This window comes from Coregonus clupeaformis, chromosome 5, assembly GCF_020615455.1.
Source record: "Coregonus clupeaformis isolate EN_2021a chromosome 5, ASM2061545v1, whole genome shotgun sequence".
Lineage (NCBI taxonomy): Eukaryota > Metazoa > Chordata > Actinopteri > Salmoniformes > Salmonidae > Coregonus > Coregonus clupeaformis.
In genome coordinates, this window is record NC_059196.1 from 28,302,536 (window position 1) to 28,436,953 (window position 134,418).

At 45.9% G+C, this 134,418-nt stretch overlaps 3 protein-coding genes across 3 annotated transcripts in view; 2 read left to right on the forward strand and 1 right to left on the reverse strand.

Moving 5' to 3' along the window:
• Window positions 1–2,208: 2,208 nt before the first annotated feature.
• On the forward strand, window positions 2,209–84,168 carry LOC121557653 (caseinolytic peptidase B protein homolog). Its single transcript, XM_041871173.1, is given in 18 exon segments — window positions 2,209–2,353; window positions 2,615–2,687; window positions 12,257–12,343; window positions 20,228–20,331; window positions 25,415–25,559; window positions 27,614–27,750; window positions 29,659–29,756; window positions 32,304–32,418; window positions 43,747–43,824; window positions 45,531–45,589; window positions 45,724–45,766; window positions 46,298–46,461; window positions 66,503–66,661; window positions 66,744–66,776; window positions 66,901–66,959; window positions 66,961–67,012; window positions 75,377–75,481; window positions 84,010–84,168. Coding segments are annotated over 18 exon segments (1,815 nt in total).
• A 10,654-nt stretch (window positions 84,169–94,822) lies between these two features.
• Window positions 94,823–98,588, forward strand: LOC121566799 (paired mesoderm homeobox protein 2A-like). The gene is made up of 3 exons (XM_041876680.2): window positions 94,823–95,769; window positions 97,366–97,553; window positions 97,851–98,588. The coding sequence occupies exons 1-3, from the start codon at window positions 95,547–95,549 to the stop codon at window positions 98,334–98,336; spliced, it is 897 nt and encodes a 298-aa protein (XP_041732614.1). The 5' UTR covers window positions 94,823–95,546; the 3' UTR covers window positions 98,337–98,588.
• A 4,747-nt stretch (window positions 98,589–103,335) lies between these two features.
• inppl1a (inositol polyphosphate phosphatase-like 1a) overlaps window positions 103,336–134,418 on the reverse strand; it is a 58,972-nt gene continuing 27,889 nt past the window's right edge. Inside the window, exons 8-27 of the mRNA XM_041876681.2 lie at window positions 130,611–130,703; window positions 128,797–128,947; window positions 125,780–125,886; window positions 121,617–121,719; window positions 121,132–121,328; window positions 120,595–120,712; window positions 120,399–120,495; window positions 120,039–120,177; window positions 119,713–119,812; window positions 119,456–119,544; window positions 118,007–118,088; window positions 117,775–117,864; window positions 117,561–117,674; window positions 117,129–117,305; window positions 106,415–106,570; window positions 106,229–106,313; window positions 105,967–106,059; window positions 105,156–105,873; window positions 104,768–104,901; window positions 103,336–104,670 (exon numbers count right to left, since the gene is read on the reverse strand). Coding sequence (XP_041732615.1) covers window positions 104,571–104,670; window positions 104,768–104,901; window positions 105,156–105,873; window positions 105,967–106,059; window positions 106,229–106,313; window positions 106,415–106,570; window positions 117,129–117,305; window positions 117,561–117,674; window positions 117,775–117,864; window positions 118,007–118,088; window positions 119,456–119,544; window positions 119,713–119,812; window positions 120,039–120,177; window positions 120,399–120,495; window positions 120,595–120,712; window positions 121,132–121,328; window positions 121,617–121,719; window positions 125,780–125,886; window positions 128,797–128,947; window positions 130,611–130,703 — 2,943 coding nt within the window. The 3' untranslated portion in view covers window positions 103,336–104,570. The remainder of the gene's footprint in view (window positions 104,671–104,767; window positions 104,902–105,155; window positions 105,874–105,966; window positions 106,060–106,228; window positions 106,314–106,414; window positions 106,571–117,128; window positions 117,306–117,560; window positions 117,675–117,774; window positions 117,865–118,006; window positions 118,089–119,455; window positions 119,545–119,712; window positions 119,813–120,038; window positions 120,178–120,398; window positions 120,496–120,594; window positions 120,713–121,131; window positions 121,329–121,616; window positions 121,720–125,779; window positions 125,887–128,796; window positions 128,948–130,610; window positions 130,704–134,418) is intronic.

Below are 134,418 nucleotides of genomic sequence, written 5' to 3' on the forward strand. Positions count from 1 at the left end.
AGAGTGGTAAAGCGGCCTTTACTGGTTCTAACAGCAGACCTATAAGCTTGCTGCCAGCTCTTAACAAACTGTTGGAAAAAATGGTGTTTGAACAAATACAATGCTATTTCTCTGTAAACAAATTAACAAGACAGACTTTCAGTATGTTTATAGAGAAGGGCACTCAACATGTACTGCACTGACACAAATGACTGATGATTGGTTGCAAGGAAGGAGCTAGTTAAGCTGCAGCTGGCCCAGAACAGAGCGGCATTTCTTGCTCTTCATTGTAATCAGAGGGCTGATATAAATACTATGCATGCACTCTTGGCTAAGAGTTTCTTTTTATAAGAAACATGAATGTGTTGAAAATCCAAAATTGTTTGCATAGTCAACTTACACACAGCTTTGACACACACACTTACCCCACCAGATATGCCACCAGGGGTCTTTTCACAGTCCCCAAATCCAGAACAAATTCAAGAAAGCGTACAGTATTATATAGAGCCATTATTGCATGGAACTCCATTCCATCTCATATTGCTCAAGTGAACAGCAAACCTGGTTTAAAGAGTGTAGAAGAAAGGCAGACAATATATGACACGTCTGCATGTAAAAAGCTCATTTAGATTTGCAGGCAAGTGATCATACTCTTTGGGCAACCCAAAAATAGTCCTGACTTGCCGGATGGGCAAGTGCCTTTAAGACTTTAATGTCAATCCCTGACAAGAAAGAAATATAAAATATATTGGGATACCCCACCTGTCTCTGATACTGTATGGCTGAATAAGTCCCTTATTCTGGTGTCTGGTATATCAGGCCACAGTTTTAATGACTGTATATTTATTAGTCTGGGAACAGAACAGAGTTCAATTCAGAAGTGGAGACGCGATAAAGTAATAGTGACACATTTCCTCTTGGCTTTGAGCTATGGTTTGGAGGAATGAGCTGTGTGTGTGTGTGTGTGTGTGTGTGTGTGTGTGTGTGTGTGTGTGTGTGTGTGTGTCTGTGGGGCTCTGGGTTTGGATGAATGCCACGGGCACTTTTTCTCCTCAGGTGGAGAAAATCTCTAAACTTTTTTAACTCTGAAAAGGAAAAGCATTTCCCTCTCTTGGAATTGCCATGTTCTCTCATCCACACCTGGTAGTGACTCTCTCAGGTATTTATCCAGACGCAAGCACACAGAGCAAACTATATATGTTTAAATTATTCCATTATTTTTTTCATATTTCAAACATTGGCCAGAACAGCCCCATAGCCTTTGTCAATACTTTCTCAAGGGACCAGCAAATTAATGTTGCATTCTGCATTTGACTTCTACTTTAAGGATTAGGCTATAGGGCCGCCCCTACATTAAAATGGTTTGGGATTACTACAAACAGCAACTTCTTTTGAATTTAGTTTTTAATCTCAAGTGAGGTCATGTGGTCAAGTAGGTTTATAGAGTAGCTATTCTGCAAAATCCCAAAAGCAAAGAACATATATTTTACAGGGTGATCAACTGTGAAGGGTCTTGTGACATGTAGCCAATATGAAAGGCCGGCCTGTAAAGTTACATTTGAATGTGATATATGATCAAATGTGATCAAAATGTTGACAATAGGTTATAGACGTCTCCACTTTTCCACCTGGCCTACAGTACAGAATAGCAAACATGTTGTTTTCCTATTGAATGTACATGGTACATTTCCTAAGCTTCCACATTGTGTCGAACTGGTGACCAGCACCAGCCTCTGTAGGCTATTGGTGCTTGTATTAGGTCTAGTGAGTGGTGTAGTGACTCTGCTGACTGCTGCGACACAACCCGTGTTTGTTACGTTTTCCAGCCTCAGCAATGCCACAGAATCTGGACGCCATCTGGTGGCGAATCATAGCCAAGGAGAAAGTTGTTATGTTTCTATAGAGGAGAATAAACATATATTTTTTTCATGTGGAGGTTGATTTAGATAAACTTGTGTGTGGAACATTTTAAGACTATGAATAAATCCAGAGTAAACCTTCATACGAGGTGCTGGAGTAGCCTCTGCGATACCAGGAAGTGGAGCCAGTTAGTTTCTGTAGGATGCAGTCCATGTTCCAGTGACATCCATGCTGCTGTTGTTTTTGTCCTGTCGCTGCAGTCAACCATCACAGGGTAAATAACGGTCTGTAGGAGGAATAGCGGCAGTAGACTTCAATTAAAGGACTATTATCAGGCTCAACGTTTCATGGTTTGCGTGTTTTCCCGCTATGTTGTCGTCGGTTCAGCCGCGGATCTTCATGCGAAGGTCACGCAGCCTTTCCCTGTGCCGTGTGCTCCAGACAAGCACCAAGGACAACGTGAGGAAACACACCATTCTCGAGAAAGCGTACGCCAACCGGAACCCCATCGAGTGTGAGCCTGGCTGTGCAGTACTACCATCTGGCCCCTAGGTGGCTCTCTAACCTCCAGGGTCGCAGGAGTTCCTGGGCCTTTCTGGCTTCTAGGGGGTGCAACTACAACCAGTACTGGGAGCAGAGCGGCAGAAGGACTGGGGGAGAGAGCGGGAGCAGCCACCCCTACGGACTGGCCTCTGCTGGGGTGCTGTCCGCTGCAGCCGTGGCCTTCTGCCTCAAGAAAGACTCTGATACTAAATGTGTGTCTGTGTGTGCCCAGCAGAGTGTGTTTTCCCTCCAGGTGATGCATTTCTGGAGGCTGCAAGGACCAACAACTCCCAAGATGTGGCAAGGTACATTTATAAGAAAGCAAACATACACACACACACACACACACTCTCCTGAGTTCCTCAGGAATTCCCCAGGGCAGCTGTCTAGGCCCCTTAATTTGTTCTAACTTTACTAACAACATGCCATTGGCTTTGAGTAAAGCCAGTGTGTCTATGTATGCGGATGACTCTACACTATACACGTCAGCTACTACAGCAACTGAAATGACTGCAACACTTAAGAAAGAGCTGCAGTTAGTTTCAGAATGGGTGGCAAGGAATAAGTTAGTCCTAAATATTTCAAAAACTAAAAGCATTGTATTTGGGACAAATCATTCACTAAACCCTAAACCTCTTGTAATAAATAATGTGGAAATTGAACAAGTTGAGGTGACTAAGCTGCTTGGAGTAACCCTGGATTGTAAACTGTCATGGTCAAAACATATTGATACAACATTAGGTAAGATTGGGAGAAGTCTGTCCATAATAAAGCGCGGCTCTACCTTCTTAACTGCACTATCAACAAGGCAGGTCCTGCAGGCTCTAGTTTGGTCGCACCTGGTGCAACAAAGAGGGACTTGGGAAAATTATAATTGGCTCAGGACAGGGCAGCATGGCTGGCCCTTGGCTGTACACAGAGAGCAAACATTAATAATATGCATGTCAATCTCTCCTGGCTCAAAGTAGAGGAGAGATTGACTTCATCACTACTTGTATTTGTGAGAGGTATTGACATGTTGAAAGCACAGAGCTGTCTGTTTAAACGACTAGCACACAGCTCAGACACCCATGCATACCCCACAGGACATGCCACCAGAGGTCTCTTCACTGTCTCCAAATCCAGAACAGACTATGGGAGGTGCACAGTACTACAAAGAGCTATGACTACATGGAACTCTATTCCACATCAAGTAACTGATGCAAGCAGTACAATCAGATTTAAAAAACAGATAGAAATACACCTCATGGAACAGCGGGAACTGTGAAGCAACACAAACATAGGCACAGACACATGCATACAAACACACGATAACATACGCACTATACACACACGTACACATGGATTTTGTGTTGTAGATACACTACCAGTCAAAAGTTTGGACACACCTACTCATTCAAGGGTTTTTCTTTATTTTTACTATTTTTACTAAACTAATAAATAACAATCAATAACAATGGAATCATGTAGTAACCAAAAAGTGTTAAACAAATCCAAATATATTTTATATGTGAGATTCTTCAAATAGCCACCCTTTGCCTTGATGACAGCTTTGCACACTCTTGGCATTCTCTCAACCAGCTTCATGCGATAGTCACCTGGAATGCATTTCAATTAACAGGTGTGCCTTCTTAAAAGTTAATTTGTGGCATTTCTTTCCTCCTTAATGCGTAAGAGCCAATCAGTTGTGTTGTGACAAGTTAGGGGGGGTATACAGAAGATAGCCCTATTTGGTAAAAGACCAAGTCCATATTATGGCAAGAACAGCTCAAATAAGCAAAGAGAAACGACAGTCCATCATTACTTTAAGACATGAAGGTCAGTCAATACGGAAAATTTCAAGAACTTTGAAAGTTTCTTCAAGTTCAGTCGCAAAAACCATCAAGCACTATGATGAAACTGGCTCTCATGAGGACCGCCACAGGAATGGAAGACCCAGAGATACCTCTGTTGCAGAGGATAAGTTCATTTGAGTTTCCAGCCTCAGAAATTGCAGCCCAAATAAATGCTTCACATAGTTCAAGTAACAGACACATCTCAACATCAACTGTTCAGAGGAGACTATGTCAATCAGGCCTTCATGGTCGAATTTCTGCAAAGAAACCACTACTAAACAACACCAATAAGAAGAAAAGACTTGCTTGGGCCAAGAAACACGAGCAATGGTCATTAGACCGGTGGAAATTTGTCCTTTGGTCTGGGGTCCAAATTTGAGATTTTTGGTTCCAATCGCCGTGACTTTGTGAGACGCGGTGTGGGTGAACGGATGATCCCCGTACGTGTATTTCCCTCCATAAAGCATGGAGGAGGAGGTGTTATGGTGAGGGGCTGCTTTGCTGGTGACACTGTCTGTGATTTATTTAGAATTCAAGGCACACTTAACCAGCATGGCTACCACAGCATTCTGCAGTGACAAACCATCCCATCTGGTTTGGTCTTAGTGGGACTATAATTTGGTTTTCAACAGGACAATGGCCCAACACACCTCCAGTCCGGGCGGCAGGTAGCTTAGTGGTTAAGAGCGTTGTGCCAGTAACCGAAAGGTTGCTGGTTCTAATCCCTGAGCCGACTAGGTGAAAAATCTGTCGATGTGCCCTTGAGTAAGGCACTTAACCCTAATTGTTCATGTAAGTCGCTCTGGATAAGAGCATCTGCTAAAAATGTAAAATGTAAGGGCTATTTTACCAAGAAGGAGAGTGATGGAGTGCTGCATCAGATGACCTGGCCTCCACAATCCCCCGACCTCAACCCAAGTGAGATGGTTTGGGATGAGTCGGACCGCAGAGTGAAGGAAAAGCAGCCAACAAGTGCTCAGCATATGTGGTAACTCCTTCAAGACTGTTGGAAAAGCTGTCTTCAAGGCAAAGGGTGGCTATTTTGAAGAATCTAATGTGTAACATATATTTTTATTTGTTTAACACTTTTTTGGTTACTACTTCATTCCATATGTATTATTTCATCGTTTTGATGTCTTCACTATTATTCTACAATGTAGAAAATAAAGAAAAACCCTTGAATGAGTAGGTGTGTCCAAACTTTTGACTGGTACTTTATGTGGTAGTTGAGTATGGGCCTGAGGGCACACACTTAGTGTGTTGTGAGTTCTGTGAGGAATGTATTGTAATGTTTTTGTTGTTGTATAACTGCCTTAATTTTGCCGGACCCCAGGGAGATGGGGATCCATAATAATTACAAATACAATACACATACTGACTGTCTGTACACACACACAGGGGAAATATGTTTACATTTAGACAAAAGGCTTCTATGTGACAGAGAAGTCCAGAGCCCCTGATTGTCTTGCTGTTGTGTTCTCTCTGAAAGGCTACAGTATGTACCCAGTAGAAATACAGGCACAAAACATTACATCAAGTTATGATCTGTCTCTGAAGTTCTCAAAATGATGATGATTTATGATTAGTGTAATTACTGCTAGTCTCCTGGCATAGATTCAATCACATATTTTAATTGTTTAATTGCTCTACGCTACTATACTGCTGTAGGAAATGAAAATGGGAATTAGTCTGTGAGGTCCAAATCATTATATGGAGTCTCATAATTTACAGTAGTTGTGGAAGGGTCTAGTTATACCACAGCGCATCATTATTCCCAGTTCTCTCCACTAGAGGGAGATAGAGGTCCATGTCTGTTTAGTTTATTTGGTTCCCCATTAGCTACTGCACATGCAGCAGCTACTCTTTCTGGGCTCCACATTACATTTTAGTCATTTAGCAGACGCTCTTATCCAGAGCGACTTACAGTTAGTGAGTGCATACAGTTTCATACTGGCCCCCCGTGGGAAACGAACCCACAACCCTGGCGTTGCAAGCGCCATGCTCTACCAACTGAGCTACAGGGGACTACATAAACTTACAAATACATGACAAAGTACAAAACAGTTATAGACAAGGACATTCAATTAAATACAAAAATAAATAAATATATGGATATTATACTGAATAAAAATATAAACGCAACATGCAACAATTTCAAAGATTTTACTGAGTTACAGTTCATATAAGGAATCAGTCAATTTAAATAAATTAATTAGGCCCTAATCTATGGATTTCACATGACTGGGCAGGGCCGCTGCCATGGGTGGGCCTGGGAGGCCATAGGAATGCCAATCAGAATGAGTTTTTCCCCACAAAGGGGCTTTATGACAGACAGAAATACTCCTCAGTTTCATCAGCTGTCCGGGTGGCTGGTCTCAGACGATCCTGTAGGTGAAGAAGCCGGATGTGGAGGTCCTGGGCTGGCGTGGTTACACGTGGTCTGCAGATGTGAGGCCGGTTGGGCGTACTGCCAAATTCTCTAAAACGACGTTGGAGACGGCTTAGGGTAGAGAAATGAACATTACATTCTCTGACAACAGCTCTGGTGGACATTCCTGCAGTCAGCATGCCGATTGCATGTTCTCTCAAAACTTGAGACATCTGTGGCATTGTGTTGTGTGACAAAACTGTACATTTTATAGTGGCCTTTTATTGTCCCAAGCACAAGGCTTCCGTCTGGCCACTCTACCATAAAGGCCTGATTGGTGGAGTGCTGCAGAGATGGTTGTCTTTCTGGAAGGTTCTCCCATCTCCACAGAGGAACTCTGGAGCTCTGTCAGAGTGACCATCGGGTTCTTGGTCACCTCCCTGACCAAGCTCCTTCTTCCCTGATTGCTCAGTTTGGCCGGGCGGCCAGCTCCAGGAAGAGTCTTGGTGGTTCCAAACCTCTTCCATTTAAGAATGATGGAGGCCACTGTGTTCTTGGGGACCTTCAATGCTGCAGATATTTTTTTCTATCCTTCCCCAGATCTGTGCCTCGACACAATCCTGTCTCAGAGCTCTATGGACAATTCCTTCGACCACATGGCTTGGTTTTTGCTCTAAAATGCACCTGAGCTCAATTTCGAGTCTCATAGCAAAGGGTCTTAATACTTATGTAAATAAGCTATTTCTGTTTTTTATTTTTAATAACTATGCAAAATAATCTAAAAAACAGTTTTCACTATCATTATGGGGTATTGTGTGTAGATTGATGAGGAAAAAATGTAATTTAATCCATTTTAGAATAAGGCTGTAACGTAACAAAATGTGGAAAAAAGTAAAGGGTCTGAATACTTTCCGAATGCACTGTATATATATACACTATATATACAAAGTATGTGGATACCCCTTCGAATGAGTGGATTCGGCTATTTCAGCCACAGCCATGCAATCTCCATAGACAAACATTGGCAGTAGAATGGCCTTACTGAAGAGCTCAGTGACTTTCAACGTGAGCCACTCAAGCTCACAGAATGGGACCGCGGAGTGCTGAAGCACGTAGCGCGTAAAAATGATCTGTCCTCTGTTGTAACACTCACTGAATAAGCTATTTCTGTTTTTAATTGTAATACACTTTCAAACATTTCTAAAAACCTGTTTTTGCTTTGTCATTATGGGGTATTGTGTGTCGATTGATGAGGGATTTTTTTTTATTTAATCTGTTTTAGAATCAGGCTGTAACAAAACAAAATGTGGAAAAAGGTAAGGGGTCTGAATACTTTCCAAAGGCACTGTGTGTGTGTGTGTGTATATATATATATATATATATATATATATATATATATATATATATATATAACAGTGGGAAGAGCAAGTATTTGATCAGCTGCCAATTTTGAAGTTTCTCCCACTTACAAAGATGAAGAGGCCTGTAATTTTTCATCATAGGTACACTTCAACTGTGACAGACGAAAAAGAAAAAAAATCCAGAAAATCACATTGTAGGATTTTGTAATGTAATATATTTGCATTTTATTGCTGAAAATAAGTATTTGATCAATAACAAAAAGTTTCTCAATACTTTGTTATATACCCTTTGTTGGCAATGACACGGTCAAACGTTTTCTGTAAGTCTTCACAAGGTTTTCACACACTGTTGCTGGTATTTTGGCCCATTCCTCCATGCAGATCTCCTCTAGAGCAGTGATGTTTTGGGGCTGTCGCTGGGCAACACGGACTTTCAACTCCCTCCAAAGATTTTCTATGGGGTTGAGATCTGGAGACTTGCTAGGCCACTCCAGGACCTTGAAATGCTTCTTCACGAAGCCACTCCTTCGTTCCGGCGGTGTGTTTGGGATCATTGTCATGCTGAAAGACCCAGCCACGTTTCACCTTCAATGCCCTTGCTGATGGATGGAGGTTTTCACTCAAAATCTCACGATACATGGCCCCATTCATTCTTTCCTTTACACGGATCAGTCGTCCTGGTCCCTTTGCAGAAAAACAGCCCCAAAGCATGATGTTTCCACCCCCATGCTTCACAGTAGGTATGGTGATCTTTGGATGCAACTCAGCATTCTTTGTCCTCCAAACACGACGAGTTGAGTTTTTACCAAAAAGTTCTATTTTGGTTTCATCTGACCATATGACATTCTACCAATCCTCTTCTGGATCATCCAAATGCACTCTAGCAAACTTCAGACGGGCCTGGACATGTACTGGCTTAAGCAGGGGACACGTCTCGCACTGCAGGATTTGAGTCCCTGGCGGCGTAGTGTGTTACTGATGGTAGGCTTTGTTACTTTGGTCCCAGCTCTCTGCAGGTCATTCACTAGGTCCCCCTGTGTGGTTCTGGGATTTTTGCTCACCGTTCTTGTGATCATTTTGACCCCACAGGGTGAGATCTTGCGTGAGCCCCAGATCGAGGGAGATTATCAGTGGTCTTGTATGTCTTCCATTTCTAATAATTGCTCCCACAGTTGATTTATTCAAACCAAGCTGCTTACCTATTGCAGATTCAGTCTTCCCAGCCTGGTGCAGGTCTACAAATGTTTTTTCTGGTGTCCTTTGACAGCTCTTTGGTCTTGGCCATAGTGGAATTTGGAGTGTGACTGTTTGAGGTTGTGGACAGGTGTCTTTTATACTGATAACAAGTTCAAACAGGTGCCATTAATACAGGTAACGAGTGGAGGACAGAGGAGCCTCTTAAAGAAGAAGTTACAGGTCTGTGAGAGCCAGAAATCTTGCTTGTTTGTAGGTGACCAAATACTTATTTTCCACCATAATTTGCAAATAAATTCATTAAAAATCCTACAATGTGATTTTCTGGATTTTTTTCTTCTCAATTTGTCTGTCATAGTTGACGTGTACCTATGATGAAAATTACAGGCCTCTCTCATCTTTTAAGTGGGAGAACTTGCACAATTGGTGGCTGACTAAATACTTGTTTTCCCCACTGTATATATATATACAGTGGGAAGAGCAAGTATTTGATACACTGTCGATTTTGAAGGTTTTCCTACTTACAAAGCATGTAGAGGTCTGTAATTTTTATCATAGGTACACTTCAACTGTGAGAGACGGAATCTAAAACAAAAATCCAGAAAATCACATTGTATGATTTTTAAGTAATTAATTTGCATTTTATTGCATGACATAAGTATTTGATCACCTACCAACCAGTAAGAATTCCGGCTCTCACAGACCTGTTAGTTTTTCTTTAAGAAGCCCTCCTGTTCTCCACTCATTACCTGTATTAACTGCACCTGTTTGAACTCGTTACCTGTATAAAAGACACTGTCCACACACTCAATCAAACAGACTCCAACCTCTCCACAATGGCCAAGACCAGAGAGCTGTGTAAGGACATCAGGGATAAAATTGTAGACTGCACAAGGCTGGGATGGGCTACAGGACAACAGGCAAGCAGCTTGGTGAGAAGGCAACAACTGTTGGCGCAATTATTAGAAAATGGAAGAAGTTCAAGATGACAGTCAATCACCATCGGTCTGGGGCTCCATGCAAGATCTCACCTCGTGGGGCATCAATGATCATGAGGAAGGTGAGGGATCAGCCCAGAACTACACGACAGGACCTGGTCAATGACCTGAAGAGAGCTGGGACCACAGTCTCAAAGAAAACCATTAGTAACACACTACGCCGTCATGGATTAAAATCCTGCAGCGCACGCAAGGTCCCCTTGCTCAAGCCAGCGCATGTCCAGGCCCGTCTGAAGTTTGCCAATGACCATCTGGATGATCCAGAGGAGGAATGGGAGAAGGTCATGTGGTCTGATGAGACAAAAATAGAGCTTTTTGGTCTAAACTCCACTTGCCGTGTTTGGAGGAAGAAGAAGGATGAGTACAACCCCAAGAACACCATCCCAACCGTGAAGCATGGAGGTGTAAACATCATTCTTTGAGGATGCTTTTCTGCAAAGGAGACAGGACGACTGCACCGTATTGATGGGAGGATGGATGGGGCCATGTATCGCGAGATCTTGGCCAACAACCATCTTCCCTCAGTAAGAGCATTGAAGATGGGTCGTGGCTGGGTCTTCCAGCATGACAACGACCCAAAACACACAGCCAGGGCAACTAAGGAGTGGCTCCGTAAGAAGCATCTCAAGGTCCTGGAGTGGCCTAGCCAGTCTCCAGAACTGAACCCAATAGAAAATCTTTGGAGGGAGCTGAAAGTCCGTATTGCCCAGCGACAGCCCCGAAACCTGAAGGATCTGGAGAAGGTCTGTATGTAGGAGTGGGCCAAAATCCCTGCTGCAGTGTGTGAAAACCTGGTCAAGACCTACAGGAAACGTATGATCTCTGTAATTGCAAACAAAGGTTTCTGTACCAAATATTAAGTTCTGCTTTTCTGATGTATCAAATACTTATGTCATGCAATAAAATGCTAATTAATTACTTAAAAATCATACAATGTGATTTTCTGGATTTTTGTTTTAGATTCCGTCTCTCACAGTTGAAGTGTACCTATGATAAAAATTACAGACCTCTACATGCTTTGTAAGTAGGAAAAATTGCAAAATCGGCAGTGTATCAAATACTTGTTCTCCCCACTGTATATATATATATCTTTAAAGTTTAGTCACAAAATTGTTGAATGTGGCAGGCAGCAGACGAGTGGAGGGCAGTCAGACTGCATCACAGAGATCTAGGCCTACTCACAGACACAACCCTCTTTCGTGCACACACGCTTTCAATCTTTCTCTCTGTCCATTTCATTCATTCTATCTCTTTTTTTCTCTATCTCTACAATTTATGTTTCGTCTACACTGGCTCAGCATAAGCTGAAACAAAAAACACACCCACCTCTGGTTTCCCAGCGCCCCCAAACCCAGTCACCCAGAACCATGTGCAGCAGGGCCAAGGGGTGTAGAGGGGAAGGGGGGGGGGGGGCACAGTATAGGAGCAGAACACAGAAGGAGGGGAATCTCCATCTGTCCTAGTAATGAAGTATGTGAAACGTCCATGAAATGATGGTGTAAATATCATTTTTTGGGTAGAAATGTGAAAAGGGCACCTGCCATGTTATTGTAACAGCAGTAGGTCGTCTGGACCCTTATCTCACATTACGCACGGAAGTGTGTGAAGGTTTAATTGTGTGTGCGTGCGTGCGTGCGCGCGGATACGTGCGTCTATATGTGCATAGGTTTTGATTACCTGACACTGTGCTACAGGGGTGTGGCAGATGGTGTAGGCTAGGTGACACTGCACAGATGTGTTAAGTGTTTTAGTTAGAGAGCAGGGCTATAGGGGGTTGTGTATGTGGGGTGGCAGGTTAGAGTGAGGCACAGTGTGTTTATAGTCAACACAGACACCGTCTCCCAGCGGAACACAGACGGGTTACCCCACCCCACCCCAACACACACTAACACCTCCCTCCCTCTCAGATAACACAGCCCGATGTCGTCCCCGCAGGCACAGAACTCAACCTGCACACACACACACACACACACACACACACACACACACACACACACATCTTACATTGGTCGTGTCGGAGTCTGTTGGTAGCACCAGTGAGGGCTGAAGTTAAAGGCCATATTAACCCTAGCAACAGGGCAGCTGTCTTAACCTCCTGTTGTTCTTATTTCCTGTCAGGTTGCTGGGCGAGAGGGTGGAGCCTAACCACCGGCACCATCTGGGCTGGACCTCTCTCATGGTGGCAGCTATGAACCGCCAGCACAGGTCAGAGAGACAGCAGTGTGTGTGTGTCCCCCTGTCCCTGTCATGCTCTTCCTGTGTTAACCCATACCGACATATTGCCACGGTAGAAGTGCAGAATGCTCCTGTCACACCAGACGGCCACTAATGCCCCCTCAACCCTCCTTCCTCCTGGCCTCCACCCCTGGCCTGCACCCCGTAAATTCAATTAGCCCCTCTGTATCCCTGTATACACAGAGAGGGGTAGAGGCTCAGGGGGTGGAGGGTTAAGGCGGGGTGAATCTAATTTGGGCATGGTTGGCCAATGGGCCATGTCCCTGTGAGACGAAGGGTCCTCCTCAACAGTTACAGACACCAGTTCACTGACCCCCCCCGCCGGTCTCTGAATACACACACACACCAGAAACACACTCACGCACACACACACACGCCAGAAAGAGGCCTATACACACACAGCTAACACATGGGTAACCCACTCTGCATCAAAGGTAGTACCCCTTCGCCCCTACACCCTTTTCTCCATGCCGTTTATATCACACTTTCAACCTCCCTTCCCCTCCATGCTTTCTGTCCCACCCCAACTCACTGTCTGCTTTTATTGCCTCTGTTAAATGCCAGAGTTATGTAGCCTAGTGTGTTTACTTATAAAGTGTGGATGTTTGTGTTGATGAATGCATTGTGTTCCATGTTTATGTGTGTGTTCCTGTCTTGTGCACACTAGCACTGTGATACGCTGTGTGTGTGTGTGTGTTGCACGGCATGAGTGTGTGTTATGAGTGTGGTGGTGACACTCGTCTGTTTCATTCTGTCCTCTAAACCAGTGAGCTCTCATTGCTACGGGGAAGACAGAGAACAAACACACAACATCACTTTTCTGCCTTTTTCAGAACTTTAAAATGGAGACAACTGCCTCTCACAGACAGTCTCTATACACAGAACTATAGATGTAGAACTCACACAGTAGTTCTTCTACTTGCACGCACACAGAAATCAGAACCATGGACAGCCACAGAGGTGATTTGATGATGTTGAAGTTGAAATGGTGCTGGAATAGTGGAGAAAATTGCTGTAGGTCAAGTAACTCTGTTGCTGTACATGCAATATGCTTTGCGGACTTCACTGGACAGAGGTTGCTCTCTGGTTTTGTGTTAAAACAAAGGTGTGGTTGAATTGATTCTGTCACTGTGTCTTCTTAATGTCACTGCCTATATATCACTGTCTTAAGGCATATGAATTAACAGGTTATAGAGCAAACAACGCAAATATTCTTTTTTTTGGGGGGGCTTGGCTTCCACAGTGATTTTTACCCACTCACCACTACTGCATACTATAGGAGTTAGGAGCAACTTCTACCTCTGGGTTTGGGTTGTGGCCTGCTATTAGTTAGACACAACCTCTGGGATGCAGGGGTCCCTCTAATCCTAATAGGTACAGCGCTCTACAGTGCGACCATTTTACTCGCATATGCGCTTAAATATTTTTCACATATGCGCCTATAAAAATGTAGGATTCTAGCTTTAAAGATGCACTATGTAGAAATCGCTCCGCCATTTCCTGGTTGCTAAAATTCTAATAGCTCGCCTAATTTCAGCTCATGTGACAAAACAACCAAGTATAGTGTAGAGAATCATTGTTCCATCTAAACCGCTGTGAAATGTATTTTCCATAACCAAAAATATTGTATTTTCAGCTGTTTGAAACTGGTGTACGAAACCGAAAGTAAAAGACGCAAAAATGAAACTTAAAAAAGGGAAGCTTAGAAATAGCGCACATAGAACATATCTACCACCACTTAGACTTGCTTTCAATGACAATGACAGATCTATAACTCACATTTCTATATACATTTTGTCAAGTCGCCCAAAGACTTACTTATTGCAGCTTTAATACTTCAAATAGTTTTAATTGTGCTCCTAAATTTCTTTGTGTGCTAAAAACAATTCTACTTAGGCGCACACGTGCTCCTAAAAAAGGTCAGCGTAGAGCTCTGTTGTAGAGGTGTGTGTGTGTGAGGGGTTGAGGTGTGTGTGTGTGTGTGTGTGTGTGTTTGTGTGTGTGTGTGTGTGTGTGTGTGAGGGGGTGGGTTTAAGGGTGTGTGTGTTTGAGTAGCTTTGATGTGGCTGAAAGCAGGGATGGGCAGGGTACCCCCCCTGTTTGCACTCTTAGTACACAATCCACCTCTCCATCTCTCTTTCTCTCCATCCCCCTATCCTTCCCTCTCCTCCCTTCATTCACGTGCACAATGAGCGCTCGCCCGAGTGGAACGCCTGTTGACCGTTCCGACCGAGCGACTCGTTGGGAAAAATGTGAATACACGTTTTTCTCTCCTCCTCAAGAGGATGTGGGATGGAGAGAGGGAGAGGCCTGGAGAGGGATGGAGAGGCCTGGAGAGGGATGGAGAGAGGGAGAGGCCTGGAGAGCGATGGAGAAAGGGAGAGGCCTGGAGAGGGATGCAGAGAGGGAGAGGCCTGGAGAGGGATGGAGAGGCCTGGAGAGGGATGGAGAGAGGGAGAGGCCTGGAGAGCGATGGAGAGAGGGAGAAGCCTGGAGAGGGATGCAGAGAGGGAGAGGCCTGGAGAGGGATGGAGAGAGGGAGAGGCCTGGAGTGGGATGATCGGCTTTAGGGGGTGTTTGGGGTGGAAATGGGACAGGATTATGGGGCGGTGACACTTAAATCACACTGCCGGACAGACAGACCTGGGAATATAGTGGCTCATTCATAGGAGAAGCACAGTGTGAATGGGCCTGCCCACTAATTCTGACCCAAGATATTGCCCACCCCTGGATCTAGGCTAAAACCCACTGACCTAATGGAGTATGGAACAGAGACCCGACACTTAGGACCCTGACCCCACTCCTCCACCCCACGGCCCTGAGGCCTTTAGAGAGAGACCGTGTGAGACAAGAGGACAGCTGGGCTGACCACTGACCCAATCAGCCCCTCCTGTCCAGCCAGGTGACCACAGGTGTGGGTATGGGTGTGTAGAGGGGTGACTGTCTGGCCAGGTGGGCACACTCTCACTAGGGCTAACACACTCTCACTAGGGCTGATACACTCTCACTAGGGCTGATACACTCTCACTAGGGCTGATACACTCTCACTAGGGCTGATACACTCTCACTAGGGCTGATACACTCTCACTAGGGCTGATACACTCTCACTAGGGCTAACACACTCTCACTAGGGCTAACACACTCTCACTAGGGCTAACACACTCTCACTAGGGCTAATACACTCTCACTAGGGCTAACACACTCTCACTAGGGCTAACACACTCTCACTAGGGCTGATACACTCTCACTAGGGCTGATACACTCTCACTAGGGATAACACACTCTCACTAGGGCTAACACACTCTCACTAGGGCTAACACACCACTCTCACTAGGGCTAATACACTCTCACTAGGGCTAATACACTCTCACTAGGGCTAACACACTCTCACTAGGGCTAACACACTCTCACTAGGGCTAACACACTCTCACTAGGGCTAACACACTCTCACTAGGGCTAATACACTCTCACTAGGGCTAACACACTCTCACTAGGGCTAACACACTCTCACTAGGGCTAACACACTCTCACTAGGGCTGATACACTCTCACTAGGGATAACACACTCTCACTAGGGCTAACACACTCTCACTAGGGCTAATACACTCTCACTAGGGCTAATACACTCTCACTAGGGCTAACACACTCTCACTAGGGCTAACACACTCTCACTAGGGCTAATACACTCTCACTAGGGCTAATACACTCTCACTAGGGCTAACACACTCTCACTAGGGCTAACACACTCTCACTAGGGCTAACAGACTCTCACTAGGGCTAACACACTCTCACTAGGGCTAACACACTCTCACTAGGGCTGATACACTCTCACTAGGGCTGATACACTCTCACTAGGGCTAATACACTCTCACTAGGGCTAACACACTCTCACTAGGGCTAACACACTCTCACTAGGGCTAACACACTCTCACTAGGGCTAACACACTCTCACTAGGGCTAACACACTCTCACTAGGGCTGATACACTCTCACTAGGGCTGATACACTCTCACTAGGGCTAATACACTCTCACTAGGGCTAATACACTCTCACTAGGGCTAACACACTCTCACTAGGGCTAACACACTCTCACTAGGGCTAACACACTCTCACTAGGGCTAAGACTCTCTCACACACTCTCTAAACCTTACACATTCACACACAGTCTGTGCAGTCATAGGTTGGCCATGATTTAGTGTTGCATCTCTGTCACACACAGCCCAAATAAAGTTAGTCTGTTTATCAGCACTTTATTACTCAAAACCATTAACTGGTTACAAGACCTGATGAGTGTCACAACTTCCTGTATAATCAAATCCTCTGTCTTTCTTCTGTCTTCCCTCTTTCATCCTCTCCTCTTCCTCTCCTCCTCCGTCTACTGTTCCTTTCTCTCTGTCCATGTTTAAATTTTCGATACCATTAACCCTTTTCAGCCGAACCCTCTTCTCCACATACGCCTGCCCACCCTCATGTGATTGTGTGTTTGTGTCTGAAGGGAAGTGCTTGCAGGAGCGAGAGAGAGCTCTCTTTTGGTCACTGCCCCACCCCTCCCCCAGCTGAACTGATACAGTAACAAAAGAAGGTAACCCCTCCTAACCAGCAGTGCTGTCCTGTCACACGGTCTGGCTCAAATCAGAAGCCTCCACCTCTCCCACAGGTCTAGTAGTGGATAGGGATCTCATAGGTTCTGAGTATCATCACCACACACCAAACTTCTGCCTCCCTGTCCCACAAGACACACAGCACAAGACACCATTTCTTCCTAGACACTCATTGAAAGTCCTTGGTGCTGACAGACAAAACAAACACAACCAGATCGTCATCCATTTTTCAACTCTTTAATGATCGGCTGAAAGCCAACGAGGACCTGAGCCCTAGGACCATGACTACCGGCCGTGGTGACTCCGCTGCCCAGTCCGCCTGGCCTTGCTGCTATTCCAGTTTCAACTGTTCTGCCTGCTTCTATGTCCCAGACCTTTTCAACTCTTAATGATCGGCTATGAAAAGCCAATAGTTTATTCCTGATTATTATTTGACCATGCTTGTCACTTATGAATTGAACATCTTGGCATGTTCTGTTATAATCTCCACCCTGCGGAAGGACTGGCCACCCTCATAGCCTGGTTCCTCTCTAGGTTTCTTCCTAGGCTTTCTTTCTAGGAGTTTTCCTAGCCACCGTGCTTCTACACCTGCATTACTAGCTGTTTGGGGTTTTAGGCTGGGTTTCTGTACAGCACTTCGAGATATTAGCTGATGTAAGAAGGGCTATATAAAATAAAATTGATTGATTGATCCTCTGAAGAAGCTACCAGGTTAGCCTGGTCCCAGATCTATATGTGAAGACACTATCAGGTTAGCCTGGTCCCAGATCTCTATGTGAAGATGCTACCAGGTTAGCCTGGTCCCAGATCTCTATGTGAAGAAGCTACCAGGTTAGCCTGGTCCAAAATCTCTATGTGAAGAAGCTACCAGGTTAGCCTGGTCCAAAATTTCTATGTGAAGACGCTACCAGGTTAGCCTGGTCCAAAATCTCTATGTGAAGACGCTATCAGGTTAGCCTGGTCCCAGATCTCTATGTGAAGACGCTATCAGATTTGCCTGGTCCAAAATCTCTATGTGAAGACGCTATCAGATTAGCCTGGTCCCAGATCTGTATCTGCAGTAGCTAACTCCTCTGATTACTATTGTCATGCTGTAAAGCACAAACTGATCTGGGACCAGGCTAGCTGTGAGGAAAGCTCACTACGCAGTACACCACAACACAACATGGGCCAGATGTCTCAATGTCACAGCCACTGTTCATGGTGGTGTGTGTGGTGGCGGCAGGATGAGGGGTCTGGTGCGCCAAAGGGGAGGTCTGGGTCCCGGGCCTCCGGAGTGGCGGAGGGTGTAGATGGAAGGTGTAGACTGAGAGACGGTACCTGGAATGTTGCTGGGGTCACGGTGAACGCTGTTGCCATGGGAGAAGTGTATATTTTGATGCGTTGGTGACTCCACCGGATCGGTCCGCTCCATTGAAGGAGTTCACACACACAGCGCCGAGAAATGTCCCCCTAGCACCCCTAACACTGGGGTTACCCTGCCCATTTCCCATGGTTCCCATGGGTACCTGTGGCCTGGAGGATTGTGGGGTGTTGGAGATGGGTACTATGGCAACTAAAAGCTGAATTGCAGGAACATATACAAGCAACAAATGTCAATAAGATGAGATATAACAAAATCCAAACGTTAAGATGAGGCAAGACTGGAGGTAGATCAGTCTGAGCAGTGGAGGGAGGAGGGAGCACCTTGGTCGCAGTCACAGCCAGGGAGGTCGCTGGTCACATCACAATTATCTGATATGGCTGTAGTCCGGCCAGGGAGGTCGCTGGTCACATCACAATTATCTGATATGGCTGTAGTCCAGCCAGGGAGGTCGCTGGTCACATCACAATTATCTGATATGGCTGTAGTCCAGCCAGGGAGGTCGCTGGTCACATCACAATTATCTGATATGGCTGTAGTCCAGCCAGGGAGGTCGCTGGTCACATCACAATTATCTGATATGGCTGTAGTCCAGCCAGGGGTGGGTCGCTGGTCACATCACAATTATCTGATATGGCTGTAGTCCAGCCAGGGGTGGGTCGCTGGTCATATCACAATTATCTGATATGGCTGTAGTCCAGCCAGGGAGGTCGCTGGTCACATCACAATTATCTGATATGGCTGTAGTCCAGCCAGGGGTGGGTCGCTGGTCATTATCACAATTATCTGATATGGCTGTAGTCCGGCCAGGGGGGATTCGCTGGTCACATCACAATTATCTGATATGGCTGTAGTCCAGCCAGGAGGTCGCTGGTCACATCACAATTATCTGATATGGCTGTAGTCCAGCCAGGGAGGTCGCTGGTCAACATCACAATTATCTGATATGGCTGTAGTCCAGCCAGGGGGTGGGTCGCTGGTCATATCACAATTATCTGATATGGCTGTAGTCCAGCCAGGGAGGTCGCTGGTCACATCACAATTATCTGATATGGCTGTAGTCCAGCCAGGGGTGGGTCGCTGGTCATATCACAATTATCTGATATGGCTGTAGTCCAGCCAGGGAGGTCGCTGGTCACATCACAATTATCTGATATGGCTGTAGTCCAGCCAGGGGTGGGTCGCTGGTCATATCACAATTATCTGATATGGCTGTAGTCCAGCCAGGGAGGTCGCTGGTCACATCACAATTATATGATATGGCTGTAGTCCAGCCAGGGGTGGGTCGCTGGTCATATCACAATTAGCTGATATGGCTGTAGTCCAGCCAGGGGGGGTCGCTGGTCATATTACAATTATCTGATATGGCTGTAGTCCGGCCAGGGGGTCGCTGGTCACATCACAATTATCTGATATGGCTGTAGTCCAGCCAGGGGAGGTCGCTGGTCACATCACAATTATCTGATATGGCTGTAGTCCAGCCAGGGGTGGGTCGCTGGTCACATCACAATTAGCTGATATGGCTGTAGTCCAGCCAGGGGGGTCGCTGGTCATATCACAATTATCTGATATGGCTGTAGTCCAGCCAGGGAGGTCGCTGGTCACATCACAATTATCTGATATGGCTGTAGTCCAGCCAGGGAGGTCGCTGGTCACATCACAATTATCTGATATGGCTGTAGTCCAGCCAGGGAGGTCGCTGGTCACATCACAATTATCTGATATGGCTGTAGTCCAGCCAGGGAGGTCGCTGGTCCACAGCCAGGGAGGTCGCTGGTCCACAGCCAGGGAGGTTGCTGGTCCACAGCCAGGGAGGTCGCTGGTCCATTGTCAGATGTCACACTCTCATGTTGTTTTACTAAATGTGTGTTTGTGGTGTTTGTGTTTTGCAGTGTGGTGAAGGTTCTGCTGGAGTCTGGTGCTGACCCTAAAGCAGGAGACGACTTCAACAACGTCTATGACACGTCCAGAGAGAAGGGCATCCACTCACTGGAAGGTAACTATGACATCATCCATCCATCCTCCTAACCCCCCAACTCAGAGACAAGCTGGAGCATCCTCCTAACCCCCCAACTAATTTTACATTTTAGTCATTTAGCAGACGCTCTTATCCAGAGCGACTTACAGGAGCAATTAGGGTTAAGTGCCTTGCTTAAGGGCACATCGACAGATTTTTCACCTAGTCGGCTCGGGGATTAGAACCTTTCGGTTACTGGCACAACACTCTTACCCACTAAGCTACCTGCCGCCCTCAGAGACAGTATCTTACACATGTGATGATGATGCAGATAGATAGATAGAAATACATACACAAACATACAAGGCCCTGGTCGTTAGTTTGTTATAACATAGATTAATTCTAACTGTAGACACAGACATTATGAGCCCTCCCAACCCGCCCACCCATATTTGCATATATGTAAGCATTTCATTTGTTCCCCGTTATTTTATATATTTATTTTCTGGTGGTGGCGTTGTGTTTTATTTGTTTTCTGTGGAAGCACACCCACCCACAGACTCTCATCCTCTGCTGGCTCTGCAGATATATTTATATGTGATATGTATATTGCACACATTTATATAGCTGTCAGGTTTGGGTCCAAGCGGGGCTGCGTTGCACGGGGAAGCATTTCCCTGACGCGCGCTGATAGATGGGCTAGGCGGGCCTGCGCGACGCTTTATTGAGTTTGCTGTGATTATCCCTCTCAGACATCCATACACACACCAGCCAGCCTGTCAGAGAGAGGGAGAGAGGGAGGGGGGTTAGAAGATGGTAGTGAAGAAACAAAGTTCCAGGGAAAAAGATGGAGGGAGGGAGGGATGGAAGGAGGGTCGGAGGGAGGGAGCGAGGGAGGGAGGGAGGTAGAAAAGAGAGGGAGGGAGGGAGGGAAGGAGGGAGGGAGGGAGGGAGGTAGAAAGAGAGGGAGGGAGGGAGGGAGGGAGGGAGGGAGGGAGGGAGGGAGGGAGGGAGGGAGGGAGGGAGGGAGACGAGTGGTGGTTGGAAGGAGAAAACAAAGTGATGGGTAGAAAGAGGGAGCGAGCGAGAGAAAGAAGGGCTGTGTGTGTCTAATAAAGAAGACTAGAAGACTGTGTATCATTACTAAACATGATCTAGTGTTGTTGAACACACTGTCAGTATTGATGGTTTTGATCTAGTGTTGTTGAACACACTCAGGGTTGATGCTTTTGATCTAGTGTTGTTGAACACACTCAGGGTTGATGGTTTTGATCTAGTGTTGTTGAACAAACTGTCAGTATTGATGGTTTTGATCTAGTGTTGTTGAACACACGCAGGGTTGATGCTTTTGATCTAGTGTTGTTGAACACACTCAGGGTTGATGCTTTTGATCTAGTGTTGTTGAACACACTCAGGCTTGATGCTTTTGATCTAGTGTTGTTGAACACACTGTCAGTATTGATGGTTTTGATCTAGTGTTGTTGAACGCACTGTCAGTATTGATGGTTTTGATCTAGTGTTGTTGAACACACTGTCAGTATTGATTGTTTTGATCTAGTGTTGTTGAACACACTGTCAGTATTGATGGTTTTGATCTAGTGTTGTTGAACGCACTGTCAGTATTGATGGTTTTGATCTAGTGTTGTTGAACACACTGTCAGTATTGATGGTTTTGATCTAGTGTTGTTGAACACACTGTCAGTATTGATGGTTTTGATCTAGTGTTGTTGAACACACTGTCAGTATTGATGGTTTTGATCTAGTGTTGTTGAATACACTGTCAGTATTGATGGTTTTGATCTAGTGTTGTTGAACACACTCAGGGTTGATGGTTTTGATCTAGTGTTGTTGAACACACTGCAGGGTTGATGGTTTTGATCTAGTGTTGTTGAACACACTGTCAGTATTGATGCTTTTGATCTAGTGTTGTTGAACACACGCAGGGTTGATGCTTTTGATCTAGTGTTGTTGAACACACTCAGGGTTGATGCTTTTGATCTAGTGTTGTTGAACACACTCAGGCTTGATGCTTTTGATCTAGTGTTGTTGAACGCACTGTCAGTATTGATGGTTTTGATCTAGTGTTGTTGAACGCACTGTCAGTATTGATTGTTTTGATCTAGTGTTGTTGAACACACTGTCAGTATTGATGGTTCTGATCTAGTGTTGTTGAACGCACTGTCAGTATTGATGGTTTTGATCTAGTGTTGTTGAACACACTGTCAGTATTGATGGTTTTGATCTAGTGTTGTTGAACACACTGTCAGTATTGATGGTTTTGATCTAGTGTTGTTGAACACACTGTCAGTATTGATGGTTTTGATCTAGTGTTGTTGAACGCACTGTCAGTATTGATGGTTTTGATCTAGTGTTGTTGAATACACTGTCAGTATTGATGGTTTTGATCTAGTATTGTTGAACGCACTGTCAGTATTGATGGTTTTGATCTAGTGTTGTTGAATACACTTTCAGTATTGATGGTTTTGATCTAGTGTTGTTGAACGCACTGTCAGTATTGATGGTTTTGATCTAGTGTTGTTGAACACACTCAGGGTTGATGCTTTTGATCTAGTGTTGTTGAACACATGCAGGGTTGATGCTTTTGATAGAGTGTTGTTGAACACACTCAGGATTGATGGTTTTGATCTAGTGTTGTTGAACACATGCAGGGTTGATGCTTTTGATCTAGTGTTGTTGAACACATGCAGGGTTGATGCTTTTGATAGAGTGTTGTTGAACACACTCAGGGTTGATGCTTTTGATCTAGTGTTGTTGAACACATGCAGGGTTGATGCTTTTGATCTAGTGTTGTTGAACACACTCAGGGTTGATGCTTTTGATAGAGTGTTGTTGAACACACTGTCAGTATTGATGGTTTTGATCTAGTGTTGTTGAACGCACTGTCAGTATTGATGGTTTTGATCTAGTGTTGTTGAACACACTGTCAGTATTGATGGTTTTGATCTAGTGTTGTTGAACGCACTGTCAGTATTGATGGTTTTGATCTAGTGTTGTTGAACACACTGTCAGTATTGATGGTTTTGATCTAGTGTTGTTGAACACACTGTCAGTATTGATGGTTTTGATCTAGTGTTGTTGAACACACGCAGGGTTGATGCTTTTGATCTAGTGTTGTTGAACACACTCAGGGTTGATGCTTTTGATCTAGTGTTGTTGAACACACTCAGGCTTGATGCTTTTGATCTAGTGTTGTTGAACACACTGTCAGTATTGATGGTTTTGATCTAGTGTTGTTGAACGCACTGTCAGTATTGATGGTTTTGATCTAGTGTTGTTGAACACACTGTCAGTATTGATGGTTTTGATCTAGTGTTGTTGAACACACTGTCAGTATTGATGGTTTTGATCTAGTGTTGTTGAACGCACTGTCAGTATTGATGGTTTTGATCTAGTGTTGTTGAACACACTGTCAGTATTGATGGTTTTGATCTAGTGTTGTTGAACACACTGTCAGTATTGATGGTTTTGATCTAGTGTTGTTGAACACACGCAGGGTTGATGCTTTTGATCTAGTGTTGTTGAACACACTCAGGGTTGATGCTTTTGATCTAGTGTTGTTGAACACACTCAGGCTTGATGCTTTTGATCTAGTGTTGTTGAACACACTGTCAGTATTGATGGTTTTGATCTAGTGTTGTTGAACGCACTGTCAGTATTGATGGTTTTGATCTAGTGTTGTTGAACACACTGTCAGTATTGATGGTTTTGATCTAGTGTTGTTGAACACACTGTCAGTATTGATGGTTTTGATCTAGTGTTGTTGAACGCACTGTCAGTATTGATGGTTTTGATCTAGTGTTGTTGAACACACTGTCAGTATTGATGGTTTTGATCTAGTGTTGTTGAACACACTGTCAGTATTGATGGTTTTGATCTAGTGTTGTTGAACACACTGTCAGTATTGATGGTTTTGATCTAGTGTTGTTGAACGCACTGTCAGTATTGATGGTTTTGATCTAGTGTTGTTGAATACACTGTCAGTATTGATGGTTTTGATCTAGTGTTGTTGAATACACTGTCAGTATTGATGGTTTTGATCTAGTGTTGTTGAACACACTCAGGGTTGATGCTTTTGATCTAGTGTTGTTGAACACATGCAGGGTTGATGCTTTTGATAGAGTGTTGTTGAATACACTCAGGATTGATGGTTTTGATCTAGTGTTGTTGAACACATGCAGGGTTGATGCTTTTGATCTAGTGTTGTTGAACACATGCAGGATTGATGCTTTTGATAGAGTGTTGTTGAACACACTCAGGGTTGATGCTTTTGATCTAGTGTTGTTGAACACACTCAGGTTTGATGCTTTTATTTTTAAAGTAGAAACGTCATGGATTCTCTCTAATGTAGTTTGATTCTCATAATTCTAAATGAACGGAGGAATATAACAATACAGTTGACTTATTCATCTCTCTTCTTTCATTACTTTTCTTTCTCTCTCTCTCCCTCTCTCCTTCCCCCCTCTCTCTCTCCTCCTCTCTTTCTCTCTCTCTCTCTCTCCTTCCCCCCTCTCTCTCTCCTCCTCTCTTTCTCTCTCTCTCTCTCCTTCTCTCCTTCCCCCTTTCTCTCTCTCCCCTCTCTCTCCCCTCTATTTCTCTCTCTCTTCCCCCATTTATCTCTCTCTCTCTCCCTCTCTCCTCCCCCCCTCTCTTTCTCTCCTCTCGCTTTCTCTCTCTCACCCCCCTCTATCTCACTCTCTCTCTCTCTCCCTCTCTCCTTCCTCCCCTCTCTCTTTCCCCGCTCGCTTTCTCTCTCTCTCCCCCCTCTCTCTCTCTCTCTCTCTCTCTCCTCTCTCCTTCCTCTCTCTCTCTCCCCCTCCCTTTCTCTCTCTTTCCCCCTCTCTTTCTCTCTCTCTCCCCCCTCTCTTTCTCTCTCTCTCCCTCTCTCCTTCCCCCCTCTCTCTCCCCCTCGCTTTCTCTCTCTCCCCCCCTCTTTCTCTCTCTCCCTCTCTCCTTCCCCCCTCTCTCTCCCTCTCTTTCTCTCTCTCTCCCCCTCTCTCCCCCCTCTCTTCCCTCTCTCTCTCTCTCTCTCTCTCTCTCTCTCTCTCTCTCTCTCTCTCTCTCTCTCTCTCTCTCTCTCTCTCTCTCTCTCTCTCTCTCTCAGTGTTGGTATCGAGGGAGGATGAATTTAGTAGCAGGCTAAGTAGCAGAGTTGGTTTCCGGGGTTGCACAGCCCTGCACTACACAACGCTCGCCGACGACCCACTCGCTGTACGCATGCTGCTGGAGTCACGCACATACACACACACGTACACACACACTGACACTCGCGCGCGCGCACACACACATCCACACACATACACAGTGTGCATCATGTCCTTGATGTGGACTTGAAGTGACTAATTGTGTTTCTGTGCTCGCACCTGTCGTTGACTCAGCTCCTCTACCAAACACACACCCCCCCAGGGCAGAACATCCCTCCCCTCCTACTCTCCCTCTACACACCAGTGGGTCTTAAACAAGTAAGCCCTTCCAGCCCTCCCTCCCTCCAGCCCTAATTGAACTCTGACCCTCTCACAGAGCCTGCCCTGGGGCAACACCACAGGAAAATAGAGAGACTGTGTGTGTGATGTGATTTATATGAGTATTTTGTTAGTGTTGGGGGAGGGGTTAAGTATATATATTGAATGTGAAGTCTGGATTAAGATTATGACTAATTTAAAAGGAGATTGAACTGAAGAACAATTGTTAATAAAAAATATTGTTGCCGTTTGGTATGAGGAAGTCTCAAAACTGCACTTAATTAATGGATCAAAAATAATAACTGCTAAGTGTAAAGTTGTTGCAAATAATATGCATCCCAAGAATGTCCCCCCTAAAAAGAATGTCCAAATAAACCCCAAAATCATAGACCACTGTCTTAAATACTAGGTAAGACACACACACACACACACACACACACACACAACCACTGTCATGATTGAGTTACAGGAATAATGTTATGTTTATGATGGATTACACATCTCTCTTCATACATCTTTCTCGCTCTTCCTCTAACTGAGCAAAAAACTTGACACAGCAAAGGGGGGAGAGAGGGAGGAGGGTGAGAGAATCAGTAATCTAAGTGCTTAAACAAATTCTACTCACCTAATGGAATAGCATCTCCCCCCCTCTCTTTCCTGATTCTGATACATTTTTAAATGTTAAAAAAAAACTGGATACATTTTTCAAAACAAAAACATTTATTCTAATGTAATCACATTAAATATTGTTACCCAGACGACCTTACCACGCCTGACCGGCACCGCTATCGCAGGCAATCAGAATCCATCTGTGACCTCCCTCTCTTTTGCTCACACACACACACACACACACTCACACACACACTCACTCACACACACACACTCACACACTCACTCACTGTGACAGGATAGGTTATTTCTTGTCTCTTTTCTTCCCTAAGCTCAGTTTCACAATTCCATTCCTATTGGGCCCTCCTCTCCTCTGCTCTCCTCCACCTTTCTCCTTTCTTCCTCTCCTTTGCTCTCCTCCTTCTCTCCTCTGCTCTCCTCCTCTCCTCTGCTCTCCTCCATCTTTCCTCCTCTCCTCTGCTCTCCTCCATCTTCCCTCCTCTCTTCTGCTCTCCTCCATCTTTCTTCCTCTCCTCTGCTCTCCTCCATCTTTCCTCCTCTCCTCTACTCTCCTCCATCTTTCTTCCTCTCCTCTGCTCTCCTCCATCTTTCCTCCTCTCTTCTGCTCTCCTCCATCTTTCCTCCTCTCCTCTGCTCTCCTCCATCTTTCCTCCTCTCCTCCTCCTCTCCTCCATCTTTCCTCCTCTCCTCTGCTCTCCTCCATCTTTCCTCCTCTCCTCCTCCTCTCCTCCATCTTTCCTCCTCTCCTCTGCTCTCCTCCTTCTTTCCTCCTCTCTTCTGCTCTCCTCCATCTTTCTCTTTTCCTCCTCCTCTCCTCCATCTTTCCTCCTCTCCTCTGCACTCCTCTATCTTTCCTCCTCTCCTCCTCTCCTCCATCTTTCCTCCTCTCCTCCTCCTCTCCTCCATCTTTCCTCCTCTCTTCTGCTCTCCTCCTTCTTTCCTCCTCTCTTCTGCTCTCCTCCATCTTTCTCTTTTCCTCCTCATCTCCTCCCATCCTCCCCCTCTTATAGGAGAGCTGTAATAAAACATACATGATGAATAACAGCTGTCAGTGAGGACAACTTGAATGTGTGTGTATGTGTGTATGTGCCTGCGTATTTGTAGATGTGTGTGTGTTTATTTCCCCTGTGTGTGTGATCATTGTGCGTTGGCTTGCTATCTTAGCATCAGTTGGCCCTTAGTCTCAGGCCTCCATCCATCACCGTCTGTAGGCCCACCTCAAGCAGGCCCCTGACCCAGCAGCCTTCAACCTGCCTGGGGAAGCTCTCTACCCAGCCCCCAGGCTCCACACAGGGCCCCACAGGCCTGGCAGAGAGTAATGGAGCGGAGCAAGGCCCTGACCAGGGGGGTTAGCCACTCAGGCACACACACACACATACACACACACATACATACACACACACACACATACACATACACACACATACACACACACACACACACACACACACACACACACACACACACACACACACACACACACAAAGACCAGCAGGGCCTCTGTCCCACCAGCTGCACTGAAAATAGAGAGGGAGAGGAACGGAAGAACAGAGGGAAGGGGGAGGGGGGTAGAGAACACTCCTAATAGCCATTACTAACGAAGCAGTACTTAATAAAGGGTTTTTTGAAAGTGAATTTACTGCTTTAGTTGTATTGCATCTGTTTCAATATAGTTATTGTTTGTTTGTGTGTGTGAGTCTGTGCGTGTATGTAACTCTCCCCCCCCTCTCTCTCTCTCCCCTCTTTCTCGCTCTCTTGCTCTTTACCCCTTCTCTCTATCTATCTCTATCGCTCTCTCTTTTTCTCTCTGAGGGTTATTGGTCGTTAGGGTTGATCCTTGGCCCAGAGGGTTGGGCTGATATTAAAGGCCTAAATGATGCTATTTATTATGTTGGAAACAGAGGGGGGGCTGTGAGGGTGTATGTGTGTGTGTGTGTGAGGCAGGTGAGGGGAGCTGTGAGGGTGTGTGTGTGTGTGAGGCAGGTAAGGGGAGCTGTGAGGGTGTGTGTGTGTGTCAACTGTTATATTGCTTTTCTCCTTTATGTTTTCTATCATTGCGATCAATTGGTCTGAGAGCAGGGCGGGCGCTTAGGTTTTTATCTATAATCACCGTGGCGATTCATCTCGCTGGTCTTCGCTCACACCGACTCTACGACCATGTACGGCATCGATTATACACACACACACAGACACACACACACACACACACAACAGGTAAACATACACACACACAAACACCATCGCAACACACCATGCGCCATCGCTACGGAGGTGTGTATGTGTGTCTGTGTTACACTGGGTTAGAGTGCAGGTCAGGGCATAAGGCACAGATAACCACCCTTACTGTCAACACAACCAGCATCCCTAAATGCCACACACACTCACACACACACACACTCTCAATCACTGACACACACACACACACACACTCACACTCTCAGTCACTGACACACTCACACACACACACTCTCAATCACTGACACACACACAAACTCACACTCTCAATCACTGACACACTCACACACACACACACACACACACACTCTCACACACACACACACACACTCTCAATCACTGACACACACACACTCACACTCTCAATCACTGACACACACACACACACACACACTCTCTCTCACACACACACACACACACACACACTCTCACACACACACACTCACACACACACTCACACACACTCTCAATCACCGACACACACACACACCCACACATACACATACACTCACACACACACACACACACACACACACACACACACACACACACACACACACACTCACACACACTCTCAATCACCGACACACACACACACCCACACATACACATACACTCTCACACACACACACACACACACACACACACACACACACACACACACACTCACACACTCACACACTCACACACACTCACACACTCACACACTCACACACACTCTCAATCACTGACACACACACACATACTGTAACACGTGCCATCTCTCCTGAGGTTAGCTCAGCCCTTCAGTGTGTGTAATAACGTCCTGCTGTGTGTTCCGGCATGTGTCTCTTTCTCCTTGAAGGGCCAGTTGAACTGTGTGTTGAACTGTGTGTTGAACTGTGTGTTGAACTGTGAGTGATATACCCTCCTGCTGCTGTGGCATAAGACCCCTCTTTCTCCCCTGTGGGGCGGTCCAAATGCTGCAGTCTGACCCCTAACCTTTGACCCCTAACCCTAACCTCTCTCTCTCTCTGTGCAGGTGCCAACCCCCTGCAGACCAATGCCTTAGGACACACAGCCAGCACCTACGCCAAGGAGGGAGAGATACAGACACTACTGCTGGAGTGGGGGGGCAAGGTAACACACACACACACACACACTACACTGCAGGAGTGGGACGCTACAACCAGCCTCCTCGGCACGAGTCAGCACTTCCACCCAGGAAACATCTGCACCCCCCCACTGGGAGACACACACTCACACTCACACATACACACCCCACCACACACCACACACACTCACACATACACATACACACCCCACTGGGGAAAAACACAAGCACACACACACACACACATAGACACCCCAGTGGGAAGTGAGCGGTGCTATTGTCTCTGAGGGGTGTAAAGGCTGTTTCAGGCTAGTGGAGGTTAAAAGGGGTTCAGCAGAACTAGAGTTGGTGTGTTTAAGGACGAGGCAGTGGTATGCACAACCCCAAATCAAACCCCTTAGCCCCCAGGCACTTTCCCTAGCCCCTACGCCCCAGGCACTTTCCCTAGCCCCTACGCCCCAGGCACTTCCCCTAGCCCCTACGCCCTAGGCACTTCCCCTAGCCCCTACGCCCTAGGCACTTCCCCTAGCCCCTACGCCCTAGGCACTTCCCCTAGCTACTACACCCTAGGCACTTCCCCTAGCCCCTACGCCCTAGGCACTTCCCCTAGCCCCTACGCCCTAGGCACTTCCCCTAGCTACTACACCCTAGGCACTTCCCCTAGCTACTACACCCTAGGCACTTCCCCTAGCTACTACACCCTAGGCACTTCCCCTAGCTACTACACCCTAGGCACTTCCCCTAGCCCCTACGCCCTAGGCACTTCCCCTAGCCCCTACGCCCTAGGCACTTCCCCTAGCTACTACACCCTAGGCACTTCTTATCAATCTCAATGTTTTTGAGAGATTTATCGCAACATTGGAGAACTTCCACCTAGCCAACAAAAGGGCTAGGATAGCTATCACTATATTCAATACTTAAGTTATTACTCTACATCAAGTGCTTAGGGGAGGGGGCTATGGCTCTGTTTCACACTGAGCCGTGGTGGTATTGTCTTAAAGGGATGAGGTAGTGTCAATATGTTAAAGGGATTGTCTTTAGTGGTTAAACTGATATCTGGCTCTTCAGAGAGGGCTGAAAGGTTAACCCTTTACACTCGGGGGAATTGGCCTATATGGAAACAGCTAAATTGAAATGTTTCTTACAGAAGAAATATAAAAAGCATATGCGTAACCATGGTAGCAATAGAAAGGGAACAGTTTGGAGATAATGGGGAAATGATTAGACCAAAGTTGAGGACACAACAGTTCACCTGACACAAAACTGAATCCAAACATTACACTGTTGATTTTATGTGCATTTTACATTTACTGTACTTTTCGCCACATTTGTTGATAACAAAATCTGAAAATACTCTGCATACATTCAGTAACATGATAAGATTATTCCTGGAAAATGTGGGGTAGGTGCAACATCAGACAATGGCAATGACAAGGGTTTGAGTGAGAGAACTAACTGGTGTCTCCAAGTGGCCATGCACCTCTCCAAAGTGTGCACAGTTCCTAAGTAATTTCAATGCACTTTTATGACTCAAAGAAGAGTCTTCAACTATAAGGTAATATTTTTTAGCTCTCCTGGCTGTGCCGTTGAGGGACTAGAGCAAGCACAGGCCTGCATCCCCACCATCACACAATTACTGTTATTGTTTATGCAACCCCAAAACGGTCCATTATAAATCACAATCTGGGTCAGGTGGGCATGATTTGAAAGCTTGTTCTATTGCCAACATGACTAGCTAAGTTATAGAATACGATCTTACAGAGTTAGGCAAAATGGATTGTAATTTTGGTTCACATAGAAAGGAGTCATGAGTGCATTCAGGTGCGTTTGCCCTGGTGAATTTTCTTCATAATAAACAAACAGGCTGATTCTGTTCAGAACAACCCAGGGGATGACACCATGTCATCTTGTAGGCTAACTGTACATCAAACATAGTCATCATAAACGTTGACACTGTACATGACATCCGTTTTATGATATGGAAATGTGAAGTGCACATTTGGACTCACGGATGTTTGGCTTGCTTGCATGACATCAAAGGGGTATTTATTATAATCCTCAACGTCTCATCTTTCAAAATACATAGAGTCATCTTAATTTACAGCATTTCCCTCACTCAGACAACAAAACATTTGCAGAAGTTGCCCAATTAGCGGGAGGGATGGGGGAAACTTCTTGTCGAGCTAGTCAGGTAGCCACACAGACCCACACAGACACACACAGACCCACACAGACCCACACAGACACACACACACGGCTGCTAATGGTGACTTGAGGGGAACCAGAGAGATGATTTGAGTTTATTTCATCAATTTCTCTACATTTCCTTTCTTCTTCTCTCGCTCTTTCCTCACTCTCTCTTTCTCCCTCCTGTTCTCTCCTCTCTTTAACCCTGTCACAGGGGATGGAGGGGAACAGAGGTGACCGCTTCTATCTCTCTCGCTCTCTCTGTCGGGGGCTGTTCTGATGATTCACAACATCGAATCCATCCACTGACCTTTCCCTCTTTTCCTCCTTCCCCCCATCTTCTCCTCTCCCCCTGCCTCCCTGTGTGGGTGGGTGGGTGCGTGCAGTTCCAGGAAACTCAAGCGAAGAGAGAGGCAGAGGAGAGGAGACGTTTCCCTCTGGAGAAACGACTGATGGAGCACATCATCAGCCAGGAGGGGGCCATCAACACTGTGGCTTCAGGTACACACACACACACTCTCACTCTCTCTCACACACACACACACAAGGTATACACACACCCCAATCCTTTCTCCTTTAAAGAACATTTGCTTCCCCTACAGGCCACCTCTATTTCTAATCCTCTCTCTCTTTCTCTCTCCCCCTCTCTCTCTTTCTCTCTCCCCCTCTCTCTCTTTCTCTCGCTGGTGGGGGGCGGGCTCAGTCAGGCAGGCAGAGGCTGTAATTGGTTAATTGTGATGAATGAGCTGTCCATCAGGCAGACACAGGTGGTGTGTGCGTGAGCATGTGTGTGTGCATGCGTGCATGCGTGTGTGTTGAACAGCTGGAGAGGCCAGGCCTCGAGCTGCCAGCTAACACGATTACAGAGAGACATACTCCAGACCTCTCTCAATCTCTCCCTCCCCGCTTCCGTCTCTCCATCTTTCTCTCCATCTCCAATTCCCGCCCTCCTCCTCTCTCCGCCTTTCTGTTCATTTTCTCTTTCCCTCCATCCTTCAATGACTCCTTCCCTCCCTTCATCTCTACCTCTCCTCCTCTCCTCCTCCTGTTCTTTCCTGTGTCAATGCCCTCCTGGAGGAAATGAACTAGGAAGTGATGCTATCTGGGAAGGTGTCTTTATTCTGTCTGAGAGAGAGATGGAGGAGAAATTAAGATGGAGGCGAAATTAAGATGGAGGGAAGTGAGTAAGAGATGGAGAGATTAGAGGACAGTTGGTAAGAGAGATGGAGAGAGAGAGGAGGAGGAGAGATGGAGAGAGAAGAGGAGGAGAGATGGAGAGAGAGGAGGAGGAGAGATGGAGAGAGAGGAGGAGGAGAGATGGAGAGAGAGAGGAGGAGGAGAGATGGAGAGAGAGGAGGAGGAGAGATGGAGAGAGAGAGGAGGAGGAGACATGGAGGAGAGATGGAGAGAGAGGAGGAGGAGAGATGGAGAGAGAGGAGGGAGAGATGGAGAGAGAGAGAGGAGGAGAGATGAGAGAGAGGAGGAGGAGGAGAGATGGAGAGAGAGGAGGAGGAGAGATGGAGAGAGAGAGGAGGAGGAGAGATGGAGAGAGAGGAGGAGGAGGAGAGATGGAGAGAGAGGAGGAGGAGAGATGGAGAGAGAGAGGAGGAGGAGAGATGGAGAGAGAGAGAGGAGGAGATGGAGAGAGAGAGGAGGAGGAGAGATGGAGAGAGAAGAGGAGGAGAGATGGAGAGAGAGAGGAGGAGGAGAGATGGAGAGAGAGGAGGAGGGAGAGATGGAGAGAGAGAGGAGGAGGAGAGATGGAGAGAGAGAGGAGAGATGGAGAGAGAGAGGAGGAGGAGAGATGGAGAGAGAGGAGGAGGAGGAGAGATGGAGAGAGAGGAGGAGGAGAGATGGAGAGAGAGAGGAGGAGGAGAGATGGAGAGAGAGGAAGAGGAGAGATGGAGAGAGAGAGGAGGAGGAGAGATGGAGAGAGAGGAGGAGGAGAGATGGAGAGAGAGAGGAGGAGGACACATGGAGTAGAGATGGAGAGAGAAGAGGAGGAGAGATGACTTAGATTACAACAAGGTAGAGGCCAGTAAATAGCTGATATTAAATTGTGGCTCCATGGAGGCTGTGTATCGATCGCTGGGCCACAGAGAGAGATTGTGTTTAGTGAGGCTTCTGTGTCTGCGGTTGCCAGGTACCGTGCACCACTAGTAGTTGTCTAATGGCAATAACAACCCTACTGTAACACAACAGTGGAAAGACATATACATGTAGCACTATGTGAATGTGGACTGTTTAGAGTGTTTGGTGATGTGGTGTTCCACTATGTGAATGTGGACTGTTTAGAGTGTTTGGTGATGTGGTGTTCCACTATGTGAATGTGGACTGTTTAGAATGTTTGGTGATGTGGTGTTCCACTATGTGAATGTGGAATGTTTAGAATGTTTGGTGATGTGGTGTTCCACTATGTGAATGTGTACTGTTTAGAATGCTTGGTGATGTGGTGTTCCACTATGTGAATGTGGACTGTTTAGAATGTTTGGTGATGTGGTGTTCCACTATGTGAATGTGTACTGTTTAGAATGTTTGGTGATGTGGTGTTCCACTATGTGAATGTGTACTGTTTAGAATGTTTGGTGATGTGGTGTTCCACTATGTGAATGTGGACTGTTTAGAATGTTTGGTGATGTGGTGTTCCACTATGTGAATGTGGACTGTTTAGAATGTTTGGTGATGTGGTGTTCCACTATGTGGCTGTGTACTGTTTAGAATGTTTGGTGATGTGGTGTTCCACTATGTGGCTGTGTTTGCCTTGTCATGCCATGTCACTAGCAGCAGCAGCAGTGTGCACTGGCTGTGTGACTGCAAGTACAACAACCTAGAACACTACCATTATCAGTGGGAATGCTGGGATGTGTAGTCAGTGGCAGAAAGCAGAGCAGATTGCATGCTGGGAGCTGTAGTCCAGGCAGGGCAGTAGCCGAGGTCTCTCTGTGGCTGATGTGATGAATGGTGGTTGTTGCCATGGCAAATTGTCCTGAAAGCAATCTGAGACACATCACCACGGCGATAAAGGAAGAGCTTATTGATCCCTGTGAAGTAATACAGTGAATATATCACACACACGATCACACACACGCGATTGCACACACACGCACAACACACACAAACACAGATGATCACACAGACGATCCACATAGGGAAAATATCAGCTAGCAGACTGAGGGATGATGGTGATGATCAGCAACAACACAAAGGGCACACACACACACATACACACACACACACACACACATACACACAAACAAATACACACACATACACAATGACAACTCAAGCTAATGCTTTTTACAAGCACCCAATGGCCTGGAGGGATATGAGAGAGTGACAGAAAGGAAGAGAGAGAAATATATGAGAGGGAGGAGATAAAGAGAGAGGAGATGAGGCACACACAGAGAGAGAAGGATGAGAGACACAGAGACAGAGAAGAAGATGAGTGACAAAGAGAGAGAGAGAAGGAGATGAGAGACAGAGAGACAGAAGTAGATGAGACAGACAGAGACAGGAGGGACAGAAGGAGATGAGAGACACAGAAGGAGATGACTGATACAGAGAGTGAGAGAAGGAGATGAGAGACAGAGAGAGAGAGAGAATGAGATGAGAGACACAGAGAGACAGAAGGAGATGAGAGACAGAGAGAGAGAGAAGGAGATGAGAGACAGAGAGAGAGAGAAGGAGATGAGAGACAGAGAGAGACAGAAGGAGATGAGACACACAGCGAGACAGAAGGAGATGAGAGACACAGAGAGACACAAGGAGATGAGAGACAGAGAGACAGAAGGAGATGAGAGACAGACAGAGACAGGAGGGACAGAAGGAGATGAGAAACAGAGAGAGAGAGAGAGAGAGAGAGAGAGAAGGAGATGGGAGACAGAGAGAGAGACAGAAGGAGATGAGAGATACAGAGAGAGATAGGAGATGAGACACAGAGAGAGAGAGAAGGAGAGAAGGAGATGAGAGACACGGAGAGAGAGAGAAGGAGATGAGAGACACAGAGAGACAGAAGGAGGTGAGAGACAGACAGAGACAGGAGGGACAGAAGGAGAGGAGAGAGAGAGAGAGAGAAGGAGATGAGAGACACAGAGAGAGAGACAGAAGCAGATGAGAGACACTGAGAGACAGGAGGAGATGAGAGACACAGAGAGACAGAAGGAGATGAGAGACAGAGAGAGATAGAAGGAGATGAGAGACACAGAGAGACAGAAGGCAATGAGAGAGAGAAGGAGATGAGAGACAGAAAGACAGAAGGAGATGAGAGACAGACAGAGACAGGAGGGACAGAAGGAGATGAGAGAGAGACAGAAGGAGATGAGAGAGAGAGACAGAAGGAGATGAGAGAGAGAAGGAGATGAGAGACAGAGAGAGAGAGAAGCAGATGAGAAATATAGAGAGAGAGAATGAGTTGAGAAACACAGAGAGAAAGAAGGAGATGAGAGACACAGAGAGACAGGAGATGAGAGACACAGAGAGACAGAAGGAGATGAGAGATACAGAGAGACAGAAGGAGATGAGAGAGAGAGAAGGAGGTGAGAGACAGACAGAGACAGGAGGGACAGAAGGAGAGGAGAGAGAGAGAGAGAAGGAGATGAGAGACAGAGAGAGAGAGACAGAAGGAGATGAGAGACACTGAGAGACAGAAGGAGTTGAGAGACACAGAGAGACAGAAGGAGATGAGAGAGCGAATGAGATGAGAGAGAGAGAGAAGGAGATGAGAGACAGAGAGAGACAGAAGGAGATGAGAGAGACAGAGAGACAGGAGGCAATGAGAGAGAGAAGGAGATGAGAGACAGAGAGACAGAAGGAGATGAGAGAGAGAGAGGATGAGATGAGAGACAGAGAAAGAGAGAAGGAGATGAGAGAGACAGAGAGACAGGAGGAGATGAGAGACAGAGAGAGACAGAAGGAGATGAGAGAGAGAGAAGGAGATGAGAGAGACAGAGAGACAGGAGGAGATGAGAGACAGAGAGAGAGAGAAGGAGATGAGAGACAGAAAGACAGAAGGAGATGAGAAGGAGATGAGAGACAGAGAGAGACAGAAGGAGATGAGAGACAGACAGAGACAGGAGGGACAGAAGGAGGAGAGAGAGAGAGAAGGAGATGAGAGACAGACAGAGACAGGAGGGACAGAAGGAGATGAGAGAGAGAGAGAGACAGAATGAGATGAGAGAGAGAAGCAGATGAGAAACATAGAGAGAGAATGAGTTGAGAGACAGAGAGAGTTAGAAGGAGATGAGAGACACAGAGAGACAGAAGGAGATGAGAGAGAGAGAAGGAGATGAGAGACAGAGAGAGAAGCAGATGAGAGACATAGAGAGAGAGAAGGAGATGAGAGACACTGAGAGACAGAAGGAGATGAGAGACACAGAGAGACAGAAGGATATGAGAGACACAGAGAGACAGAAGGTGATGAGAGACAGAGAAAGACAGAAGGAGATGAGAGAGACAGAGAGACAGAAGGCAATGCGAGAGAGAAGGAGATGAGAGACAGAAAGACAGAAGGAGATGAGAGAGAGAGAAGGAGATGAGAGACAGAGAGAGAGAGAAGCAGATGAGAGACAGACAGAGACAGAAGTAGATGAGAGAAACAGAGAGACAGGAGATGAGAGAGAGAGAAGGAGATGAGAGACAGAGAGAGAAGCAGATGAGAGACATAGAGAGAGAGAAGGAAATGAGAGACAGACAGAGAGAAGGAGATGAGAGACACTGAGAGACAGAAGGAGATGAGAGACACAGTGAGACAGAAGGAGATGAGAGACACAGAGAGACAGGTGATGAGAGACAGAGAGAGACAGAAGGAGATGAGAGACACAGAGAGACAGGAGGAGATGAGAGACAGAGAGAGACAGAAGGAGATGAGAGACACAGAGAGACAGAAGGATATGAGAGACACAGAGAGACAGAAGGATATGAGAGACAGACAGAGACAGGAGGGATAGAAGGAGATGAGAGAGAGAGAGAGACAGAATGAGATGAGAGAGAGAAGGAGATGAGAGACACAGAGAGACAGAAGGAGATGAGAGACAGAGAGATATAGAAGGAGATGAGAGACAGACAGAGACAGGAGGGACAGAAGGAGATGAGAGAGAGACAGAAGGAGATGAGAGAGAGAGACAGAAGGAGATGAGAGAGAGAAGGAGATGAGAGACAGAGAGAGAGAGAAGCAGATGAGAAATATAGAGAGAGAGAATGAGTTGAGAAACACAGAGAGAAAGAATGAGATGAGAGACACAGAGAGACAGGAGATGAGAGACACAGAGAGACAGAAGGAGATGAGAGATACAGAGAGACAGAAGGAGATGAGAGAGAGAGAAGGAGATGAGAGACAGAAAGACAGAAGGAGATGAGAGACAGACAGAGACAGGAGGGACAGAAGGAGATGAGAGAGAGACAGAAGGAGATGAGAGAGAGAGACAGAAGGAGATGAGAGAGAGAAGGAGATGAGAGACAGAGAGAGAGAGAAGCAGATGAGAAATATAGAGAGAGAGAATGAGTTGAGAAACACAGAGAGAAAGAAGGAGATGAGAGACACAGAGAGACAGAAGGAGATGAGAGATACAGAGAGACAGAAGGAGATGAGAGAGAGAGAAGGAGGTGAGAGACAGACAGAGACAGGAGGGACAGAAGGAGAGGAGAGAGAGAGAGAGAAGGAGATGAGAGACAGAGCATTTATGAACATTTTTGAACATCTTGGCATGGTTCTGTTATAATCTTCACCCGGCACAGCCAGAAGAGGACTGACCACCCCTCATAGCCTGGTTCCTCTCTAGGTTTCTTCCTAGGTTTTCGCCTTTCTAGGGAGTTTTTCCTAGCCACCGTGCTTCTACACCTGCATTACTAGCTGTTTGGGGTTTTAGGCTGGGTTTCTGTACAGCACTTCGAGATATTAGCTGATGTAAGAAGGGCTATATAAAATAAAAATTGATTGACAGAGAGAGAGAGACAGAAGGAGATGAGAGACACTGAGAGACAGAAGGAGTTGAGAGACACAGAGAGACAGAAGGAGATGAGAGAGAGAAGGAGATGAGAGACAGAATGAGATGAGAGAGAGAGAAGGAGATGAGAGACAGAGAGAGACAGAAGGAGATGAGAGAGACAGAGAGACAGGAGGCAATGAGAGAGAGAAGGAGATGAGAGACAGAGAGACAGAAGGAGATGAGAGAGAGAGAGAATGAGATGAGAGACAGAGAAAGAGAGAAGGAGATGAGAGAGACAGAGAGACAGGAGGAGATGAGAGACAGAGAGAGACAGAAGGAGATGAGAGAGAGAGAAGGAGATGAGAGAGACAGAGAGACAGGAGGAGATGAGAGACAGAGAGAGAGAGAAGGAGATGAGAGACAGAAAGACAGAAGGAGATGAGAAGGAGATGAGAGACAGAGAGAGACAGAAGGAGATGAGAGACAGACAGAGACAGGAGGGACAGAAGGAGATGAGAGAGAGAGAAGGAGATGAGAGACAGACAGAGACAGGAGGGACAGAAGGAGATAAGAGAGAGAGAGAGACAGAATGAGATGAGAGAGAGAAGCAGATGAGAAACATAGAGAGAGAATGAGTTGAGAGACAGAGAGAGTTAGAAGGAGATGAGAGACACAGAGAGACAGAAGGAGATGAGAGAGAGAGAAGGAGATGAGAGACAGAGAGAGAAGCAGATGAGAGACATAGAGAGAGAGAAGGAGATGAGAGACACTGAGAGACAGAAGGAGATGAGAGACACAGAGAGACAGAAGGATATGAGAGACACAGAGAGACAGAAGGTGATGAGAGACAGAGAGAGACAGAAGGAGATGAGAGAGACAGAGAGACAGAAGGCAATGCGAGAGAGAAGGAGATGAGAGAGAGAGAAGGAGATGAGAGACAGAGAGAGACAGGAAGGACAGAAGGAGATGAGAGACAGACAGAGACAGAATGAGATGAGAGATACAGAGAGACAGAAGGAGATGAGAGCGAGAGAAGGAGATGAGAGACAGAGAGAGAGAGAAGCAGATGAGAGACAGACAGAGACAGAAGTAGATGAGAGATACAGAGAGACAGAAGGAGATGAGAGAGAGAGAAGGAGATGAGAGACAGAGAGAGAAGCAGATGAGAGACATAGAGAGAGAGAAGGAGATGAGAGACAGACAGAGAGAAGGAGATGAGAGACACTGAGAGACAGAAGGAGATGAGAGACACAGAGAGACATAAGGAGATGAGAGACACAGAGAGACAGAAGGTGATGAGAGACAGAGAGAGACAGAAGGAGATGAGAGACACAGAGAGACAGAAGGATATGAGAGACACAGAGAGACAGACGGATATGAGAGACAGACAGAGACAGGAGGGACAGAAGGAGATGAGAGAGAGAGAGAGACAGAATGAGATGAGAGAGAGAAGGAGATGAGAGACAGAGAGACAGAAGGAGATGAGAGAGAGAGAGAATGAGATGAGAGACAGAGAGAGACAGAGAGAGACAGAAGGTGATGAGAGACAGACAGAGACAGGAGGGACAGAAGGAGATGAGAGAGAGAGAGAGACAGAATGAGATGAGAGAGAGAAGGAGATGAGAGACAGAGAGAGAGAGAAGCAGATGAGAAACATAGAGAGAGAAGGAGTTGAGAGACAGACAGAGACAGAAGGAGATGAGAAATACAGAGAGACAGAAGGAGATGAGAGAGAGAGAAGGAGATGAGAGACATAGAGACAGAGAAGGAGATGAGAGACAGACAGAGAGAAGGAGATGAGAGAGACAGAAGGAGATGAGAGACAGACAGAGACAGGAGGGACAGAAGGAGATGAGAGAGAGAGAGAGAGAGAGAGAGAGAGAGAGAGAGACAGAAGGAGATGAGAGATACAGAGAGATAGAAGGAGATGAGAGAGAGAGAAGGAGATGAGAGACAGAGAGAGAGAAGCACATGAGAAACATAGAGATAGAAGGAGTTGAGAAACACAGAGAGACAGAAGGAGATGAGAGACACAGAGACAGAAGGAGATGAGAGACACAGAGAGACAGAAGGAGATGAGACAGAGAGAGAGAGAAGCAGATGAGACAGAGAGAGAGAGAAGCAGATGAGAGACATAGATAGAGAAGGAGTTGAGAGACAGAGAGAGAGAGAGAAGGAGATGAGAAACACAGAGAGACAGAAGGAGTTGAGAGACAGAGAGAGAGAAGAAGTTGAGAGACACTGAGAGACAGAAGGAGATGAGAGACAGAGAGAGAGAAGCAGATGTGAAATATATAGAGAGAGAAGGAGATGAGAGACAGACAGACAGAAGGAGATGAGAGAGAGAGAAGGAAATGAGAGACAGAGAGATAGAGAAGCAGATGAGAGACATAGATAGAGAAGGAGTTGAGAGAGAGAGAGAAGGAGATGAGAGACAGACACAGACAGGAGGGACAGAGGTTTTAGACCTAGTTCCCTGTTGTTTCCAGGCAGGTTCCTCCTGGATGACTCATGACTGGCCTCTGCCTACAAACACTGTCTCTGTTTGGAGAGGGGCAAGAAACTATTGGGCTTTACTCTGTCTCTCTCTCACACTCACACAAGACACACACACACATATCTCTCTCTCTCACACACACACAACACACACACACACGTATCTCTCTCTCTCACATACACACACAACACACACACATATCTCTCTCTCACACACACACACAACACACACACGTATCTCTCTCTCTCACGTACACACACAACACACACACTTATCTCTCTCTCTCACACACACACACAACACACACATGCACATGTATCTCTCTCTCACATACACACACAACACACACACATATCTCTCTCTCACACACACACACAACACACACACACATATCTCTCTCTCACGTACACACACAACACACACACACATGTATCTCTCTCTCTCATACACACACAACACACACACATATCTCTCTCTCTCACATACACACACAACACACACACGTATCTCTCTCTCTCTCACATACACACACAACACACACATTTATCTCCCTCTCACACATACACACACAACATACACACACAAACAGGAAGGAGTAGATTGATCCTTGTTCAGCTCTCAGGCTAAAAGTTATTGTTGAGGATGATCCTCTTCTAATCACATTACAGATTACAGTCCTCTATCCTACCAGACCTAGTCAATACCTCAGGCCTGTGTGTGTGTCTTTGTGTGTGTGTCTTTGTCTTCGTGTGTGTGTGTGTGTGTGTGTGTGTGAGTGTGTGTGTGTGTGTGTGTGTGTGTGTGTGTCCTTCTGCCAAAGTCAGTCTCAATCATCTAACACGGACGCTCTCTCCTGGAGGTTACACTGTCATTTATTCTGTTTAACACACACAAGGTAGTGAGTCAGACTGGCTCTCAGAAGTACAGCCTGTGGGCGTCAGTATTCATCTTCATGACAATCAACTCTCTCCTTCTCTTAATATATCTCTCTACCAACTCCTCCATCTCCCATTCTCTCAGTCCTTCTCTCCATCTCTCCACCAACTCCATCTCTCATTCTCTCAATCCATCTCTCCACCAAATCCTCCATCTCTCATTCTCTCAATCCATCTCTCCACCAACTCCTCCATCTCTCATTCTCTCAATCCATCTCTCCATCTCTCTACCGACTCTCATATCTCTCCTTCTGTCTCTTATTTTCCTCAACCCCATCTCCCCTTTTAACTCCACCTCCATGATCGCTAACTCAACCTCCATTCATCTCTCCGTCTCTTCCTCTCTTTCCATCTCTTCATCTATCGTTCAGTCCCTCTATCTCTGTGCTAGTGAGAATCATGTGATGTCATGTTGCTGTTACGACAGGGAGAGGTGGATCAGTGGGTTCTCTCTCACAGAGTGGAGACACAGCTCATTTGGTGGTTGTATAGAAACTGCAGCTTCCTCTGAGATATGAAGACATGTATTGTAATGTCTCTGTGTGTTTCTGGCAGCTGGTACCAGACCCAAGTTCCCTGTCTGTTATTTCTCTTCTCCTCCCTCCCTCACTCCTGCCCCCTCCCTCCCTCACCTCCCTCCTCCCTTCCGACCCGGGGGGTGAGTCGGTGTGTGTGTGAGTGTGTGTTTGTTTGCTGGGGTAATGGTGGGGTAAGGTAGGCAAGGCTCTCCTCTATGTGTGTTAGAGAGAGAGAGGCTCAGATCCATGCTAACCTGATTTAGCTTTGGCCGCGCCGGGGAGGCTAACACGATTACCTCTGGCTAATGGCCCTACTGACTGAGAGAGGGGAAGGAGAGGGAGGAGAGGAAAAGAGAGGGGGAGGAGAGGAGAAGGGGATGAGGGAGGGAGAGGGAGTGGGGAGGCCTGTGATAATTATCCCCCTCCCTCCCCAGGCAATGATGGATACAACTTTAGAGGTCTCTGCTCTCTCTCTCTCCTCTCTCTCTCTCTCTCTCTCTCTCTCTCTCTCTCTCTCTCTGTCTCTGTCTCTGTCTCTGTCTCTCTCTCTCTCTCTCTCTCTCTCTCTCTCTCTCTGTCTCTCTCTCTGTCTCTCTCTCTCTCTCTCTCTCTCTCTCTCTCTCTCTCTCTCTCTCTCTCTCTCTCTCTCTCTCTCTCTCTCTCTCTCTCTCTCCACCAAGTGCTCCTCCTTATCCTGCTCTTATCCCTCCCACTACCTCCTTTATCATACTTCCTCTGCAACCCCTCCCTTTGTCCCTCTAATTCCCTCTCTCTAACCATCTATATCTCTCTCTTCTCTTTTCTTCTCTTCTCTTCTCTTCTCTTCTCTTCTCTTCTCTTCTCTTCTCTTCTCTTCTATTCTCTTCTCTTCTCTTCTCTTCTCTTCTCTTCTCTTCTCTTCTCTTCTCTTCTCTCTCTCTATATCTCTCGCTCTCTCTCTCTCGCTCTGTCTACAGCGATCAGGAGGAAGGAGAATGGCTGGTATGATGAAGAACATCCCCTCGTCCTCCTCTTCCTCGGCTCCTCTGAAATCGGTAACTCCTCTTTTCATCCCTCTCTCTACATCCCTCGTTCCCCTCGTTTGTACCACTCAGCTGTGATGTCATGGAGCCTCTCTATGGCAGACTGCAGTAGCCTGGTTATAAGACGAGGAAAAGACACTAGTAGCTTCGATGCAATCATTTATTCACCAACGTTTCGACAGCAAGCTGTCTTCATCAGGATTTCATGTCAAACACTGCAGGTCACCAGTATATATATATATATAGGTTTCCATTGGACACACACAGGTGATTGTAATCATGGCCGGCTGTGGCATGATGTCTTTGGTCAATTTATAAATATCAACAGTATATGCAAAAGCATGAATGGATATCAAAGGATCATAAGTAGCCTACAATTACATCATAAGTAGACTACAAAATGTTATTTACAATAGCCTTGTTGCCAGATCTGTTTGTGTTTTAACCTATACCTCTGACGTTGGTTGTCATGCCATGTACAAACCGATCTGGCAACTACGCTATGACTGCACAGCTGACCTCTACTGACCCCTCAACCACAGCCCTACAGAACTACACTCTCACACACACACACACACACACACACACACACACACACACACACACACACACACACACACACACACACACACACACACACACACACACACACACACACACACACACACACACACACACAGAGAGAGAGAGAGAGAGTCAGCAGCAGTTGTTCTGGGTAAGATATGACTTTGAGGGGTAGGTGTTTGTGTGTGTGTGTATGTGTGTGTTTGTGTTTGTGTGTGTGTGTGTGTGTGTGTGTGTGTGTGTGTGTGTGTGTGTGTGTGTGTGTGTGTGTGTGTGTGTGTGTGTGTGTGTGTGTGTGTGTGTGTGTGTGTGTGTGTGTGTGTGTGTGTGTGTGTGTGTGTGTGTGTGTGTGAGAGAGACATATGACAGGGCTGGGAGATAGATGGAGGGGAGGCAGTGTTCATATTCTCTCTGCCTCCAGCGACAGTGGCCAGGAGACATGAATATTTAACACACAGCAAGTCCCCCATCTCTCTGTCTGGAGATATTACATACACAGAATCCATATGAATATAATGCACACACCATCCATATGGAGATGAACATTTATAAGAGGAATATTTTACTGCCAAACATTATCCCTGACAGACAGAGAAATACAGAGAGAAATGATGACAGAGAGAGAGAGAGAGAGAGAGAGAGAGAGAGAGAGAGAGAGAGAGAGAGAGAGAGAGAGAGAGAGAGAGAGAGAGAGAGAGAGAGAGAGAGAGAGAGAGAGAGAGAGAGAGAGAGAGAGAGAGAGAGAGAGAGAGAGCAGAGAGAGAGGGAGACAGAGAGAGAGAGAGAGAGAGAGAGAGAGAGAGAGAGAGAGAGAGAGAGAGAGAGAGAGAGAGAGAGAGAAAGAGATGATTGAAGGTTCTGCCAAAACTATAATCAACCAACCCTCCTGTGACTCATCTGTGCCTTCTGATAGAGGAAAAATGGTTATTGATCCACCAATCAGATAGCAGGGACAACCCCTCATAGCCTATCAGCAGCTCAGAGATCTACCTGAGATTCCACCCAGATCATCTTTACAATGTTCAGAGGTTCATGTGGAATCATCTTTAGCATGTTCAGAGGCTTGGTTGAAAGTGGATTTCCGTCAAATCATTGATGTTCAACGCTCTGTCCATACTGCACTCTGATTAGTTAATGCTCTCCTCTTCCCATAGGTAAGACTGACCTGGCCAAACAGGTGGCTCGCTACATGCACAAGGACCTCAAAAGGTCTGTGTTACAGTCACACAAGTTCACACATCAGCACAGCTAAAATCAGATTGTATCAGGAATACTGATCATATTATGTGCAGTCCTATGTGCGTGTGTGTTATTACTGCTCAGTAACCACAAGCCTTCTGTTCTCAGGGATTCATCCGCATGGACATGTCCGAATTCCAGGAGAAGCACAAGTTATGACATCATCAAAACCAGGAAGATACTTCATATTCCCAAAACTAGGAAGATACTTCATATTCCCAAAACCAGGAAGAGACTTAATGTTCCCACAACCAGGAATGTCCTTGGGCTGGGATACACTATCTACTGTGGCTGAGGGCTTCCCAGTCGCTGTCATAAACCGTTTAACCCTGTGTTGACTGAGCGACCTTGGGCTCTGTCTAACTTCTCATCTCCCACAATTCAATTCAAAGAGATATGTCCAGGTTCTCACAGAAACACAGACGCATGCAGCATCTGAAGGAAGAAACCGGACCTCTCACTGTTCCCAAAAGGCCCCAAAACATTATTTTTGTATCAGAGGAAGTAGTAATCTGACATCATCTTCAGTTCGATAGGCTCATCTACCTCAGGCGTTTTACCTGTTATCATAATTATTTCTCAATTTCCCTTTTCATCTCTCTCTCACTTTCTCTCTCTTTCCATCTCTCTCTACTCTCTCTCCATCTCTCACTCCACCCTCTCTCCATCTCTGTCTCTCTCTAGGTGGCTAAGTTCATAGGTTCTCCTCCAGGTTATGTTGGTCATGAGGAGGGAGGTCAGCTGACTAAACAGTTGAAGGTGAATCCCAATGATGTGGTTCTGTTTGACGAGGTGGACAAGGCCCACCCAGACGTACTGACCATCATGCTACAACTGTTCGATGAGGTACACACACACAACGTATGTATTAATTTTTTTACTTTATTTATAGATTTTCAGATATGAGAACAGAAAAACAGTACAACCCCAACCCCTCATTCCCTCATTCCCCCATCCACCCACCCATCCCTCCCATCCATCCCTCCCTCCCTCCAATCCACCCACCCACCCACCAAGGCATCATACAAGGAAATCATAGAAAAGTAAATTAAATAGGACAGAAACATAAACAGTAATATAAACAAAAACAATGGAAAAAGTTCACAAAAAATTTAATCGGTATCATAATTATAGTTGAATCTTATCAGCACAATATAATGGCCACTAGAACAGACATGACTGCTTACCAAAATATACAAGTTACACTAAGTAAAAGACAGGCTCTCCACGTATTGTATGAATGGGGACCAGGTTAAGTCAAACTTTTGTCAGGACCCATGCACAGTGTACCTAACCTTCTCCAGGGGCAGAGATGACATCACCTCCTTAACCCACTGCATAAAGGAAGGCGGTTTTGCAGACTTCAAGTGAAAGAGGACAAGGCGGCGAGCTAGCAGCGAGGCAAATGCTATCGCATAAGTCCCGTGTAGCTCAGTTGGTAGAGCATGGCGCTTGCAACGCCAGGGTTATGGGTTCGATTCCCACGGGGGGGCCAGTATGAAAATGTATGTACTCACTAACTGTAAGTCGCTCTGGATAAGAGCGTCTGCTAAATGACTAAAAAAAAATTCGCCTAATGCGTGGTAGAGTTCTGGTCTAGGGGAAATTCCCCCAAAAATGGCAGTGAACGGGTTGGGGCTAACTGTTGTATTACACATATGTGAGAATGCCTCAAAAATGGGTCCCAGAAGCCACTGAAAGATTGGCATGACCAGAACATGTGTCCCACAGTCGCTGGACTCTGGTGCCATCTCAAACACTTGGGATCAACATTTGGATATCTTTTTTGCCAATCTGTCATTTGAGCAATGGAGACGGTGCAAAACTTTGAACTGCATGAGCCCATGCCTTACGCAACATGATGAGGTGTGGATACGCCCAATACTGTGTTGCCATATGTCATCAGGTAGCTCGCCACCCATGTCTTGCTCTCATGCAGATTTACTATTTGCCAAGGAAGGCGGATTAATGTTCTGTATTATGTCGTATAATCTGGAGATTGTGCCCTTCAGATACGGGTTAAGATCTAAGCACCTCTCGACTGGACGCTTAGTGGGCTCGAGTGGAAATGAAGGGAAATGTTTTTTGGCAAAGCTGCGAGTTTGCAGGTATCTAAAAAAGTGGGTATTGGGAATATTATGGTCAACCCTCAGAGTATCGAATGAGACGAATGTGTTATCAACAAATAGGTCATAAAATAACACCAGACCATTCCTATGCCAGAACTGGAATGCTTTGTCAATCTGCGACGCTGGGAAGAGATGACTAGATGTTAATGGAGAGAAGCAGCTTGCTTGTTTAAGGCTATTTCAGAATTGGGACCAGATTTTAAGGGAGTTCTTGACAATGGGATTCAAAACATGGGTGCCAAGGTTCATGGGCAGTGGGGAGCACAGGAGCAAGACAAGTTGGAAGGCTTGACTGTAATTCCATGACGGCCCTGTCACAAGCCGGGCTAGAACTCCGGTCTCAAATGTGTAGAGCTGGGGGTACTACCCCTTGCCACAGAGGAGATGTTGTAGGACCCAAATGAAACACCCCAGGCAATACTCCAGGTAAGTAGATTTAATGTTCAAAACAGGAGGCAAAACAAAACAACTCCCCGAGGGGAGAAAAACAAACTAAAGATAACTTCGAATAACTTACTAGGACTGATACGGTGGGACAAAGCAGGAGACACATAGACAGGACGCAATAACCAAGTGAGAAACAAGGGGAAAACACACAGCTAAAATACTCAAGGGGGAAACAAGGCACAGGTGACATAGATAAGCTAATTAGGACACATGAGGAAAAACTAAGGCAAAGGGGGAACACAGCTGACCTCTAGAGGCCAGGAGACAAACAGGGGAAGCAGGAAGCTGACAGGACCCCCTCCTCTAGGAACGACTCCTGACGTTCCTTCCAGAACACCCTGGCCCCAGGGTGCGAAAATCTCGGATCAACCCTGGGTCCAGGATGTCCCTGGCCGGAACCCAGGAGCGCTCCTCTGGCCCGTAGCCCTCCCAGTCCACCAGATACTGCAGAGAGTTCTGGACCCTCCGGGGAGTCCAGTATCCGGCGGACTGTGTAGGCTGGCTGGCCGTCTATGATCCTGGGAGGTGGCGGGGGTCTGTGTGGGGGGCAAAAGGAGAAGACAAGACAGGTTTAAGGAGTGAAACATGGAAAGTGGGGTTAACTCTAAGGGAGCGAGGCAGAACTAAACGATACGACACAGGGTTAACCTTTCTAGAAATGCGGAAAGGGCCGATGTATCTCTGGGAAAGCTTCTTGGATTCGACCCGGAGGGGCAAGTTCTTAGTGGCCAACCAAACTCTCTGACCAGCTCGGAAACTAGGGGCCGTCCGGCGGTGGCGATTAGCCTGACTTTGGTATCTCTGGAAGGTCCGAAGGAGGGTACACCTGGCCTTCTTCCAGGTCCGCCACAGCGTTGGACAAAGCGCTGGGCCGAGGGAACACCAACTTGCGCCTCCTCCTCTGGAAACAAAGGAGGGTTGTAACCGAACTGGCATTCGAAGGGGGACAATCCGGTGGCTGAGGACTGGAGGGTGTTGTGGGCATATTCAGCCCAAATGATATAGGTGGCCCAAGACGTGGGATTACTGGCCGCCATACACCGCAGGGTGGTCTCCAGATCCTGATTAATCCGTTCCGTTTGGCCATTAGACTCTGGATGGAATCCTGACGATAGGCTGGCTGTGGCCCCAATAAGCCTGCAGAAGGCCCCCCAAAACCGGGACGAGAATTGGGGACCTCGGTCAGAGACCACGTCCAGGGGAATGCCAAATATCCGGAAGACATGGTTCATGAGGAGCTCCGCAGTCTCCTTAGCCGAGGGCAGCTTGGGCAGGGGAATAAACCGGGCAGCCTTAGAGAAACGGTCTACCACCACAAGGATGACGGTGTTGCCCTGGGATAGAGGAAGTCCCCGTAACAAAGTCCAGAGAAAGGTGTGACCATGGCCTTCGAGGAACAGGTAAGGGATGGAGCAGTCCCTGGGGTCGCTGGCGTGTCGACTTTCCCTGGTTGCACACAGGGCAGGCCTCAACATAGACCTGCACGTCCTTCTTGATGGACGGCCACCAAAACCGCCGTCGGAGGAACTCCAGTGTGCGAGCACTGCCAGGATGGCATGTCAAGGGCGACTCATGACCCCACTGCAAGACGCGGGCCCGAACCGAGAGAGGAACGTACAGGCGACCGGCAGGACCACCGCCTGGATCGGGCTCATGGGCAAGAGCTTCTCGCACCCTCTTTCTAGTTCCCACTGAAGAGGTGCGACGATCCTAGACCTCGGAATAATCGATGCCAAGGGCTTCTCTTGTACCTCGGGAGAATAGACTCGAGACAGAGCATCCGGCTTGACGTTCTTGGTGCCAGGTCGGTAAGTCAGGATGAACTGGAATCGATTAAAGAAAAGGGACCATCGTGCTTGCCGAGGGTTCATCCGCTTAGCCTGTTGGAGATATTCCAGGTTCTTGTGGTCTGTGAGAACCTGGAAAGGGTGCTGAGCCCCCTCAAGCCAATGGCGCCACTCTTCCAAGGCCAGTTTAACCGCAAGCAACTCTAGATCCCCACGTGGTAGTTGCGCTCGGCCTCAGACAGGCGGCGAGACATGAAGGCACAAGGGTGTAATCTCCCATCCGCACCCCTCTGAGACAGGACGGCTCCCACCCCCACCTCTGAGGCGTCCACCTCCACCACGAAAGGTCTCTCTGGGTCAGGGGTCACCAGAATCGGAGCAGAAGTGAAGCGGCGCTGAGATCCTCGAAGGCCCCTGCTGCTTCCGGACCCCAGTGAATCTTGGTCCCTCCTCCCTTGGTAAGCGTCGTCAAGGGGGCTACCACCGAGCTGAAATTCTTAATGAACTTCCGATAGAAGTTAGAAAAGCCAATGAACCGTTGAACCTCCTTGACCGTGGCAGGTGTGGGCCAATCGTGGACCGCCTTGACCTTCTTGGGATCCATCTCTAGGTGCCCGGGAGTGACAATAAACCCGAGAAACTGAGTCTGAGAAACATGAAATTCACACTTCTCAGGCTTAACGTAGAGGTGATTGTCAAGGAGCCTCTGGAGAACCCGGCTAACATGCCCCTCATGCTCCTTCAGTGACCTCGAGAAGATGAGGATATCGTCCAGGTACACGAAGACGAACAGATTAAGCATATCCCGGAGAACATCATTAATCAGGGCTTGGAATACTGCGGGGGCATTGGTGAGCCCGAACGGCATCACCCGATATTCATAGTGTCCCGTGGGCGTGTTGAACGCCGTCTTCCATTCGTCTCCTGGCCGGATCCGCACGAGATGGTAAGCATTGCGGAGATCCAGCTTAGTAAAAATGGAAGCCCCTTGAAGCAGCTCAAAAGCAGTGGCCATGAGAGGAAGAGGGTATCGATTCCGAACCGTGATCTTGTTGAGTCCCCGGTAATCAATACAAGGCCTCAGACCCCCGTCTTTCTTTTCAACAAAAAGAAGCCCGCCCCAGCCGGGGAAGTAGAGGCATAGATGAGGCCGGCTGCCAAGGACTCCTTAATGTAGGTGTCCATAGCTGCGTGCTCGGGGGAGGACAAGGAAAAGATCCGACCTCTAGGAGGGCAGCACCCAGGGAGTAGATCAATGGCACAGTCATAAGTGCGATGAGGCGGTAAGGCAGTAGCCCGGGCCTTGCTGAACACTGCTTTGAACCGATGGTAAACACTGGGGACTCGGGAGACGTCAACAGACTCTTGAAACTGGGTACTAGGGGCTGAGGAACTCTGAAGCATGCAGGTGAGTTGGCAAGTGGGACCCCAGCTAAGAATGGTGCCAGTAGGCCAGTCGATCTGGGGATTATGTCTGCATAGCCAAGGGTGACCCAGGATAATAGGATACTCGGGAGAGTCAATGAGATAGAAGGTCTCCTCCTGCTGGTGTTGAGAGATGGTAAGTCGCAGGGACTGAGTCGCCTCAATAACTTTTCCTGGTTCCAGAGGTCTGCCATCCAAGGCTGTAACTGCCTGGGGTTGAGGAAGTAGTTGGGTAGGGATCTTAAGTTCCTTAGCCAAGGTTACATCCATAAAATCACCTGCGGCACCGGAATCGATCATAGCCTGAACCCGATGCTGGTGGCCCTCCCAGGACAGAGTGGCTGGAATAGCTAGGACCGCGTTAGTAGGAGGAGCTCTAATTTTCCCCATCACAACCCTCCTGTAGCTGGGCGGGGACAGGCGTTTCCCGAAAGCTCGGGGCAAGTGGAGCGGAAGTGGCCGGCAACCCCGCAGTAGAGGCACCGACGCTCCCTCATGCGACGTTCCCTTTCATTGGAAGAAAGCCTGGAACGGCCTAACTGCATGCTCTCCGGGGAATCCTGGGGCAGTTCAGGAGCCGGGGCAGCTCTGAATGACGGAGTCCAAACAGGAGAAACAGAGCTGCTCAGAGGAACTTGGGACTGAGACACCTGACGGCGAGCCGTTCTCCGCTCTCTTAGACGATTGTCCAGGCGGATGGCCAAGGCTATGAGGGACTCGAGATCTTCAGCTGGTTCACGGGTGGCTAACTCATCTTGAAGGGGCTCAGATAACCCTCCCTGAAAGCAGACCCTCAGCGCTTCATCATTCCATCCGCTCCTTGCTGCTATGGTTCGGAACTCAATGGCAAAATCTGCCGTGCTTGGGGCCCTGACGGAGAGACAGTAGGCGCTTGGAAGCCTCCCGCCCACTGACAGGATGATCGAACACCCGCTTGAACTCTTCTACAAATGCAGCGTGGGAGTCACAACAGGCCTCCTGGGACTGCCACACCGCAGAGGCCCAGGCGAGCGCCTTGTCTGAAAGAAGGGTAATGAGGTAGGCAATCTTGGAACGGTCTGTGGGAAAACTTGAGGGTTGGAGCTCGAAGGTGAGGGAGCATTGGGTGAGGAAACCCTGACAAGAGCTTGGATCCCCAGAAAAGGGCTTGGGAGGTGGTAGTCGGGGCTCCGCCAACCGAGAAGGCCTGTCGTCACTGGGAGGTGACCGGGGGAAGGGGGAGAACCAAGGAGGCGTTCAAAGAGCTGGTGAAGGGAACTCATCATTTCGGCCAGGAGTTGAGAATGTCTAGCCATCAGCTCCTCTTGTCGGCTGAGAACGGCTTCATGGCGCTGGAAAGAAGCCTCATGTCGAATGATCACCGCCAACAGGTCCTGGGAACTGAGTGTTTCTGGGTCCATGATTGACTTGGTTATTCTGTCACAAGCCGGGCTAGAACTCCGGTCTCAAATGTGTAGAGCTGGGGGTACTACCCCTTGCCACAGAGGAGATGTTGTAGGACCCAAATGAAACACCCCAGGCAATACTCCAGGTAAGTAGATTTAATGTTCAAAACAGGAGGCAAAACAAAACAACTCCCCGAGGGGAGAAAAACAAACTAAAGATAACTTCGAATAACTTACTAGGACTGATACGGTGGGACAAAGCAGGAGACACATAGACAGGACGCAATAACCAAGTGAGAAACAAGGGGAAAACACACAGCTAAAATACTCAAGGGGAAACAAGGCACAGGTGACATAGATAAGCTAATTAGGACACATGAGGAAAAACTAAGGCAAAGGGGAACACAGCTGACCTCTAGAGGCCAGGAGACAAACAGGGGAAGCAGGAAGCTGACAGGCCCAGGTTGGACCATCCTTGTTTCCAAATGTAGAAACCCAATAAACACATTCAGATATATTTGCTGACCAGTAGTAGTGTAAAGGAAGGCCAGCCCGCCTGGGGGTTTCCGTCTCTCTAGATATACCTTTCTCAATCGTGGATTTGACTTATTCCAAATGAAGTTGGAAATGTAGCTATCCAGTTGTTTGAACATCGACTTTGGCAGAAAAATGGGAATAATTTGGAAGAAGTACAAAAACCTAGGTAGTACAGTCATTTTAACAGAATGAATGTGACCTGCTAATGAAATGGGAAGAGACGACCACCTTATGAAATCCTGCTTAGTGCGCTCCAGGAGTGTTTTGCAGTTATGTTTAAACAGAGCCTTAAATGAGCGTGTGACCTTTATCCTTTTTTAAAACCTTTATTTAACCTTTATTTAACCTTTATTTAACTAGGCAAGTCAGTTAAGAACAAATTCTTATTTACAATGACGGCTATAAGTAAAGACCTGATGCTCCACCTTAAACGGGAAATTGGCATACCCAGTACCTTCTGCTAACTGATTAATGGGGAGGAGCACACTTTTTGTTAGGTTTAACCTCTGACCTCTGGCTGTGGAGTTGAGTGGGTAGAACAAAGAACATGAAATAGCCGCCGCATATTATAGAAAGATTACCTACCTGAGATAAATCCGGTTTGGTCAGAGTTAATTATATTAGGCATCATTGTCTCTAAACGGCGAGAGAGGACCTTAGTGAGAATTTTAAGAACGCAGCACAAAAGGCTTATTGGCCGTTATGAGCCACAGTCTAGGGGATTCTTGTCCTTTTTTAAGCAAAACGAAAACAGTCGCCTGGGTAAGTGTCTGGAGCAGTTTCTGACTAGGAAGGAGTCCATTGTACATTGAGCTGATAATAGGGGATAGTTTAGAGGAGAATGATTTATAAAATTCAACAGGGAAGCCATCAGGCCCAGGAGTTTTACCGCTCTGGACTGGATTGCCCGAGTAGCTTCATCATCACTTATTGAGGCATCCATGTTAGTTTGTTCATCTGAATTGAGACAGGGGATGTCCAGATTGTCTAGAAATGCATGCATATGAGATGTCAGGAAGAGCCTCTGACGAGGAAAGAGCAGAATATAATTGCTTAAATTGATTGTTCATTTCGTTGGGATTGGTAGAAGTTAAATCAGCTGCAACACAGATTTCAGGTATGGTGCTGCTAGCAGTGGATTGTCGAAGCTGGTGAGATAACAACTTGCCAGCTTTCTCTCCGTGTTCATAAAATGTCTGACTCGACTTAAACAGACGCTGCTCCGTTTGTTTAGTGGAAAGATTGTCAAATTCCGATTGGTGTAGCAGTCTCTCTTTGTAGAGTTCAGGAGTCGGAGAAGAGGCATATCTGTTGTCCACATCTAGAATGAGTTGAGGTAGCTCCATATCTGTTGTCCACATCTAGAATGAGTTGAGATAGCTCCATATCTGTTGTCCACATCTAGAATGAGTTGAGATAGCTCCATATCTGTTGTCCACATCTAGAATGAGTTGAGATAGCTCCATATCTGTTGTCCACATCTAGAATGAGTTGAGATAGCTCCGATAAGCATTTAGTGCGCTATTTGTTGTCATACTTTGTGTATGAAATAATTTTGCCCCTTAGATATGCTTTTAACCAGGCTCTGTCGCAGCCGGCCGAGACCAGGAGACCCATGGGGCGGCGTACAATTGGCCCAGCGTCGTCCAGAGTAGGGGAGGGTTTGGCTGGCAGGGATGTTCTTGTCCCATCGCCCACTCGGTCGCCAGGTGTACGGTGTTTCCTCCGGCACATTGGTGCGGCTGGCTTCCGGGTTAAGTGGGCACTGTGTCAAGAAACAGTGCAGCTCGGTTGGGTTGTGTTTCGGAGGACGCACGAGTTGCAGCGATGGGACAAGACTGTAACTTCCAATTGGATACCACAAAAATGGGGAGAAAAAGGGGGTAAAATACCAACAAACAAAAAATATATATATACCAGTGAGGGAAAAAAGTATTTGATCCCTTGCTGATTTTGTACGTTTGCCGACTGACAAAGAAATGATCAGTCTATAATTTTTATGGTAGGTTTATTTGAACAGTGAGAGACAGAATAACAACAAAAAAATCCAGAAAAACGCATGTCAAAAATGTTATCAATTGATTTGCATTTTAATTTAGGGAAATAAGTATTTGACCCCTCTGCAAAACATGACTTAGTACTTGGTGGCAAAGCCCTTGTTGGCAATCACAGAGGTCAGACGTTTCTTGTAGTTGGCCACCAGGTTTGCACACATCTCAGGAGGGATTTTGTCCAACTCCTCTTTGCAGATATTCTCCAAGTCATTAAGGTTTCGAGGCTGACGTTTGGCAACTCGAACCTTCAGCTCCCTCCACAGATTTTCTATGGGATTAAGGTCTGGAGACTGGCTAGGCCACTCCAGGACCTTAATGTGCTTCTTCTTGAGCCACTCCTTTGTTGCCTTGGCCGTGTGTTTTGGGTCATTGTCATGCTGGAATACCCATCCACGACCCATTTTCAATGCCCTGGCTGAGGGAAGGAGGTTCTCACCCAAGATTTGACGGTACATGGCCCCGTCCATCGTCCCTTTGATGCGGTGAAGTTGTCCTGTCCCCTTAGCAGAAAAACACCCCAAAAGCATAATGTTTCCACCTCCATGTTTGACGTGGGGATGGTGTTCTTGGGGTCATAGGCAGCATTCCTCCTCCTCCAAACACGGCGAGTTGAGCTGATGCCAAAGAGCTCCATTTTGGTCTCATCTGACCACAACACTTTCACCCAGTTCTCCTCTGAATCATTCAGATGTTCATTGGCAAACTTCAGACGGGCATGTATATGTGCTTTCTTGAGCAGGGGGACCTTGCGGGCACTGCAGGATTTCAGTCGTTCACGGCGTAGTGTGTTACCAATTGTTTTCTTGGTGACTATGGTCCCAGCTGCTTTGAGATCATTGACACGATCCTCCTGTGTAGTGCTGGGCTGATTCCTCACCGTTCTCATGATCATTGCAACTCCATGAGGTGAGATCTTGCATGGAGCCCCAGGCCGAGGGAGATTGACAGGTCTTTTGTGTTTCTTCCATTTGCAAATAATCGCACCAACTGTTGTCACCTTCTCACCAAGCTGCTTGCCGATGGTCTTGTAGCCGATTCCAGCCTTGTGTAGGTCTACAATCTTGTCCCTGACATCCTTGGAGAGCTCTTTGGTCTTGGCCATGGTGGAGAGTTTGGAATCTGATTGATTGATTGCTTCTGTGGACAGGTGTCTTTTATACAGGTAACAAGCTGAGATTAGGAGCACTCCCTTTAAGAGTGTGCTCCTAATCTCAGCTCATTACCTGTATAAAAGACACCTGGGAGCCAGAAATCTTTCTGATTGAGAGGGGGTCAAATACTTATTTCCCTCATTAAAATGCAAATCAATTTATAACATTTTTGACATGCGTTTTTCTGGATTTTGTTGTTGTTATTCTGTCTCTCAATGTTCAAATAAACCTACCATTAAAATTATAGACTGATCATTTCTTTGTCAGTGGGCAAACGTACAAAATCAGCAGGGGATCAAATACTTTTTTCCCTCACTGTATGTATTCACCCCATTTGCTATGAAGCCCCTAAATAAGATCTGGTGCAACCAATTACCTTTATAATTAGTTAAATAAAGTCCACAAAATGGAAAGAATATGGCACCACAACAAACCTGCCAAGAGAGGGCCGCCCACCAAAACTCACAGACCAGGCAAGGAGGGCATTAATCAGAGAGGCAACAAAGAGACCAAAGATAACCCTGAAGGAGCTGCAAAGCTCCACAGAGGACCATTTTAAACCATTTGAGCTCTTTGGCCAACAAGGAAAACGCTGTGTCTGGCGCAAACCCAACACCTCTCATCATCCCGAGAACACCATCCCCACAGTGAAGCATGGTGATGGCAGCATCATGCTGTGGGGATGTTTTTCATCAGCAGGGACTGAGAAACTTCTCAGAATTGAAGGAATGATGGATGGTGCTAAATACAGGGAAAATTATTGAGGGAAACCTGTTTCAGTCTTCCAGAGATTTGAGACTGGGACGAAGGTTCACCTTCCAGCAGGACAATGACCCTAAGCATACTGCTAAAGCAACACTCGAGTGGTTTAAGGGGAAACATTTAAATGTCTTAGAATGGCCTAGTCAAAGCCCAGACCTCAATCCAATTGAGAATCTGTGGTATGACTTAAAGATTGTTGTACACCAGCGGAACCCATCCAACTTGAAGGAGCTGGAGCAGTTTTGCCTTGAAGAATGGGAAAAAATCCCAGTGGCTAGATGTGCCAAGCTTATAGAGACATACCCCAAGAGACTTGCAGCTGTAATTGCTGCAAAAGGTGGCTCTACAAAGTATTGACTCTGGGGGGGTGAATAGTTATGCACGCTCAAGTTTTCTGTTTTTTTGTCTTATTTCTTGTTAGTTTCACACACACAAAAAAATTGCATCTTCAAAGTCGTAGGCATGTTGTGTAAATCAAATGATATACAAACCCCCCAAAAATCTATTTTAATTCCAGGTTGTAAGGCAACAAAATAGGAAAAATGCCAAAGGGGTGAATACTTTCGCAAGCCACTGTAGATGCAGTCTTCCAACAGGGGGAAAGCCACCATAGGGGTCCAAGGTTTTCTTCTGGTTATTTTGTTGTTTTTAGCTGTTTTTTATTTTATATATATTTTATTACTCTGACCTTTCAGCATACTGGCCATGTGATTGTACTAACATTCATTTCTAATTACTATGACTGCCTAATTCACATACTCTAGGCTCCACTTGCTTTATCAGCTGGAACTTAAAAAGGAATTAACCATGTGGTCAAGCGTAGCTGAGTGTATGCTTATCTTAAGTCTTTATGTCCAGACATTGTTTTTCTCCAAGAGACCCATCTCCGGTCCAGCGACCATGATAAACGAAAGAGAGGATGGGTCGACCAAATATTTCACTCCAACTTTGATAAGGCCAGAGGGGCAGCCGTCCTTATCAGACACACCGTTTGTCTCCTCCAAAGTAATTTCAGATACTAATGGCAGATACATTATAGGGATGGGGAAATTGTTTAGCACACAGGTTGTTCTGGCTAACCTCTATTGTCCTAATTGGGATGACGCTAAATTTTTCTCAGACCTCATTGCAACACTTCCCAACCTTAACTCTCATAAATAATAATATGCCATTTAGCAGACGCTTTAATCCAAAGCGATTTACAGTCATGTGTGCATACATTTTTGTGTAGGGGTGGTCCCGGGGATCGAACCCACTACCTTGGCGTTACAAGCGCCGTGCTCTACCAGTTGAGCTACAGAGGACCACATAATTTCATACTGGGCGGAGATATCAATTGTGTATTACATCCAAGTCTAGACAGATCCAGACCGAATCCCAACAACGTAATTTCAAAATCAGGAGCAGTAATCAACTAATTTCTAGAATACTATAATTTGTCTGATCCATGGAGGAGGAGCAATCCCACTGCTAAACAATACTCATTTTTTTCTCCAGTCCACCACTCATATTCTAGGATTGACTTTTTCCTGCTGGACAATAGAATTCTTCCTTTTATAACTAATAGCCAATATCACAGCATCGTTATCTCAGACCATAGCCCTGTCCAGCTAGATATCCGCTTTCCGGACAGTACTGCGTCACAACGCGCATGGTGACTTCACCCACTACTACTGTCCTGTAGTGCCTTTAAAAAATACATATCAACTCACATTGATGTCTTTTTACAGATCAACTGCACCCCTGACATGACTCATTCTACTGTGTGGGAGTCGTTAAAAGCTCTCCAAGGATGTCAGGGACAAGATTGGAGACCTAAACAAGGCTGGAATGGGCTGCAAGACCATCGCCAAGCAGCTTGGTGAGAAGGCGACAACAGTTGGTGCAATTATTCGCAAATGGAAGAAACACAAAAGAACTGTCAATCTCCCTCGGCCTGGGGCTCCATGCAAGATCTCACCTCGTGGAGTTGCAATGATCATGAGAACGGTGAGGAATCAGCCCAGAACTACACAGGAGGATCTTGTCAATGATCCAGCTGGGACCATAGTCACCAAGAAAACAATTGGTAACACACTACGCCGTGAACGACTGAAATCCTGCAGTGCCCGCAAGGTCCCCCTGCTCAAGAAAGCACATTGTCTGAAGTTTAAAAAATGAACATCTGAATGATTCAGAGGAGAACTGGGTGAAAGTGTTGTGGTCAGATGAGACCAAAATGGAGCTCTTTGGCATCAACTCAACTCGCCGTGTTTGGAGGAGGAGGAATGCTGCCTATGACCCCAAGAACACCATCCCCACCGTCAAACATGGAGGTGGAAACATTATGCTTTGGGGATGTTTTTCTGCTAAGGGGACAGGACAACTTCACTGCATCAAAGGGACGATGGACGGGGCCATGTACCGTCAAATCTTGGGTGAGAACCTCCTTCCCTCAGCCAGGGCATTGAAAATGGGTCGTGGATGGGTATTCCAGCATGACAATGACCCAAAACACACGGCCAAGGCAACAAAGGAGTGGCTCAAGAAGAAGCACATTAAGGTCCTGGAGTGGCCTAGCCAGTCTCCAGACCTTAATCCCATAGAAAATCTGTGGAGGGAGCTGAAGGTTCGAGTTGCCAAACGTCAGCTTCGAAACCTTAACCCTCCCGTTGTCTTTGGGTCAAAATGACCCGCCACTGTGTTGAACCAACTTTATTTAATTTTTATATTTTGGGGATCATTTGTGAGAAGGAGGCAGTGAGACTTTAAAGAAAGTATCACTGCCTCCTTCTCACAAATGATCAAAAAAATATAAAAATTAAATAAAGTTGGTTCAACACAGTGGCGGGTCATTTTGACCCTAGGACAACGGGAGGGTTAATGACTTGGAGAAGATCTGCAAAGAGGAGTTGGACAAAATCCCTCCTGAGATGTGTGCAAACCTGGTGGCCAACTACAAGAAACGTCTGACCTCTGTGATTGCCAACAAGGGTTTTGCCACCAAGTACTAAGTAATGTTTTGCAGAGGGGTCAAATACTTATTTCCCTCATTAAAATGCAAATCAATTTATAACATTTTTGACATGCGTTTTTCTGGATTTTTTTGTTGTTATTCTGTCTCTCACTGTTCAAATAAACCTACCATTAAAATTATAGACTAATCATGTCTTTGTCAGTGGGCAAACTTACTAATTCAGCAGGTGATCAAATACTTTTTTCCCTCACTGTATGCACTCACCACTTTTCCGTTATTTATTTTTTATACAGTGGGGGAAAAAAGTATTTAGTCAGCCACCAATTGTGCAAGTTCTCCCACTTAAAAAGATGAGAGAGGCCTGTAATTTTCATCATAGGTACACGTCAACTATGACAGACAAAATGAGAAAAAAAATTCCAAAAATTACATTGTAGGATTTTTAATGAATTTATTTGCAAATTATGGTGGAAAATAAGTATTTGGTCAATAACAAAAGTTTCTCAATACTTTGTTATATACCCTTTGTTGGCAATGACACAGGTCACACATTTTCTGTAAGTCTTCACAAGGTTTTCACACACTGTTGCTGGTATTTTGGCCCATTCCTCCATGCAGATCTCCTCTAGAGCAGTGATGTTTTGGGGCTGTCGCTGGGCAACACAGACTTTCAACTCCCTCCAAAGATTTTCTATGGGGTTGAGATCTGGAGACTGGCTAGGCCACTCCAGGACCTTGAAATGCTTCTTACGAAGCCACTCCTTCGTTGCCCGGGCGGTGTGTTTGGGATCATTGTCATGCTGAAAGACCCAGCCACGTTTCATCTTCAATGCCCTTGCTGATGGAAGGAGGTTTTCACTCAAAATCTCACGATACATGGCCCCATTCATTCTTTCCTTTACACGGATCAGTCGTCCCTGGTCCCTTTGCAGAAAAACAGCCCCAAAGCATGATGTTTCCACCCCCATGCTTCACAGTAGGTATGGTGTTCTTTGGATGCAACTCAGCATTCTTTGTCCTCGAAACACGACGAGTTGAGTTTTTACCAAAAAGTTCTATTTTGGTTTCATCTGACCATATGACATTCTCCCAATCCTCTTCTGGATCATCCAAATGCACTCTAGCAAACTTCAGACGGGCCTGGACATGTACTGGCTTAAGCAGGGGGACACGTCTGGTACTGCAGGATTTGAGTCCCTGGCGGCGTAGTGTGTAACTGATGGTAGGCTTTGTTACTTTGGTCCCGCTCTCTGCAGGTCATTCACTAGGTCCCCCCGTGTGGTTCTGGGATTTTTGCTCACCGTTCTTGTGATCATTTTGACCCCACGGGGTGAGATCTTGCGTGGAGCCCCAGATCGAGGGAGATTATCAGTGGTCTTGTATGTCTTCCATTTCCTAATAATTGCTCCCACAGTTGATTTCTTCAAACCAAGCTGCTTACCTATTGCAGATTCAGTCTTCCCAGCCTGGTGCAGGTCTACAATTTTGTTTCTGGTGTCCTTTGACAGCTCTTTGGTCTTGGCCATAGTGGAGTTTGGAGTGTGACTGTTTGAGGTTGTGGACAGGTGTCTTTTTACTGATAACAAGTTCAAACAGGTGCCATTAATACAGGTAACGAGTGGAGGACAGAGGAGCCTCTTAAAGAAGAAGTTACAGGTCTGTGAGAGCCAGAAATCTTGCTTGTTTGTAGGTGACCAAATACTTATTTTCCACCATAATTTGCAAATAAATTTATTAAAAATCCTACAATGTGATTTTCTGGAAAAAAAATTCTCAATTTGTCTGTCATAGTTGACGTGTACCTATGATGAAAATTACAGGCCTCTCTCATTTTTTTAAGTGGGAGAACTTGCACAATTGGTGGCTGACTAAATACTTTTTTTCCCCACTGTACTTTTGCAAGGCACTGTACCTCTCCTAGACTAGAGCAAAATACTACCATGTTAAACCGAACCTCAGTAGAGCTCTATCCAGGGCGAACATAATCAAGTTTACACATAGGGAAAAGATTCTGGAGGGAACCACCTCAGTTCTCTAATGTATCTCATGCAATATGCATATTTGAAGGATAATTGTAAAAAAAATCAAAATAAAGGAGGTATATGTTCCGCTCCTCCCCCCCATGACCAACCCCATCCACTTGGGATGACAAAACAAATCTACAACAAAAAATAGGAAAACAAACCCAGTATAATTCAACTTTTTTATAAATGTAACCCTTGGTTGAACACCCTAACAAGCCAGAACACTGAAAAATGACTGGCAAACGCTTGGTAATTAATACCCGTCCTGCAGTGTTCACTCGGCTGTACAACCTGCGGTCCCATGCCAGCAGCCACTAAGCACCAAGGCGGACCAACCAGTCAAATAGTAAAAGAATAATACACGTGGTCCTTTGGGAGTACAATCTTGTAGGTATTAAACATGCTCACAGTATGTTAGTAGGGTTTCCTATTGAGGCATGGAAATAGAGAGCTCAGTGGCTAGCCTTAGGTAGCGACTAGGCTAATTAGTACCACGCCGCCTAGCACCGAGGCTGTCCAGACGTAACTAGTTGGTAAAAGCTAATTGTGCCATGTACTGTAAATAAAATACTATTCAAAATATATTGTCCTTGTGAGAACATGGCACCAAATACATACCATCATTGTTCATAACGTTAAGTTACTGGAAGAATAATGTCCTTTTTTGGCAGCAGGGTGGAGGCACATTTCTAATCAAGAGATGAGTTCACTAGTTGGTCCTTAGTCGCGTTAGCATGGCTAGTGTAGGGTCAGGGGCAGAGTATGGGCCTACAATGGCTAGTTAGTCGAATGTCGCCTGTCCTCCTGTGGATGTAGGTGCACGACAATGTATTCTTTGGCCCTGGTTGGGTCCACGAATGTCTTCTGCTCGCCGGAGGGAGTGATCCTCAGCACTGCTGGGTAGAGAATGCAGAACTTGGTGTCCAGACAGTGATGTAGGAGCCCCCTCACCTCGTTGAAGGCTGACCTCTTCTTCATGACTGCCGCCGTGTAGTCCGGGTAAATGCAAATCTTCTGGCCGTCCCGGGTGATGGGGTCGCTCGTGATGCCATACGGAGGTCATCCTCCTTCTCCTGAAAGTAGTGGAATTTGACTACGATGGGTCTGGGCGGCTCCCCATTCTTCGGTGCGGACTGTAAGCTTCTGTGTGCACGGTCAAGGGTGGGGGCATAATCGAGGCCTAGAATTTCATGTAGCAGTTTAGCTATGAACAGGGTAGGCCACAATTCGCCTACGGTCTCGAGTCCCTCTCTTATGTCGAAAATGCGACCGTTCCCCCGGCGCTGTCTGTCCTCGAGGTCCTCGACCTTGGAAGTAAGTTTGACGACATCTGATGATAGCCGGGTGACTTGCTCTTCCAGTGTCACCACTTTATCCGAGTAAGCATTTGCGCCGCCGCCTTCCAGGCTATTCAGACGGGTGTCCTGTTTAGCCAAGTCTTCTTTAACGAAGTCGATCTTTGTGTTGACCTGAGTGGCTGTTTGTGCGGATAGGTCAGTGGATAGTGACTCCACCTTAGCCAGTACAGTCTGTCCAGACTTAGTGATAGCCGCCATTTCCTTGGCTAGGTCGGGTTGGGGTCAGAGTCTGTGTCAATGTCCGTGTCAGTGTCCGTTGAGCCCGAGGCTTTAGTAGAGTCCTGCTCTTTTGTGACTCGTGGCAGGAAGAATTGCTAAATTAGTGGCAAAGGGGGTGACACTCTAGATCCAAACTGTTGCAGACCTATATCCATCCTGCCCTGCCTTTCGAAAGTATTTAAAAGCCAAGTTAACAAACAGATCATCGACAATTTCGAATCCCACCGTACCTTCTCTCCTATGCAATCTGGTTTCCGAGCTGGTCATTTTGAGTCATGTAGCAGACGCTCTTATCCAGAGTGACTTACAGTTAGTGAGTGCGTACATTTTCATACTGGTCATTTCATAACAACACATCTGCCACACTGATCCTCAACACGGGAGCCCCTCAGGGGTGCGTGCTCAGTCCCCTCCTGTACTCCCTGTTCACCCATGACTGCATGGCCAGGCACGACTCCAAAACCATCATTAAGTTTGCCGACGACACAACAGTGGTAGGCTTGATCACCGACAATGATGAGACAGCCTATAGGCAGGAGGTCAGAGACCTGGCCGTGTGGTGCCAGGATAACAACCTCTCCCTCAACGTGACCAAGACAAAGGAGATGATTGTGGACTACAGGAAAAAATAGAGGACTGAGCACGCCCCCATTCTCATCGACGGGGCTGTAGTGGAACAGGTTGAGAGCTTCAATTTCCTTGGTGTCCACATCACCAACAAACTATCATGGTCCAAACTATCATGGCACGACAAAGCCTATTCCCCCTCAGGAGACTGAAAAGATTTGGCATGGGTCCTCAGATCCTCAAAAAATTCTACAGCTGCACCATCGAAAGCATCCTGACTGGTTGCATCACCGCCTGGTATGGCAACTGCTTGGCCTCCGACCGCAAGGCACTACAGAGGGTAGTGCGCACGGCCCAGTACGTCACTGGGGCCAAGCTTCCTGCCATCCAGGACCTCTATACCAGGCGGTGTCAGAGGAAGGCCCTCAAAATTGTCAAAGACTCCAGCCACCCTAGTCATAGACTGTTCTCTCTGCTACCGCATGGCAAGCGGTACCGGAATGCCAAGTCTAGGTCCAAAAGACTTCTCAACAGCTTCTATCCCAAGCCATAAGACTCCTGAACAGCTAATCATGGCTACCTGGACTATTTGCACTGCCCCCCCCCCACCCCATCTTTTTACGCTGCTGCTACTCTGTTAATTATTTATGCGTAGTCACTTTAACTCTACCCACATGTACATATTACTTCAACTACCTCAACTAGCCGGTGCCCCCGCACATTGACTCTGCACTGGTCCTCTGTAGCTCAGCTGGTAGAGCATGGCGCTTGTAACGCCAGGGTAGTGGGTTCGATCCCCGGGACCACCCATACACAAAAAAAATGTATGCACGCATGACTGTAAGTCGCTTTGGATAAAAGCGTCTGCTAAATGGCATATTATATTATATATAGCCTCCCTACTGTTATTTTATTTTACTTCTGCTCTTTTTTTCTCAACACTTTTTTGTTGTTGTTTTATTTTACTTTTTTATTAAAAATAAATGCACTGTTGGTTAAGGGCTGTAAGTAAGCATTTCACTGTAATGTCTGCACCTGTTGTATTCGGCGCATGTGGCCAATAAAATTGGATTTGATTTGATTTGAACACCTCCTTTGGCCGCCATTCCTTCCAGTTCTCTGCTGCCAATGACTGGAACGAACTGCAAAAATCTCTGAAGCTGGAGACTCTTATCTCCCTCACTAACTTTAAGCGTCAGTTGTCAGAGCAGCTTACCGATCACTGCACCTGTACACAGCCATTCTGAAATTAGCCCACCCAACTACCACATCCCCATATTGTTATTTATTTTGCTAATTTGCACCCCAGTATCTCTATTTGCACATCATCTTTTGCACATCTATCATTCCAGTGTTAATTACGAAATTGTAACTATTTTTGCACTATGGCCTATTTATTTATTGCCTTACCTTCATAACTTACTATATTTGCACACACTGTATATATATTTTCTGTTGTATTTTTGACTTTATGTTTTGTTTACCCCATATGTAACTCTGTGTTGTTGTTTTTATTGCACTGCTTTGCTTTATCTTGGCCAGGTCGCAGTTGTAAATGAGAACTCGTTCTCAACTGGCTTACCTGGTTAAATAAAGGTGAAAAAAATAAAAATAAAAGTGAATTGGGTTTGATTCCTAATTAAATGTTACAAAATTGTGGTGGTCCAATGTAGCTCCATTGGTAGAGCATGGTGCTTGTAACGCCAGGGTAGTGGGTTCGATCCCCGGGACCACCCATACGTAAAAATGTATGCGCACATGACTGTATGTCGCTTTGGATAAAAGCGTCTGCTAAATGGAATATTATAAAATTAATGCGGTAGGGGAGGTGTTGGTGAAGTATTAATAGTAAATTGTTCGCCCTGGACAGGAGCATTGAGAAAAACACGTATGCACATGTTGCTGCTCACCAGCTACACCACAACGTTTTTTAACCGTACAAAATCACAGGTTCTATTGTGTCACTTTTCTAGATCCTTGAGTTTCACTCTCTCTCTCTCGCTCTCTCTCTCTCTCTCTCTCTCTCTCTCTCTCTCTCTCTCTCTCTCTCTCTCTCTCTCTCTCTCTCTCTCTCTCTCTCTCTCAGGGCCGTCTTACAGATGGGAAAGGGAAGACCATTGAGTGTAAGGACGCCATCTTCATCATGACCTCGAATGTGGCCAGTGACGACATCGCCCAGCATGCATTGCAGCTCCGCCAGGAGGCCCAGGAGCTCAGCCGCAGGAAACTGGCCGACAACCTGGGTGTGACACACCCACACACACACCACACACACACACACACACTATGGACAAACAGTTGTCAACTGCTCCTTTTCTCCAGACGAGTTTAAGGATGCTGTGATTCGCCCGATACTGAAGGTAACTCCCCACCCCCTCGTCCTATACCCAATCACAGCATCTCACTGACACACATACACCACGGGTTGGTTGAGCCACTGTTCTGAAAAGCTCTGATTGGTGAATTCATTGTTTCGCTCCCCAGGCCCATTTCTGGAGGGACGAGTTTCTGGGGCGGATCAATGAGATTGTTTACTTCCTGCCGCTCTGAACTGCAGCAGCTTGTCAGCAAAGAGCTCAACTTCTGGGCCAAGAAGGTAACTGGTGGTGTGTGTGGTTTGTACTCTCCATATGGGTGTTTTTCATTGACTTGTGTGTTGACTATCGAGACCCACTCAGATCAATAAAAGCTGCTGTCCCTGTCTGCTCTGATCTGATTGTAGTGTTTAACATCACGTAAATATTTAAATATCAATATCATTCTGTTTCTATCAGCCAATTCTGCCTCAGGGAACCGATAGGCACCTGACTTATCAGTGTGTGTGTGTGTGTGTGTGTGTGTGTGTGTGTGTGTGTGTGTGTGTGTGTGTGTGTGTGTGTGTGTGTGTGTGTTGTCTACCTCTGTGATGTGGTGAGTGGTGATAATAGCAGTTCTTATTAGAGTAACTCCTGAGGGATGTAGCTAGCTGTGGCACGCCGGGTAGAAGTTGCCCTTAGGCACAGACCTAGGATCAGCTCAGCCTTCCTAAAACCTAACCTCAGCCATCTAGAGAAAAACACCAAGTTGACCTCAGATCAGTGTCCAGTGGTAACTTCTTCATCCTACTCTGTTGGAGCTAGATGAACCGGATCTGTGATCAATAGGAGTGATCAGAGATGTCAAATCAAATCAAATAAAATCAAATGTTATTTGTCACATACACGTGTTTAGCAGATGTTATAGCGGGTGTAGCGAAATGCTTGTGCTTCTAGCTCCGACAGTGCAGTAATATCTACGAATTACACAACATATACCCAATACACACAAAAAAGTAAGGAATGGGATTTAAGAATATATACATACAGTGGGGAGAACAAGTATTTGATACACTGCCGATTTTGCAGGTTTTCCTACTTACAAAGCATGTAGAGGTCCAGAAAATCACATTGTATGATTTTTAAGTAATTAATTTGCATTTTATTGCATGACATAAGTATTTGATACATCAGAAAAGCAGAACTTAATATTTGGTACAGAAACCTTTGTTTGCAATTACAGAGATCATACGTTTCCTGTAGGTCTTGACCAGGTTTGCACACACTGCAGCAGGGATTTTGGCCCACTCCTCCATACAGACCTTCTCCAGATCCTTTAGGTTTCGGGGCTGTCGCTGGGCAATACGGACTTTCAGCTCCCTCCAAAGATTTTCTATTGAGTTCAGGTCTGGAGACTGGCTAGGCCACTCCAGGACCTTGAGATGCTTCTTACGGAGCCACTCCTTAGTTGCCCTCCAGAAAATCACATTATATGATTTTTAAGTAATTAATTTGCATTTTATTGCATGATATAAGTATTTGATCACCTACCAACCAGTAAGAATTCCGGCTCTCACAGACCTGTTAGTTTTTCTTTAAGAAGCCCTCCTGTTCTCCACTCATTACCTGTATTAACTGCACCTGTTTGAACTCGTTACCTGTATAAAAGACACCTGTCCACACACTCAATCAAACAGACTCCAACATCTCCACAATGGCCAAGACCAGAGAGCTGTGTAAGGACATCAGGGATAAAATTGTAGACCTGCACAAGGCTGGGATGGGCTACAGGACAATAGGCAAGCAGCTTGGTGAGAAGGGAACAACTGTTGGCGCAATTATTAGAAAATGGAAGAAGTTCAAGATGACGGTCAATCACCCTCGGTCTGGGGCTCCATGCAAGATCTCACCTCATGGGGCATCAATGATCATGAGGAAGGTGAGGGATCAGCCCAGAACTACACGGCAGGACCTGGTCAATGACCTGAAGAGAGCTGGGACCACAGTCTCAAAGAAAACCATTAGTAACACACTACGCCGTCATGGATTAAAATCCTGCAGCACACGCAAGGTCCCCCTGCTCAAGCCAGCGCATGTCCAGGCCCGTCTGAAGTTTGCCAATGACCATCTGGATGATCCAGAGGAGGAATGGGAGAAGGTCATGTGGTCTGATGAGACAAAAATATAACTTTTTGGTCTAAACTCCACTCGCCGTGTTTGGAGGAAGAAGAAGGATGAGTACAACCCCAAGAACACCATCCCAACCGTGAAGCATGGAGGTGGAAACATCATTCTTTGGGGATGCTTTTCTGCAAAGGGGACAGGACGACTGCACCGTATTGAGGGGAGGATGGATGGGGCCTCGAGCTTAATGAGGGGGGCGTCAGGATGTCCAGGACCCAGTTGCACAGGTTGGGGTTCAGACCCAGGGCCTCGAGCTTAATGATGAGCTTGGAGGGTACTATGGTGTTGAATGCTGAGCTATAGTCAATGAACAGCATTCTTACATAGGTATTCCTCTTGTCCAGATGGGATGGGGCAGTGTGCAGTGTGATGGCAATTGCATCGTCTGTGGATATATTGGGGCGGTAAGCAAATTGAAGTGGGTCTAGGGTGACAGGTAAGGTAGAGGTGATATGATCCTTGACTAGTCTCTTAAAGCACTTCATGATGACAGAGGTGAGTGCTACAGGGCGATAGTCATTTAGTTCAGTTACCTTTGCTTTCTTGGGTACAGGAACAATGGTGGCCATATTGAAGCATGTGGGAACAGCAGACTGGGAAAAGGAGAGATTGAATATGTCCATGAACACACCAGCCAGCTGGTCTGCGCATGCTCTGAGGACGCGGCTAGGGTTGCCGTCTGGGCCGGCAGCCTTGCGGGGGTTAACATGCTTAAATGTCTTAATCACGTCGGCCATGGAGAAGGAGAGGCCACAGTCCTTGGTAGTGGGCCTCGTCAGTGGCACTGTGTTATCCTCAAAGCGGGCAAAGAAGGTGTTTAGCTTGTCTGGAAGCGAGACATCGGTGTCGGCTACGTGGCTGGTTTTCTTTTTGTAGTCCGTGATTGTCTGTAGACCCTGCCACATACGTCTCGTGTCTGAGCAGTTGAATTGCGACTCCACTTTGTCTCTATACTGATGTTTTGCCAGTTTAATTGCCTTGCGGAGTGAGTAGATACACTGTTTGTATTCTGCCATATTCCCAGTCACCTTGCCATGGTTGAATGTGGTGGTTTGCGCTTTCAGATTTGCGCGAATGCTGCCATCTATCCACAGTTTCTAGTTAGGGTAGGTTTTAATAGTCACAGTGGGCACAACATCACCTATACACTACCTGATAAACTCTGTCACCGTTTCAGTGTATATGTCTAAATTATTTTCGGAAGCTAGCCGGAACATATCCCAGTCCGCGTGATCAAAACAATCTTGAAGCGTGGATTCCGATTGGTCAGACCAGCGTTGAATAGTCCTTAGCATGGGTACTTCCTGTTTGAGTTTCTGCCTATAGGAAGGGAGAAGCAAAATGGAGTCGTGGTCAGATTTGCCGAAAGGAGGGCGGGGGAGGGCCTTATAACCATCCTGGAAGTTTGAAGAGCAATGGTCGAGGATTTTAGCAGCGCGAGTACAACAGTCGATATGTTGATAGAACTTCGGCAGCCTAGTCCTCAAATTTGCTTTGTTAAAATCCCCGGCTACAATAAATGCAGCCTCAGGATATGTGGTTTCCAGTTTGTACAAGGTCCAGTGAAGTTCTTTGAGGGCTGTCGTGGTATCGGCTTGAGGGGGGATATACAGTGAGGGAAAAAAGTATTTGATCCCCTGCTGATTTTGTACGTTTGCCCACTGACAAAAAAATTATCAGTCTATAATTTTAATGGTAAGTTTATTTGAACAGTGAGAGACAGAATAACAACAACAAAATCCAGAAAAACGCATGTCAAAAATGTTATAAATCGATTTGCATTTTAATGAGGGAAATAAGTATTTGACCCCCTCTCAATCAGAAAGATTTCTGGCTCCCAGGTGTCTTTTATACAGGTAACGAGCTGAGACCAAAGAGCTCTCCAAGGATGTCAGGGACAAGATTGTAGACCTACACAAGGCTGGAATGGGCTACATGACCATCGCCAAGCAGCTTGGTGAGAAGGTGACAACAGTTGGTGCGATTATTCGCAAATGGAAGAAACACAAAAGAACTGCCAATCTCCCTCGGCCTGGGGCTCCATGCAAGATCTCACCTCGTGGAGTTGCAATGATCATGAGAACGGTGAGGAATCAGCCCAGAACTACACGGGAGGATCTTGTCAATGCAGCTGGGACCATAGTCACCAAGAAAACAATTGGTAGCACACTACGCCGTGAAGGACTGAAATCCTGCAGCGCCCGCAAGGTCCCCCTGCTCAAGAAAGCACATATACAGGCCCGTCTGAAGTTTGCCAATGAACATCTGAATGATTCAGAGGAGAACTGGGTGAAAGTGTTGTGGTCAGATGAGACCAAAATGGAGCTCTTTGACATCAACTCAACTCGCCGTGTTTGGAGGAGGAGGAATGCTGCCTATGACCCCAAGAACACCATCCCCACCGTCAAACATGGAGGTGGAAACATTATGCTTTGGGGGTGTTTTTCTGCTAAGGGGACAGGACAACTTCACCGCATCAAAGGGACGATGGACGGGGCCATGTACCGTCAAATCTTGGGTGAGAACCTCCTTCCTCAGCCAGGACATTGAAAATTGGTTGTGGATGGGTATTCCAGCATGACAATGACCCAAAACACACGGCCAAGGCAACAAAGGAGTGGCTCAAGAAGAAGCACATTAAGGTCCTGGAGTGGCCTAGCCAGTCTCCAGACCTTAATCCCAAAGAAAATCTGTGGAGGAAGCTGAAGGTTCGAGTTGCCAAACGTCAGCCTCGAAACCTTAATGACTTGGAGAAGATCTGCAAAGAGGAGTGGGACAAAATCCCACCTGAGATGTGTGCAAACCTGGTGGCCAACTACAAGAAACGTCTGACCTCTGTGATTGCCAACAAGGGTTTTGCCACCAAGTACTAAGTAATGTTTTGCAGAGGGGTCAAATACTTATTTCCCTCATTAAAATGTAAATCAAAATCAGCAGGGGATCAAATACTTTTTTCCCTCACTGTACACGGCCGTGACTATAACCGAAGATAATTATCTTGGGAGATAATACGGTCGGCATTTGATTGTGAGAAATTCTAGATCGGGTGGACATGTCAAGTGTCAATGTGCAGCGGTAGGACGGAGTCAGGCGCAGGACACAGAACTGAGTAAACGACGTACTTTACTCGAAAAATAAACAACATTAATTTCCACGCAGGGAAAACACACCAGCTCACATAAGTCTTAGACACAAAACAAAGAACAAACACGCACAAAACCATGTGGGAACCACAGGGTTACATAGGGAAATAATATAATGTAATGGGAACCAGGTGTGTACAATCAAGACAAAACAAATGGAAAAAGAAACGTAGATCGTGGCAGCTAGAAAGCCGGTGTCGACGACCGCCGAACGCCGCCCGAACAAGGAGAGGCACCAACTTCAGCGGAAGTCGTGACAGTACCCCCCCACGACGTGCGGCTCCAGCAGCATGCCGACACCGGCCTCGGGGACGACCCGGAGGATGAGGCGCAGGACGATCCGGGTGGAGAAGGTGAAATTCCTGCAGTGAGGAAGGGTCCAGGATGTCCTCCACCGGCACCCAGTATCTCTCCTACTGAAGGCCCCTCGCCCGACGCCTTGAATGATGGCTCGTACAGTATAAGCCGGGACCCCCTCGATGTCCAGAGGGGGCGGAGGAACCTCCCGCAGCTGCCACCACCGGCCTGAGGAGAGACACATGGAACGAGGGGTTAACACGGTAATCAGGGGGGAGCTGTAACCTATAGCATACCTTGTTCAGTCTCCTCAGGACTTTAAATGGCCCCACAAACCGCGGACCCAGCTTCCGGCAGGGCAGGCGAAGGGGCAGGTTTCAGGTCGAGAGACAGACCCGGTCCCCCGGTGCATACACTGGGGCCTCACTGCGGTGGCGGTCAGCGCTCGCCTTCTGTCGCCTGATGGCCCGTTGTAGGCGCACATGGGCAGCGTCCCATGTCTCCTCCGAGCGCCGAAACCATTCATCCACCGCAGGTGCCTCGATCTGGCTCTGATGCCATGGTGCCAGGACCGGCTGATAACCTAGTACACACTGAAATGGAGACAGGTTAGTGGAGGAGTGGCGGAGGGAGTTTTGGGCCATCTCTGCGAGGGGATGAAAGCCGCCCACTCCCCCGGCCGGTCCTGGCAATAGGACCGCAGAAACCTACCCACATCCTGGTTAATTCTCTCCACCTGCCCATTACTCTCGGGGTGAAAACCTGAGGTCAGTCTGACAGAGACCCCCAGACGTTCCATGAATGCCCTCCAGACCCTTGATGTGAACTGGGGACCCCAATCAGACACTATATCTTCAGGCACCCCGTAGTGCCGGAAGACGTGGGTAAACAGGGCCTCCGCAGTCTGTAGGGCCGTAGGGAGACCGGGCAAAGGAAGGAGACTGCAGGACTTAGAAAACCGATCCACAACGACCAGGATCGTGGTGTTACCTCGTGACGGAGGGAAGATCAATCACGAAGTCCACCAATAGGTGTGACCACGGCCGTTGTGGAATGGGGTAGGGGTTGTAATTTCCCTCTGGGCAGGTGTCTAGGTGCCTTGCACTGGGCGCACACCGAGCAGGAGGAAGCATAAACCCTCACATCCTTAGCTAAAGTTGGCCACCAGTACTTCCCACTAAGACAGCGCACGGTCCAACCGATGCCAGGATGACCAGAGGAGGGTGACGTGTGAGCCCAACAGATCAATCGATCGTGGACATCAGACGGAATGTACAGACGCCCAACTGGACACTGGGTGGGAGTGGGCTCCGTACGTAACGCCCGCTCGATGTCTGCGTCAACCTCCCATACCACCGGTGCCACCAGGCAAGAAGCCGGAGGTAGGGGAGTGGGATCCGTGGACCGCTCCTCTGTGTCATACATCCGGGACAGTGCATCTGCCTTAGCATTCTGGGAACCTGGTCTGTAGGATAGGGTGAAAACAAAACGGGTGAAAAACATGGCCCACCTTGCCTGGTTCAGTCTCCTCGCCGCCCGGATGTACTCCAGATTGCGGTGGTCAGTCCAAATGAGGAAAGGGTGTTTAGCCCCCTCAAGCCAATGCCTCCACGCCTTCAGAGCCTTGACAACAGCTAACAGCTCCCGGTCCCCCACATCATAGTTTCGCTCCGCCGGGCTGAGCTTCTTCGAAAAGAAAGCACAGGGGCGGAGCTTTGGTGGCGTACCCGAGCGCTGAGACAGCACAGCTCCTATCCCAGCCTCGGACTCGTCCACCTCTACTATGAATGCCAAGGATGCAATCAAGACAAAACGGAAAAAGAAACGTAGATCGGAGGCAGCTAGAAAGCCAGTGACGACAACCGCCGAACGCCGTCCGAACAAGGAGAGGGGAAGTCATGACAGAACAGAAGGACTCGAGTTCCTCTATGTTACTACAATTACGTTAATCATGAAACACACACCTCCGCCCTTCTGCTTCCCGGAGAGATATTTATTCCTGTCTGCGCGATGAACTGAGAACCCATCTGGCTGGACCGATTTCGACAGAATATCCCAAGAAAGCCATGTTTCCGTGAAACAGAGTATGTTACAGGCCTTGATGTCTATCTGGAAAGAAATCCTTGCCTGTAGTTCGTCGACTTTGTTAACCAAAGATTGAAGATTTGCGAGTAGAATACTTGGAAGCGGTGGGTGGTGTGCGCGCCTCCTAAATCAGACCAGCAGGCCGCTCCGAGTGCCTCTCCTCCGCCGGCGATGTTTTGGGTCAGCCGCTGGAATCAGTTCAGTTGCCCTGGGGAGAGCAAACAAAGGAACTGCTTCGGGAAAGTCGTATTCCTGGTCGTAATGCTGGTGAGTTACCGCCGCTCTGATATCCAATAGTTTTTCCCGGCTGTATGTAATGATGCAAAACACTTTCTGAGCTAATAATGTAAAAAAGAATACATAAAAAAACGAAATACTGCAAAGTTTCCTAAGAGCTAGTCGCGAGGCCGCCATCTTCGTCGGCGCCAGGTAACTTTTCATACGGGTTAGGAGAGGCTTGCCATGTTAAAGATGCACTATGCAGAAATCGCTCCGCCATTTCCTGGTTGCTAAAATTCTAATAGTTCGCCTAATTTCAGTTTATGTGACAAAACAAGCAAGTATAGTGTAGAGAATCATTGTACCATCTAAACCGCTGTGAAATATATTTTCCATAACCAAATATAGTGTATTTTCTTTCAGCTGTTTGAAGCTGGTGTACAAAACCGAAAGTAAAAGACGCAAAAAATAAACTTAAGAACGGGAAGTACAGAAATAGAGAACATAGAACAGATCTACCGCTTCTTAGACTTGCTTTCGATGATAATGACAGATCTATAACTAACATTTGCAGCTTTAACTCGGCTGATAAATCCGGGCTAAGTGCATTAGCACAGGATTCTTATTCTTGTTCTTTAACACGGGGAGGAATGGTGTCTGACACCCTATCCCCCATATAGTGCTACGTCTCACCGTCACCCCGACCTACATGTCTCTCTCTCTCTCTCCCCTCGTTAGGCGAAGCAGATGCATGACATCACTCTGCTGTGGGACCGCCCCGTTCTGGACCTGCTGGTTGGAGGGTACAACCTGCACTACGCAGCCCACTCCATCAAACATGAGGTACACACACTGAATGTATATTTTTCTCTTCAGTCATTATCAAAGTATACTAGTGTTTATCTGCTTCAACTAACAATAAGGGTCCGTGCAGAGCTCTCCCACTTACCTGTCTCCCCCTCTGTTTCATTACTGACTACATAAGGAGAGTTAAAGGCCCAGTGCAGTCAAAAATGTGATTTTACTGTGTTGTGTGTATATATATATATTTCCACTGAGGTTGGAATAATTCTATTGACAATGATAATAATGCCCTTTTAGTGTAAGAGCTGTTTGACAAGACCGCCTGAAATTTCAGACTTTGGTGGGATGGAGTTTGCCCTTCCTGGTGACATCACCAGGCGGTATAAGTTAATAGACCAATTTCAAACCTCTCTGCCAATAATAGCTCGTTTTCAGGGTACATATCCCTCCAATTAGGCCCCTCACTCAGACCACTCCCAGACAGTCATAGCGAAATTCTTGCTTGAGAAATTGCTCTTTGCTAAGAAGATATTTTGGTAATGTATCACCTCATAGCCATGAGTTGGTTTTAATGGAGCTAATTAAGCAATAATGCCCGAGGGGGTGTGGTATATGGCCATTATACCACGGCTAAGGGCTGTTGGTATGCATGACGCACAACACAGAGTGCCTGGATACAGCCCTTAGCCGTGGTATATTGGCCATATACCACAAACCCCAGAGGTGCTTTATTGCTATTATAAACTGGTTACCAATGTAATTAGAACAGTAAACAAGTAATTTTGTGTCATACCGTGGTAAATTTTCTGAGGACAGGACCCAAACTACCCGGTTTATAATAGGAATTATAAACTGGGTGGCTAGAACCCTGAATACTGATTGGCTGACAGCTGTGGTATATCAGACCGTATACCATGGGTATGACAAAACTTAAGTTTTTACTGCTCTAATTATGTTGGTAACCAGTTTATAATAGCAATAAGGCTCCTCAGGGGTTTGTGGTATATGGCCAATATACCATGGCTAAGGGCTGTATCCAGGCACTCCACGTTGCGACGTGCTTAAGAACAGCCCTTAGCCGTGGTGTATTGGCCATATACCACACCCCCTCGGGCCTTATTGCTTAAATAAAACGTCTCAGAAGAAACACATCATGGTCTCTCTCCCTGTGTCTCACACTGGCTGTCTGATACTCTTCATTCTGTATCCACAATACACACACACACACACACACACACACACACACACACACACACACACACACCAGTCAGCTTCAGTTACCACAGCTCATATCTTCCTCAGCGTAGCCTGAGGGGTTAAACCATAAACCACCCATTGGATATATCATTCTATTTATCTAGCATCAGTTAGGATAGAGATATTAACCACGTCATTCCATATCATCGTTGGAGAGCAGCCATTGATGAGGAAGCTGGAGGAAAGAGGAAGTCCTTTGCCATGTTTATAGAAAATAGATGTATATGGATTAACCAGTATATGAAGAGAAATATATAAGTATAGGGTTGTCTTTGCTTGCTTAAAGACATTGAAACGTTAAGCCAAAGCTACAGCTTAGTGTTGTCTCAGTGACTAGTGAAAACATTCCGCCGGTAGATATAGTTATATAGACCAAGACATCTGTGTCATCTGAGTCATATAAAGTGTTATATCAGAAAGAAAGTAACTCAAGTTTATGGATTATAAATTATGGATATCAATAAACTGCCTCGTGAAATGTTTCAGTAGTTGGATACATCGCCGCCTTTTGTCATGAAGATGTTTAGTGGTGTTTGGTGGGAATCTCTCTGACAATGTAGAGATAGAAACATTATTTAGACTCTTTCATGTGTCCTTCATGTTTACAAGGAGCCGAACTAAAGAAGCCACACATTTTTCATTCTTGTACATTAACACCCATCATGTAGTAAACAAAGCTGCTGTGATCAATGGAGATTCCTGTCTTTGTCTTGTTTGTGTTCCGCTGTCACTCCAACCTGTCTGTGTGTGTTGTGTCACGGAGTCTGGGTGGGAATTTTAGAACAATAACAGTTGTCGTTCTGGTGACAACATGATTGAGGAATTTATTGGGAATGTAGTGTGCATTCATGCGTGTGCATACTGTGAGAATTGTGTGTGTGTGTGTGTGTGAGAGAGAGAGAGAGCAAGCATTTTGCATTGTGTGTGTGTGTGTGTGTGTGTGTGTGTGTGTGTGTGTGTGTGTGTGTGTGTGTGTGTGTGTGTGTGTGTGTGTGTGTGTGTGTGTGTGTGTGTGTGAGAGAGAGAGAGAGAGAGAGAGCATTTTGCATTGTGTATGTGTGATGGTGGGGCTGGTTTTGCAGAAGGTCAGGAGAGAATGTGGGAGGGCCATTCCTCTGTGTCCCTCTCTGCCAGGGTTCCATAGAGATGTAGAGCCTCTTCTCCCCTGCAGGGAGGGAATTAGCATGGAGAAACAGACCCATTCACCATGACTGGCCCCTTCTGGACCCCCCATATACACACACACACAGCAGACAGTGCCTTGCTACCTGCCACTCCCAGATGCACACAGACAGGGTGTCGAAAGCGTTCCACAGGGATGCTGGCCCATGTTGACTCCCAATGCTTCCCATAGTTGTGTCAAGTTGGCTAGATGTCCTTTGGGTGGTACACCATTCTTGATACACACGGGAAACTGTTGAGCGTGAATAACCCAGCAGCATTGCAGTTCTTGATACAAACCGGTGCTCCTGGCACCTACTACCTTACCCCGTCTAAAGGCACTTCAATATTTTGTCTTGCCCATTCACCCTCTGAATGGCACACATACACAATCAATGTTTCAATTGTCTCAAGGCTTAAAGATCCTTCTTTAACCTGTCTCCTCCCCTTCATCAACACTGATTGAAGTGGATTTAACAAGTGACATCAATTATAGATTTCACCTGGATTCACCTGGTCAGTCTATGTCATGGAAAGAGCGGGTGGTCTTAATGTTTTGTACACTCTGTGTATTTACTGTGCCTTCAGAAAGTATTCACACCCATTTACTTTTTCCACATTTTGTTTTGTTACAGCCTGAATTTTAAATGGATTAAATTGAGATTTGGTGTCACTGGCCTACACACAAAACCCCATAATGTCAACGTGGAATTATATTTTTAGAAATGTTTACAAATTAATTAAAAATGAAAAGCTGAAATGTCTTGAGTCAATAAGTATTCAACCCCTTTGTTATGGCAAGCCTAAATAAGTTCAAGAGTAACAATTTGCTTAACAAGTCACATAAGTGACTAGTCGGCAGGTAGCCTAGCGGTTAAGACTGTTGGGCCAGTAACCGAAAAGTTGCTGGTTTGAATCCCCGAGCCGACTAGGTGAAAAAATCTGTCTGTGCCCTTGAGTGCAAGGACTCACTCTGTGTACAATAATTGTGTTTAACATGATGACTACCTAATCTCTATACCCCACACATACAATTATCTGTAAGGTCCCTCAGTCGAGCAGTGAATTTCAAACACAGATTCAACCTCAAACCTCGCAAAGAAGGGCACCTATTGGTAGATGGGTAAAAGAAAAGAAGCAGACTGAATATCCCTTTCAGCATGGTGAAGTTATTAATTACACTTTGGATGGTGTATCAATACACCCAGTCACTACAAAGATACAGGTGTCTTTCCTAAATATAATGTGCCATTTAGCAGACGCTTTTATCCAAAGCGACTTACAGTCATGTGCGCATACATTTTTACGTATGGGTGGTCCCAGGGATCGAACCCACTACCCTGGCATTACGAGCGCCATGCTCTACCAATTGAGCTACAGAGGACCAACTCAGTTTCCGGAGAGGAAGGACCATGAGGCCAATGGTGACTTTAAAATAGAGTTTAATGGCTGTAATAGGAGAAAACGGAGGATGAATCAACGACATTGTAGTTACTCCACAATACTAACCTAAAAGAAAGAAGCCTGTACAGAATACAAATATTCCCAGAAATTCACTAAAAGGCACTAAAGTAAAACTGCGTGAGATGTGGCAAAGAAATTCACTTTATGTCCTGAATACAAAGCATTATGTTTGGGGAAAATCCAACATATCATTGAGTACCACTCTTCATATTTTCAATTATGGTGGTGGCTGCATCATGTTATGGGTATGCTTGTCATCGGCAAGGACTAGGGAGTTTGTTTTAGGATAAAAATAAACGGAATAGAGCTAAGCACAGGCAAAATCCTAGAGGAAAACCTGGTTCAGTCTGCTTTCCAATAGACACTGGGAGACAAATTCACCTTTCAGCAGTACGAGAACTTTAAACACAAGGCCAAATCTACACTGGAGTTGCTTACCAAGACGACATTGAATGTTGCTGAGTGGCCAAGTTACAGTTTTGACTTAAACCGGCTTGAAAATCTATGGCAAGATTTGAAAATGGCTGTCTAGCAATGATCATGTCACACCCTGGCTCTGGGACTCATTATGTTGAGCCAGGGTGTGTTCATTTCTATGTGTGTATTTCTATGTTGGTGTTCATTCTAGTTTGTTGTATTCTATGTTTGCCTGAGTGACTCCCAATCAGAGGCAACGAGTGTCAGCTGTTGGCTGGTTGTCTCTGATTTGGAGCCATATTTAAACTGTATGTTTTCCCTTTGTGGTTGTGGGTTTTTGTTCCGTGTTCGGTCATTGATACCGTGGACGTCACGAGTCGTGTTTTGTTTTGTATTTTGACGCTTTAACTAATTAAAGTCATGTTTGTTCATCACGCTGCGCCTTGGTCTACTCCTTACCTCGACCTTGACAGATCAACAAGCAACTTGACAGAGCTTGAATAATTATTTTAAGAATAATGGGCTTATTTCAAAATGTGGAATAAGTCAAGGGGTATGAATACTTTCTGAACGCACTGTATATATTTTATATATATATATATATATATATATACCTACTGTTATAATTAGGGTCCCTGGATGGCATCATGTTATATATATAAAGGAAATGCAGATTAGCTTCGTGATTTACATAAATTCACTGAAAACCCGCACTGACACATATATTAACAGTATTGCACTTTTCATGAAGCCTACTTTTGTCCAGCTAATAGCCTAACCACAGATCAAGCAACATTATGGACTAAATGTTAAAATCCTGTTGCTGCAGGATTATTTTGCTACAACAATACTGGTCAAATTAAAATCTGTAGGTACAGTTAAAGTCGGAAGTTTACATACAGTTAGGTTGGAGTCATTAAAACTCGTTCTTCAACCACTCCACTAATTTCTTATTAACAAACTATAGTTTTGGCAAGTCGGTTAGGACATCCACTTTGTGCATGACACAAGTAATTTTTCCAACAATTGTTTACAGACAGATTATTTTACTTATAATTCACTGTAAACAATTCCAGTGGGTCAGAAGTTTGCATACACTAAATTGACTGTGCATTTAACAGCTTGGAAAATTCCAGAAAATGATGTCATGGCTTTAGAAGCTTCTGATAGGCTAATTGATATAATTTGAGTCAATTGGAGGTGTACCTGTGGATGTATTTCAAGGCCTACCTTCAAACTCAGTGCCTCTTTGCTTGACATCATGGGACTATCAAAAGAAATCGGCCAATACCTCAGAAAAAAAATTGTAGACCTCCACAAGTCTGGTTCATCCTTGGGAGCAATTTCCAAACGCCTGAAGGTAACACGTTCATCTGTACAAACAATAGTACGCAAGTATAAACACCATGGGACCACGCAGCCGTCATACCGCTCAGGAAGGAGATGCATTTTGTCTCCTAGAGATGAACGTACTTTGGTGCGAAAAGTGCAAATCAATCCCAGAACAACAGCAAAGGACCTTGTGAAGATGCTGGATGAAACAGTTACAAAAGTATCTATATCCACAGTAAAACGAGTCCTATATCGACATAACCTGAAAGGCCGCTCAGCAAGGAAGAAGCCACTGCTCCAAATCCGCCATAAAAAAGCCAGACTACGGTTTGCAACTGCACATGGGGAACAAAGATCATACTTTTTGAAGAAAGGTCTGATGAAACAAAAATATAACTGTTTGACCATAATGACCATCGTTATGTTTGGAGGAAAAAGGGGGGGTTTGCAAGCCGAAGAACACCATCCCAACCGTGAAGCACGGGGGTGGCAGCATCATGCTGTGGGGGTGCTTTGCTGCAGGAGGGACTGGTGCACTTCACAAAATAGATGGCATCATGAGGAAGGAAAATTATGTGGATATATTGAAGCAACATCTCAAGACATCAGTCAGGATTCTTGGTCGCAAATGGGTCTTCCAAATGGACAAGACCCCAAGCATACTTCCAAAGTTGTGGCAAAATAGCTTCAGGACAACAAAGTCAAGGTATTGGAGTGGCCATCACAAAGCCCTGACTTCAATCCTATAGAAAATGTGTGGGCAGAACTGAAAAAGCGTGTGCGAGCAAGGAGGCCTACAAACCTGACTCAGTTACACCAGCTCTGTCAGGAGGAATGGGCCAAAATTCACCCAACTTATTGTGGGAAGCTTCTGGAAGGCTACCCGAAAAGTTTGACCCAAGTTAAACAATCGAAAGGCAATGCTACCAAATACTAATTGAGTGTATGTAAACATCTGACCCACTGGGAATGTGATGAAAGAAATAAAAGCTGAAATAAATCATTCTCTCTACTATTATTTCACATTCTTAAAATAAAGTGGTGATTCTAACTGACCTAAGACAGGGAATTTTTACTATGATTAAATGTCAGGAATTGTGAAAAACTGAGTTTAATTCTATTTGGCTAAGGTGTATGTAAACTTCCGACTTCAACTGTACATACTAGGTACACTCACAAATATGGACACAATCCCTTTTAAAGAGTTGTGTGTGTGTTTCCCTGTCCTGAGGAAGAGGAGGATGATGAGGAAGAGAGTCTCTTAGTCTGTCCATCAGGCTATTTCTGCCTGCTGCCATTTCTCTGATTAGATTATAGGGAAACGGAAACCCAACCTCTCTCTTTCCCTCCACCCTCCTCCTACGCCCTGAGAGACAGAGCAGCTACCGCTTAACAGAGAGAGAGAGAGAGAGGGAGGAGAGTGAAATTAAAGAGAAGGGGGTGTAGAGGGTGGAGGAAAGAAAGGAGAGAAAGAGGATGGAGATGGAGGGGAACATTTAGGGACTTTGGGGAGAAAGTGGGTAATCGAGAGTGTGTGAGAGAGATGGAGAGGGCATCTTATGTTATGGGTTGGAGTGGAGTAGACTGAATGTTTAGGCTACTGAGGATGCACCTTCACACTACAACTCTGCCTCACACACACATGCCCACGCACGCACACACACACACTGCATTCTCCATACATACACATTCCTATTTAATTAGACTCTACCATCTCCACTCACACACAAACACAACCACACACAAAAACAACCATACACAAACACGACCACACACAAAAACAACCACACACAAACATGACCACACACAAACACAAACACAACCACACACAAACACAACCACACACAAAAACAACCACACACAAACACGACCACACACACACAACCACACACAAACACAACCACACACGACCACACACAAACACAAACACAACCACACACAAACACATCCACACACAAACACAACCACACACAAACACAACCACACACAAAAACAACCACACACAAACACAACCACACACAAAAACAACCACACATGTAGCCTATGTCACCTGTTGCTAACCCGATTATTGCATTATGCAAAGTCTACTTTGATGTTTTATCTTTCTATTACACTCTTAGAAAAAAGGGTTCCAAAATGGTTCTTCAGCTGTCCCCATAGGAGAACCCTTTTTGGTTCCAGGCAGAACCCTTTTTGGTTGCAGGTAAAACCCGTTTGGGTTCTATGAAGAACCCTCTGTGGAAAGGCTTCTACATAGAACCAAAAAGTGTACCTGGAACCAAAAAGGTTCTACCTGGAACCAAAAAGGTTCTACCTGGAACCAAAAAGGGTTCTCCTATGGGGACAGCCGAAGAACCCATGTAGGTTCTAGATAGCACCTTTTTTTCTAAGTGTATAACTATAATTCATTTTATTTAATCTCCATTTTATGCTTCTATCGTTGGGGCCTGCCTCGCATTGCAACAGCACAAGGAGGTGGGTGATGATGACTTGCTCGTGAGCACTCAGCGCGGCCCGCGCGCATCACTCAGAGCTCTGATAGCCTCGCGCACCATTATCATATCTGGCCGCGCTCTTAACGGGGCATTTTCATCCATGTTCTCCTCCCATGCCCGTCTCCCCCTCTCTCTCCTCTCATCTCTCTCCTTTCTCTTTTCTCTCCCCCGAGGTCTCTCAGAAGGCAGGCATGGATCGATCCGCCATTACTCCACGTTTAGCTCATCCTCATCCCGCCCCATTCAGAGGGAGAAAGAGGCTCAATTCCATACGAGACATCGAGATCTGCCTAAATGAATATAACCTTAGGGGCATGGAAGTCAACGCTGCAGGTGTGGAAGACGTTGATTTAGAGCAATTATATCACATAACGAACCTATGGGAGAGAAATGGTTGACATTCTGATATTGACAATAGAGAGGCTCCCCTCTCCTCATCAGGTGTACGCTCGGGGGTACAGTCTTCTTCCTGACATGGTGACGGTAAACAGGGCGCGCCGGTGTGCTCGAGACGCGGACCGGAGCATCTCCAGACGCAAACTGGCAAACCCCATACGGTTAAGCACGCTCTCCCCGGTCCCAACGGGAGAATTATCATAAAAGGGAATAAAAGACCCCCAAAACACAGCCAGTCTGCCCCCTTCTCCTAAAGAAAGGAACAAATCCATTCTCCCTAATTCGAACCTTGCTCAGGGACAGCTCGCGTGGCAGATTGCAGTCTAATTAGTTTAGAGTGGATTTAATTTAATTAACTTTCCACAGCTCCGCGCGCCCCGCCGCCGGCCTGCTTTCAGAGCGCGGGGCCAGTGCTCGAGATCTAATTAGCGTGTTTGGAGAAGCTCTCCTGCGCGCGGCCATCCCAGTTCCTCCAGCTGTGTGTGTGTGTGTGTGTGTGTGTGTGTTTTCTCTAGGGACCGTTGGTCTGGTTTTTATCCTAAAAAGCCTTTTTTAACATGGGTCAATTGGGCTAATTTAGTCCATTGCTGTAGTTGGATAGGCTAGACGTGAATAGCATAAATAATAATACGAAAAGAATATAAGCCTAGGCCTACTTATATGTTTCATGGAGTGCATGCACTGTCCAGTGGCCTGTATTCATGAATGCCAAGGAAAGCTAGGCTTCCCCAAAAAAGTTACAAAACAAATATGATTATACATTAAATAATGTATGTTTCATCTCTGTGTTTCAAGAGGCTGAATGTACACTAAATCACCAAAAGTATGTGGACACCCCTTCAAATTAGTAGATTCGGCTATTTCAGCCATACCCGTTGCTGACAGGTGTATAAAATCGAGTATACAGCCATGCAATCTCCATAGACAAACATTGACAGTAGATTGAAGAGCTCAGTGACTTTCAACATGGCACCTTCATAGGATACCATCTTTCAAACAAGTCAGTTCGTAAAATTTCTGCCCTGCTAGAGCTGTTATTGTGAAGTGGAAACGTCTAGGAGCAATAATGGCTCAGCCTTGAAGTGGTAGGCCACACAAGCTCACAGAACGGAACCACAGAGTGCTGAAGCGCATAGTGAGTAGAAATCATCTGTTCTCGGTTGCAACACTCACTACCTGTTCCTCCGGGAGCTTCATGAAATGGGTTTCCATGGCCGAGCAGCCGCACACAAGCCTAAGATCACCATACACAATGCCAAGCGTTGGCTGGAATGGTGTAAAGCTTGCCGCCATTGGACTTTGGAGCAGTGCAAACACGTTCTCTGGAGTGATGAATCACACTTCACCATCTGGCAGTTCGATGGACTAATCTGGGTTTGGCGGATGCCAGCAGAATGCTGCCCCAATGCATAGTGCCAACTGTAAAGTTTGGTGGAGGAGGAATAATAGTCTGGGGCTGTTTTTCATGGTTCGGGCTAGGCCCCTTAGTTCCAGAGAAGAGAAATCGTAACGCTACTATATACAATGACATTCTAGATGAATCTGTCCCTCCAACTTTGTGGCAACAGTTTGGGGAAGGCCCTTTCCTGTTTCAGCATGACAATGCCCCGTGCAGAAAGCGAGGTCCATACAGAAATGGTTTGTCGAGATCGGTGTGGAAGAACTTGACTGGCCTGCACAGAGCCATGACCTCAAACCCATCAAACACCTTTGGGATGAATTGGAACGCCGACTGCGAGCCAGGCCTAATTCCCCAACATCAGTGCCTGACCTCACTAATGCTCTTGGGGCTGAATGGAAGCAAGTCCCCGCAGCAATGTTCCAACATCTAGTGGAAAGCCTTCCCAGAAGAGTGGAGGCTGTTATAGCAACAAAGGGATGACCAACTCCATATTAATGCCCATGATTTTGGAATGAGATGTTCGACGAGCAGGTGTCCACATACTTTTGGTCATGTAGTGTATCTCACAGGAGAAATCATCCGAGCAAATGGAACAGCGCCACTCTGTCTCTCTACGTGTAGACCATCTATCTGAAGCTGTCTGGTCCAAAATAGTATGACATTGTTGCCGCCCGTAGCATTGAAGGCAAGGGAAGCCAGCGAGCATTTGGCCTCCCTTGGAAAAAAAAGTATCTAAAATTAGCCAATCAGTGTTGAGCTAAACTGAGCGAGTTCAACTGTGGTAATGGCACACCAAAAAAAAGTGTCAAGGGAAGCCAGCTTGGATTTTGCCATCACTCCTATCAAATCCCATTGAGAGCATACGTCATTGACAGAAAAACTTTGTTGAATTGTTGCATCTCGTTGTGTTGTCCTCCGGTGGCTAGCTAGCTAAAATTGGCCCTTTCCTAAATTAGCCATGAATGGAGATAGGGATTTGGACTTGTGGTTTTACTTATTTCTCCTTACTGGCCAATGATTATAACGGCGATTCTGATCCAACCATTAATTAATACATTGTTGTACCCCTGGCCTGAGAGGATGGAGGTTCAATATGTAGCTAGATGTAGAAGGCTAATGTTAACTAGCTAACGTTGACCATGAATGGAAGTTAGGCTAGTGAGCAAGCATTTTAGCCAGGTAGCCTTGAACAACAAAAAATAAAAGCGTGTACTGTATGACAGAGTGACCGTTTCGTCAACATGAAAGAGAGGAGGATGGCATTGGCGTTTCTCTACAAGTAGGGTGAGTCAAAATGTTTTTCTACTTGCACGAACGAGCACGCACACACACAGAAACCAGAACCATGGACAGCCACATCATATTTAGCTTACGTTGACTGGACTAAATTGTTTTTGTCATCTTTTAGTTGTCACTGTATTCGACTAAGCAGAGGTGATTTGATGATATTGAAATCTTGAAGTTGAAATGGTGGTGGAATAGTGGAGGCAGCACCTGTTTTCTTTGCGACTTATGCTAAGTCTGTGTGGTTCTAAATCAATAGTTGTTTAGTGGTCCGAAAATCTCGGAAACATGAACTTGCTTGGCCATGCTGTAGGTCATGTAACTGTCTGTTGCTGTACATGCAATATGCTTTGTGGACTTCACCGGACAGAGGTTGCTCTCTGGTTTTGTGATGAATTGAAGGTGTGGTTGAATTTATTCTGCCACTGTGTCTTCTTATTGTTTCGGCCTTTCGGCCTATATATCACTGTCGCAAGGCATATGAATTAACAGGTTATAGAGAAAACAATGCAATTATCAGAACACATACGTTGTAATATGGCTTTTTTTTGGGGGGGGGGGCTTCGCTTCCCTAGTGATTTTCTCAATAAGTGTTCTCATCTTATTAAACACAGGCATTTAGAATACAATATTAAACATGATAGTCACTTTTTTCCAGTCAGTTTCCAACCAGGAGAACACCTATATCTCCTAAGTGTTCAGATGTTAAACACTACTTCCCCATCGTCCTGTTTAGAGTGCATTTAGACATTAGAAATGTGTGACTTTCCATGCCTTTTATTCAGGTCAGTATTAGGAATGTCTGTCACCTGACCTACATTTCAGCACAACTGAACAGTGTTGAGTTCATTTCCGTGGGAGGGGCCTTATTATCATATTTCCCAGCATGCTTTGTTGCAGGTTGATTTTTAGAATTGTTTGTTTTAATATCTATGTTGCCCCATCCGCATTGATTGATTACTTGATCTTATACTATACAAAGATAAATAAATAACATTTTTCTAAACTAATCCATTCTGGATGGGTTTGGATTTATTGCGACCGTTACTAAAATGGTCTTCCATTTTAGATGGTTTAGGTAGTCCTTCACCATGGAGTGGTGAGCACGAAGAGGAGGTCAGTGGACCCTTTGTGTCCCCTTCATGTTCGGAAGTAATTTAGCCAGTCATTGTAGCCATTGGTGCTCTGTAGTTGCTATGTTCTTGAGTTTTCTTGTGTCAATTAACTTGTGATATTCCTGGATTACTCATTATACTAATAAAGTCCGATTTAATCAACAAATATGATAGTCAGTTTAAAAAAGGTTAAGGGTACAAGACTGAGTACATATCTGGCTGTGTTGGCAAAATCACTGCATATCCCATCGAGCCAAACGGGGAGAGGCTGCCCGTTATCACAGTTCGAAGACCAGTCAGAAACGTCCAGCTAACCCCATGCCAATGACGCCGGTGGATCTTAAAACTGAACTTCGATCCGCGATGATATCCTTTGCCACTGTTGTCTTACGACACGACAGATAGCTCCAACCAGTCATGACTATTGAACAAAACAATAAATCATTTTCAAGTTTCTTTCTAGCAAATTTCTTAGTTACATGATTGTATAACTAGCAAAGGAGTTTTTGTCCTCATTGCCAAACTTCATAAATACTGCACCCTCAACTTCAAAACTAGCATAGTTCAGCTAGCCAGCTAGTTCAGGGAAAACCAGGGAAAACAAGCTCGGGATCAGATATAGCTGGGCGCATATGCGCACTAGGCTAATTCAGGACACAGATTGTAGTTTTTATGCCCTGATATCAGGAGCTGGTGGCGAAAAGTTTGATTAAACAATTCAGAGACTGAAACGAATACATCAGATGAGAAATAATTAAGGAGAGCGAATCGATATCCAATCCCGAAATCAGCTGTAACTGTCAATAGTAAAACAAAGCTTAAAACGATGTTTGAGTGAACCCTGAATACAGAAAATGAATGGTGAAGTCGCTTCCAGACACGGTAGACTCCTCCTCCTCACCACTGTATAGCAGTCATTCTGAGTGCGGGTTGTGGGTGATAAAATATTTACATTCTTGGATATCCTCCCTCTGGTTGGATTCCAATAGGAATTACTAATCACTTCACAAACCAGCATATTGTGACTTGCAGGTCTGATGAGCCAGGATTTTCAGACCACAATGTTGAGGATAACTAGGCCATAACTAAAGGCCTTATGACATGTCTAATATGTGGTTATAAAGGGTTTACTTTTCATTTAAACACATTCACTTTGGCAGTCACTTGGTGAAGGCTTCAGGAATATAAATTATTGAATGCAACACACATGTCTCTGTCACTAACAAACACAGTCATGGGTGGGTATCGCTCACATTCACTCAAAAGCCATGCTGGGAAATATGGAATTTATTTCACCCTACAGTGTTAAAACAACAACCCCCCCCAATGTGTTTAAAAAGTGTTACAGTGAATAAACATGTTCTGGTTTTTACCATCCAAACACTATGACTAGTTTTCATTGAAATTCTATGTGTTCAAATCCTAAACACTTGTTTTTACAGTGTGATGCATTGCTTTAGATTATTTGTCCCTCTGAGTAAAGGCATGCTAGCTGCCAAGAGGGTCCACTCCTGCTTCAACCCCATGTCTAGTGACATTAAAGATTATGAGCCTTTAGCCTACATTTTTAAGACAAAACTTTTCATTACTGAATTTGAATTAATCTAATCTCCTGAATGTGTATATAGCCTACCAAATGACATTTCTGTCAGTAAATTGATGACTCCAAATTAATGGATGGCAATGGACTTTTTGTTCCATAGGGCCTGCATAGGCCTAGGCCTATATAGTATATATAGTTCAGGCTACAGCTGATGTCTGATTTTAAACTCCCTAAAAAGTTCCATTATTGGTGACATTGCTGAACTGAGGAGGGGTCCGTCTACTCCTCGCAACAGTAGTCAGGGTCCTGTGGGCCGTCTATTGTGTGGCTGTCCAGTCTCTCGGGTTCAAAGGTGAGTTTGCTGGTAAAGTTAAAACTGTTTCCAAAGTTAAATGTGCGTCGCTTTTTTTCCATTGCGGCGCAAAAGAACAGCGACCTTCACTCGAGAGTTTAAACGTTAAAACTTAATCCCTTCAAAGAGCTAAAGCGGCCTTGCGGCGTGTTTGTCTCAGGACCCGTTCATCCGGGCTAATGCCCTCGCGCGGGGGGCCTGAGTGGGCGCACGAGGTTTAAATTTGGACTTTTAAATTCATGGCCGATTTAACGGAAACTGTAACGGTGGCCTTTCGCATTCATGGCGTCTGAGTCAACAGAGGCGGCAACAATAGCCACAAGAGGCTCTTCACGACCCTGAAGTGACAGAGAGAGGGATCAGAGTCAGGGAATATTCTAATGCTTTCCCCAAATTGCCACATTCCTGCTCCCAAATGTGTCTTAACTTCTCATAGGCCTAGATGCCCTGCTGAAGCACATGGGTATTGTAGGCTAGATAATTCATATTTGGTGGTCCCATGTAGCCTAATCTGTCTTTTTGCCTCGCAATCAAACATTTCTTATTTTAACAAAAATGGGGCATGTCTCCTATAGGCTAATTTTATTCCGTTAGTTTTGGTTTCGCTTTCCCCATCACTCTGATGGTAATCGTTTCCGATGGTCCTCCCATTAGAGCGGGGGTTGTCTCCTGGCCGGTACCGTGGACGGGGCGGTAAGACCGATAGCCGGTGAATGCAGATTGGGCTAATGAAGCGGGTGGGTGAGGGGGTAGAGGAAAGATTGATGAGACCGGGGGAGACTGGTGCCGCTGTGATGGATAGATGGAGAGAATGGAGATGGATGGAGAAATGGAGCGACGGTAGACTGAGGGTAGGATGAGGGATCCGTAAAGGATGGGATGGATATGTACCGGATTCAGAGAAAGGCCGTGCGGGGGGCCGAGCCGGTATCTGTCCCGGGGCAGGCGGTGGTGGTCTGGAACGCGCGGGGGTGTCAATCAAAAGAGAGTCTAACCGATCCATCACTAGAGCAGAATCCTGACCACTACCAAAGAGGGTGATTAGAACCTCGTGATCAAGCTGTAATGTCTTCTAGTCTCTGGACTATCATGGAGTCATGGTAGCCTAAGCAACATTGCTATTTTCAGTTCTGTTGTTGAAGCCATAATTATTACAGGCTATAGGCCCTAATTAATTATTTCGATAGACATTTGATATAGGCCTAGACATTTTTTTTTTTTCATTAATTACCAGGCGAATTAACGGCCAAATAGTCAATTGGTCAATTTGTAATTTAGTGTAATCTACTCACAAATAATAGAATACCTATCTAATATGTTATAAATAGAATATATTAGAATATAATATTTTTCACTGTGTGATTTTTATTTATTTATTTGGCTTCACTCTTATATTGACACCATTAAAATGATAAATAATCAAGAGCATTTTACTTCAACTGAATATCAGGTTATACAGATAGATCATGTGCATGGCTACTGTCCATGGCATGATGCTGAAACTCTGAGGCTACCAAACCCATTTTCAACACAATGGAAAAAAAGAAGCAGAAGAACTAAGCCTGCTCCATTTAACTATAAAATCAATAATTAATATTTTTATTGCATAGCTGGTATCGAATGTAAGCCATTATAAGTATTATAAGTATAACCCACTGATGCATTGCATATATCCTATATTTCAAAACAATTGTTGAAGGAAAATTCGTTGGCTACTTTTAGTCAGTGCGTGTAGGCTGTATAGCCTAGCCTATACATGCAATTATATTAATGTTTCGTTCAACGAGTTTTAGAGGAAGAAATCTCAGCCTCTGTTTGAATTGAAGTGTGTAGGATCTGTCGGGATACTGTTTGGTGTCTGTATAGGCTATTTAGATATGTCTATAATGATAATTTCAAATAATTATATGATTGTTGAAGTATAAATCTAGACGTTATGAAGAATGTGCTGTAAATTAACCTGTAAAATGGTCTATGTTTTATCCAATTTAATGGAGTAGGCTACACTCTTAGAAAAAAAGGTTATAGATAGAACCAAAAAGCTGGCTTCATGTATGGCACCCTTAAAGGTTATATTTTTAAATTTTTTATTTAACCTTTATTTAACCAGGTAAGCCAGTTGAGAACAAGTTCTCATTTACAACTGCGACCTATATTGAACCCTTTTGTAAGGTTCCTTGATCAGAACCCCAGGGATTCTTCTTCACTGAACTAAAATTGGTTCCAAATAGAACCCTTGGGTTTCATATAGGGTTCTATATGGAACCAATTTCGGTTCTATATAGAACCTTTAGGGGTGGCATATATGAAGCAAGTATAGAACCCTTTTTGTCTCTATCCAGAACCTTTTTTTCTAAGAGTGTAGCCTATACATTTAAAAAGTTTAAAACCATCATTTTGATTTCATGGACTGCAATCCTTGCATCCATCGTATGAATTGGAGAGTGGTTATTTCACCAGCCCCCATCCCAGTCTAGAGCAATCAGGAGGCCTGAGGGGGACTGGATTCGGCATAAAGAAATCTATCAGTTGAGAACCGACCGGCCAGTGGTCTGTCACATTCACTTGCTTTATTTTAGCCTTTATTTAGAGCATTTTATTGAGGCAGACACGGTGCTGAAACGGCCTATGAAACAGCAGGTATAACGCTATAGTGTGGACGGGCGGCTGCCATGCACCTGTTGCTGTAAAAACACAGATGAAAGTGTGTGCCGCTTCAACACGTTTTGTATTTATGTATAGGTCTATTTCCTTTCCTCTGTGAAAGCATTAGGCCTATAACGTGAGTGCACGGTATACATTTTGGGGATAGAGCTAGTGCGTGCATATGATTTACAAGGTGATGGATGAGGGACGGTGGCGCGATGGGGTCCCGTCGGCGCACCAGCCATTCAATCCCGAATTACCTAAATGCACCGTGACGCTCCGCTCGAGGCGGCCCGTGTCTAACCGGGTTAGAGTCAGAGCGGGCGACAGTTCTATGACTAGTGGTGCCAGGTCGGTGGTGGAAAAAAAGCAGAGAGAGGGGGGGGACTGCATGGGCCCCGGTTATGATTCTGGGTCCGGTTCGTGCGCGCCCCAAGGACCGCAAAACCCTTTGTTGAGCTCGTGGAATAGGAGAGCAAATCGAATCATTGGAACCTGGGCATCCAAAATACCTGAAAAATGACAGACACATTGAATACAGATCAATCCGAAATTATGCTTCAGAAAATATCACAATCACACACCAGTTAGGCATATGTGGAAACATGTATCGGACATTTTGTTTAGATAATTCGTTTATATAGTTGATTAACTGGAGTAAACTGATTAAGCTGTAACAGTACGCGGTGGCATACAGTGTTGAAACAACAACTTGTTATATTGCATTGAAGTTGACAATATTTTTTTTAATGGAAAGTGAGTGGTAGCCTCCAATTTGTAAGTCGCTCTGGATAAGAGCGTCTGCTAAATGATGTAAATGTAAATGTAAATGTCCTATAGAGCAGCTTAACGTAACAACACCGGTATTGCGAGGAGATGGATATATGTTGAAGGGAAACTGAGTAAGCTATTAGCCTATAGGTGTGTAGTCCTATTTGTATTTTTTTATTTAACCTGCAAGTTACGAGCCTGTAGGTCTACAATAACCACCCGAGCAAGAAATCAAAACACAGCAACAAAAACAGCCCAATGGACAACACAAAACAAGTTAAAGTATGCCCATAGGCCTTTAGGTCTATCGACATGCATAATATGCATATTAATGGAGACAACGGTGAGATGAGACATACAAAAGAGTTCAAGAGTCCATGAAAATGACCATGATTAAAGGGGACTGGAAACACTAGGATTTAGAACGCCAGCTACCTGTAACTGTAAATCGCCATATTGGATTTACTTCCTAAAGTGTTTCCATTCCCCTTTAAGCTTTGAAAAGCAGAGACAGAAACGAAAATGAACCGATGACTACTGTGACTGCATGTTATTATCAAAATTATGAAAAACATAACCAGATATTTGTTTTATTGTATATTATTTTATAGGCCTGCAAGATTGTGTTATTTAGTTTTATAATTAAGCAATAAGGCCCGAGGGGGTGTGGTATATGGCCAATATACCACGCCTAAGGGCTGTTCTTACACACAATGCAGACACAGCCCTTAGCCGTGGTATATTGACCATATATCACAAACCCCCGAGGTGTCTTATTGCTATTATAAACTGGTTACCAACGTAATTAGAGCAGTTAAAATAAATGTTTTGGCATACCCGTGGTATGCCACGGCTGTTAGCCAATCAGCATTCAGGGCTCAAACCACCCAGTTTATAATGTATAATTGATATCGTTGGCAAATATGAACGACCATTCTCTCCCTGTGCTCTCCGCCCTTCTAACGCAAGACTCGACTCCCTGCATGGGAACCGTGCTTGACCGCGCGCCCTGGCTGGCTCCACGGTGTGATATGCGTTCAGACAACATACATTTTCAAGAAATTTCCCGACTTTATTGATGTTGTCGGAGACATGTTGTGAGCGGAGAAACCCCAGTCCCGACACAACAAGATGCGGGTTATTCAATGGGATATAAACATGGCAGGGCGGCGTCTTGTAATGGCATTAGACGGGGCCACTGGTCAAGCGGTGATAATACGAGAAGAGCCCTCTGTGGCTATCGAAAGCCGCTCTTTTACATATAAAACCGTATTATATCATTACACACACACACACACACACACACACACACACACACACACACACAGGGCCAGTGTCCACACTCCCATAATCAATTTAGCACGCGCGTAAACGGTTAATTTAGCAACACAAGTTCCAAGGGTTTGGACTATATAATTTAGTCGAATATAGGCTATTTTCCTCTAACGAAAAGTCTCTTAATTTCTCAAACTGTTGAATTACAGACCTAGAAATAGCAGAGAGGACAATCCTGGTTATGTATGCAACTGATAATTCATGTATTTAATAAAAATTAAATCGATTTAGTGCTCACTTCCATTTCAGCCCCGGAATATGACGAGACGCTGATATTGTGCTCTAACCACACTTGGCATTATAAGCTTATGGCCCAAGATGCGCGTGCCAGTGTGTTTCATATCACGTTGGATGCCACTGAACAATAACTTTAAACTAATTTATGGGAAGTCAATGCGTTTATGAAAGCTTTCCACAGATTGAAACGCGTTTAGTTTGGGTCTGCAGTCAGGGAACACATAAGCCCCATACATAGGCTATCACTCTTATACTGAGAGAAAGGAGACATCTCGAACAACATCAAATAAAATATTTAATTCCAGAAATCAGAATCATATCAGGAGTTTCTCTTGCATAAAGACGTCTGGCTGAGGGGGTTAACTTCGAGCGCATTAGTAATGCATGAGTAGTGGGAGGGGGCTGGCCGCGCACGATGCCCCCCAATAGACTCTCGAGACATTGTCATGGAAAGAGACCACCGCCTCGCTATTGTCTCGCGGACTGCCAAGTTTATTATAAACACTGCGCGAGCTGGCGGGTGCGCTGTCATACGGAGCGCAAAGCGAGGTGGTCAGGCAGGGAGCGAGAGAGAGAGAGAAACTGAGGTGGATGGAAGAGGAAGATACTGATACTGAGAGAGAAAGAAAGAGATTTCTGGAATATTGCTGTCAAGGAAGAGAGAAAGACGTGAATAAATAAATATATGGTCAAATCACCCTGCTTTGACTGAAAACAAGAAAACCAAATTGAAGAGAGGGACTGCTAACTCGGGGACCTAAAGCTGGTCCTTGGAGAAATTTGAAAACTGAACTCATTCTGTGGTGTTTTTCCAGCTTCAACGTTTTAATTCCTCTCGAATCCTGAGAAGTACATTTCATCAAGCGCTCGCCCCAGAGTTGTCGTTCTCGCGCCTCCATGTATAAAATGGATTACTCCTACCTGAACTCATATGACTCGTGCATGGCGGCCATGGAGGCATCGGCCTACGCGGACTTCAGCTCCTGCAGCCAGGCCAGCTCGTTCCAGTACAACCCGATCCGGACCGGGTTCGGTGCCAACCCGGGCTGCGCGCCCCTCAGCACCGCGAACTGCACGCTGGGGTCCCTGCGCGAGCACCAGCCCACACCCTATTCCACAGGTAAGAGCGCGCAGAGGGCATGGGGAGCGGGTATAGTGGGGCATGAGCGGGAAATCAGGCATGCAGGAGTTTCATCTCCAGCTGCAAATGTCTGGGGATATTGGCTATAGTAAAGCGTGCGTAAAATGTCATTTTTGTTATTTGGTTATACCAACTAGGCTAATCGAAGAAGGTAAGACATTTGATTTGATTAATGAAAACCCAATCAATCGAAATTAAACATATTCTGTTTTATATTCTCATACCTCTTAATTTTGAGGGTCGCTCAAATCTAACCTCTTGTTTTATGTTCGTTGGCATGGGGATAATTCAATCAGTGTAAAATTCGTTAGGGTGCAAATATATCTGTATTATCAACTAATCAAATTTGAAATCGATTTAGTCAATTTAAAACAAATTAGGCCTATCCTAAAATGTACCTTATTTTATCCATAATTTTCTATTTAATTCGTTATGTGGTCATGATTCGACTGTGCAATTCAAATGTTTGCTACATTGCCATACATTTCCATTTTTATGATTTATGTCATTATGGTTGAACATGCAAATGTGTTTATTTATTTAAAATGTTGCAGGATGAAATCTCTTGAGATGCACCAGCTCGTTTTCAAGTGAACCCCCACCCACCCACCCTACAAAAAATGAAACAAACAAACAATAGCCTACTTAGTAACAACGATAATATGTCAACTACTGTCTTATAATGATAACAATGAAATAATAATAATAAACCAAAACTTACATTAACAGAACTACTGATAGGCCTACAACTAATAACAACTTCTTTTTTTTCAACAAATGGTTGAATAGCGCAGGCTATGCCACCTTATTCGAAAAGCGTACACCTGCCGCTGCGTCGAAAACGTGATTATTCCACTGCTTAAATCCAGATCAAGCGAATTACCACAATCTTTTTAGATAAGCTAATGTTTTAAAAAAAATATGCTTTTATTACAGCTCCAATGAAGGCAAACCAATGATTTATTCGAGAATATCTGTCTCTAATTATAAGTATGACACTTTTAATTTGAACACTTTAAAAATAAATTTGAATGAAACTGGCAGGTGGTCTATCACAACATTTAATTCAATGCCCTCGTTGATAGCCCATCAAATTCTGTTATTCCATGTTTAGCTTAGGCAAATTTGATCAAATTACACATTATTTAGGTTAGTTCATGGTATAATTACAACTAGGTCATTGCATAAATATAGTCATATATTTTGTACGATTATGGACTATTTACCTATCATTGCCATAGACTAAAGCAAAAGAGAAACATCAATAAAACTAACTCAGAATAATAAATGAAATCATTATGGGAACCACGATATTCACCTAGCCTACTGGTAGGCTATATACCGTTAGTTGGATTGATCAAGTCAATTATAAACGTGTTTTCTCCAGGAAAAAAACATTCAGCGTCAAGCTATAGCCTACCAGGTCAGACAAAATCAACTCCATAACATAGCCTATCGAAAAACGCCTACAATAAAACAGAGTTTATGATTTACAACACATCCATTTTGTTCTGATACCATACTTAATTAAAATCATTAATTGTTTGTTTTTTTTGTGATTGGTTGACTCCGCAGTTCCATATAAGTTCTTCTCGGACCCTTCCGGTTTGAACGAGAAGCGGAAACAGCGGCGCATAAGGACCACCTTCACGAGCTCACAGCTGAAGGAGCTGGAGCGCGTGTTCGCAGAGACCCACTACCCCGACATCTACACGCGCGAGGAGCTTGCACTCAAGATCGACCTTACTGAGGCACGGGTGCAGGTGAGTCCAGTGTTCTGATGAAAAACACGAATTGACAATAGAATGAAGTCACAATAGATGTAAAAAATATCATACATGTATGGGCCTACACCATCATGTATATATATATTTTTAGAATGCAACCAATTATTGTCCAAATTATTGCAATCTACCAAATTGTAATCTATACATCCTTCATATGAGTTTTATTTTAGCAATAGTATCTATTTCTTTGTGTATTTATTTTGTTGCCGTTTTCCTCTGGTTGTATGTTTAGACTTTTCAATGAGACTAAACTATATCGTCTGTCTGTGTCAGGTATGGTTCCAGAACCGGCGGGCTAAGTTCCGTAAGGTGGAGCGTGCGGCCAACTCTAAATCCGGTAACGGGACTGGGGGCTCAGGAGGGAATAATGGCTGTACTGGGGGTAAAAAGGGCGAACCCAGATCTTCCTCGGATGAGGACGAATCAAAAGAGTCCATCTGCAGTCCCACCCCTGACAGCACCGCATCGCTGCCCGGCTCAGCCAATGGGAACATGGGTAGCCCGGCCAGCCTCAGCCCCAGCCCCGCCCCTGCTAACGGTGGCTATGCTAACACCTCCAGCTCCCCCGTTCTGCAGGGGCTCAAACCCCCTGGCTGGCCCAGCCTAGGCCCTGCTAACCCAGGAATGGCCCAACCCGTGGCTCATGCTCCAGAGCTGCTGAAGGCGTGGCAGCCGGCAGACAGTATGACAGGGCCTTTCGCTGGCGTTCTCTCCTCCTTCCACCGGAAACCCAATGCGCTCAAGACTAACCTGTACTAGAGACACAGAGCAGAGATCTCTAGTATAACTACTGTATATCTATACTCTCCTTCCCCCTCTATCTACTGCCCCCCGGGACTACCCCCTTTAATTTATTACCACCAAGACACTCTACGTGGCAATTGTAGTTTGTGAGTGTGTGAGTGTTTGTGTTGAAGTGTGTGTAACATGCATCTCGTACGGGGAGTGTGTGTGTGTGTGTGTGTGTGTGTCAGTTGTTCTGTATGTTCTCACTCCAACAAAGCTACACCCCCCCCCAACACACACACTATACACAGTACGAAAGGCCTTAGCAGACATTGTGGTGCACTTAGTAACACTAGCTCCTAGCCCCTGTACCTCCTGATTAGTATGTGAACATGGCAGGGTGAAGGTAAACAGTCAGTCTCCCATGGGAGAATCAGGGGGACAAAACACAAACTGTTACCAGCAAGCACAACTTCCTTTATATCCCTGGCAGAGAGATGGGACCCCCAAATCCCTCTGTACTGGAGAGGGGACCCCCAAATCCAATTATCCCCCTGAAGACCAGACCCCCGCTCACATCCTCACTACACCCCACGCCAGTGAACCCGACACAACTCCTACTGTCAGACCCCCCCCCCATCCCCATTCCCACTGGACTACCAGCTCAAACCTCTCACGTATATGTATTCCTTTACCGTTCACATAGCGACGTACCCTGACTGGCTGACTGGCTGACTGACTGGCTGACTGGCTGACTGACTGACTGGCTGGCTGGGGGAAGGTGGGGGTAGAGGTTTAAGAGTTCTGTTTTGGGATTCAGGTCAGCATTGTTGGACATTCTCTGACCGCAGCTTGAACACTAGTGGACCAGTGGTCGACCGTTATTATTGCATAGAACAGGTCACTCTAATGGTCTGTGACACTACTCCCCCTGTGTTCCCCTGTCTACCTCTCTCCCTGTGTTACTATAGAGACGGCACTCAAGACAACTATACTGGCGCTCAGTTATTTATTGATGAGAACATAATGGAATAACAATAAACACGATTTTGTGACCAAAAGTCTTTTTAAATGGACAGATATCAAAATCTTGTAATTGAACATGATTTGTAAATAGTAATATAAATATTAGTTCTAGTCTTGAGTGTTTTTCCACATTGCTTTGAGGTGTTGTTCATTACAGAGCATGTCTCAGCTCATCGGCCCATCCTGTCTACATCAGGGCAAAGGGAAGGCTTATAGCAACTGTGTGAAGGGCTATAGAGGTTGTGTGAAGGGTAATAGCACTACTGTAATATTCTGTCAAATAAATCTAAAAGCATTGCTGTGTGTGTGTCCCTGGCTGTGAGCATTGGGGGGATGCTAAGGGATCATGTTATCACTCTTCCCTGCACTCACATAACTTATTTTCTTCTTCTCAAATAACCTCTCTCTCGGTCTCACTCTCTCTCACACCCACACACAGAAAAGGGTGTCACAGTGGCCAGTCTTCTGCTAGTCTCATCACCAATGAGGGAAAGTGTAAAAATATACTGATCCCTGTGTCAAAACTGAAGCTCCAGCAGCCAGTGATGGTGAAATCAGTCCTCATAGTAAGCTGGAGAGACAACATAACAAGATGTCCTCACCATTGACAAGTCAGTGTTACACCACCACTGAGAACTTCAGTCAGTTTAGTCCTGTTTTATTAACGTGTTGTATGATAGTGTATGTGTGTTGTGTTCAGTCCTGTTTTAATAACGTGTTGTATGATAGTGTATGTGTGTTGTGTTCAGTCCTGTTTTAATAACGTGTTGTATGATAGTGTATGTGTGTTTAGTCCTTCTGTTTTAATAACGTGTTGTATGATAGTGTATGATAGTGTATGATAGTGTATGTGTGTTCAGTCCTGTTTTAATAACGTGTTGTATGATAGTGTATGATAGTGTATGTGTGTTCAGTCCTGTTTTAATAACGTGTTGTATGATAGTGTATGATAGTGTATGATGGTGTATGATAGTGTATGATAGTGTATGTGTGTTCAGTCCTGTTTTAATAACGTGTTGTATGATAGTGTATGTGTGTTCAGTCCTTCTGTTTTAATAACGTGTTGTATGATAGTGTATGATAGTGTATGATGGTGTATGATAGTGTATGATGGTGTATGATGGTGTATGATAGTGTATGATAGTGTATGATGGTGTATGATAGTGTATGATGGTGTATGATAGTGTATGATGGTGTATGATGGTGTATGATGGTGTATGATAGTGTATGATGGTGTATGATAGTGTATGATGGTGTATGATGGTGTATGATGGTGTATGATAGTGTATGATGGTGTATGATAGTGTATGATAGTGTATGTGTGTTGTGTTCAGTCCTGTTTTAATAACGTGTTGTATGATAGTGTATGATAGTGTATGATGGTGTATGATAGTGTATGATGGTGTATGATGGTGTATGATGGTGTATGATGGTGTATGATAGTGTATGATGGTGTATGATGGTGTATGATGGTGTATGATGTGTGTTGTGTTAAACAATAAAGGCACTTCCTCCTTCCTGTCTATTTGAATCGTATTGTTCTTCCTTGTCCCCTCTTCGGTATTTCCATCAGAAACACATAAAACTTTCAAATGTAGTCAGTTATAGTGCCAAGAGAAACAAAACAGCGTTGACTGGTTAAATATTAGCTTTTTATTTGCTGAAAAAACAGACCGATAACAAGAGATCAACGGTTACACTGTTACAGCCAGAGAAAGACCAGACTGGAGCTCGAAACACTGACAATCTTTACAGTAAATAACCTACAGAGGATAATAGGGGAATAGGAAGGGGGTACAAGAGAAGGCACTGTAGGATAAGGCCCTAGGGAATAGGAAGGCACTGTAGGATAAGGCCCTAGGGAATAGGAAGGGGGTACAGGAGAAGGCTCTGTAGGATAAGGCCCTAGGGAATAGGAAGGCACTGTAGGATAAGGCCCTAGGGAATAGGAAGGGGGTACAGGAGAAGGCTCTGTAGGATAAGGCCCTAGGGAATAGGAAGGCACTGTAGGATAAGGCCCTAGGGAATAGGAAGGCACTGTAGGATAAGGCCCTAGGGAATAGGAAGGCACTGTAGGATAAGGCCCTAGGGAATAGGAAGGGGGTACAGGAGAAGGCTCTGTAGGATAAGGCCCTAGGGAATAGGAATGGGGTACAGGAGAAAGCTCTGTAGGATAAGGCCCTAGGGAATGCCAAGTCACTCACCCACCATTGCACCTTGTACCAAATGGTGGGTTGGACATCACTTTATATGCGCAGAAAGCTACATTTGTATGTGTTCATCTACAAAACCCTTTTGGGTAAACTCCCTCTTTACCTCTGTAGTCTGGTCTCCTTCACCACCAGCGGTTACCATACCCGGTCTGCTAGGTGGTTGCTACTGTAGTCTGGTCTCCTTCACCACCAGCGGTTACCATACCCAGTCTGCTAGGTGGTTGCTACTTAAAGTCCCCAGGACATTTACACTATTAGGCAAGACTGCCTTCTCGTCTTGTGCACCAGAGGCATGGAATAGTCTACAATCCATGCTTCATCTAGATATGTTAGTGCCACTGAATACATTTCAAATGTTGATGGGAGACTGTTACAGAGGAGTGTAAATATTTTTTTTAGGCTGGATCATGTTGTTGAGTTGTATTGTTGTATGTTTTAATTATGTAATGTATTGATTGTTGCTGCCATCTTGGCCAGATCTCCTTTGAAAAAGAGACTCTGGGTCTCAATGGGCTTTTCCTGGTTAAATAAAGGTTAAATAAAAAAATAAAAAAATAGGAGGGGGGTATAGGAGAAGGCACTGTAGGATAAGGCCCTAGGGAATGGGAGGGGGGTAGAGGAGATGGAATGGGAGAGGGGGGTAGAGGAGAAGGAATGGGAGAGGGAGTTGGAGGAGAAGGAATGGGAGAGGGGGGTAGAGGAGAAGGAATGGGAGAGGGGGTCATAGGAGATGGAATGGGAGAGGGGGGTAGAGGAGATGGAATGGGAGAGGGGGTAGAGGAGAAGGAATGGGAGAGGGGGGTAGAGGAGAAGGAATGGGAGAGGGGGATAGAGGAGAAGGAATGGGAGAGGGGGTAGAGGAGAAGGAATGGGAGAGGGGGGTAGAGGAGAAGGAATGGGAGAGGGGCATAGAGGAGAAGGAATGGGAGAGGGGGGTAGAGGAGAAGGAATGGGAGAGGGGGGTAGAGGAGAAGGAATGGGAGAGGGGGCATAGGAGATGGAATGGGAAAGGGGTTAGAGGAGAAGGAATGGGAGAGGGGGGCATAGGAGATGGAATGGGAGAGGGGGGCATAGGAGATGGAATGGGAGAGGGGGGTAGAGGAGAAGGAATGGGAGAGGGGGGTAGATGAGAAGGAATGGGAGAGGGGGGCATAGGAGATGGAATGGGAGAGGGGGATAGAGGAGAAGGAATGGGAGAGGGGAAGAGGAGAATGAATGGGAGAGGGGGGCATAGGAGATGGAATGGGAGAGGGGGGTAGGGGAGAAGGAATGGGAGAGGGGGATAGAGGAGAAGGAATGGGAGAGGGGGGTATAGGAGATGGAATGGGAGAGGGGGATAGAGGAGAATGAATGGGAGAGGGGGGTAGAGGAGAAGGAATGGGAGAGGGGGTAGAGGAGAAGGAATGGGAGAGGGGGGTAGAGGAGAAGGAATGGGAGAGGGGGGCATAGGAGATGGAATGGGAGAGGGGGGTAGAGGAGAAGGAATGGGAGAGGGGGGTAGAGGAGAAGGAATGGGAGAGGGGGTAGAGGGAGAAGGAATGGGAGAGGGGGGCATAGGAGATGGAATGGGAGAGGGGGGCATAGGAGATGGAATGGGAGAGGGGAGTAGAGGAGAAGGAATGGGAGAGGGGGTAGAGGAGAAGGAATGGGAGAGGGGGTAGAGGAGAAGGAATGGGAGAGGGGGTAGAGGAGAAGGAATGGGAGAGGGGGTAGAAGAGAAGGAATGGGAGAGGGGGGTAGAGGAGAAGGAATGGGAGAGGGGGGTAGAGGAGAAGGAATGGGAGAGGGGGGTAGAGGAGAAGGAATGGGAGAGGGGGGTAGAGGAGAAGGAATGGGAGAGGGGGGTAGAGGAGAGGGAATGGGAGGGGCTATTTTATGCTATAGGGTTAAACAACTGGTGACATCATCAGATAAACACTAAATTCACTCACATTTCTCCTGTTTCCACTCATTCCCCATTTTTTACAACAGTCAAAGAACGTCAACATATACATTTATATAAAACATAATCATGAACGTTAAAGTATAATGTTAAAAAAGTCCTTAATATGACTTTGTGTGTCTTCAGTATTTACCCTGTGTTCCTATTGAGGTTGACAGGACAACAGCACCACCATGTGGTGAAGTGAACAACCAGCAGCCTGTGATGTCTGGCAGTCTTTCTCAGTAAGGATCCTGGGGACCCACTGTGTGTAGGCTGGACTTCCCTCTAGCTCAGCATCAATAAGACACTAATTAGTACATGGACTACAATAAGACACTAATTAGTACATGGACTACAATAAGACACTAATTTGTACATGGACTACTGCATGATGGGTACAGTAGTTTGTGCTACTGAAGAAAGGGGGCCTTGGACTCCAGCACGGATCAACAAAACAACAACAACAACAACAGAATGTGTTGAGAAGAGGCTCAGTCATACTGATAGAGGAAGGTCTCAGTGCTGGTGTGGCTCCATTCCCTTTATCTCTAAAACATAAAACATGCACACTAAAAAACACTGAACCAATGAATACATAATCATACTGATACTCCTATTCATGAGCGGAATAACAACAACAATAAACTAAGTTCTAGCAAGGTGTTTTCCTGGCTGAGGCTAGTGATGTCACCCAAGAAAAACTCTGTCCTCTCAGTCGCAGCCTGATGATGTCACTGAATGTCTACTCCATCCCAGGAGCAGAATGAGAGCGAGGGAAGGGGCGCGGGGGTGTTGGTCAGGGATCTGTTAGGGGGGTAGCAGGGTAGAGGACCATGTTGTGATGCTTAACAAAGGATTGAAATGTTTGTACTGTTTAAATAAGGCTGGCTAACACAACACCCACAGTTATGATAACATAGACACACACAGCACAATACATTAAAAAAAAAAAAGGACGTTTGTTGTTCGTCAAAAGAAAGTATAATGGAGGGAGTGCAATTTCTCTCAGAAGGCACAGTCTGGCATGGGTTAGCACGTCTCAGCTCAGTTCAGATTGGATTGGGCCAGCATGGCCCAGTATGCACCGGTTCAGACCGGTTCAGCTCACTTCTGCTGCGTCTGCTGTCTCAGGCTCTCCAGCAGAATCCTCTTGTGGGCAGGGTCTAGAACGCCCGCCTCCTCTAGGTCCTCCTCCGTGATGTCACTGAGAAGGAAGAACAACGGTTGGATGACATTCATGAAGTGACATGTTTCATGTTTTATTACCGACATATTATCTGATTGGAAGAGAGAGCGTGTACCTGAGGAACTCGAGGTCGTCCCAGCCGTTGTGTAACAGACCTTCCTCATATCGCTCCAGCCCCAGCCTCTGTAACCACTCTCCCACAGAGGACTCCCCCACGGAGAGAGACGAGCTACTGCTTCCCCACAGCGCCTACACACACACGCACACGCACACACACACGCACACACACACACACACACACACACACACTTTGAGACTGGAGAAGTTTTTCATTAATACATCAAAATAATAACCTATTCCCAACATTACATTTTACATTTTAGTCATTTAGCAGACGCTCTTATCCAGAGCGACTTACAGTTAGTGAGTGCATGAGCACTTCTCTTTGTGTTCTATTCATAGTACACACCCACACACCCACCCACACCCACACCCACACCCACCTCCTCTGGTAGGTCTTCAGCGATGCTCTCTGTGATGGGGGCTCGGGGAGGGAAGGTGCGACAGGCGTCCCCTAACCCCAACCCCTGGCCTCTGAGGTGGGGGGGTGCAGAGGGGGAACGGGGGGGAGGGGGGTACTCGCTCTCACTCAGTGTCTTCGCCATCTGCAGCACCGAACACGATTGGTCGTCCAGCCCCCCGGCCCCTCCCGCTCCCCTCCTAAAGCCCTCCCCCAGGACGAAGGCAGGACTGGGATTGGCTGTGGGGATCGTCACCTCGGCCAGGTCGGGGTACAGGGGGCGGGGTTTAGAGAAGGAGGTGTCAGCCATCTCCAGTACTCCTTTAGGGAGGGGGGGAGGGGGGAAGTCAGGAGGAGGACGGTTCAGTGTGCCACCCGCTCCGCCCCCAAGGGCTGCCCCTCCCCCTAACCCCACCCCCACACTCCCATCATCCTCTGGGGACCCCTCCTCACCGATGGGCCGGACAGGGTGTCCAGCCGTGTGCCTGCGGGGTTGGGAGGACCCTGAGGGGGGCTTGCCCCTGCCCCCTCCAGTTGGGAGTACCTTACCGGCCGGGGGGGAGCAGGTGGAGGGGAGGAGATCTGAGGACAGGGAGGCAGCTGATTGGTTAGGAACGCCCTCCAGGATGTAGTAGGCAGGGTTATTGTAGCTGTTGTTCTTACAGGCGGAGGGGTCTCCCTCTGCAGAGTCCTGCTTAGCCCTGGAACACACACAGCAGGAGCTTTAGGTGTGCGTGTGTTTGTGTAAATGTGAGTGTGTGTGTGTGTGAGAAGAGTGTGTGTGTGTGTGTTACCTGGCTGCAGTCCCCTCCTCCTTGGTGCTCCTCTCCGCCTCCTCGCTCACCTTCCCAAGCTCCGCCCCCACGTTTTTGCGTGTTAAATACGGCCTGCGAGACACGGAGGAACACGCTAAGAACATGCTATAGAACACGCTAAGAACATGCTATAGAACATGCTAAGAACATGCTATAGAACACACTATAGAACACACTTAAGAAGTTTATGGTTTTACGCCACAGCGTGGTTAGGAATGGGAGTGGGGGGGTGGTTACTCACTTGACGTAGTCATGTCCTGATCGGGGGGGCAGAGTGGATCTGCCTTTGGGTCCTCCCGTCTCATCTTTATCCACACTGATCCACTCTACAGGACACACAAATCAATCAATATCAATCAACCAAACACTTTCCTTGTCCTTTTCCACACAGATTCCTGGACAGACAGACAGACAGACAGAGTGTTACCATAGAGCCTCTCCCTGGTGCCCATCCTCTCTGCAGGCACGCGGACCCTCATAGAGCCTCTGATGTTGCCCGTCTCCTCCCCTCTGTGGGACAGGTAGGTATGGAACTGCTGTGCTGTACTGCCGATCATGGACTTCAGAGCCAACACACACTCTCCTGAGGGAAGACACACACATTCACACCATCAATATAACACACCAGGGTCTCGTTAGCCAGAAATAGCCGTTTTTTTGGGGGCAAAAATAAATAAATGAAAAGCTGATAAATAAAACTGGCACCGGCCAATTGTCAGTGAAAATGAAAAAATCCCATTGCAAAAGAATTATTTTTAGCCTATTCATTGATGAAAATACCAGTCGATGGAAATACATGACCGGTGCAGATCGGTCTATAGGTTAATTCGCATAATTTTGTGGAATTAAATTGCACGTGTATTTACGTTAGTTGTTATGATTTATCACCTAGTTTGAGCGGAAAACCTGTCAGACAGTGGGAGACTTGCTGCTACAGCTCCTGTTGCTGCTGGAGTGAAACGTGCTTTTATAAGCCCAATCATTGTGCAACAATTCTAAATGCAATCGACATTTTTTGACAGCTTTGATATAATTTTTTTCAGCTAGTAATTGAAGCACGCTTCCCATTTGCCATTCAAGTGCTTAGGCATTGGTAGGCAGGCTTCAGCGCGTCACACACCACTTTGCAATGTGAGTTGGATGCAATTTATGCATTTTGAAAACGTATTCTTAAATTGTTGAAACTTTAATGTTTTACTTCATATTATAAGGCATGTCTTACCTTGCTTCAAAGTAGCCGAGCACAATAAATCTGTTTCTATAAATGTGGAGGCAATTATTTTATAAAGACTTTCATATGCCATTGAAACAAGTAGCCTATTTCTTTCATGTTCTATTGGTTTTCAAATAAACTTTCTTTCATTGTCCAGTAGCCAAAGGCACAATCGTAGTAATATTCGCAACCAATGCTAGTTATTGCGTCTTTAGATCTCCCATCTTTCTAAATTTCTAACAGATGTTTTCATCTCTGTCACATGAAACCACTTGCGTGGTGTTTTTCCCCTAATTGCATTATGGAACGAACATTCAGATGTCGGATCTTAATATGACCCATTTCGTCGCAGGAGGAAAATAAGCCTGCAGCAGGAGGATTATACAATAACATAGACTGCAGGTCCACTGGGCTTCAGTTCAAGTAGCCTATGTAAGCTACGTGTAGGCTACAGCGCGTCTCGTGGGAATTCTAATAAATGGACAATATTTTTTTTTTGATAAATTGTTTTATGGTAAGACTTTACTTGACATCTAGCATCATAACACATTATGACATGGTCATAACTATGTCCTAACAGTTGCCATAACGTGTCCTAACATGTCATAATATGGTCATAACACAGTCATGACACATATGTGGTCCTCTGTAGCTCAATTGGTAGAGCATGGCGCTTGTAACGCCAGGGTAGTGGGTTCGATCCCCGGGACCACCCATACGTAAAAAATTTATGCACACATGACTGTAAGTCGCTTTGGATAAAAGTGTCTGCTAAATGGCATATTATTATTATTATTATTATTATTATATTTAGACCTGTTGTGACATATATTATTTTATTTTATGGCTGGTTAAGAGTGTCAAAACCCACAAAACCTACCACACAAGGCAAAACATTCCATTACACCATAGCCTACTTGTCAACAGTATCTGAAATTGACCATATTAAATTATCATTGCAATTACGCACACATTGATGTCAGAAATGCACCTACCCCAATGCTCTGTTGCTGATGACTGGGATGAATGCAGGAGCAGGACAAGACACTCTCTTTTTGACTGATGACTGACATAAGGGTATGTACAGTACCAGTCAAAAGTTTGGACACACCTACTCATTCAAGGGTTTTGCTTTATTTTTACTATTTTCTACATTGTAGAATAATAGTGAAGACATCAAAACTATGGAAATAACACATATGGAATCATGTAGTAACCAAAAAAGTGTTAAACAAATCAAAATATATTTTATATTTAAGATTCTTCAAATAGCCACCCTTTGCCTTGATGACAGCTTTGCACACTCTTGGCATTCTCTCAACCAGCTTCATGATGAATGCTTTTCCAACAGTCTTGAAGGAGTTCCCACATATTCTGAGCACTTGTTGGCTGCTCATCCCAAACCATCTCAATTGGGTTGAGTCAGGTGATTGTGGAGGCCAGGTCATCTGATGCAGCACTCCATCACTCTCCATGGTCAAATAGCCCTTACACAGCCTGGAGGTGTGTTTTGGGTCATTGTCCTGTTGAAAAACAAATGATAGTCCCACTAAGCGCAAACCAGATATCGCTACAGAATGCTGTGGTAGCCATGCTGGTTAACTGTACCTTGAATTCTACATACATCACAGACAGTGTCACCATCAAAGCACCCTCACACCATCACACCTCCTCCTCCATGCTTCACGGTGGGAACCACACATGCAGAAATCATCCGTTCCCCTACTCTGCGTCTCACAAAGACACAGCGGTTGGAACCAAATATCTCACATCAGACCAAAGGACAGACTTCCACCGGTCTAATGTCCATTGCTCATGTTTCTTGGCCCAAGCAAGTCTGTTCTTCTTATTGGTTTCCTTTAGTAGTGGTTCCTTTGCAGCAATTCGACCATGAAGGCCTGATTCACGCAGTCTCCTCTGAACAGTTGATGTTGAGATGTGTCTGTTACTTGAACTCTGTGAAGCATTTATTTGGCCTGCAATCTGAGGTGCAGTTAACCCTAATAAATGTATCCTCTGCAGCAGAGGTAACTCTGGGTCTTCCTTTCCTGTGGCGGTCCTCATGAGAGCCAGTCTCATCATAGCGCTTCATGGTTTTTGCGACTGCACTTGAAGAAACTTTCAAAGTTCTTGAAAATTCAGGATTGAATGATCTTAAAGTAATGATGGACTGTTGTTTCTCTTTGCTTATTTGAGCTGTTCTTGCCATAATATGGACTTGGTCTTTTACCAAATAGGGCTATCTTCTGTATACCAACCCTACCTTGTCAGAACACAACTGATTGGCTCAAACGCATTAAGGAAAGAAATTCCCCAAATTAACTTTTAACAAGGCACACCTGTTAATTGAAATGCATTCCAGGTGACTACCTCATGAAGCTGGTTGAGAGAATGCCAAGAGAGTGCAAAGCTGTCATCGAGGCAAAGGGTGGCTACTTTGAAGAATCTCAAATATAAAATATATTTTGATTTGTTTAACACTTTTTTGGTTACTATATGATTCCATATGTGTTATTTCATAGTTTTGATGTCTTCACTATTATTCTACAATGTAGAAAATAGTACAAATAAAGAAAAACCATTGAATGAGTAGGTGTGTCCAAACTTTTGACTGGTACTGTATGTTATAGGCCTATCTGGCTTACATGATTCTCATGGTCATAATGCTTCTTGACAGTGTCATCAAGTTTATTTTCTTAGTCCAAGTAAAGTGACACAGGATGGTCATAATGCTTCTTGACAGTGTCATAAAGTATATTTTCTACAAGTTCTTTAAAATATGATGATAAAAATATGACTGTAAATAATTCATTACAACAACAACAAAGGATTTAAGAAACAAACTTTAAAACAAAAAGAAATGTCTTTGCAGATATATATATTTTAAAATAAACGTGGGTTTTGACATGCTTATGTAGATGTAATAACCAGCCATAAAATAAGGCAATATATGTCACAACAGGTGTAAATATATGGGTCATGACAGTGTTATGCCCATATTATGACAAGTTATTTCTGCGGTTATCACATACTATGACATGGTTATGACCGTGTCATAACATGTTATGACGCTTGATGTCAAGGAAAGTGTTACCGTTTTGGTATATGTTCAAGGCAAGCATTAGGCAAAATCAATTCATGTTTATCTCAGCGCCTGTGTATTCCAGCGGGTACAGCTGCTGACAACCGCACAAACATGCCAGAGTAGGCATGGGTTAGAATCTGGCCCACTACTCACCTTTGAATTTTTGGAGGATCTAGTACTGTTCTAGTTACTCTCTGTGGGCTGGACTGTCTGGAGGAACTAGTACTGTTCTAGTTACTCTCTGTGGGCTGTACTGTCTAGAGGAACTAGTACTGTTCTAGTTACTCTCTGTGGGCTGTACTGTCTAGAGCAGGGTTCTTCAATCCTGGTCCTGGAGGGCCGAAACACCTCTGTTTTTCATCCTCTCCTTCTAATCAGGGGCTATTCAGACCTGAAAACCAGGTGAGTGCAATTACTACCGTAGTAGAAGTGTTTCGGCCCTCCGACCATTGAGACCTGGTCTAGAGGAACTAGTACTGTTCTAGTTACTCTCTGTGGGCTGTACTGTCTAGAGGAACTAGTACTGTTCTAGTTACTCTCTGTGGGCTGTACTGTCTAGAGGAACTAGTACTGTTCTAGTTACTCTCTGTGGGCTGTACTGTCTAGAGGAACTAGTACTGTTCTAGTTACTCTCTGTGGGCTGTACTGTCTAGAGGAACTAGTACTGTTCTAGTTACTCTCTGTGGGCTGTACTGTCTAGAGGAACTAGTACTGTTCTAGTTACTCTCTGTGGGCTGTACTGTCTAGAGGAACTAGTACTGTTCTAGTTACTCTCTGTGGGCTGTACTGTCTGGAGGAACTAGTACTGTTCTAGTTACTCTCTGTGGGCTGGACTGTCTGGAGGAACTAGTCCTGTTCTAGTTACTCTCTGTGGGCTGGACTGTCTGGAGGAACTAGTCCTGTTCTAGTTACTCTCTGTGGGCTGGACTGTCTAGAGGAACTAGTCCTGTTCTAGTTACTCTCTGTGGGCTGTACTGTCTGGAGGAACTAGTACTGTTCTAGTTACTCTCCGTGGGCTGTACTGTCTGGAGGAACTAGCACTGTTCTAGTTACTCTCTGTGGGCTGGACTGTCTGGATGAACTAGTACTGTTCTAGTTACTCTCTGTGGGCTGTACTGTCTGGAGGAACTAGTACTGTTCTAGTTACTCTCTGTGGGCTGTACTGTCTAGAGGAACTAGTACTGTTCTAGTTACTCTCTGTGGGCTGGACTGTCTGGAGGAACTAGTACTGTTCTAGTTACTCTCTGTGGGCTGTACTGTCTAGAGGAACTAGTACTGTTCTAGTTACTCTCTGTGGGCCGGATTGTCTGGAGGAACTAGTACTGTTCTAGTTTCTCTGTGGGCTGTACTTGTACTAATTTCTGAAGTACGTAACGTACTCTGTTAGATTTGACCAAATCACTTCAGTTACATAGATTTATATTATTATATCCTCGCTGTCGGATGAAAACCTCCTAATCAGATTTGGTGTTTATTCTTTACATGAATCGATACTATTGGTTCCTCTTTACGTCTGTATGAACATTTCACAACCCCTTGACCAATTAAATGTATTCAAAATAGCTTGTCATCAAAACTCTTTAAGCCCATCGGCTCTCAAAGTTCTCAGTCAAACCCAGTTATATCTCCACCAGGCTCTTGAAGTGAAGCACACTTCACTCCTGAGGGGTTTTTTGTTCTTGGGTTCTCAGCCAGACTCAATCAGAGTTAAGTTGCACTTTAATTACCTTCTGCCTTTGTAATATTATATATTTCTGGAGTAAGATAAGTATTTCTAAGATATAATTTGCTGTAAATCAAATGGCTAGATAGCTAACTTTCTAGCTAGTTACTAGTTAGCTAGCTTTGGCTAACTCAGAATCGGACAGAGGTTTTTACCTCCCCATATAATCTCTGTTTGTTGGCCAACTAGCCACCTTGTCATTGGCATAAAGAGTGAACAGATTAATCAGATGTGTGTGGCAATAGCTAACTAGTTATCACATTAGGTTGCCAATAGATAAACTGGCTAAGCTAGTTAGCATCCTCCCACACATTGCTCTCTCTCACTCTCTCTCTGTGTGTGTGTGTGTGTGTGTCTAAATGTCATTCTGTTTTTATGACAAGGTCTATAAGCACCTCTGTCATACAGTCAGTGTATCATCTCAGTAAGCTTTTTGTGCCATATACTAAATCAACTTTTTTGTTTTTGTTTTTATTTACAGCTTGTAGTGGCACAACCGAAGGGGAGGAGAATGGGCCAGCTAAGAAAATAAAAGACCCTTCAAAGTGGAAAGGAGAGGTTTGGAAGAGAAGGGGGATTGAGGGTAACTTCGGTTTTGTCTAGAAGGGATACAGCTTTTGTCAAAACTTGTCTTTTCGGGGGCCTCCCGAGTGGCGCAGTGGTCTAAGGCACTACATTTTTCTAATAAAATAATGGCCAGTTTTTTGTATAAGTAGAAGCTCAAACTGTTTGGGCACAGACCTGGATAGTATGATAGAGCTCTGCAGGCTATCTCTACAGTAGATTGCAACTCCACCCCCTTTGGCAGTTCTATCTAGACGGAAAATGTTATAGTTGGGGATGGAAATTTCAGAATTTTTGGTGGCCTTCCTAAGCCAGGATTCAGACACTGCTAGAACATCAGGGTTGGCGGAGTGTGCTAACGCAGTGAAAAACTCAAACTTAGGAAGGAGGCTTCTGATATTTACGTGCAGAAAACCAAGGCTTTTACAGTTACAGAAGTCAACAAATGATAGCTTCTGGGGAGTAGGAGTGATACTGGGGGCTGCAGGGCCTGGGTTCGCCTCTACATCACCAGAGGAACAGAGGAGGAGTAGAATAAGGATATGACTAAAGGCTTTAAGAACTGGTCTTCTAGTGCGTTGGGTACAGAGAATAAAGGGGGCAGATTTCCGGGCGTTGTAGAAAAGATTCAGGGCATTATGTACAGAAAAGGATATGGAAGGATATGAGTACAGTTGAGGTAAACCTAAGCGTTGGGTAACAATGAAAGAGATAGCATCACTGGAGGCACCCGATTGAGCCGGTCTCGGCGTGTATGGGGGGTGGAACAAAGGAACTATTTGAGGCAGTTTGAGAGGGACTTGGGGTTCTACAGTGAAATTGTATAATAAGAACTAACCCAAACAGCAATAGGCAAGGCATATTGACATGGGAGAGAGGCATAAAGCAATCACAGGTGTTATTAGAGAGAGCTAAGACAACAACTGGTAATAGCGATAAAGTTTGGGCTGAGGCTAAACAGAATAAACAGGACAGGGTACCGTGTAAAGGAACAGTCCAGCAGGCATCAGCTGTGCAGCTGAGTGATCATAAGGTCCAGTGAACAGCAATATGTGAGTCCGAGAGCAGTTCAAATTGGTGCTTCAGCACAGCTAGCAGGAAGCACAGTTGTAGTTTGCGTGTGCTAGCGGGCCGGGGCTAGCAGATGGATCTTCGTGGTCGTCGCAACGGGAAGCCTGTTGAAACCACATCAGACGATTTCGTCGGCAAACCAGTCGTGATGGATCGGCGGGGCTCAGTGTCAACACTAGGAGGTCCCGTCCGGTTGACAGAGAGGTAGATAGCCGGGAGATGGGCCTGAGGCTAGCTCAAGGCTAACTGGTGCTTGCTATGGGGCAATGGTAATTAGCCAACAACAGGTTGCAGCTAGCTGGTTGCGATGATCCGGCGCTAGGGTCCAGTGATTCCGGCAGAAAGTCCGATATGCTCTGGGTCGATAGCACGCTGTGCAGACTGGCCGACAAATTGTCCAGGCTAGAGCTAGAGCTGGCTGGTGGATAGTGTAGGCCACGGACAATGGTGAAGACGCTAACGGTGGCTAATAGCAAGTAGCCATTCAGTTGCAGCTAGACTAGTTTCAGCTTAAGGTTCTTGATGAAAGTTATAAAGAAATAATAGAATCCTTTCCACGTTGGGTGAGGCGGGTTGCAGGAAAGTATATTTAGTTAAAGAATGAAAAGTAAAAATTGAGAAATATATACAAAATAGACAACAACAAAAAAAGAAACTGGCTATTTACACTAGGACACAGAAAAAAACCACGACCGCACTGCTACGCCATCTTACACTGCCGATTTTGCAGGTTTTCCTACTTACAAAGCATGTAGAGGTCTGTAATTTTTATTATAGGTACACTTCAACTGTGAGAGATGGAATCTAAAACAAAAATCCAGAAAATCACATTGTATGATTTTTAAGTAATTAATTTGCATTTTATTGCATGACATAAGTATTTGATACATCAGAAAAGCAGAACTTAATATTTGGTACAGAAACCTTTGTTTGCAATTACAGAGATCATACGTTTCCTGTAGGTCTTGACCAGGTTTGCACACACTGCAGCAGGGATTTTGGCCCACTCCTCCATACAGACCTTCTCCAGATCCTTCAGGTTTCAGGGCTGTCGCTGGGCAATTTGGACTTTCAGCTCCCTCCAAATATTTTCTATTGGGTTCAGGTCTGGAGACTGGCTAGGCCACTCCAGGACCTTGAGATGCTTCTTACGAAGCCACTCCTTAGTTGCCCTGGCTGTGTGTTTCGGGTCGTTGTCATGCTGGAAGACCCAGTCACGACCCATCTTCAATGCTCTTACTGAGGGAAGGAGGTTGTTGGCCAAGATCTCGCGATACATGGCCCCATCCATCCTCCCCTCAATACGGTGCAGTCGTCCTGTCCCCTTTGCAGAAAAGCATCCCCAAAGAATGATGTTTCCACCTCCATGCTTCACGGTTGGAATGGTGTTCTTGGGGTTGTACTCATCCTTCTTCTTCCTCCAAACACAGCGAGTGGAGTTTAGACCAAAAAGCTATATTTTTTGTCTCATCAGACCACATGACCTTCTCCCATTCCTCCTCTGGATCATCCAGATGGTCATTGGCAAACTTCAGACGGGCCTGGACATGCGCTGGCTTGAGCAGGGGGACCTTGCGTGCGCTGCAGGATTTTAATCCATGACGGCGTAGTGTGTTACTAATGGCTTTCTTTGAGACTGTGGTCCCAGCTCTCTTCAGGTCATTGACCAGGTCCTGCCGTGTAGTTCTGGGCTGATCCCTCACCTTCCTGATGATCATTGATGCCCCACGAGGTGAGATCTTGCATGGAGCCCAAGACCGAGGGTGATTGACCGTCATCTTGAACTTCTTCCATTTTCTAATAATTGCGCCAACAGTTGTTGCCTTCTCACCAAGCTGCTTGCCTATTGTCCTGTAGCCCATCCCAGCCTTGTGCAGGTCTACAATTTTATCCCTGATGTCCTTACACAGCTCTCTGGTCTTGGCCATTGTGGAGAGGTTGGAGTCTGTTTGATTGAGTGTGTGGACAGGTGTCTTTTATACAGGTAACGAGTTCAAACAGGTGCAGTTAATACAGGTAATGAGTGGAGAACAGGAGGGCTTCTTAAAGAAAAACTAACAGGTCTGTGAGAGCCGGAATTCTTACTGGTTGGTAGGTGATCAAATACTTATGTAATGCAATAAAATGCAAATTAATTACTTAAAAATCATACAATGTGATTTTCTGGATTTTTGTTTTAGATTCCGTCTCTCACAGTTGAAGTGTACCTATGATCAAATGCTTTGTGTACCTATGACCTCTACATGCTTTGTAAGTAGGAAAACCTGCAAAATCGGCAGTGTATCAAATACTTGTTCTCCCCACTGTATATATATATATATATATATATATATATATATATATATATTTTTTTTTTTTTTTTGTGGGGGTGGGGACTTACCGTTCCATGGCCAATCTACCGTGGAAATGTATCCAACACTTTGTATGAATGGAAACTAATGTTGCTGTACTGTTATTATTATTTCTGTTTACTATTTACTGGTATGGTCATTTCTTATCAAGATCGGCGGCAAAATAACCCTGGACTGTCCATATTTAAAATGTGTTACTACATCAAGTCAATCGGGAGATTGCATTATTTGTGACAGAAGGGCCGGTAGGCTGCATTTCAGATACATGTCTGTCCATTTGAATGTGGCAGTAATAGGACCTGGGTCTATAGCGTTTGAGCGAGCGAGAGACAACTTTATTTAAAAATAACGAGCCCTGATCCCAATGACTCGACTGCCTCCGCATGGAGAGAAAGAGAACTGCTCATTTTTTAGCCAATCACAAGGCTCATTTGAATTTCCTGATACATCAGGAAAATTCTTTCGCAACCAAATACTGATCAAGTTAAGATCTGACATCTGTAGCCTTGCTGCGCTTATAATGTGAATAGATAATTTATCAAGCGAAACGTGCTGATCTGTTGCATCAGCCTCAATGCTTTAAAAAGAGCATTGGGATGTAGCCGAGACCTACTGGTTGTATGAATTTGGGATCTATCGTCCCACAACTGTCCCAGAGTCTGTTTGGAATAGGCTATTTCTTTCTCGCACAGAACGACAAGCTAACCAATAGAAGTCGGTGAACTTTTATACTATGGGGATAGTAGATTGACATACACTAGTTTTTTGGCTGTTCGTTACTCGTCTTTTTGGCTGAGGAAAAGTAAATGTGGACTGTTCTTCCAACATCTTTAAAGTGCGCATCGGAATTCGGTAAGAAGCACGCTGTTGCATCCTCGAGTTGCATGTTCTGTTAATATGAATTACCATAATATACAGTAAATGTGATTTCTGTCATTCTGAGCACCGTGGGTGGACGCCCTAATCAGGTTACGCACCCACAATGCATATGGGTCCGGTAAATGTCAGACGCCACATTTTCCTAACGAAAACCCTGCAACACACACACACTTGCAGACAGAACACAAACAAACACACACACACACACTTGCAGACAGAACACAAACAAACACACACACACACAGCCAGTGGTACCATAGGACTCGTATCCATCCAGTGATTTGACAGTGAGCAGCAGGTGTTGGTCCTGGAGGTATTCTATATCAGAGAGGAGGGGCTTCAGCGTGGTCAGCTGCTTATTGGACCATCCCAAACGCAGGAAGTTGACATTGTCACTGCTCTGACTGTCATTCTCATAACTCTTCTTAAACTCTACGGAGAGAGGGAGAGGGACAGAGCGAGAGAAGGAGAGAGAGAGAGTGGAAATATGTAATTAAGTCTCTAGAGTAGAACTTTGTGTGTGTAGGTGTGTGTGTGTGTTTGTGTAGGTGTGTGTGTGTGTTTGTGTAGCTGTGTGTGTGTGTTTGTGTAGGTGTGTGTGTGTGTTTGTGTAGGTGTGTGTGTGTTTGTGTAGGTGTGTGTGTGTGTTTGTGTAGCTGTGTGTGTGTTTGTGTGTGTGTGTCTCACCCTCCAGGCAGGTAGAGCAGAACTCGATGAAGAACTTGGTTCTGCTGGCCGTCTTCACTATGGCCTCAATATTCTCAAACTCTATATAAGCCTGCTCAGAGGACTTAGGCAGACCTGGAGAGAGGGTCGGGGAGAGGTACAATGTTAAAAACCCTTGGGTTATAGTGAGCTGATTAAAAAACCCTTATGTGGTTGTCATAGCGAGTGGCCGTACCTTTCTTGGAGACGAACTGCGAGGTGACCCCCACCTCAAACGTACCAAACACTGGGGAGTGGTCACTTGTCACCATGTCATCTGTACAGCCTGAGAGGGAAACATGATTTCATCACATTATGTGCTAAACGCCAGCACTAGGGGTATAAGGTAACTGAAACAGAACGTCAGGTGTTCAATATTGTAATACAGTAAATAGCTGCACAGAGTTGTTGAAGATGCAGGGTCTCACCATAGGAGTTACAAACAATGTGAGTCTCAGGGTAAGACTTCCACAGGATCCTGTCACACCAAGAGGGGACATTAGTCCTCATCTGAGGGATGGAGAGAGAGGGAGGGAGAGGGAGAGAGAGAGAGGGAGAGGGAGAGAGAGAGAGGGAGAGACCGAGAGAGAGATGGAGAGAGTGGGAGGGAGAGAGAGAGAGTGGGAGGGAGAGAGAGGGAGGGGCGACAGAGCGAGAGGGAGGGAGGGCGAGAGAGACAGGGAGAGAGAGTGGGAGGGAGAGAGAGAGAGAGACAGAGGGAGGGTGGGAGGGAGAGAGAGAGAGAGAGGGAGGGAGGGAGGGAGGGAGGGAGGGAGGGAGGGAGGGAGGGAGGGAGGGAGGGAGAGGGGAGCGAGAGAGAAGGAGGAAGAAGAGATGTGAGTGAACAGAGATCTCTCCATCTGAGCCGGAGTGTATTTGTGTATGTTTCTCACCTTATCAGGACCACAATGTCCTGACAAGTCACCACAATGTCCTGACAAGTCACCACAATGTCTTGACAAGTCACCACTATGTCCTGACAAACAAGTCACTACAATGTCCTGACAAACAAGTCACCACAATGTCCTGACAAACAAGTCACCACAATGTCCTGACAAACAAGTCACCACAATGTCCTGACGAGTCACCAAAATGTCCTGATGAGTCAACCCAATGTCCTGACGAGTCACCACAATGTCCTGACGAGTCACCACAATGTCCTGACGAGTCATCCCAATGTCCTGACGAGTCACCCCAATGTCCTGACGAGTCACCCCAATGTCCTGACGAGTCACCACAATGTCCTGACGAGTCACCACAATGTCCTGACGAGTCACCACAATGTCCTGACGAGTCACCACAATGTCCTGACGAGTCACCACAATGTCCTAACAAGTCACCACAATGTCCTGACAAGGTAAGAAAACAAGACCATTTTTGAAAAGTCAGGACTTTTTTTATGTCCTGAATTTGTTAAAATGCTATTTTAGGCTTAAAGGGGCAATCAGAAGTTGCTACATCCATTTTTGGACTTTATTGATATGTAACCATTGATTCTTGAAGAATAACTTATAAATGCCTCATGAGCATAGTTCAAATGTCGTACCCCTCAGAACCCAAAATATAAGCTTGTTTTACTCCAATGTTTGTAAACAAAGTACACGTAAACAAACACTATATAGCCTCAAAACATGGTTAAAACTATAATTATGATATCATGGATGGTCAGTCCTTGCATCCATAGCTCCGTCTATGAATTTGAGAGTGGTTACATTTCTCCAGCCCCATCCCTCAGCTTTTTACCGAAACAGGGGCGGGGAATACGCTTTATGGTTTCTACTGCTGATTGCCACTTCAAGGAGTTAGGGTTTGGGAAAATAGGATTTTGTATGGGAATAAATGTTTACTCCCCAAAAAGGGAGTACGTGTGTACGTACCCCTGTGGCCTTCTGTTTCTGCCACACGTATGTGTCCCTAGAGCCGCGTTCATAACGATAGGTGGGTGGGTACGATATCTCCTCCTCCGCTGTAACAGAGTATACACAAACACACATTACAACAAAGGACTTTCAACAAAGTCTTTCACAGAATACAGTAGAGTGCATAGCGAATGAGGGGAAGGAGTGTGTGTGTGTGTGTGTGTGTGTGTGTGTGTGTGTGTGTGTGTGTGTGTGTGTGTGTGTATGTGACTGACCGAAGCGCAGGAACACCTTGTTCTTCTCTCTCTCCAGGTTGAGCTGGTCCACCTTCAGCAGAGGATCAAACTCTTTCCTGTTGATGTAGTTCAGGATCTCCTGAGAGAGAGAGAGAGAGAGAGAGAGAGAGAGAGGGTGTGCAATGGTCCATGTGTGTGTGTGCAGCTGTCTCTGTGTTTGTGTGTCTGTGTGTTCATGTGTCGCCGTGTGTGTGTGTGTGCGTCCATGCGTGTGTGTTTGTGCATGGGTTTACGTGTGTGCGTTTGTGTGTGTGTGCATGTGTCACTCTGTGTGTGTGTGTGTGTGTGTGTGTGTGTCAGGGTACCTGTATGTCCATGTCCAGCCTGTAGTTGAGGTCTCCCAACCAGAAGAGGTGTGTGAAGCGTAAAGAGATGTCAAAGGAGCTCAGTTGTTTATCTCCTAGAGAGAGCAGCCGCAGGATATCCAGGTAGTTCTGGTTCCTCCTGCAGGGGTCAGGGGAGGGTTGAAGGGGAAGGGTGGTGAGCAGTTTAAGGCAAGGGCTGCATCTCAAATAGTACCCTATCCCCTGTTAAGTACACCACTTATGGCCATAGGGCGAGTTTGGTGCAAATATGGAGTCCTGTCAAACTTCACATAATGATACATTACCCAATGATATAATTTTACATTTGATTGCAGAAGAGGAGTGTGTGTGTGTGCGTACCTGCCAATCTTTTCGTTGCCTGATGTCAGGTGACAGTTCACAAAGCCGAAGGAAGTTCCATTAAACATGAAAGACACGCCCACTGCCCCTTTGTTACCTAGCAACAAGAAAGGACAAACATACAGCATGAATATAGTGAATTGTTTGTAACTGTGTGTGTGTGTGTGTGTGTTGGTGTGAGAGAGAGCGGTCTTACCCAGCGTATTAGCAATGCCCGTTTTAACACTGGACACTCCCACATGACTGATGCGGTTCTCATGTTCTGGTTTCACCAGCACCGCTATCTTAATGTTCCACAGAGTCTGGACTGCAATCTAGAACCCAGGAGAGCAAAACAGCATAACATTGAAGTTAACCTCAGGAGTAAACCCAACCATTCTGCCACGCCGCTTCTCAGATCAGGCTAATTTAGACTAACGGGACAATCCCTAACAACACCTTATTCCTCAACGGGACAATCCCTAACAACATCTTATTCCTCAACAGGACAATCCCTAACAACATCTTATTCCCCAACGGGACAATCCCTAACAACATCTTATTCCCCAACGGGACAATCCCTAACAACATCTTATTCCCCAACGGGACAATCCCTAACAACATCTTATTCCCCAACGGAACAATCCCTAACAATACCTTATTCCCCAACGGGACAATCCCTAACAACACCTTATTCCCCATGTAGTGGATTACTATTGACCAGAGCCCCATTCCGCCTCCCTCTCTCTCTCACCGGTTTGTAATCCAGCTCTGTGTGTTCTTTGAGTGCGGTGCGGAGTGAGTCGACCCACTCACGGTCACACACAGAGTTCTCCTGCGTTCCGAACACGTAGAGGTCATGAGGAATGGTTACAGTCATCTCATCCAGCGTCTTCCCCAGCCCCCGACACAACAGCCAGGAACCCACCGCCTTGGGGGAGGGCACAGAGCCTACACACACACACACACACACACACACACACACACACACACACACACACACACACACACACACACACACACACACACACACACACACACACACACGACAATTAGACAATTCAAGCGATAGTTCACTCCACAATCAATGTTTGTCAGAGTTTTCCAGACATCAAAATTGGTCTACGGTTGAGATGACTTCTAGACCTAATGGAATATTCTCTTCATTTTTATTTTATTTTAAGGTGATCTTTAGCATGTATTGTGTGTGTGTGTGTGTGTGTGTGTGTGTGTGCTCACCCATGTTCCAGGTCCCTATGAAGATGGAGATCATGTCTGGCTCGTCCTGGTTGGAATGTTTGTTCTTCATCAGCTGCAGCAGCTGACAAAAAGCCTCCCGCTTCTGACAACACGCACAGTGTACAGTTAGTGTGAGAGTGTGTGTGTGTGTGTGTGTGTTGTGGTGTACCGCGGACAAGCCACCAGGGGGAGACTCATCGAGGCCTGGTGACAGACGGAGTCTACATCACGTGGCGGTGTCTCCCTCTTCTGGACGTGCCAGGTCTCGACGGGTCCTCTGGCCATGACTAATTGGGGCTGATTGAGGCTGGTGAGTAATCAAGGGGCTGATTGCTCACCAGCCGTACAGGGCCCATAAAGCTGCCAGGAGGGCACCACACGGGAGGGTTGGAGGTAGTGAGAGGTTGCTACTGGACAGACGTCCTCACGGTCTGATAGAACCGAGGGGCTCTGTGTTCTACCCCAGAGGAGACAGTGTTCCCCGGAGCCCAGAAGGCGGTGACCCGGAAGAGGAGACCTGTTTCTTTTCTTTTTCTTTATTGGTTTAAATAAACACCTTGAAATTGAGGTATCATACTTGTGTCTGATCTGTGTAAACATCTTGATCAAATCCCCTGGTCTGCCACAGTGTGTAATGGAGGACGTGGTGGACTCTATATTCTTAGGTTTGGTATTGGGCAATTCCACGATAAGAGTGATGCTGAAAACACATTTACTTGAAGAACAGTGCAGATGCAAAATTTGGTAACAGAATGATGGCACCAACAGCACAAACTGGAATTCTGTTACCGGGCTTTGCATCTCCTCTGTTCAAGAAAATGTGTTTTTATTTTTCAGTGGAAGTTGTTAAATGTAGTCCTTGTGCATAGAGTTGTATGGTTTGTTTAACTTTGCAATCATTGGTTCTTGTTTGGCATCACTTTGTTCAGCATCACTTTGTTACTGTGGAATTGTCCTATTGCTTAATGTGTTCGCTCCCAGGTGCTGATCAAGGCACAGACAGGTGGACTTCGTTTGGGTTTAAAGGGGTAATCTGCAGTAGCTACATCCATGTTTGGACTAAACTAATGATATTTATCCATTGTTTCTTGAAGAATGTAACTTATTTGCTTCAGCAGCTTAGTTCAACTGTCGTTCCCCATCAGAACCCCAAATATAAGCTTGTTTTACTCCAATGTTTGTAAACAAATTATGTACAGCCTCAACATGGTCAGAACTCATTTTGGGCCTCCCGAGTGGCGCAGCGGTCTAAGGCACTGCATCGCAGTGTTGCGGCGTCACTACAGCCTGAGTCACAATCGGCCGTGACCGGGAGTCCCATAGGGCGGCACACAATCGGCCGTGACCGGGAGTCCCATAGGGCGGCACACAATCGGCCGTGACCGGGAGTCCCATAGGGCGGCACACAATCGGCCGTGACCGGGAGTCCCATAGGGCGGCACACAATCGGCCGTGACCGGGAGTCCCATAGGGCGGCACACAATCGGCCGTGACCGGGAGTCCCATAGGGCGGCACACAATCGGGCCGTGACCGGGAGTCCCATAGGGCGGCACACATCGGCCGTGACCGGGAGTCCCATAGGGCGGCACACAATCGGCCGTGACCGGGGAGTCCCATAGGGCGGCACACAATCGGCCGTGACCGGGAGTCCCATAGGGCGGCACACAATCGACCGTGACCGGGAGTCCCATAGGGCGGCACACAATCGGCCGTGACCGGGAGTCCCATAGGGCGGCACACAATCGGCCGTGACCGGGAGTCCCATAGGGCGGCACACAATCGGCCGTGACCGGGAGTCCCATAGGGCGGCACACAATCGGCCGTGACCGGGAGTCCCATAGGGCGGCACACAATCGGCCGTGACCGGGAGTCCCATAGGGCGGCACACAATTGGCCCAGCGTCGTCCGGGTTTAGCCGGGAGGGCTTTCCTTGGCTCATCGCGCTCTAGCGACTCCTTGTGGCGGGCCTGGCGCCTGCAGGCTGACTTCGGTCATCAGTTGAACGGTGTTTCCTCCGACACATTGGCGCATCTGGGTTAAGCGAGCGGGTGTTAAGAAGCGCGGCTTGGCGGGTCATGTTTCGGAGGACGCATGACTCGACCTTCGTCTCTCCCGAGCCCGTTGGGGAGTTGCAGCGATGAGACAAGATCGTAATCACACTAATTGTGGAGAAAAAGGGGGTAAAAATTACAAAAAAACTAATTCTGATATCATGGATGGTCAGTCCTTGCATCCATAGCTCTGTCTATGAATTTTAGAGTGGTTATATTTCTCTATCCTCAGCTTTCAGCGAAACAGTGGCGGGTAGGGCGCTTGGTTATTGTTTCAACTGCTGATTGACGCTTTAATGAAGATGAGGATTCACACAGTACAGCTCTGTGTAGGATGCAACATGGGGCTAATAGACATTTAATGGCTTGATTCACAGCCAAAGTGTTTATTTCTTCACAGCCTTTAGTACAATGTGTGTGTGCGAGATAGATAAACCATAGTGTGAATCTGCAAACAAACATTTACTAGAATATACAGTATACAGTGGGGGAAAAAAGTATTTAGTCAGCCACCAATTGTGCAAGTTCTCCCACTTAAAAAGATGAGAGAGGCCTGTAATTTTCATCATAGGTACACGTCAACTATGACAGACAAAATGAGAAAAAAAATCAAGAAAATCACATTGTAGGATTTTTTATGAATTTATTTGCAAATTATGGTGGAAAATAAGTATTTGGTCAATAACAAAAGTTTCTCAATACTTTGTTATATACCCTTTGTTGGCAATGACACAGGTCAAACGTTTTCTGTAAGTCTTCACAAGGTTTTCACACACTGTTGCTGGTATTTTGGCCCATTCCTCCATGCAGATCTCCTCTAGACCAGTGATGTTTTGGGGCTGTCGCTGGGCAACACGGACTTTCAACTCCCTCAAAGATTTTCTATGGGGTTGAGACCTGGAGACTGGCTAGGCCACTCCAGGACCTTGAAATGCTTCTTACGAAGCCACTCCTTCGTTGCCCGGGCGGTGTGTTTGGGATCATTGTCATGCTGAAAGACCCAGCCACGTTTCATCTTCAATGCCCTTGCTGTTGGAAGGAGGTTTTCACTCAAAATCTCACGATACATGGCCCCATTCATTCTTTCCTTTACACGGATCAGTCGTCCTGGTCCCTTTGCAGAAAAACAGCCCCAAAGCATGATGTTTCCACCCCCATGCTTCACAGTAGGTATGGTGTTCTTTGGATGCAACTCAGCATTCTTTGTCCTCCAAACACGACGAGTTGAGTTTTTACCAAAAAGTTATATTTTGGTTTCATCTGACCATATGACATTCTCCCAATCCTCTTCTGGATCATCCAAATGCACTCTAGCAAACTTCAGACGGGCCTGGACATGTACTGGCTTAAGCAGGGGGACACGTCTGGCACTGCAGGATTTGAGTCCCTGGCGGCATAGTGTGTTACTGATGGTAGGTTTTGTTACTTTGGTCCCAGCTCTCTGCAGGTCATTCACTAGGTCCCACCGTGTGGTTCTGGGATTTTTGCTCACCGTTCTTGTGATCATTTTGACCCCACGGGGTGAGATCTTGCGTGGAGCCCCAGATCGAGGGAGATTATCAGTGGTCTTGTATGTCTTCCATTTCCTAATAATTGCTCCCACAGTTGATTTCTTCAAACCTAGCTGCTTACCTATTGCAGATTCAGTCTTCCCAGCCTGGTGCAGGTCTACAATTTTGTTTCTGGTGTCCTTTGTCAGCTCTTTGGTCTTGGCCATAGTGGAGTTTGGAGTGTGACTGTTTGAGGTTGTGGACAGGTGTCTTTTATACTGATAACAAGTTCAAACAGGTGCCATTAATACAGGTAACGAGTGGAGGACAGAGGAGCCTCTTAAAGAAGAAGTTACAGGTCTGTGAGAGCCAGAAATCTTGCTTGTTTGTAGGTGACCAAATACTTATTTTCCACCATAATTTGCAAATAAATTCATAAAAAATCCTACAATGTGATTTTCTGGAGAAAAAACATCTCAATTTGTCTGTCATAGTTGACGTGTACCTATGATGAAAATTACAGGCCTCTCTCATCTTTTTAAGTGGGAGAACTTGCACAATTGGTGGCTGACTAAATACTTTTTTTCCCCACTGTATATGCATGCTTCCTAGTGTGCGTACCTTAGCGCTGGTGAAGATGAAGTCTTTCCTCTGGCTCTTCTCCTTTTCCTTCTCAAACACGATGCCCAGCTTGTTCTGAACACGCTGAGACTTTATCAGCTGACGGACTGAGGGACAGAAACAGGAAGAGAAAGAACGAGTGTGAGAGAAGGAGTGTGTGTCTCCTCACTTTAGTCGTGTGCGTGACTGTGTGTCCTAACTTTAGTCGTGTGTGTGTGTCTGTCTGTGTGTCCTCACTCTTGTGGTGTGTGTGTCTGTGTCCTCACTCTTGTGGTGTGTGTGTGTCTGTGACTGTCCTCACTCTTGTGGTGTGTGTGTGTGTCTGTGACTGTCCTCACTCTTGTGGTGTGTATGTGTGTGACTGTGTCCTCACTCTTGTGGTGTGTGTGTGTGTGTCTGTGACTGTGTGTCCTCACTCTTGTGGTGTGTGTGTGTGACTGTGTCCTCACTCTTGTGGTGTGTGTGTGTGTGTCTGTGACTGTGTGTCCTCACTCTTGTGGTGTGTGTCTGTGACTGTGTGTCCTCACTCTTGTGGTGTGTTTGTGTCTGTGACTGTCCTCACTCTTGTGGTGTGTGTGTGTGACTGTGTGTCCTCACTCTTGTGGTGTGTGTGTGTCTGTGACTGTGTGTCCTCACTCTTGTGGTGTGTGTGTCTGTGACTGTGTGTCCTCACTCTTGTGGTGTGTGTGTGTGTGTCTGTGTGTCCTCACTCTTGTGGTGTGTGTGTGTGTCTGTGTGTCCTCACTCTTGTGGTGTGTGTGTGCGTCTGTGACTGTGTGTCCTCACTCTTGTGGTGTGTGTGTGTGTCTGTGTGTCCTCACTCTTGTAGTGTGTGTGTGTGTCCTCACTCTTGTAGTGTGTGTCTGTGACTGTGTGTCATCACTCTTGTGGTGTGTGTCTGTGACTGTGTGTCCTCACTATTGTAGTGGGTGTCTGTGACTGTGTGTCCTCACTCTTGTGGTGTGTGTGTGTGTGTGTGTGTCTGTGTGTCCTCACTCTTGTGGTGTGTGTCTGTGACTGTGTGTCCTCACTCTTGTAGTGTGTGTCTGTGACTGTGTGTCCTCACTCTTGTGGTGTGTGTGTGTGTCTGTGTGTCCTCACTCTTGTGGTGTGTGTGTGTGTTTGTGTGTCCTCACTCTTGTGGTGTGTGTGTGTGTCTGTGACTGTGTGTCCTCACTCTTGTGGTGTGTGTGTGTGTCTGTGTGTCCTCACTCTTGTGGTGTGTGTGTGTGTGTGTCTGTGACTGTGTGTCCTCACTCTTGTAGTGTGTGTCTGTGACTGTGTGTCCTCACTCTTGTGGTGTGTGTGTGTGTCTGTGTGTCCTCACTCTTGTAGTGTGTGTCTATGACTGTTTCCTCACTCTTGTAGTGTGTGTCTATGACTGTGTGTCCTCACTCTTGTGGTGTGTGTGTGTGTCTGTGACTGTGTCCTCACTCTTGTAGTGTGTGTCTGTGACTGTGTGTCCTCACTCTTGTGGTGTGTGTGTGTGTGTGTCTGTGTGTCCTCACTCTTGTGGTGTGTGTGTGTGTGACTGTGTGTCCTCACTCTTGTGGTGTGTGTGTGTGTCTGTGTGTCCTCACTCTTGTAGTGTGTGTGTGTGTCTGTGACTGTGTGTCCTCACTCTTGTAGTGTGTGTCTGTGACTGTGTGTCCTCACTCTTGTGGTGTGTGTGTGTGTGTCCTCACTCTTGTAGTGTGTGTCTGTGACTGTGTGTCCTCACTCTTGTGGTGTGTGTGTGTGTGTGTGTCTGTGACTGTGTGTCCTCACTATTGTAGTGTGTGTCTGTGACTGTGTGTCCTCACTCTTGTGGTGTGTGTGTGTGTGTGTGTCTGTGTGTCCTCACTCTTGTGGTGTGTGTGTGTGTGTGTGACTGTGTGTCCTCACTCTTGTGGTGTGTGTCTGTGACTGTGTGTCCTCACTCTTGTGGTGTGTGTGTGTGTGTCCTCACTCTTGTAGTGTGTGTCTGTGACTGTGTGTCATCACTCTTGTGGTGTGTGTCTGTGACTGTGTGTCCTCACTCTTGTGGTGTGTGTGTGTGTGTGTGACTGTGTGTCCTCACTCTTGTGGTGTGTGTCTGTGACTGTGTGTCCTCACTCTTGTGGTGTGTGTGTGTGTGTCCTCACTCTTGTAGTGTGTGTCTGTGACTGTGTGTCATCACTCTTGTGGTGTGTGTCTGTGACTGTGTGTCCTCACTATTGTAGTGTGTGTCTGTGACTGTGTGTCCTCACTCTTGTGGTGTGTGTGTGTGTGTGTGTCTGTGTGTCCTCACTCTTGTGGTGTGTGTCTGAGACTGTGTGTCCTCACTCTTGTAGTGTGTGTCTGTGTTTGTGTGTCCTCACTCTTGTGGTGTGTGTGTGTGTCTGTGACTGTGTGTCCTCACTCTTGTGGTGTGTGTGTGTGTGTCTGTGTGTCCTCACTCATGTGGTGTGTGTCTGTAACTGTGTGTCCTCACTCTTGTGGTGTGTGTGTGTGTGTGTCTGTGTGTCCTCACTCTTGTGGTGTGTGTGTGTGTGTATGTGTGTCCTCACTCTTGTGGTGTGTGTGTGTGTGTGTCTGTGACTGTGTGTCCTCACTCTTGTAGTGTGTGTCTGTGACTGTGTGTCCTCACTCTTGTGGTGTGTGTGTGTGTCTGTGTGTCCTCACTCTTGTGGTGTGTGTGTGTGTGTGTGTGTCTGTGTGTCCTCACTCTTGTGGTGTGTGTCTATGACTGTGTGTCCTCACTCTTGTAGTGTGTGTCTATGACTGTGTGTCCTCACTCTTGTGGTGTGTGTGTGTGTGTCTGTGACTGTGTGTCCTCACTCTTGTAGTGTGTGTCTGTGTGTCCTCACTCTTGTGGTGTGTGTGTGTGTCTGTGTGTCCTCACTCTTGTAGTGTGTGTCTATGACTGTGTGTCCTCACTCTTGTGGTGTGTGTGTGTGTCTGTGACTGTGTGTCCTCACTCTTGTGGTGTGTGTGTGTGTCTGTGACTGTGTGTCCTCACTCTTGTGGTGTGTGTGTGTGTGACTGTGTGTCCTCACTCCTGTGGTGTGTGAAGGTGTTCCAGTCCTCCTGGTTATCCTTCAACCTCTTCATCACCACTAGCCTCCCTCCCTCCACGTCCACAGACAGACTGTGCTTCTGACTCTTCCCTATCTTAGTCAGGTCTGCCAGGTTCACATCCAACTTCACCTGGAGGGACAGACAGACAGAAGGGACAGAGGGGTTACAAACAGACAGACGGGCGGACAGACAGACACACACACACACACAGACAGACACAGAGACAGACAGGACAAAACCAGAATTCTTTATCCACATAATAAACTACAGCTTCTTCAGTGTGAAATAAGAGCTTTAATACTACCGGTGTCACCACCAGGGGGAGTCAGTGGGTCGATGCACAGTCAGCGCCACAAGTTCACTATACTATCCTCCATGTTGGCACCAAGCATTCCATGAAAACAATCTAATCTGGGTTCTCAGTGGAATGTATCCTAGATCTTTTAGTATCAATAAAACAATAAATATAACGATACATATAACAAATATAACAATAAAATACATCAACGTCACAGATTATTATTATTATTAGGTCAGTACAGTTACAGTATAGCTCTGTCTAGATGGAGGTTTGATACAGCTGTTGCTCTGTCTGCGGTGAATCTGACATAGCGGTTTTATGAGGAACACCCCAGCCCCCCCCACATCTCACCCATCAGCACAACACACTTCTTCTCCTGCAAACAGGAAGTGTCTAGAAAGGAGGTCATGAAGCACACACACACATGCATGCACACGCACGCACACACACACACGCACACAGTGGATGTGAAACCATCTGACGTATCCCCTCAACCACTGTATAAACCACACAGGGGAGTGGAGGTGACTGATTGTTAATCTGTGTCTGCTGCCTCCCCAGTCTAGTGTGGTCAGACAGAGATATAGCTATTGGGCGTGCTAGACATCACAACCGACAGTGCAGGCGACTACAAATCACCTTTTATCATAAATAACTACTGATTGTTGTTTATAGATCAGTCAGTAAATCACAATTTACCCACAATGCATCACGGATTTGATGCTCTCGAACACGGCCACTGTCTCTCAGAGTGGATTTCATGGCTGGGAGTGGAAAACCAATCATTGAGTCAATCAATGTTCAGCTCCATATGAGCTATGACCAATGGACGTTCAGATTCTCAAATCCAGCTGTTTCTAACTTCATAAACACGTAACACATCCAGTGATGTTAATCTGGGTGTAGAGTGATTAAACATGGTAACCTATTGAGTTTGGATCACGTTCAGCAAGCTCATTGGTCAACTCAGCTAGAGTGCGTGTTTATAAAGAGTTCCATTTAAATTCAGTTAATTACGGAAGGTTTCCATTTTCAATTCCTGAAACGGAATTCAAATGCCTATGTCCTGAACATAGTGAATTGAAATGGACCATGACCACAGGCAGCCATTGCGTTTACATCTCTAGAGCGCTAGCTAGCTGAGGTGTCCACTTCCTGGTTACTGATAGTGATTATCCTTCCATCACACCCACTCAGTAGTTATCAGCTGCACTGAGCACAGCGTTGAGGGCTCTAGTATCTACACTCTGGTCACATCAGTCATCTAACCATCACATCCTGAGAGAGGGAGGTAGGACCACAGCCATGACATCCATGATGTCACAGAACAGACAGAACTGTTCATTTATCTGACTGGCTCCCAGGGCATAACACCACTTCCTGGAGAATCTAGGAATTCCGAGCCACACCCACTGATTGGTCAGCCTGTGGACGAATGGGACAGGGGAGGGGGAGGGGTATATCTCAAAGTGTGTGTGTGTGTGCATGTACCTCAAAGGCCTGTACGGGGATGGTTTTGCTGTGGCGTGTGAGAGGAGGAGAGGAGAGAGTGGACCAACTCATATCCTGCACAGCCTTCAGAGCCTAGAGAGGGACAGAGAGAGGGAAAGAGAGACGGACCGGGGGGTTACATTAGCTACAGGGTTAAGAAACCTGAACCACCAGTATAAGGTGTGTAATTAGAAACCTGAACAACCAGTAAATGATGCTCAACCTGTCTTCATCATAAGGGAGGTTTCTGAGTCAAAGGTAGACAAGGTGATTAGCTCACTAAAGAACTCTAAAGCCAAAGATGTGTTTGGGATGGACTCTACCTTTCTTAAAAACTACAAAGAGTCACTCATTGGCCCCATTACTAAGGTCACCAACACATCTATTGGTCTCGGGGTGTTTCCAAGGGTATGGAAGTCGGCCATAATAACGGCCATCTTTAAATCAGGCGACCCTGCTGACGTGAGTAACTACAGGCCCATTAGTATACTACCTGTGGTGTCAAAGGTTGTTGAAAAGTGTGTAGCAGAACAACTGATTGCCCACCTCAACAACAGCCCCTTCACATTACATTCCATGCAGTTTGGCTTCAGAGCGAAACACTCCACAGAAATGGCCAACTGCTTTTTTCTGAAAATGTGAAGTCCAAGATGGACAAAGGGGGCGTTGTTGGGGCTGTGTTTCTGGACCTAAGGAAGGCTTTTGATACTGTTAACCATGAGATTCTCATCACAAAATTGTCCAAGTTCAACTTTTCCCCCGATGCCTTGAGATGGATGAAATCATACCTTGAAGGCAGAACTCAGTGTGTCAGAGTGAGCAATGAGCTATCGCCCACTCTTAGCTATGATGTGGGTGTGCCCCAAGGGTCAATACTGGGGCCCCTCCTGTTCAGCCTGTACATTAATGATCTGCCTTCTGTCTGTGCTGGGTCTGAAGTTCAAATGTATGCAGATGATACAGTGATATATGTGCATGCAAAGAGCAAACAACAAGCTGCACAAGAACTCACTACTGTAATGGTCCAGGTTACTAAGTGGCTCAGTGACTCGTGTTTGCATCTCAATGTGAAAAAAACTGTTTGCATGTTCTTCACAAAGAGGGCAACAGATGCTACTGAGCCAGAAGTCTATGTGTCAGGGGAGAAGCTCCAGGGGGTATCTGATTTTAAGTACCTTGGCATCATACTTGATTCCAACCTCTCTTTTAAAAAGCATGTGAAAAAGGTAATTCAAATAACCAAATTCAACCTAGCTAATTTCCGATTTATACGAAATTGTTTGACTACAGAGGTAGCAAAACTGTACTTCAAATCTATGATACTCCCCCACTTAACATACTGCTTGACTAGTTGGGCCCCAAGCTTGCTGTACAACAGTAAGACCTATTCAGTCTGTCTACAAACAGGCTCTCAAAGTGCTTGATAGGAAGCCCAATAGCCATCATCACTGTCACATCCTTAGAAAGCATGAGCTCCTGAGTTGGGAAAATCTTGTGCAATACACCGATGCATGTCTTGTATTCAAGATCCTAAATGGCTTGGCTCCCCCCTCCACTCAGTATTTTTGTTAAACAGAAAACCCAAACATATGGCAGCAGATCCACAAGGTCTGCCATGAGAGGTGACTGTGTAGTTCCCCTAAGGAAAAGCACCTTTAGTAAATCCGCTTTTTCTGTGAGAGCTTCCCATGTCTGGAATACACTGCCATCAGACACACACAACTGCACCACATATCACACTTTCACAAAATGCTTGAAGACATGGCTAAAGGTCAATCAGATTTGTGAACATGGTCCCTAGCTGTGTGTTGCCGCTTTCCATGTCTGTTGTCTGTAACTTGTGAGGTGTGGAAACACTTTGTTGCTTTTATGAATTTTGTCTTGCTGCTTTTTTGTTCTATGTTGCTCTGTCTGTATGCTATGTCTTGCTTGTCCTATGTTGCTATGTCTGTATGCTATGTCTTGTTCTATGTTGTTATTGTCTATATTGTAATTGTTTTTAATAACCTGCCCAGGGACTGCGGTTGAAAATTAGCCGGCTGGCTAAAACCGGCACTTTTACTGAAACGTTGATTAATGTGCACTGTCCCTGTAAAAATAAACTCAAACTCACTCAATATAAGGTGTGTAATTAGAAACCTGAACAACCAGTATAAGGTGTGTAATTACAAACCTGAACAACCAGTATAAGGTGTCTAATTAGAAACCTGAACAACCAGTATAAGGTGTGTAATTAGAAACATTTCTACTGCTTTCCTGACTTCCTGGTTGTGATGTCACTGATACTTCTTCCCTCTCTTCAGTCCTCCCCTCCCTCTCCAATCTTCTCCCTCCCCCTCCCATTTTCTCCCTCCCCCTCCCATGTTCTCCCTCCCCCTCCCATGTTCTCCCTCCCCCTCCCATCTTCTCCCTCCCCCTCCCATCTTCTCCCTCCCCCTCCCATCTTCTTCCTCCCCCTCCCTCTCCCATCTTCTCCCTCCCTCTCCCATCTTCTCCCATGTTCTCCCTCCCCCTCCCTCTCCCATCTCCTCCCTCCCATCTTCTCCCTCCCTCTCCCATCTTCTCCCTCCCCTTCCCATGTTCTCCCTCCCCCTCCCTCTCCCATCTCCTCCCTCCCATTTTCTCTCCCCCTCCCATCTTCTCCCATCTTCTCCCTCCCCCTCCCATCTTCTCCCTCCCCCTCCCTCTCCCATCTCCTCCCTCCCATGTTCTCCCTCCCCCCTCCCTCTCCCATTTTCTCCCTCCCTCTCCCATCTTCTCCCTCCCCTCCCTCTCCCATCTCCTCCTTCCCATCTTCTCCCCCCTCCCCCTCCCATCTTCTCCCTCCCCCCTCCCATCTTCTCCCTCCCCCCTCCCATCTTCTCCCTCCCTGTCCCATCTTCTCCCTCCCTCCCTCCCCCCTCCCTCTCCCATCTTCTCCCTCCCATCTTCTCCCTCCCCCCTCCTTCTCCCATCTTCTCCCTCCCTCTCCCATCTTCTCCCTCCCCCTCCCATGTTCTCCCTCCCCCTCCCTCTCCCATCTCCTCCCTCCCATCTTCTCCCTCCCCCTCCCCTTCCCTCTCCCATCTTCTCCCTCCCCCATCTTCTCCCTCCCATCTTCTCCCTCCCATTCCCATCCCCCCTCCCTCTCCCATGTTCTCCCTCCCCCTCCCATGTTCTCCCTCCCCCTCCCTCCCATCTTCTCCCTCCCCTCCCATCTCCTCCCTCCCCCTCCCTCTCCCATCTTCTCCCTCCCCCTCCCATCTTCTCCCTCCCCCCTCCCATCTTCTCCCTCCCTCTCCCATCTTCTCCCTCCCCCTCCCATCTTCTCCCTCCCTCTCCCATCTTCTCCCTCCCTCTCCCATCTTCTCCCTCCCTCTCCCATCTTCTCCCTCCCCCTCCCTCTCCCATCTTCTCCCTCCTCTCCCATCTTCTCCCTCCCCCCTCCCATATTCTCCCTCCCCCTCCCATCTTCTCCCTCCCCCCCTCCCATATTCTCCCTCCCCCTCCCATTTCTCCCTCCCCTCCCTCTCCCATCTTCTCCCTCCCTCTCCCATCTTCTCCCTCCCCCCTCCCTCTCCCATCTTCTCCCTCCCTCTCCCATCTTCTCCCTCCCCCTCCCATCTTCTCCCTCCCCTCCCATCTTCTCCCTCCCCCCTCCCATCTTCTCCCTCCCTCTCCCATCTTCTCCCTCCCTCTCCCATCTTCTCCCTCCCCCTCCCATCTTCTCCCTCCCCTCCCATCTTCTCCCTCCCCCTCCCATCTTCTCCCTCCCCCTCCCATATTCTCCCTCCCCCTCCTTGCATAGCTTGAGCTCTGGGGCCCAGAC

Coding starts and splice junctions, on each gene's coding strand:
- LOC121566799 (XM_041876680.2), top strand. CDS start 95,547: ATGTATAAAATGGATTACTCCTACCTGAACTCATATGACTCGTGCATG. Junction 95,770..97,365: donor GCCCACACCCTATTCCACAG/GTAAGAGCGCGC, acceptor TTGACTCCGCAG/TTCCATATAAGTTCTTCTCG. Junction 97,554..97,850: donor TTACTGAGGCACGGGTGCAG/GTGAGTCCAGTG, acceptor TGTCTGTGTCAG/GTATGGTTCCAGAACCGGCG.